Source organism: Meriones unguiculatus, assembly GCF_030254825.1.
Source record: "Meriones unguiculatus strain TT.TT164.6M chromosome 13 unlocalized genomic scaffold, Bangor_MerUng_6.1 Chr13_unordered_Scaffold_34, whole genome shotgun sequence".
Classification (NCBI taxonomy): domain Eukaryota; kingdom Metazoa; phylum Chordata; class Mammalia; order Rodentia; family Muridae; genus Meriones; species Meriones unguiculatus.
In genome coordinates, this window is record NW_026843646.1 from 7,479,061 (window position 1) to 7,599,230 (window position 120,170).

The 120,170-nt window shown below is 38.9% G+C and overlaps 2 protein-coding genes and 2 long non-coding RNA genes across 9 annotated transcripts; 1 reads left to right on the plus strand and 3 right to left on the minus strand.

The window, feature by feature from the left end:
* Nucleotides 1–20,872: 20,872 nt before the first annotated feature.
* On the minus strand, nt 20,873–41,980 carry LOC132650884 (zinc finger protein 431-like). The gene is made up of 5 exons (XM_060376218.1): nt 41,843–41,980; nt 40,586–40,789; nt 24,754–24,880; nt 24,507–24,567; nt 20,873–23,078 (listed from the first exon to the last, which is right to left on the minus strand). The coding sequence occupies exons 2-5, from the start codon at nt 40,676–40,678 to the stop codon at nt 21,968–21,970; spliced, it is 1,392 nt and encodes a 463-aa protein (XP_060232201.1). The 5' UTR covers nt 40,679–40,789; nt 41,843–41,980; the 3' UTR covers nt 20,873–21,967.
* A 5,761-nt stretch (nt 41,981–47,741) lies between these two features.
* On the minus strand, nt 47,742–62,079 carry LOC132650885 (uncharacterized). Of its 6 annotated transcripts, XR_009588959.1 has the most exons (8): nt 62,061–62,079; nt 61,661–61,755; nt 61,277–61,581; nt 60,562–60,669; nt 59,447–59,680; nt 54,441–57,542; nt 53,158–53,202; nt 47,742–53,009 (listed from the first exon to the last, which is right to left on the minus strand). It is a non-coding gene; the product is annotated as an uncharacterized LOC132650885 (long non-coding RNA). The 6 variants fall into 6 exon arrangements; XR_009588957.1 differs by lacking the exon at nt 62,061–62,079 and having other exon boundaries at nt 54,441–54,586; nt 57,495–57,542; nt 61,277–61,750; XR_009588958.1 differs by lacking the exon at nt 62,061–62,079 and having other exon boundaries at nt 54,441–56,986; nt 57,495–57,542; nt 61,277–61,750.
* Nucleotides 62,080–63,347: 1,268 nt separating this feature from the next.
* Nucleotides 63,348–96,773, plus strand: LOC132650851 (zinc finger protein 431-like). The gene is made up of 5 exons (XM_060376187.1): nt 63,348–63,462; nt 64,640–64,794; nt 91,320–91,446; nt 91,648–91,708; nt 93,319–96,773. Exons 2-5 carry the CDS (start codon nt 64,747–64,749, stop codon nt 94,958–94,960), a joined length of 1,878 nt encoding a protein of 625 aa, XP_060232170.1. The 5' UTR covers nt 63,348–63,462; nt 64,640–64,746; the 3' UTR covers nt 94,961–96,773.
* Nucleotides 96,774–101,054: 4,281 nt separating this feature from the next.
* Nucleotides 101,055–107,525, minus strand: LOC132650852 (uncharacterized). The gene is made up of 2 exons (XR_009588942.1): nt 106,111–107,525; nt 101,055–101,500 (listed from the first exon to the last, which is right to left on the minus strand). It is a non-coding gene; the product is annotated as an uncharacterized LOC132650852 (long non-coding RNA).
* Between the last annotated feature and the right edge of the window lie 12,645 nt (nt 107,526–120,170).

Here is a 120,170-nt window from a genome sequence, read left to right on the forward strand (position 1 = left end):
GTGTTTCTTGTATGCAGCAGTCCTATTTATGCATCTATTCTGTTAGTCTGTGTTTTGTTTTGTTTTGAGGAATTGAATCCATTGATGTTGAGTGATATTAATAACTAATGTTTGCTAGTGCTGGTAATTTTGATTTTTTCTGGCTGTAGTGAGTTTCTGTGTTTCTCTCCTTTTGATTTTGCAGCAAGGTGTTTTTTTATATCTTATTTGTTTTCTTGGGTGTGGTTAACTTTCTTTGCTTGGGGTTTTCCTTCTAGTGTACCTTAACGCTGAGAAGCATAGACATTGGTGTTTTGGGGTCCACAGCATAGCCTCTTATTTACTGTGCAGTCACTAGAGTCCTAGCACTCAGTAACCATGTGCACTGGGCACCACCATTTTGAATCCTCTTCAAATCTCCATTTTTTTTAATTTTTCATCAATTACACTTTATTCATTCTGCATCCCCCCATAAGCCCCTCCCTCCTCCCCTCCCACTCCCACCCTCCCTCCTCCCTCTGCTTGAATGCCACTCGCCAAGTCCACTGATAGGGGAGGTTCTCCTCTCCTTTCTGATCTTAGTCTATCAGTTCACATCAAAAGTGGCTGCATTGTACTGTACTATGGCCTGGTAAGGCTGCTCCCCCCCAGGGGGAGGTGATCAAAGAGCAGGCCAATCAGATTATGTCAGAGGCAGTCCCTCTTCACATTACTATGTAACCCAATTGGACTCTGAACTGCCCTGGGCTACATCTGTGCAGGGGTTCTGGGTTATCTCCATGAATAGTCCTTGGTTGGAGTATGAGTCTCTGGGAAGACCCCTGTGTTCAAATTTTCTTGTTCTGTTGCTCTCCTTGTGGAGACCCTGTCCTCTCCAGCTCTTACTATTTCCCAGTTCTTACCTAAAATTCCATTCACTCTGCCCAACAGTTGCCCCTCAGGCTCAGCATCTGCTTTGATAGTTGGAAGGGCAGAGGCTTTCAGAGGCCCTCTGTGGTAGGTTCCTAGGTTTTTTCCTGTTTTCTTCTTCTTCTGATGTCCATCCTCTTTGCATTTCCAAATCTCCATCTTTTAAATGGAAATATTTTTTTTTCTGGTGCTGGAGAAAGACACAGGACCATTTTCTAACTAAGGACACGCTACACACTATACTATCTTCCATCTTATAGATGATATTTCTACTTGTGTTTAGTAGCTCTAGCATTATTCCAAGGGGAATAATTTTAATCTCGCTACATAACTGGGGAGACACCTAAACAAACTAAGCACCTTCAAAAAGAAATGCATATCAGAGAGAGGGAAAATGAATTTCTCTTAAAGATCAACCAGTAATCTGTGTGGGCCACTCATATAAAATTTTGTCTCTCTTCAGCTGCATCCATTTTTGAGGAAAATAAAAGTGACAAATGCTGCTGGAAATGAAATAAGCTTTGATGAGAACAAGAATATTATGGAAACATATGATATACAAAACTTTATTGCACATAGTAAGCAAAATTCACCTACCAAGGCTGCTCCTCCCACAGAGGGAAGGGGAGGTAAAAAAGCCAGTCATTGGGTTCATGTCAGTAATAGTCGCTGTTCCTCTTACTAGGGTAACCCACTTGGATACTGAGCTTGTGATTAATATAAAAAAATAAAAATTATAAAAAAATTAAACACACACAATATGTACATTTAAGTTATTTAGCCTAAAGTATTTTAAGTTAATGTTCAATATTATGACCAGTTTTTCTGTGTTGCCTTCAGACTCCTCAATCTGTATGTACACAGAGCTGTAATCCAGGATTCTGGAAAGTTCTACAAGAAGAAAGACCGATCTGCTGTTCTTCTTGTGTATTTTGTCCAGAGTGGCACATTTCCAACCAGACAGGTAGAAAAATAATACCTGTCCTCAACTGCTTGGGAATGTAGTAGGGGAAAGTTATAAAGTGACTATGGTGTCATAATGCAATGTTGTTCTCCATGTCTCTTTCCCTCATCCCTGAATCCATTAGTAATCACTGCTGATGCCACAAAGTGTGTGAAGATTTGAATGGCAATTCTCATCCTATTGTGTCATATGAAAACTACTAAAAAAAACCCTGCCTTTTGGTGCATGACATGGCTATCTCCATGGTATAGGTTCCCCATTAAATGTGAGATCCCCACTTGTCCAGAATTGATTTTTATTTCTGCAATAAACAAACCTAATAATTTTTGCCTGAAGATAACTCCAGGAAAAGTACATGTGTGATTGTTTCTTGAATGCATGAGAAATTGAATTGCATTTACAACACTTACATTTGTCATCTTCAGTATCAACAATAGTAGAAAAAGCAAGTTGATGTAAATAAAAATATGGTTACCTGTTTAGGGTTATGGTCAAATGTGTGATAACATAGACAAATAACTTCATATGGCATGTGCAGGTTGTATATTTAATACAAACAAACACACACAAATAAACATATAATAAATAAGATGCCATGAATTTGAGAGAGAATAGATATAAAGTGGCTTGAGAAGATGTTCTTGGCAAAGAACAAGAAGAGGTATAGTGAGATAATTATGTTATTTTTAAAAATGAAAATTTTTATAAGAAAATAAAAAGTCAAAATGAAAATACATTAATATAATGATGAGAATCTACTATTTTTTTATCATATTCAAAAGGCCAACCCTTAGACAACTGGATAACAAACAAAACTTTTTATGTTTTATTGAAAACAATAAAATGTTGAAAGATTAAATAAATATTCTTTATATTCTGAGATCTACTGCTACCATAGGTTAAATTCTTTGCAGTGTGATATATGACTTCACATACTATGTTGAAGAGATATGGAGAGAGCAGGCAGTCGTGCCTTGCACCTGATTTCAGTGGGATAGATTTAAGTTCCTCTCTGTTTAGTTTGATGTTGGCTATAGGCTTGCTGTATATTATTTTTACTATCTTTAGGTATGTGCCTTCTATTTCTGATTCCTCAGAAATTTTTAACATGAATGGGTGTTGGATTTTGTCAAATGCTTTTTTTGGCATGTAAGGAAATGATCATGTGTTTTGTTTTGTTTTTCTCTTCAGTTTCTTTATGTGGTGGATTACATTGATAGATTTCTGTAGACTGAACCACTCCAGTATATCTGGGATGAAGCCTACTTGGTTATGGTGGATGAGATTTTTGTTGTGTTCTTCGATTTAGGTTGCAAGTAGTTTTGCACCAATGTTCATAAGCAATATTGGTCTGAGGTTCATTTCTTTGTAGGGTCTTTGTGTGGTTTAGGTATCAATGTGACTGTGGCCTCATACAATGAGGTTGGTAATGTTCCTTTTGTTTCTATTTTGTGGAATAGTTTGGAGAATATTCTTATTTCCTCTTCTTTGAAGGTCTGGTAGAATTCTGTGCTGAAACCATCTGGACCTGGGCTTTTTATGATGGGGATTTTTTTTATTACAGCTTCTATTATCTTAGGAGAGATAGGACTATTTACTTTATTTACCTGATCTTGATTTAACTTTGGTAAGTGGACTCTATCAAGAAAATTGTGCATTCCATATAGATTTAAAAATTTTGTGACATATATGCTTTTGAAGTAAGACTTTTCTTTTGATTTTCTTGGTGTGTGTCTTTACATACATGTTTTCATTTTTTATGTTGTTCATTTTGATAGTGTCTTTCTACCTTTTAGTTACTTTAGCTAAGAGATTGTCTATTTTGTTGATTTTCTCTAAGAACCAGCTCATGGTTTTGTTGATTCTTTGAATCATTTTGTTTTTAGTATATTGATTTCAGCACTGAGTTTGATTAATTAAAGCCATCTACTCCTCTTGGGTGTGTCTGTATCTTTTTGTTATTTTCTGGATCTTTCAGGTGTGTCGTTAAATTGCTTGTATGAGATGTCCCAAGTTTCTTTATGAAGGCACTGAACACTATGAACTTTCCGCTTAGCACGGCTTTCATTTTGTCATAGGAGTTCGGGTATGTTTTGCCTTCATTTTCAATTAATTCTTGAACATCTTTATTTTCATTCTTTATTTCTTCCATGACACACCTGTCATTGAGTAGAGAGTTGTTCAGGGTTGATATATGTGCAGGTGTTTTGCTCATTTTGTCATAGCCGAGGTCCATTTCTAGAACATGGCAGTGTAATTGGATACAAGGGGTTATTTCAGTCTTCTCATTTCTGTTGAGACTTGCTTTGTTCCTGATTTTGTGGTCAGTTTTGGAGAAGGATCCATGATGTGCAGAGAAGAAAGCATATTTGTTTGTGTCTAGGTGAAAATTTCTGTAGAAATCCCTTAGATCCATTTGATTCATGACCTCTGTAATGCTTATCGCTATTTAGCTTCTGTTTCAATGATATGTCAATTGGTGAGAGCATGGTGGTGAAGTCTCCCACTATTACTAAGTTGGGACTGATGTGTGATTTCAGCTTGAATGTTTCTTTTACAATGCAGATGCCCTTGTATATGAGGCATAGTTTTTCAAGATATTGATGTCCTAAAGGTGGATTTTTCTTTGATGAAATTGAAATATCCTTCCCAATCTTTTTTGATTAATATTGGATAGAAGTCTGTTTGATTAGATATTAGGATGCTAGTGCCACTTGCTCATTTTAGCACTTTAATAAAAGGTAGTGTCTATCTTTATGGCTGAAGTGTTTCATGTTTGCAGCAGAATGTTGGATCCTGTTTGTGTAACCATTCTGTTAGAATGTGTCTTTTTCTTGTACTGTTGAGTCCATTGATGTTGGTAGATATTAAAAACCAATGAATGTTAGTTCTTGTTATTGTGGAGTTGGTGCTAATAGTATGTTGTGTGCTTGTATTCTCTTGATTTTTTTTATGATGTCATCTATATCCTGTGCTTCTTGGGTTTAGATTATCTCATTGGTTGGAGTTTTCCTTCTAGTAGCTTCTCTAGGTCTGGATGCTGCAAATATATTGTTTAAATTTAGTTTTGTCATGGAATATCTTGTTTCCTCCATCTATATTGACTATAACTTTTGCTGTGTCACTTTTGCTGGCATCTGTGGTCTCTTAGTGTCTGCATGACATCCACTGAGGCCCTTCTGGCTTTCATAGTCTCTGATGGGAAGTCTGGTGTGATTCTGATAGGTCTGCCTTTATATCTTATTTGGCCTTTTTCCTTGCTGCTTTTATTTATTTTTTTCATTGGGTAGATTTAGTGTTTTGATTATTATGTTGCACAAGTATTTTCTTGTCTGGTCTAAAATATGTTGTGTTCTGTAAGCCACTTTTATTTTTAAGGCTATCTCTTTCTTAAGGTTGGTGAAACTTCTATGATTTTATTGAAAATAGATTCTGGACCTTGGAGCCTGGAATAATTTGTTTATTTTATTGCTATTATTCTTAGGTTTCATCTTTTCATGGTCCTGGATGTCTTGAATGCTTTGCATCAGAAACTATCCTTTTTATTTCCTTTGAGAGATTTACCAGTTACTTCAACTACATCTTCAATGCCTGAGATTCTCTCCCCAATTTCTTGTATTCTGTTGTTGATGCTTATCTCTATAGTACTTGATCACTTTTCTAAGTGTTCCATCCCCAGTTTTCTTTGTTTGTGGTTTCTTTATTAATTCTAATTTTCTAAGGTCATGAATAATTTTATAACCTTCACATGTTTGATTGTGGTTTCCTGTCTATGATGGACTCTGTTTGATTGTATTTGCCTGTATTTCTTTGAGAGATTAGTTGTTTTCCTCTTCATATGCCACAAATAAATGAATAAGCATAGATTTAAGGTCATTTTCTTGTGTTACAGCTACATTAGTATATCCATTGTTTTGGGGGGTTTTGGTGGAGCCATGATGTCCTGGTTTTTGTTGACTGTTATTTTATGCTAGACTTTTGACATGTGGTTTTCTGTAGCCTTAGCTGTTTGTTCTGGGAACCTGCACCAAAGACTGGACCAGCCTGTCTTTGGAGTCTAGTGTAGCATTCAGGAATATGAGGAATTTGCAGTGGCTCAAGAATGGGTGCTGGCAATTCAGATGACAGTGTCTTGAAGGGCAGTGAACAGGCCAGGTAGTGAGCAAAAAAAAAAAAAAAAACAGATGGGGGCAGGTGAATTGAAGGTCAGGGAGTGTGCATGCATGGGAGCCCTGATGTTTGGGGTGCAGGTGCTGCTGCTGGTCATAAACATTGAGCATATGCAGGTGCCCCAAAGGGCTTCAGGCCAAGGTGACAACAGTGGGGGTTAATCAGAAGAAAGCTGGGCTGCAGCTTATAGGCCTGCCTAAAACTGTGTTCCTTGTATGCAGATTCCTCTCTGCTCTGCCATATTGGATCTGGGATCCCTGTGTTTCTCTTGTTCCCCTGGTGTCCACAGGTTGACCAGAGGAACTGTGGCTTGGTGGCTGGGATGCTGTCCCAGTAATCCTGATGTTGACCTCAGGGGAGCAGGAAGAATCTGAGGTCAGGTTGTTATAGCTGAGAGATCCTGCGGGTCCAAACTCACTGGAGTATGTGGAAGGGCAGCTGGATTATTAAATAATTTGTTTATGTACTACTGCAGCATCTAATCATACTTTTCCTCCTAATCCCTCTCTGTCACCTCACTTGCCAACCCATGTGCCCTTTCTCTCTTTCTTTTCAGAAAAAAAGAAGCCTCCCTAGGATATCAACCAGCCTTGGCATATAAAGCTGCAATAAGACTATGCACAACTTCTGCTATTGAGGCTACACAAGGCAGTCTAATTATGAAAAAGATATCCAATGGCAGGCAAAAGTCAGATACAGCTTTGATGTTGCTGATAGGTGACCCCCATGAAGACCAAGCTGCACAATTGTTATACGTGTGCTGTTAGAAGTCCCACGAGGGCGAAGCTGCACAATTATTACATATGTACAGAGAGCACCAATCTGTCCCATACATGCTTTCTTGTTGGCAGTTCGTTCTCTGTGAGCCTGTACCAGGAGCCTTTCTGTGGGGCCATCCTCACCATGAAAAAGAGAGTTGGAGTATGTTTGCAAACAGGGTGCTCCACAGAGTAGATGACGGGTCAGTAAGGGAAGGGAGTGAGTCAGGTGCAGTGGTCAGAGGAATCTCTCAGTTGACATTTAAAATTCAGACATTTCTGTAGCTCTGATATACTATCAACAAGGTGCTTCTTTATTTATACAAGTTTCACAGTTCAAACACAGACTAATGATGATACAAGTGGTACAGAGTGGGTGCTTGATTTTTTTTCATTACTTATCCAGGATTACAAGTTCAGCAACAATTAAAAAATACAAACAGAAAAGATATTATTATTAGCCCCATGACTCTAAGGAATCTAAAAATGTCTCCTGCAAAGAAAACATATTTAATGTATGACAGTTTGCTTTTAGACTGGCAGTGTTTGTAGTATGAGTGCAGTCCAGAAAAACAGAAAATACTTTAACAGGTCTTTGTATGAATAGCAAATACTAATAAATAACTCCTTTTACTATATGCATCATCATCATGCTATTAAGTAGAAAAAGTTTATTTTAGTCAATCTATCCTATTTACTGAGTTCTATTCCATCAGAGGTGTATCCTCTATGATCTCCTATCTTTAAAATACATTTTCAGGGAGCTCTAAACCTATAATGAAAGGAAGTCTTAAATCTTGAATCTCCTGGATCTCATGGTTTGCATAATGCCTTGTTTACTCTGCGCCAAAATACTGTTTAGGGGAAGATACCCCAAGAAAACTTCTGAAATAATGGCCTCACCTCTAATCTGCTTATCTGTGCTTAATGATGTCCTAGGCAGAAAGATTTCCGAACAGTGGACACATAAAGTTAAGTTTTGGATTTTCATAAAAAGACTCAAACATAAATTTTTGTAGAAAAAAATATTCAAAATGTTAGAAGAACAGTGATTTTAACAATCTGCTCAGCTTTGCTGGAATTCCATCAAGCAAAGTGGATGACTCTCACCAACTCCAGTGAATATTACTGTGCCATTTTCTCCTTTTTGATGTAATGATTTAAAGATTTATAGACCTCTTGTGTAACATATAGGAATTTTTTTTTTAGTCTTCAGAAGATTACTAGAAGAACATTTGTGAAAATTAGAACAATTCCAAGGATTACTCTTGAATTATAATGAAAGGACAAAGAATCCTGTCCTGAGTCAAAGAATGCCAAAGAATTTAGAAATTTATTTGCAACTTCTACAGCTGAGATAGGTACTGGTTAATTTGAGCTTAGAGCTGCAATTTGTTGATGCAAGTGTTGTATGCTTACCAACAAATCAGAATTGTTTCATAGACCATGGATGTGGTATCTAACTTCTTCGCATGTTACTTTGGAAAAATATATAGAATTGAGGTAATAAATATCTACTGAAACTGTGAGTAACAAGAAAAATGAGAAGAACCCATGATAGTGGAATCAGAGAAGTGCATTTGTATACACTGATATGATCAAAACACTATACTTAGAAATTTAAATCACTTAATTAAAAAAATACACTTGAAGGATTACTTGACAGTTTTACCTTCTCTGAATATGAGTAATATAGATTTCACTTTAATTGCCTTAGACAAACAGTAATAAACTCTTTAAATGAAACTTATTATTAAGTATCATGGAAAACAATAGAATTGGGATTTATAAAAAGTTCATGATCTTGGCACTATCATGAAGCAGAATATGCCAGGCCATACGAATCATTGAAAAGAACTCTTATTAATTAAATGTGCAATGTGTAAATACATGTATAAGCTGAAATGTTGATTCATTTCCTCCACACAGATCAGCAGGAGTGCAGTGTTTGCCTAAGTCAAGACTACCCAAACCCTGAGAGAAACCAGTGTTTACCCAAGGCAGTTACCTTCCTATCCCTTGAGGATCCTCTGGGCATGGCTCTGGCCTGCACAGCTCTGTTCTTCTCGGTCAGCACATTTATAGTTTGGGGGATCTTCTTTAAACACCGAGAATCAGCCATTGTTAAGGCCAATAACAGGACTCTCAGCTATATCCTGCTTGTCTCCATCCTCCTCTGCTTCTTCTGCTCCTTTTTTTTTTCATTGAACGCCCAAACACTGTCTCCTGCATACTGCAACAAATAACATTTGCACTTGTGTTCACGTTGGCTATTTCCACTGTTTTGGCAAAAACTATAACTGTAATTCTGGCCTTTAGAGTCATGAAACCAGGGAGAACAATGAGAAGGTTGTTTGTCTCAGGCATCTATAATGCTGTCATCCCCGTCTGTGTCCTGATTCAACTTATTCTCTCTGGAGTCTGGCTGGGAACCTCACCTCCTTATATTGACACAGATGTACACTCTGAACACCCTCATGTCATCATTTTATGCAACAAGGGCTCGGTTACTGCTTTCTATTCTGTGCTGGCATACTTAGGGACCCTGGCCCTAGGGAGCTTCACTATGGCTTTCCTGGTAAGGAACCTGCCTGACACATTCAATGAGGCCAAGTTCCTGATATTCAGCATGCTAGTGTTCCTTAGTGTCTGGGTCACCTTCATCCCTATCTACCAGAGCACCAAGGGCAAGGCCATGGTGGCTGTGGAGGTCTTCTCCATGCTGGCCTCCAGTGCAGGGCTGCTGGGGTGCACCTTTTTCCAAAAGTGCTACATTATTCTCTTAAGACCTGATAAGAACTCTTTGAGATTTAGTAAAAAACAAAAAATAGCAAATAAAAATTGATCTTTTTGATGTATTAGTTTTCTAATATACCCATTAGTATACTAAAATTAAAATTTTCACCTACTTTTAAGAAACTTTTTCTGAAATATATATTTAAACAAGAATAAGAGCACCTCACTTTGTCTCACACTCATAGAATTGTATTTCAGAATAGAAGCTGCTATTGAAAACATATTTTAGTAAGTTATGCATGTTAATTATTGATTGTGGACACTTTTCATATTCAAAATGTAATTATATGATAGTAAGTGAGAAAAATAGTACATGAACTAAATACTTGTTCTCTTTGTTATTCTTGGGAGTATAGCAGGGCTTTGGGTGGTGTTTGAGATTCTTCTATAGAACAGGTAAGAAAATTGGTCTCTGGGAGGGGGAGGGAGCTTTTAAACAGGTTAAGCCATTCCAGAAAAAAGTGTAGAGGATTTTCTAAAAGGGAAAAAATAAATCTACCATCTGACCCTGCTCTCTTTTCCTAGACATATGTAAAAATAACTCAACATCCCACTCTAGAAATACTTGCTCAGTCACCTTCATTGCTATTTTATTCTCAATAGGTAAGAAATGGAAACTCATAAATATCTTTAACATGATAAATGGATAGGAAAAATATCATACACATAAATACATGTAAGTAGAAAAATTATAATTTAGGTAACCAATACCAAGAAGACAAATATCTCTCCTTCTCTACTCTGGGGCATCTATCTCCAAATGTTCAGATGTGAGTATTCACCACAGAATAACTGTAGAAACAAGAAAACATTTTGGGCAAATGATACAATGGCAGAGAAAAACTGATCTGCTTGTAAGTTATTCTAAATATGAAGGTGGATAAATATTTAAGAATGAAGTAAGTGAAATAACAATAAATATTTATTAAAGAATTTTAAGCAATCATACTGTGAATTATTTACATAAAATTCCCATAATACATGTAAGTCCATGCATGAATATAAACATGTTACAACCTAAATAATTTTAATAATGCACACAGATAAATATAGTTCACCACTGACCAAATAATCTTTTCTTTGCAACAACAGTCATGACTGAAGACCACAACCAATCACAAGGCAGAATTCTGGAGAACACTCACACCTGATACATCTACAAAATAATTCCCACATCTAAGGCTCAGTGATCATGCAGAACAGGTGATGAAAAAAAATTATATAAGGCAGAGGATCAGAATATGTTTTGGTAGTGTGTCTCCTAGTAATACTAGAAGCTACACCCAGAAGACTTACCAATAAAAAAAATAAAGAAAAAGGCTTACTAATATACCTGAATAAATGTGAACTAAGCATTGAAAAATGCTAATAGACATATGACCATGCCACAGGAAGAAACCAGTGGCCTCAATCCTATGCAAAAATTTATGGGGAACTAATAAAGGCTGACAGTGGGATAAATATTCTTCGCAGGAAAGGGCATAAAATCAGTTACTTATCCAAAATCAAACAACCAGCCCTGAAAACATTCATAGAAGTCACATTATTAGACTAAGCCACTTAGAATTAGAAGTCTATATCAAACATATATTGACATAATATGAATTCATGAAAAAAGATCATGAATTTGAAAGAAAGACAGGAGAGGTATTTGGGAATATTTGGAGGGAAGTAAAGAGAAGGCAGAAAATTATGTAATTATATTATAACCTCAAAAATGAAGTACATATTGGTTCATTAGTTCATGATTTTAAAATGAATTACTATTCAATAGTTGAGAAAATAAAATTTGCACCAAAATGGGTGGAACTAGTAAAAAAGCATGTTATCCGAGGTAATTCAACCTCAGAAAGACAAACTTCACATATTTTCTCTTCTAAGAGAAAAACATAGCTGAAACCTGAGTATGTATGTACTCAGATATGAGTCTATATCTGGCAGTTACTGCAAAAACTAGGAATTAAAAAGGGACCGTTTCCAAGGTGAGAATGGTGCTGCACTGGAGGCAGTAGAATACAGCGGGGTATAACTGATTTCAAAGAGGAAATGGGAAAAATATGAGGGCGTTATAATAATCAGGGAGGTGAGATTGAGAGAAATACAAAAGAGAGGATAGTAAAATATCAATAAGGATTGTCAAACAACAGTCCTACATTGCTGTGATGCTGATGAACCACAACAATGATCGACATCACATGATAATCCTAAGGATGAAGTAAAGACACACATATCTTGGCAATAACCAACCTAAAAAATTCCTAACCTCATCCTAAATATCTATCATTATATTCACAGATAAGTGTGATCTTTATCAGAAATTTTAGAAACTTTTTTTTGTAATGGAGAAGGAAGGAGTACAAACATTTAAGAGACAGAGGATCAGGCATTTTGATATAAGATTTTATTTCCTCATTATAGCTATTGTTACACTGGAAAATATATGTGTATGGGAGTGTTTGGAAGAAAAAGTAGGGGTAATTATGAAATTATAACTGATAAATATAGGAAATAATCAAAAGAATAAATAAAATCACCAATGTTTCTTTGCTTATATTTTCTTTGCTTATATAGTTGATGGGATTGAATAAAATTCAAGGAAAAGAAAGGGCAAAATATAGTCCCTCTCTTTGTAAAATTGAGGAGCTGGAAGATTAATTTAGTGTGCTCTCCATTTGCAGTGCTTTCTTAGACCATGATTACTTCTTTGAAATTTTTATTTTATTTGTTTAATTTTTGAGACTAAGAGCCATTCATTTGGGGAAGTTCAAAAGGCATGTGAGCTCTCTGGAAGGGAGAGCTGGTATTTCATAAGGTCTGAATCCCAATGCACCCAGAATTGCTCCAGACACTGACACTCCTTTATTCTGTGCTACTGTGTCTCAAAATTTCTGGCTTGGCATGAACACTCACTTTTTGGGTTTTTACAATCTCTGATTGGATAACTTTCTATGGGATCTTTATGAAGATGCAATGCTGTTCACATGAATTAATTCCTGATTATGGAATTCCTGATTTGACTAAAACAATCTTCGAAGTTAACTTGTTCTAAAACAATTTTACAATTTTATTGTAGCAATAAATACCTTTCTGGATGCCTCCCAATGCCTCACTAGGATTGAGATAGATTTGTGGCTTCAGAGAAGTTCTCACTCTAGGGATGGCTCCATTAATTCTTGTACACACCATAAATATAGGGATGTTTACTGGTCACCAAACCCAAAATATAATGGGGACATATATCTCCTTGCAACCTCTTCGACCCTGTTAACCTTTAATACTTGTCAACCTTTGTCACTATGAACTTCTATAATGGATACCCAAATATGAAATGTTTAGTTTTAATGAAAATACATGTAATCTGTTGCATTTTCAAATTCATCTTTATCTGTAAACATTTTTGACTATGAAGTAATTCCTTTGTTTCAGAAATATAAAAGCTATGAAAAGACAATAGAAGCATTGAAGCCCATTGGGATTTGCTTCATCTATGAATTGTAAATATATATATTGATATGTTTGCATGAAATATGTCTTTTTTTGTACATGTTTTTGAATGTATGTCAATTCCCTAGCTACAAGGAGCTCCTTTTTATCACCCAATGCAATATATGCATGAGTATACACAGGTTTATATGTCTGATCATTTGTTTATGTGTAAGCATGACTATTTGTCTATGTGTAAGCCATAACAGCTGGTCGAAGATATTTTCCCCAAGGGCAGCCTTAATATGCTACAGTTTCAGCAGGGGAGATGCTAGCTGAAATCATCATCATCATCATCATCATCATATGTAAGCTTGTGGGAATTTCTTAGTTAAATTTCTTGTTACATCTACTTTTATTCAGTGAGCTTATGTGCCTGAGACTTCTCTCTTTATCTCCATTTCTTTTTCAATTGCAGAGGGTAAATGGGCCCCTAAACCTCTATCAGTCCTCTGAGCTTACCTCAGAGAGAGGACTGAGGATTGCCACTGATCCCATAGAGGCCTGAAGAAAGTCTCTGATTAAACAAGCCTGGAGCTCTTTGTCAGTCTAATTAAGATCATCTGTTGTTAAACAATGAGGACATTAGGGAAAGAGTGATTTTGGTGGCAGAGTGAGCAGAAAGCCTTAAGTAGCTCAATTGCTAAAGCAGCAGGATCCAAGAATGGAGGTTGGGGGTTCACACCTAAATAAAACTATTTATTTCCTCATCAAGGTGCCCAAATAAATTAAATTTTGGTATAGAGTAAGATACAAATATCAGTCCCTGACCATGAATTTACCTGCCTCACTTTTTCCACCCTGGGTATTGACTTCTGGATATTAACAGTTACAAATTATTTTAAGGCTATAATTTCATTACAAAATTTCTTCCTTCCATTTTCTCCCTCCAGGCCTTCCCACATGTTCCCAACTGCTCACCTTCAAATTCACGGCTTCTTTATTCATTGTTATTTCATGTGTTATATACATGTATTTTGAAATATAAACTGATGATTTTTTATAATGCAATCTGTAGGTATGTTTTCAGGGCTGAACAATATATATCCTTTTATTAGTAAACTGAATATTCTAAGTGATTGTAGTTAAATTATAGTTAAATATAAGAATGAAAGCAACCAATCATAATCATTTTTTGAAAATCTAAGGATAACACCAAAATCAACAAAATAATGGGAATTTATAAACATGTTCCAGTAAAACCTCAGTAGTAACAGACTCAATTCTACAACAAAGTGGCAAAGATTGTTAAACAAAAAAATCAATTAGAATTTTTGCTGCCTTCAAGAAAGTTTAATACATCAATGATAGTGATTTGATTTATTATTTTTATTTCTATTATTTTTCAATTCTGATATAACTTTAAGCATAATATAACTTCGTCATTACCTCTCCTCATTCCTCTTTCCAAACACTCCCATTCCTCATTGCTCTTTTGTAAAATTATGGTGTCTTTTTTCATTGTTATTACACACACACACACACACACACACACACACACACACACACACACAATGTTGGATCATAGCAATAGAAACATTAACAAAGAAAAAAATCTCAGACTATAAAATGCTTCCCCCCAAACTACCCCATGCTCAAGAATAACTGCCACCATACACAATTCATTAATGAAACCTCAGAGGCAGGACTAAGGCCAGAAATTTAGACACTGAACCACCACAATATGTTCTTCTCCCCATCAAGCCACTTAAAACCTGCAGCCCATGGTACTACAGTACAGAATCTCCACTCCCTCCTCAAAAGTCTAATGCGTCAGTGTTCTGTTTGAGAGAAAAATCCTCCACTTGGAAATACCCATCTTCTCTCTTTTAATTCCATGTCAACTACAACAATCCTGATTTAACAGACACTACAATGTGCAGTGAGGAAAGCAGAGAATCATAGGTTCATATTTTAAATGTCTTCATTCAACTAAACTTTAAATTGTAAAAAAGTAGACTTCTACAGTTATAAAATCTAACAACATTAAATCAAGATGAAGTAAATTATTTAAACAGACACATCACAAACATGATAGAAACAGTAATTTAAATCTCTCAATTAAATGTAAAAATAAAAGAAAGCAAGCCTAGCTCCAGATATTCAGCATGAATTTTACAGGGGTCTCAAAGTACTCACTGCAATACTCCTGAAAGTATTCCACAGAAGGGAAAAGGATAAATTAAAGGAAAGATATTCCAAATTTTTGTTGAGATACCAGTATTATCTTGATAACAAAAAAATAAACTTCTGAAAATTAATAATGCAACCTAATATTGTTAACTAATTAATAACTTGTGTTAAAGAACTTCTATATAGGTACACAGTTATGTGTACAAGAGATGTACTAACTTACCTAATATACTATGACTAGAAGCCGTGATTACAGACTATGTCAATATCAATGTCAAATATTACTAATTCCCATAATACTAAAAAATACATAGTATACTAAACATTCACAGTTCTTTTATTTACTTACCATTGACTGAATGAAAAGTTCAATTGACTTGCTCAGCCATCTTCTCAATGATACTCTCCTTGAAGGCTTAATGTACGTTTAAATGAGTCCTAAGTTTATATCTTGTTGGTTTGAAACCCAAACATTATACTTATCACTAACATCTTGAGATATGGCCTGGGCTCATGAGCACTGTCTGTGTTCTAAAATTTAATAATGGAAACACAGTTTTAGTTTCACCTTCAACTTACCTTATATAACCTGTGAAAGCATTTACTTTTCAATTACTGCTGACTGTAGAACAAGCTATTTATCATCCACAAAAGGATCTTCTTAAAGTTTTGTGTCATAAATATAGATTGTATTTTAGGTGAAATGGCTGCTTTGGATCTGATCCCTTTGTCTGTATCTTATGGTATTGGACATATTGGATGAAATTATAAAAATTTAATTTTTTTAACTTGTTATATTTTTACATTGATTACCCATACATCTTTTTATGACTTCTTTGTCATTTTTATTAATTTTTTTATATTATTACAGTTTATTCCCTTTGAATCCCATCTGTAGTGTCCTCCCTCATCTCCTCCCAAGACTTTCTCTAAGTGCACTGATAGGTGAGGTCCTCTTCTCCTTCCTTCTGCCCCTAGCCTATCAGGTCTCATCAGGACTGGCTGTATTGTCTTCCTCTGTGGCCTGGCCAGGCTACTTAGGGGGGGGTGTTCAAGGAACCTGCCACTGAGTTCATGTCAGAGACCGAAGTTCATCTCATCCTAGGAAAACATTTGCTGAAATATATTTAAATTTAATGTCTTCAAATCAGTGCTTTCAGTCCCAAAATCATGTCAGATAATTATCGACATAGACAAATAGTCTGTGATAGAACTTTTCTCATTTAAAATTATAAATTTAATTATAAGAAAAAATGTTGTATTGGCTTGACCACAGTAAATTACTTACCAATGATGTTAGATCCTAACAGTTCCCGTGCTTATGAGTGAGGCTTCCCTGCCATGGTAGAAGCCCCTGCTTGTTTTAGTCTTTTATAGACCCATTTCTGTTTTGCTCAATAGCATTTTACAGAAGGCATAGGCCACTGCATACACTGCATCCCATATGTTGTGGTTTGGACTCACAAAATGGTCATCACACCATTTTTTTCTGGTTTAATCTTTATAGAAATATTTTCTGGATATGGTTTATGATTTTCAGATAACATAGCAGGAAGTGAGCAATCAAAATTGCCAATCCAGAATTTATGGAATTATGACTCTTCTGGGTACTGGGAGAATATAGGTGCCTCGAGAAAATGCTTTAAGCCAGTGATAGTTCTTGTCTTTGAATATGAGAAGCTTCCTCTGAAAAAGTTTACCAAACCATTCTTATTTGATACAGACTCTAAATATAATGTGTTGTTTTGCCATGTCCCACACCTTCCATCTGTTTGAAAATATTTTATTTACAGTGCAGAAAAACATCAATTATTCAGATTACTATAGAATACCTGCACACTTAACTGTGTATGTTGGTTCAAATAAAGCAAATCAACACCAAATAGTATCCATGTTTCAATTGAAACATGTAAAAACCACACAGATATCTTTCTTACTTTTCTTCCTCCCTTTCCTCTTCTTTATCCTCCTCCTTTTTTCTTTGCCCATGTATGTATGCCTTCACGCCAGCAGAGGTGGCAGGATCCTTATGTACTGAGTTGAGAGAATCCTAACCAGTAAGCACAGAGCACCTTAGCTACTCAGCCCCCTGCACCCTAAACACTATTTATTCATTGTTCAGCATGTGTGTATGCCTTCAGGTCAACAGATGTGGCCAGATGCTTATGTACTGAGGCCAAGCACCCTAACCACTAAGAGCAGAGCACCTTACCTAATCAATCTCCAGCACCCTAAAATTATTGATACTGTCCTGCCTGCTCAGTTACCTGCAGGACAGCAGAGGGCACCTATATAACCTATACAAGCTTGTGCATAGCCTGAACCCCTGGCATCATGCACCTACCTCCTACAGGATGCATGCAGACATGGTGGGAGCCTCATGCACAAGCCGCTCATGGACTTCAGGGAGACAGAATGATGGACAGCCTCCCCATGTGAGTGGGACTCAAAGAGTTTAGGCAAACAGCTTGGAATAAGAAGGATGCTGACAAGGGAAAACCAGTCCGGACAGTGACGCAGGTTAGCGGAAGTCCTTCCCCTTCAGGCTTTGCTTCCAGATCCACCCTGATGGGGGCAGACACTATGGAGCTCAGAGGCTCCGGAGGCTAACCCACGAACTCTCTGGCCTGGCCTCTGCTCCTGGGATGTAAACACAAAGTTTCTAGTCACAGACAGACCTCTATCCTTTCAGGTCTCACTTCAGAGTGTTCCCTGGTCAGGGAAGTACCAACCATTCCAAGATTTATAGCAACAGAAGTCCACCTGCCTGATAACTACAAACACACACACGCACACACACACACAGAGAGAGAGAGAGATAATAATAGAGGTCCCCTCATTCAGCCACTCTGAAATCTTATAAAAAGATTGGGATATATGAAACCCTCCCTTAATCAAATCCTTAGAAATCTAAGGTTTTGCCAGGCATGGTTGCACAAGCCTTTAATCCAGGCACATGAGAGGCAGACACAGGCTGTCTCTGTGAGTTCAATGTCAGCCTGGTTAACAGAGTCCAGGATTGTTAGGACCCAAAAAATGATGATGTGCACAGCAGATTTTATATGAAAGGTTTATTGGATTGATATGAAGAGAGAAAGAGAAGGAGACAGGGAGACAGGATGGGGGAAGGGAGGGGATGCCTTGACAGAAAAGGGGAGAGGGTAAGAGGGTAAGAGGGCAAGAGAGACAAAGTGGTGGGTTGAACCTCTTAAGGAACAACACATAACCATGCCTGCCAGGTGAGCTACTTGGTCAGTGACACATGATGACATCATAGGTAGCTAGGCAACTGAGAAGCAGGCTACCTAAATGCTAACAGTCTTCCCTTTTTTTTTTCCGTCTCTCCTCTCTGTTGCCTGGACCGTGGCCCCAGAGTCGCCTACAAATCCCAGAATCCGCTGGGTGCTGTTGCCAGCATCGTTTGCATGCGTTCCTTAGATTACCACCAGTTGGCTTGGCGAGGAGCATGGAAGTAGGCGCAGGAAACCTCCTTGTCCTCAGACCCCACACAGCCTTTTCCCTGCTCTCCGTGTCTGTAAATCTCTCTGCCATGCCATACTGTCGTTGGGATCAGGTGCTTTGTGACATCACTGCCCCGCCCCTTGTCCACGAAGTCAAACACACAGCAGCTGCTCCTGCTACTACAGTAAAAAGTCCTGTCCCTGGTAGCTGGTCCTTGGGTCTCTGCACCTTTGATTATGTCACTGGGAGTCAGACACAGACAATAAATCTTTTTTTTTTACATGAATACCACTCAGCTTTCTTTTGGAGGGGGACTTTTTTAATATTTTTATTAATTACACTATTCATTTTGTATCCCCCATGTAGCTCCTTCCGCCCTCCCCTCCCAATTCCTCCCTTCCTCCCCTTCTCCACCCATGCCCCTCCCCAAGTCCACTGATAAGGGAGGTCTTCTTTTCCTTCCTTCTGATCCTAGTCTATTAGGTTTCATCAGGAGTGGCTGCATTGTCTCCCTCTGTGGCTTCTCCTTTCAAAATGGAGTCACCCAAGCTAACTTAAACTCTTCAATCACATAAGTAGAAAAGTAACTAAGATACCATGCACACATGATATATATATATATATACACCCAAAGTTAAAATGTAAGATTCTGCTGGAGACATAAATGTATTCTACTGCCAATCTGTGACTAGCGTTTCCCTTCTGTATCGCCTATTTTGACTGGAGTATGTTTTCACAAACTCCACAAGAAAATGAGTGTCACAAATTACAGGCTAAATATCGGGACTAGAGGGATGACTCAAGCTCTACATCTGCACCTTTTTCTGAATGCATTAAAACTACTATAGATATTAAGTGTAAAGCTAACAATTTGGTTGTGGTTGAACAAACAATTTCAAAAGATTTGTATGTTCAAAATGTACATTGCTCTGATTGGGTAAGATCAGCTCATTTCCTAAAGGACTGTTGACAAATGGTCCCTAAAGATAATTTATTTTTTCTGGTAATAATCCAAGAAGAAAGTTTCCTGAGATATGTAGATTTGAGAGGAGCAGACCCAGGTCTTATGAATGTGGATCATTTAGAGATGAAAGTGAATGAGGGGCCTAGATCAGACCCTATAAACACAATTTTAAATCCTGATCACTGGTCACTGATGCCTGAGCCCTGAAGCCTCAGGCTTAAGCCCTAAGTCCCAATCCTTGGCCCCTCTGTTATCCTTATGTAGTAGTCAATGCCATCATCATGTCTTGTAGCAGTAGCTTAGACATACTTCAGCTGCCTGTGACCCAACAAGGAGACATCAGGACTCAACACCTGAGACCTGAGACAAAAGGCAGAAAATAATATAGAATATTACACAGTACATTATATCACTATTTAGGAGGTTGTGACACTTGAAACGCTGGCCGCATCCTTGGCCCTCCCCCAGCCCCTTGCATGTCAGGTGGGTCTTCAGCTCCACCCCTAATCTCCCTGGCCAATCCAACCTCTCATGTGATACTTCTGGCCCCTTCCTGGCTCCACTCACATCATGTGACCCCCTCTGGTTCTTCCTCTCTGGCTTCTTCCCTTCTCTGTCACCTGATTTCTTGACACCTCCCACTGACACTCCTTTAATCCCTCCCTACACGTGCAAAAAGTCTTCCCGAAGAGTCCTCCAGGCCTCATCTGTGCTAACACGGATGAGTCATAGACAGCTGATTTTGTGGTCAGTGTTCTCATGGTATCTCTGATACCCCTGGTTCCTTTGATTCTTCCCTTCCTCAAGAACTCCACACTTGTACCTTGCATTTGTTTGTGGGAATCTACATCTATTCCCATCATTTCCTGGAGGAAGTCTCTCTAGTCTCTGATGACAGTTTTTCTAGGCTCCCCTGGCCAGCTCTTCACACTCACTTATCTGGACATGTCCTAAGTCACAAAATATGACTTCAACCAGGCTATAAGAGAGTCCTGACAAGTATGGTGGCACACACCCTTAATCGCAGCACTTGGGAGGCAGAGGCAGGTGGATGTCTGTAGAAAAAAGGCCTGAATAGCCAGGGCTACATAGAGAAACCCTGTCTCAAAAAAACCATAATAATAATAATAATAATAATAATAATAATAATAATAAAAAAACAAAAAATCTGAGCCAGGCCTGATGGCACATTACTGGGTTCTTTTCACAAGGAAGGTACACAGTAGAGTTTATAGATAAAATAGCAGATTGAAAAAAGATTTGAAAATTCATTTTATTTCATTTTTTAGTCTCCATTACAATAAATTCTTAATGGGTTGAAAACAAAAGAAATCAAAGAAGGCAGGAGAAAGTACAGAAGATCCACAGGGCAGGGGTGTGGAGAGACACAGGGTTCTAATTATTTTGTAAAGAGAACATGTGAAGAAGAAAGATGTGAAACACTTGAAATATTTTGCATATCTAGTCCACATAACCACAGTGCCTCTCAGCTGCACCTCTTAAAAATGTTTTTTTCTTGGAATTCCTCTCCATTATGAAACCTTTATAATGATGAAAAATATAGATATATGCAAAGCCCTCACATTTTAAAACATTCATTAATGTCTCTCCAGTATGAATTCTTTAATGATGATGACTATACAAATGTGGAAGAGCTTCACCATGCTAAATGCACTCATAGTCTTTCAGTCCAATATGAATTCTTTCATGACTTTGAAGATGAGTGTGAAGAGCAACTTTTAGAACATTGGTTACATTCATAAGGTTTCTCTCCAGTATATGTTCTTTCTGTCATATGATATTACTATTACGTCAAGAAGCTTTATCACATTAGTTACATTCATAATTTTCCTCCAGTGTGTGTTCTTCTATGTACATGGAGATTATTATGACATGCAAAGGCTTTAACACATTGATTACAGTCATAGGGTTTCACTCCAGTAAGTGTTCTTGTTCAAGATGACTCTTACATGAAAAGCTTTTATGACATTGGTTATTTTCATAAGAATTTTCTGCAACATGCATTTTTATGTATTAGGAGATGACTGTGTTGTACAAAGATGATGCCAAACAGATTACATTCATAAGGTTTTTTTCTTCAAGTTGTGTTCTTTTAGGTTTTCAGAGACTACTCTGAAATGCATACACTTTATCATATGAGGTACATTCATAAGATTTCTCTCCAATGTAAGTTCTTTTAGGTACTTCCAGATGACTATTCTGTGCAAAGACTTTACCATATTGGTTACATTCATAAGGTTTATATCCAGTGGGAGTTCTTTTCTGTATTAGGAAATTACTGTTACGTGCAAAGTCTTTGCAACTTTCGTTATATTCATAAGGTTTCTCTCAGGTGTGAGTTTTTTTATGTTTTAGGAGAGCACTGTAACATGCAAAGGCTTTAGCACATTGGTTGCATTCATAAGGTTTCTCTCCAGTGTGAGTTCTTTTATGTACTACCAGATGACTGTTCCGTGCAAAGGCTTTACCACATTGGTTACATTCATAAGGTTTCTGTCCAGTGTGAGTTCTTTTATGTAGCAGGAGACTGCTGTTATGTTTAAAGGCTTTACCACATTGGTTACATTCATAAGGTTTGTCTCCAGTGTGAGTTCTTTTATGTGCTACCAGATGACTGTTCCGTGCAAAGGCCTTACCGCATTGGTTACATTCATAAGGTTTCTGTCCAGTGTGAGTTCTTTTATGTATCAGGAGATTACTGTTATGTTTAAAGGCCTTACCACATTGGATACATTCATAAGGCTTCTCTTCAGGGTGAGTCCTTTTATGTACTACCAGATGACTGCTCCGTGCAAAGGCTTTACTGCATTGGTTACATTCATAAGGTTTCTCTCCAGTGTGAGTTCTTTTATGTACTACCAGATGACAGTTATGTGCAAAGGCTTTACCACATTGGTTACATTCATATGGTTTCTCTCCAGTGTGAGTTCTTTCATGTACTAGGAGAGTACTGTTACGTGCAAAGGCTTTACCACATTTGTTACATTCATATGGTTTCTCTCCAGTGTGAGTTCTTTTATGTATTTGGAGACTACTGTTACATGCAAAGGCTTTACCACATTGGTTACATTCATAAGGTTTCTCTCCAGAGTGAGTTCTTTCATGTACTATGAGAGTACTTTTACGTGCAAAGGCTTTTCCACATTCGTTACATTCATAAGGTTTCTCTCCATTGTGATTTTTTTCGTGTATTAGATTACTGTTACGTGCACAGGCTTTACCACGTTGGTTACATTCATAAGGTTTCTCTCCAATATGTGTCCTTTTATGTGTTAGGAGGTGACTGTTATGTGCAAAGGCATTACCATTTTGGTTACATTCATAGCGATCCTCACCAATATGCATACTTTTATATGTGTGGGGACTAATGTGACGTGTAAAGACTTCATCATATCGAGTATCTTCAGAAGCTTTCTCTCCACTATGACTATTTTCAAACCTGCAAAGATGAATGACACATATGAAAGCTTTACCACATTCATTACACTAATGAATCTTTTTGTCCATGTCACTTAGTTTTACAATTTGGTGTAAAATGTAAAGAGGAATTAAATCTTAAACTTTCATCATTATTTTTACATTCATAGTGTTCTCCTTCTCTCTAGGGTTTGCATATTTGAAAATACATGTGATGGTAAAAACATTTGTTACCTGGCTCACACTTACACTATACTTTCTTCTATAAGATGGTTTTCCATGTATTTGTAGAAAACTCCAAGACCTCAGAGCTTTAACACAGTGACTGGATAAATAAATTTCCCTATACTGTGTGCCATCCTAAATTTGCGAAGATAACTGTGACAAACAGAAACATTTATATATTCCTAAAACTTATATTTTCTGCAGTGTGATTTTGTGAGAATTACTAATGAAGTTAAGGAACCTGTTAATTGATGTTGGTGTATATTTTGTGAAAGTGTGTCAGTATAAGTAAATGCTGATTGCTGAGCCAGCAGAGAACTAAGTGCTGACAAGATTGTAGTATTGTTCTCTTTATGGCCCATTATCACCTGTCCTATATTTTGTAAACATTTGTCATTCCTTACTTATCTATTGGAAATAAAAGCTGACAACTGATAGTAGGGCAAAAATGGAGGGCAGAACTTCTGAGTGAGAGAGGGTTGCTGGGAAGAAGAAAAAAAATCAGGCGATTCACCAGCAGGACAGTGAGGTCATCAAATGGACATGAACAGGAACAAAGAGTTAGAGCTGGCCAAAAAGTGAGACACTGTGTTAAGGTTTATTTGTGTTAGAGAAAAAGAGGGTTCAGAATCTGACCAGTTAAATTGACTAAACTTTAAAATATTACAAAGCCTCTGTGTCATTAGTTGTATTGCTTGCATCTCTGAATATCCCATATAAAGCATAACAGGTATCACCTTTTAAACATCTATTCAAAATGGGGACTACTATTTATTTTAGTTGTTCTGGGTGGTCCATTGTTTCTTTCAATATACCTATAGTAACATGATTTGTATTCATTGTGATATATGATATAACTGTTAAAAGAAAAAAATAAATGACATGGTTTCACGTTGCATTCACAGATTTGATTTTTTTTTTCATCAGAGACATGTGCTATAGGGATTATGGTTTTTCCACAACAACATTCTTTACTCTAAAAAACTGACCTTCTCACAAAACTTAGCAACATTACTACAAGTAAATAATTAACCCCAGCTTTACTATGGACTATATTGATCAGTATAATGTTTTGGACATACTTTCATTAACTATTTACTGTGAATACCTTTGGCAATATCTGAGTTGTAGGAGACTAAACAAATTGCAGTTCTACCTCATAGCGCTAATGACTAATCAATTTTTTTCAGAATCACTTTCATACCCGCTTACATATGAAAATTACCTTGCATGTTTTCTAGAACTTTGACAATTCTCTTCAATATTATGATATTCCAAATTGTATCCTAAAATACAGGAAAAGAAAATGTATAATTTGAAATTGGAAATAAGGCAAAATTTAGGTCATGATGTATGCTCAAAGAACCATTCACCTCATCCTTCTTCATCCTCAAGAAAAATTACAGAAGTGGATAAAAAATGAATAAAGAGTCTCCCATATTTTAAAAAGTAAAGAAAATTCACTGTCCTACCTATAGCAGTGAGGTTCCTGTAGGTCTCCAGCATTACCTCTTTGTATAGACTCCTCTGGGAAGGATCCAGCAAAGCCCACTCTTCTCGAGTGAAGTTCACATGCACATCATTGTAGGTCAATGCACTCTAAAATATTCATGCACATGTACATCAGAAAGCATGATACTTAGAATACTGAAAATGTATCCTTCATTTACAATATTTTCAAAGAATTCTGGTGTTTCTTCTATTTATTTCTCATACACAAGTTCTAATGTAATAACCAACTCCTTTTAGGAGGAAACTGAATAGTAAGAGTTACCTTTCTAATTTTTACATCCTTTAATTAGGATATAGATTTGCAAGAGAAATGCCAATTAACAGACAAAGAGACAGAGAGAGTAAACATATCAATAGTACTGAGCCCATATGAGAGAAATAGTATAAAAGATTCCTGACTATAATAACAATGGGCAAACTGGGTGTATTTTCTGATGTCTTTAATTCCAAAATCACTCAGGAGACAGAGGATGGTGTACCTCATAGAGCTGGATGCTAGCCTGCTCTCTGCAATAAGTTCCAGGACAGTCAGGAGTACATAATAAGAACCTGAATAATCTGCAAAAAAATCAATCAAACTAAAAACATGGAAAGAACTGAAAGATCATTCTCAAGTTTCTACAAAGAGTTATATATTCTATCCAGTACTGTATACATGTCTAGAAACCTGAAGTGCCTCACTTAAATTGTAACATTAATACGATCTTGCTAAAATGAAATGAAAACTTGAACAATTACAAAAGGACAGATGCAAATATTAGGAATGTAAATGTTGATCATAAATAGGCAACATGGGGGCTGGAGGTATGGTTCAGTGGTTAAGAACACTGTCTGTTCTTCCAGAGGACAGGGGTTCAATTCCCAGCACCCACATGACAGCTCATAGTTATCTGTAACTCCAATTCAATCAATCTGACATCCTCACATCAATGCACACAAATTTAAATTAAATTATTAGAAATAAAAAATGAATGAATAAATAAATGAAATAGGCAACATAGGACATGAGAGATGGCTCAGCTGTGAAGAGATCTTGTTGGTCTTGCAGATATTTGGGCCTGATTGCCAGTACTTACACAGATGGCGATCAGGTACCATGGGGTAGGTGGGTTAGGGGTGACAGGGTCCACACAGAAACCTGATAATCAAACTCCAGAGACAACATTCAAAGGTGCAGATCAAACTTTGTTACAGCGTTACAGCCTTTAAATGACTGAAAGCCCAATCAGACCATCCCATACTAGCCTCAAATACTAGTAACAATCAATCAGGTTGGTGCAACTGTAAGGAATGTGAGAGTTGCCACACCACAACTTAGTTTTGTGGTATAGATTTCCATATACCTATATGGAAAGGGGAAGCAGCACCGCACTAGCCTTGGATCCCTTTGAGACTTCACTAGTGTGCTAGGAGTCACTAGTAAAGCAACAGTGTGCATTGGATCAGAACCTTTCAAGGAGAAACAGGAGTTCCTGAAGCTTTACTTGCCATTCCGTATGGGCCTCTTAAAGGCTTACCTTGACCCAACACATAGGGGCTCACACCTATCTATTATTCTAAGTTCAAGAGTTCTGAATCTTGTGAGGACCAGGCACACATGAGATATTTATTCACATAAACAGGAAAAATAGTCATATTCATTCAAAAAATTTTAAAACAAGCAATCGTATGATTCAGAGGTTCAAACAGTATTAATATCCTAATGAAGAGCATATGTTTGACATATACAATATGCACATTCCAGGCCTATCACATAATAATATAACAAAGAAACAAAAAGGCCAGGCATGTGGGCCCACAACTAATCCCAGCACTCTAGAGACACTTTAAAGTGGATCTCTAAGTTGAACCCTGCCTGATCTACATACCTACTTACAGGACAGTCAGGACTACAAAAAGAAAATAACTTCAAAAACAAAAAGAACAAACAAACACCACAAAACAAAAAAATAAACATGACCTACATACACTAAGGAAAAAGAAGCAGTCATTAAGTCTCCAAAATAAAATAAAAAGCTCTGAGCCAGCAGGTTTTTGCACAGAATTCTGACAGGCTTTCAAAGAAAAGCTAATACAAATACTCCTTAAACTATTCCACAAAATACAGAAAAAGAAGGAACATTGCCAAAATCATTCTATAGGATCACAATCACCCTATAACTAAATAAAATAAAGACACAACAGAAAAAAAGAATTTCAGAAAATCTCATTTATGAAAGCGATCTAAAAATACTCAATATAATACTCAGAAACTGAATCCAAAAACACATCATTAATATTGCCCACCAAGAGGAGGTAGCCTCCATCTCAGTGATGCAGGGATGGTTCAATATATGTAAATCCATCAATTTAATTCACCTTATAAATAATCTGATAGAAAAAAACACATGGTCATCTCATCAGATGCTGAAAAGGCCTTTGACAAAAAATCTAACAGCCATTCATCTTAAAAGAATGTAGAGATCATGCACAAAAGGTTCAAACCTAAATATAATAAAGGCAACGAGTGCAAGCCTATAGACTACATCAAATTAAATTTTAAAAAAATTGAAGCAATTCCACCAAATTCCAGGCTAGAGCAATAAGACAACGGAACATGTTCAAGGAGACAGATTGGAAAGGAAGATGGCAAAGAATCACTATACGAAGATGATATAGTAGAATACATAAGCGAATCTAAAAATTCTAAAAAAGAACTCCTACAATGACAAACACTTTCCACAAAGTGGCGCAGAACAAAATTTACTAAAAACATCAATAACCCTTCTGTATACAGACAGTAAATAGGCTTAGGATGAATTTAGGGAAACAACACCCTGAATAATAGTCACAAACAATATAAAATAGTTTTGGTATAATTCTAACCAAGCAAGTGAAAGATCTGTATGACTAGAAATTCAAGTCCCTGAAGGAAGAAACTGAAGAAGATACCAGAAGACGGAAAGATCTCCCAAACTCAAGGATCATACAATTAGCATTGTAAAAAATGGCCATCTTACCAAATGCAATTGATAGGTTCAAAGCAATTCCAATCAAAATTCCAACACAATTATTCATAGACTTTGAAAGAGCAACCATTAACTTCATAGGAAAGAAAATGCAATATAGATAAAATATTTCTATACTGTAAAAGAATTTCTGGCGGTACCAGCAGCCATAATTTCAAGCTATACTACAGAGCAATGGTAATTAAAACTTCATGGTATTGGCATAGAAACTGGCACATTGATAATGGAACCAGATTAAAGACCGAGAAATAAACACACATTCCTACAGGAATTTGATATTTGACAAAGTCAAAAAGATACAAAGGAAAAATAGAAAGCATCTTCAGCAATTGGTGTTTCTCTAACTTGATGTCTGCATGTAGACACATGCAAATACAGCCATATTTACCACCCTGCACAAACCTCAAGTCCAATTGGATCAAAGACTGTAACATAAAACTGGATATACTAAACACAATAGAAGAGAGAGTGGGGAATAGCCTTGAACTCATTGGTACAGGAGACACCTCTGTGAATAGTACACCAACAGCTCAGACACTAAGATTAACAATTAATAAAAGGGATGCATAAAAGTGAAAAGTATCTGGAAGTTAAACAACTCTATCAATAGTACAAATGGCAGCACACAGACTTGGAGAGGACCTTTATGAACCCTACATCTGACTAAAGGATAATATTCAAATTAAAGAATTGAACAAATTAGACACAAACAAACCAAATAACCCAAATAAATAATGCCATACAGAGTTAAACAGAGAACTCTAAGCAGAGGAAGTGCTAATGGATGAGAGGTACTTAAAGAACTGTTCAGTGTCTTTAGTCATCAAGGAAATGTAAATTGAAGGATTCTTCATTTCAATCTTACACTTGTCAGAATAGCTCAGATCACGAAACTCAAGTGACAGCACACGGTGGTGAGGAATGTGGAGTAAAGAGAACACACCTCCAGTGAGGGTGAGAATGAAAACTTGAACAACCTCTTTGGAAATCCATTTAGATATGTCTCAAAAAATTTAGAATAGACAAATGTCAATTCCTACATACCTTAATAGCTATACCACTTAGGATAATATACCCAAAAGATGCTCTACTACACCAGAAGAACACTTGCTTAACTATGTTCACAGCATATTCATTTGTAATAAACACAAACTGGAAACAGCCTAGACTTCCTTCCACTGAAGAATGAATAAAGAGAATGTGATACAGTTGCACAATGGAATACCAATTAGCTATTAATAAAAAAGACTTCATGCAATCAGCAAGAGAATGGGTGGAACTAGGAAAGATCTTTCTGAGTGAGATAACTGAGACCCAGAAAGACCCACATGGTACCTACTTACTTATAAGTAGAAATTAACCATACATTACAGGATAACCAGGGAACAATCCACACACCCAGAGAGTCAAGGAGAGTAAAGGCAGGATGTAGTAAACTCACTCTGAAGAGAAAATGAGATATGTATCTGAATTAAATAGAGGGAAGGTACAGAGTGGGAGAGGGAGTGGGTAGGGTAATGGGGATGGGCATCAGGTATGGGGAGAGTAGAGGGAGGAAGGTAACAAGGAGAAAAAATAGAAATCTGGGTGAGTTTCTGGGTCAAGGGAGGCTCCTGGAATTTTATGGGTGTGGCCATAATGTAACAGCATTGGTTAATGAGCCTGAAGTTGCCAAAAGAGAAATGTGCTCTGAAAAATTTCAAAATTCAAGATGTGAGTAAAGATCAAGTAAACAACGGGTTTGATATGAACAAATTTCAGGTCTATTAGCCAATAATATAAAAAGAAAACAAAACAACACTACAAAGACAGGCATGTGGGCCCACATACAATCCATGATCCAGATTCAGGTGGATCTCTAAGTCTGAGGCCCATGTGATTCACATACCTACTTACAGGACACACAAGACAACAGAAACTTTTTCTTCAAAAACAAAAACAATAAAATTAATAAAATGAAACAACAAAGCCAATAACACCTTAGAAAATGGAAGCAGTCATTAAAAATTCTGCCAAACACACACACACACACACACACACACACACACACACACACACACGCCCTGGGTCAGATGGCTTTAGCACAGAATCATACCCGATTTTCAAACAAGAGTAAATACCAATACTTATCAAACTATTCCAAAAATACAAACAGAAGAAACATTGCCAAACTCATTCTGATGGCTGTCACCCTGATACACAAACCAAAGTCTCAACAAAGAAAGAGAATTTCAGACCATTCTCACTTATGAACATAGATATAAACTCAATAAAACAGTCGAAAACCAAATCCAAAAATACATCAAAGATAAACACAATGAACGCATAGGTTTTATCTCAGGGATACCAGGATGGTTCAACATATGAAAATCCATCAATGTAATCCACCATATAAACAAAGTGAAAGAACAAAATCACATGATCACCTCATTAGACGAGATAAAGCCTTTCACAAAATCCAACACCCCTTCATGTTAAAAGACTTGGAGAAATCAAGCATACAAGGAATCAGGCACATACTTAACATAATAAAGGCAGTAAAAAGCAAGCTGAGAGCCAGCATCAAATTACTTGGAGAGAAACTTAAATTCCACTCATATGAGGTACATGACAAGGATGGGATGACTATCCTCCCCACATCTCTTCAATATACTACTTAAGTCCTAGCTAGAACAATAAAAAAAACTGAAGGTGATCAAGAAGATACACATTGGAAAGGAAGAAGTCAAATTATCACTATTTGCAGATGATATACTAGTATACATAAGTGACCCAAGAAATTCTACCAGAGCATTCCTACAATTGATATATACTTTTCACAAAATAGCTGGGAACACAGTTTACCAAAAAGTTCATTAGCCCTTCTGTATACAAATGAAAAATGGGCTGAGAATGAAATTTGGTAAATAACACCGTGTAAACAATATAAAATATTTTGTTGTAACTCTAACTAAGAAGTGAAAGACCTCTATGACTAGAATTTCATGTCTTTACAGAAAAAAAAAAACTGAAGAAGATATCAGAAGATGGAAAGATCTCCCAAAATCATGGATATGTAGGCTTAACATAGTAAAACAGCATTCCTAACAAATGCAAACTACAGATTCAATCCTTTGCCCACCAACATTCCAACATAGTTCTTTACAGACCTTGAAAGAGCAAGCACTTCATATGGAAAAATAAAACACCCTTGAGAGCAGACCGATCCTCTACAAATAAGGTCAGGAATAAGGACACAGAAATAAACCCACGCTCCTACTGGAACTTTACTTTCAACAAAGATAAAACCATACAATGGAAAAATGACAGCATCTTCAACAAATGGTTGTGGTCTAACTAGGTGTCTGCCTGTAGAAAAATGCAAATAGACCCCTTTGTATCACTATGCAGAAACTCAAGTCCAAGTGGATCAAAGACCTTGACATAAAACCAGAGATATATTTAGATAAGACAAGGTGAAGAAAAGTCTGGAACTCCTTAACATAGGACACAATAAAAAAACAACAGCACAGGCTCAGAGATCAACAACTAATAAGTGGGATCTCAGGAAATGGAAAAGCTTCTGTAAGTCAAAGGACATTATCAATAGATCAAAATGGCAGCCAACAGATTGGGAAAATACTAACACCAACCCTACATCAGACAGAGCGGTAAAATCCAAAATATACAAAGAACTTAAGAAATTAAACACCAACAAATCAACTAAACCAATTGTAAAAATGGGGTTCAGATTTAAACTGAGAATTCACAACAGAGGAATCTTGAATGGATGAGAAGCACTAAAGAAAATCATCAAAGTCCTTAGCCATCAGACAAATGGAAATCAAAATGACTCTAAGATTCCATCTTATACCACTCAAATGGCTAAGATCAAAAACTCAAGTGACAACACATGCTGGTGAGGATGTGGAGAAAAGGGAATATTCCTCCCATGCTGATGGGAATGCAGACTTGTACAACTTCTCTGGAAATCAATCTGGTGCATTCTCAGAAAACTGGGAATAGTTCTGCCTCAAAACCCAGCTATACCACTCGAGGGAACATATTCAAAAGATGTTCCATTATAGGACAAGGACATTTGTTCTACTATGTTCATAGCTGTTTTATTCATAAAAGCTAGAAACTGGAAACAACCTAGATGTCCCTCAAATCTAGAAGAATGTATAAAAGCATTTCTGGTACATTTACACAATGGGATACTAATCAGTTATTAAAAATAAGAAATCATGGAAACTGCAGGCAAAAGGATCAAACTAGAAAAAAAATCATCCTGAGTGAGGTAACACAGACATAGATAGAAACACATACTATGTACTCACTTATGAGCGGATATTAAACCTACAGTACAGGATAATCATACTACAATCCACAGACCCAAAGAAGCGAAATAACAAGGGTCCACAGGAGGGTGCCAGTCTCACTCAGAATAGAAAATAGAATAGACAACAGAAATGGATGAAGAAACTGGGCAGAATTTTTTTTTTTCTGTTCGTGAAGAATGATATTATGCTTTTCATTGCATTTGCATTGAATTTGTGAATAGCTTTTGGTAGAACAGTCATTTTCAAAATTTTACCATCATCAATCCAGGAACATGGGATGTCTCTTCATTTTCCAGTGTCTTTCTTGATTTCTTCAGGTGTTTGAAGTTCTCATTGTGAGTGTGTTTTTTTCTTTCATCTGTTTATTACTAGATACTTTATTTTCTTTCAGACATTTCTGAATGGGAGTGTGTTCAAGATCTCCTTTGAATGTTTGATGTTGGTATATACAAAAGTAAATAGATTTCTGCAAGTTAATTCTGTATCCTGTCACATAGCTATATTGTTAATCATTTCATAATTTTTTTGTGATAGAATTTTGGGGAACTGTAATGCATATTATTACATCATCTGCAAAGAGTGATAGTTTGAATTCTACTTTCCCTATTTATATTCCTTTATTTATCTTTCTTTATTGCTTAAACAAGCACTTTGAGCAAAATATTGAAAAAAGTGAGGGTGGTGAACATAGATGACAAACTTCTGACCTGAGTATACTTGCCTAAACCTTTTCTCTATTAGGGATGATTGTGGATGCAGGTTTCTCATCTATAGATTTTATTGTGTTGAGAGGTATTGCTTCTGGCCTTACAACTTTTGAAACTTATATGATAAAGGCACGTTGGATTTTTTTAAAGACGTTTTTTGGTTTTTGTTTAAGCTATTGAGATGTTCATGTGATTTCTGTTTATACATCATTTATGTAGTTTTTATATTTATTGACTTATGTTGTGCCATATCAGGGATAAGCAAGTCATTCATAGTGGATAATAGTTTTGATGTATGTCTGTATTCTCTTCAGAGAAATTTTATTAGACTTTTGAGTCTATTTTTATTAATTTATTTTTAAATAAATTAGTTTATTCACTTTGTATCCCCACTGTATCTCACTCCATTATTGCCTCCCAATCCTACCTCCCTCATGTCCTACCATGCCCCACCACAAGATGACTGATATGGAAGGTATTCCTCCCCATCCACCTGAACCTAGCCTATCAGGTCTCATCAGGACTAGCTGCATTGTCTTCCTTTGTGGCCTGGTAAGGCTGGAGCCCCATCAGGGGAAGGTGATCAAAGAGCCAGTCACTGAGTTCATGTCAGAGGCAGTCACTGTTCCCCTTTCTACAGAACCCACTTGGAGCTGCCATGGGCTACAACTGTGTAGAGCTATTAAAGATTCTATGTTATCTCCATGCATGGTTCTTGATTGGAGTAGCAGTCTCAGAAAAGACCTTTAAGTTGGGAGCCGTGGCTCTGGCAGCTGCTTTGATATTTATATCTCAGTGGAAAGACTGCTTTTACCAGGACTTCACTGAAGTCAGGGAAGAATTTGCAAGTCCATCACCTTTTGTTTGTGACATCAGGTGAGATAGCTTGTGAAGATCATACCTCTTGCTCCAGCTCCTTGTGGAAATTTAACCCATTGTTCTGAGCTGTTTTTACTGTGGCTTAAAAGCTCTCTACAAAAAAAGTCAGGCTGTTGTGGCTAAGGCGTGTGGCTTGCTGCTGCTGCTACATCTGTTTGCTACTTGTGACTGCGGCTGCTGCAGTCCGGAGCCTCTTTAAAAAAGTTTCCTGTATGCTGTGTATTTGGGGTTTTTTGTTTGTTTGTTTGTTTGTTTTTTCATTAATTTCAATCCTCACTCCCGACTCAAGAACCATTCAACTCTCCTGGTGGGCTCTGGCACCCCTATGCCTAGATTTCTTGGATCTATTGTTCTCCTTGTGGAGATGTTGTCCCCTCCAGGTCCTCTCATCTCCCCTTCTTTCATAAGATTACCTGCACTCTGCCTAAAGTTTGGCTATGAATGTCAGCATCTACTTTGATACCCTGTGGGGTACAGTCTTCAGAGGCCCTCAGTGGTCAGTTCCTGTCCTATTGCCTGGTATCTCCCACTTCCAATATCTGTCCCATTTGTCATTCTGAGTGAGGACTGATCATGTAACCAGGGTCCTCCTTGTTTACCTTCTAGAGGTGAACATATTTTAGAATGTTTGTCCTACATATGTCTAAAAATCCATTTATGAGTATATACCATGTGTTTGTTTCAACTTCTGGGATACCTCAGTCAAGATGAGCATTTCTAGTTCCCACCATTTGCCTGCAATTTTTATGATTTCCCTGTTTTTAATATCTAAGCAGTATACCATTGTGTAAATGTACCACAATTTCTGTATCCATTCTTCATTTGAGGGACATCTGGATTGTTTCCAGATCTGGCTATTACAAATAAAGCTGCTATGAACAGAGTTGAGCAAATGCCCCTGTTGTATACTTGAGCATGTTTTGGATATATGCCTAGCTAGGAGTGCTATAGCTGGATCCTGAGGAAACAATATTCCTATTTCTCTGAGAAAGTGCCAGATTGATTTCCAAAGTGGCTGTACAAGTTTATATTCCTACCAGAAATGGAGGAGGGATCCCCTTTCTGGACATCTCCTCCAGCATGTGTTGTCACTTGAGCTTTAGCCATTTTGATGGCTGTAAGATGAAATCTCAGGGTTGTTTTGATCAGCATTTCCCTAATGATTAAGGATGCTGAACATTGCTTTAACTGTTTCTCTGCAATTCAATATTCCTCCACTGAGAATTCTCTATTTAGCTCTATACCACATTTTTAATTGGACTACTTGTTTTATTGCTGTTTAACTTCTTGAGTTCTTTATATATTCTGGATTAGCCCTCTGTCAGCTATAGGGCTATACTTTCTCAATCTGTAGGCTGTCGTTTCATTTTGATGACAGAGTCCTTTGTTTACAGAAACTTTTCAGTTTCATGAGACCCCATTTATTAATTTTTGATCTCAGAGCCTGAGCTATTGGTGTTCAGTTCAGGAAGTATTCTCCTATGCCAATGAGTTCAAGGCTCCTCACCAATATTTCTTTTAACAGGTTTACTATGTCTGGTTTTATGTTGAGATCTTTGATCCACTTTGGACTTTAGTTTTGTGTAAGGTGATGAATATGGATCTTTTTGCATTTTTTCCTACAAGCAGACATCCAGTTAGACCAGCACCATTTGTTGAAGATGCAGGCTTTTTCCATTGTATGGTTTTGGCTTCTTTGTCAAAAAACAAGTATCCATAGGTGTATGGGTTTATTTCTACATCTTCTATTCAGTTCCATTGACCCACCGTTCTGTTTATATGTCAGTATTATGCAGTTGCTTTATAGTATTGCTTGAGATCAGGAATGGAGATGCCTCCACACGATCTGTTTATGTACAAGATAGTTTTAGTTCTGGGGATTTTTGTTGTTCCATGTGAAGTAAAGAATTGTTCTTTCAAGATCTATAAAGAATTGTGTTGGTATTTTGATGGGAACTGCATTAAATCCATTGATTGCTTTTGGCAGGATGGCCATTTTCACTATGTTAATCCTACTAGTCCATGAGCATGGGAGATCGTTCCTTCTTCTGATACCTTCTTCAATTTCATTTTTCAGAGCCTTGACATTTTTTTCAAACAGGTGTTTCACATGCTTGGTTAGAGTCACACCAAGGTACTTATTACTGGCTAATGTGAAGGGTGTAGTTTCCCTAATTTCTTTCTCAGCCCTTTTGTCTTTTGTACACATAAGGGCTACTGATTTTTTTTCAGTTAATTTTGTATCCAGCCACTTTGTTGAAGGTGTTTAGCAGCTGAAGGCTTTTTCTAGTTCAATTTGTGCAGTTACTTATGTATATTATATCATCTTCAAATAACGATACTTTGACTTCTTCCTTTCTGATTTGTATCCTCTTGATCTGCTTTAGTTATCTTACTGCTCTAGTGAGGACTTCAAGTACTATGTTGAAGAGATACTGAGAGAGTGAGCAGCCATGCCTTTTCCATGAGGTTTACTGGGATTGATTTAAGTTTCTCTCCATTTAGTTTGATGTTGGCTAAAGACTTGCTGTATATTGTCTTTACTATGTTTAGGTATGTGCCTTGTACCTCTCATTTGTCCAAGACTTTAAACAAGAAAGGGTGTTGGATTTTATCAAATGCGTTTTCAGGATCTAAGAAGATCATGTGCTTTTTCTCCTTCAGTTTGTTTATGTGGTGGATTATATTGATAGATTTCCATATACTGAACCTCCCCTGCATGCAGGGATGAAGCCCACTTGGTCATGGTGGATATCTTTGATGTTTTCTTGGATTCAGTTGGCAAGTATTTTATTGAGTAATGTTGCATCAATGTTCATAAGAGAGGTAGGTCTGAAGTTGTCTTTTTTTGTTGGGTCTTTTGGGACTTTAGGTGTCAAGGTGACTGTGGCTTAATAGAATGAGATTTCACCTCTGAATTTGATTATTTCTAATCATTTACTCCACTTGAGTGTGTCTGCTTAAGATGAAGTCACACCAGAATTCTACCAGACATTCAAAAAGGAGCTATAATAATCCTTCCTAAACTATCAAGAAAAGAAAAAAAAGGAAAAGAAACAGAAGAAGCACTTCAAAACTCTTTCTAGAAATCCAGCATTCCTGTCATAAGCAAACTAATTAAAATCACACACACATGCACACACACACACACACACACACACACACACAACCCACAGGCCAATACTCTTGATAAAAATAGACTTTCAACCAAAATTAATGAAAGAAGATGAGGAAGGGCAATTCATTCTCATCAAAGGAAAAATATACCAGAAGGACATCATAATCCTGAACATCTAGGCCCCAAATTCAGAAGCTGAATTTGATGATAAATGATACATGATTAAAGCTTAAATCACACATCGATCCCAACAACTTAATAGTAGGAGACTTCAACACTACACTCTTACCAAGGGACAGATCATCTAGACAGAAGCAAAATAAGGAAATAACAATTACAGAGGTCCTAAATAAAATGGACCTAATAGATGTCTACAGAACTTTTCGCCCAAACACAAAAGAGTATACCTTATTTTCAGCACTTCATGGAACCTTCTCAAAAATTGACCATATAATCAGGCACAAAGCAAGCCTCAAAATATACAAGAAGATCGAAATAATCCCTTGTATCCTATCAGACCAACATGGATTAAAACTAGACTTCAACAACAACAGAAATAACAAAAAGCCTACATACACATGGAAACTAAGCAACTCTCTACTCAATGACAGCTTTGTCAGGGAAGAAATGGAAAAAGAAATTAGAGACTTCCTAAAATTCAATGGAAATGACGGCACAACTTACCCAAACTTGTGGGACACAATGAAAGCACTGCTAAAAGGAAAGTTCATAGCACTAAGTGCCTCCAGAGAGTAGTTCATCTCATACAAGCAATTTAATGACACACCTAAAAGCCCTAGGAAAAAAAGGAAGAGGCACACCCAAGAGCAGTAGACAACTAGAAATAATGAAACTCAGAGCTGAGATGAATGAATTAGAAACAAAGAAAACAATTCAAAGAATCTAGAAGACTAAGAGCTGGTTCTTGGAGAAAATCAACAAGCTAGACAAATCCTTAGCCAATATAAGTAAAGGGGAGAAAGAAATTATCCAAATCAGCAAAATCAGAAATGAAAAGTGGGACATAACAACAGACACTGAGGAAATCCAAACAATCATTAGGTCTCACTAGAAAAGTCTATATGCCACACAATTTGAAAATCTAAATGAAATGGACAATTTTCTTGAGAGATTCCATCTACCAAAATTAAATCTAGATTGGGTAAATAAATTGAATAGTCCCATATCTCCCAAGGAACTAGAATCAGTCATCACAAGTCTCATGCCAAAAAAAAAAAGCCCAGGGCCAGATGGTTTCAGCACAGAATTCTACCAGACCTTCAAAGAAGACCTAACTCCAATTCTTTTCAAACTATTCCACAAAATAGATACAGAAGCAACCAAACTCATTCGAGGAAGCCACAGTCACCTTGATACCAAAACCCCACAAAGACCCAATCAAAAAAGAGAACTTCAGACCTATCTTTCTTATGAACATCGATGCAAAAATACTCAATAAAATACTTGCAAACCGAATCCTAGAACACATTAAAGATATCATCCTCCCTGTCCATAGAGCAGTAAGACAAATAAAGGAGATCAAAGGGATACAAATTAGAAAGGAAGAAGTCAAAGTATCAATATTCACAGATGATATGATAGTATACATGAGTGGCCCTAAAAATTATACCAGAGAACTCCTACAGCTGACAAACACCTTCAGCAAAATCGCTGGATATAAAATTAACTCAAAAAAAAAAATCTGAAGTCTTCCTGTATACAAAAGACAAGTGAGCTGAGAAAGAAATTGGGGAAACAACAACCTTCCAATAGTCACAAATAACATAAAGTACATCAGTTCAACTCTTACCAAGCAAAGGAAAGATCTGTATGAAAAACAAACAAACAAACAAATAAAAACCCTTCAAGCCTCTGAAGAAAGAAATTGAAGAAGATATCAGAAAATTAAAAGATTTTCCATGCTTATGGATCAGTAAGAATAACAGCAAAAATGGTCATCCTACCAAAAGAAATCAAGAGATTAACGCAATTCCCATCAAAATACCAACACTATTCCTTACAGACCTTGAAAGAACAATTCTCAACATCATATTAAAAAAAACAAACCCAGTATAATAAAGAACTTCTGAAGTTATTTCCATCCATGATCTAAAGCTATACTATAGAGCAATAGTAATAATAACAGCATACAAAGTACTGGCAGAGAAACAGACTTGGAGTGTCAATGGAATTGAATCAAATACTCAGAAATAAACCCACACACCTACAGAAGGCAGGACTAAGGCCAGAAATTTATACACTGAACCCCCACAGTATGTCCTCCCCATCAAGCTACTTAAGACCTCCAGCTCCTGGTACTACAGCACAGAATCTCCAGTTCCCCCCGCAAAAGAATAGCATATCAGTGTTTTGTCTGAGAGAAAAATCCTGCTTTTGGAAATGCCTGTCTGTTCTCTTTTAAGACCATGTCAACTGTATCAATCCTGGTCTAAAAGATACTACAATATGTACTAAGGAAAGCAGAGAATGATAGGTTCATATTTTAAAAGTCTTCATTCAACTAAGCATTTAAATGTAAAAAAGTAATAATAATAAATGGGTAGACTTCTAGATGTATAAAATCTAACAACATTAAATCAAGAAGAAGTAAATTATTAAAACAGACACATAACAACCAAGATAGAAATGATAATTTAAAAATCTCTTAATTAAAAGAAAAAGGAAAGCAAGCCTAGGTATAGTGATTCACCATGAATTCTACAAGAGTCTCAAATAACTCACTGCAATACTCCTCAAAGTATTCCACAAAAGGGAAAAAGAAGAAAAACTTCTATATTTTTGTAAAGACACCAGTATTATCTTGATTACAAAAAAAATCAACTTTTAAAAATAACACAACCTGATATTGTGTTAACTAATTAATAACTTGTGTTATAAAGAACTTCTATATAGGTACTTAGTTATCTGTACAAGAGACATACTTACCTATTTTATGACTGGAAGCCATGACTACAGACTATGTCAATATCAATGTCAAACATTACTGATTCCTATAATACTAAATCATATAGTATACAAACATTCACATTTCATCTTTTATTTGCCTAACGTTGACTGAATGAAAAGTTTAATTGACTTGCTCAACAATCTTCTTCATGTTACCCTATTTGAAGGTGATCTCCAAGGGTCATAAGTGTAAATGAGTCCTAGTTTATATCTTGTTGGTTTAGAACCCACACATTACACTTATCACTAACATGTTGAGATACGGCTCAGCTCATGAGCACTTTCTGTATTTTAAAATCTAATAATGGGAGCACAGTTTTGGTTTCACCTTCATCATACTGTATTAATATTAAATGATCTGTGAAAGCAATTATGTTTCAGTTACTGCCTACTCTAATACAAGTTATTTATTGTCCACAAAAAGATCTTCTTATGGTCTCTTGTCATGAATATAGATTGTATTTTAGATGAAATGGTTGCTTTGGATATGATGCCCTAGTCTTATGTCATTGGACATATTCCATGAAATCATAAAAATTTTCGTTATTGAACTTGCTATATTTTTATAGTATTTACACATATATATTACAGAATCTCATCTCACACTAGGAAAATATTCGTTGAAAGACATTCAAATTTAATGTCTTCAAATGAGTGTTTTCAGTCCCCAAATCATGTAAGATACAGATATATACACATACATTTTGACAAAATCTTTTTTCCATTTTAATTTGTACTTTCAATGATAAGATGAAAACGTTTTACTGGCTTGATGACAGTGAATTACTTACCAATAATATAAGATCTTGATGCTTCCCTTGCTTATGAGTGAGGCTTACCTGGCATGGTAGAAGCCAGTCAGGATTTCTGTCTTTAGATTCCATTTCAATTTTGCTCAAAAGCGTTTAATGGAGGGCATGGGCCACTGAATACACTGCATTCCATATGGAATAGCTCAGAAACAGTCACCACATCATTTTCTTCTGGCTTAATCTCTATAAAAATTGGGTATGGGTCATGATTTTCACATAACAAAGCAGGAGGTGAGCAATCAAACCTGTCAATCCAGAATTTATGGAAGTAAGAATCTCCTGGGTACTAGGAGGGTGTAGGTGACTAGAGAAAGTTCATTCAGCCAGGGATAGCTCTTGTGTTTGAATATGAGAAGCTTCCTCTGAAAAAGTTCACCAAGTCATTCCTATTTGATACGGACTCTAAATAAAATGTGTTGGTTTGCCACGTTCTACACCTCCGTTCTGGCTGAAAATAATTTATTTACCATGTGGAAAAATGTCAATTACTTTTATCACTACAGAATACCTGCACATTTACCTGTGTATGTTGGCTTAAATTCAGCAAACCAACGCCAAATAGTACCCAAGTTTCAATTAGCTGACTTTTTTCTGTAAAAACCAGATTTCTTTCTTCCTTTGTTCTCTTTCCTTCCTTCCTCTTCTTTCTTCTCCACCGCTTCCTTTTTCTCTTTGCCCCAGATCCTTCTGTACTGAGTCCCCAGCACCCTAACAACTAAGCCCAGTGAACCTTACCTACTCAACCCCCAAAACATCGTTTATAGGGTCCTCCCTGCTCATGCACACGCAGGCCAGCAGAGGGCGCCAGGACAACATATACAAGGTCGTGCACAACCTCACCCAGGGCGGCATGCACCCATCTCCCCCAGGAAGCACACAGGCCTGGTGGGAGAGAAGGACTGGGCTTCTTCTCTTCCCGCCATCCCCCTTGCCCCACGCAGGAGCCGCTCGGGGACTCCAGGACGGACGGCGGGCGATGGACAGGTGCGGGAGGCGGCGAGCCCCAAGATTCTTCCCCTCCCCGCCCCCTCGTGTGAGCAGGACTATGAGTTTATTACTGCTTGGGATAAGACTGCTGACAGGGGACAACAGGTCTGGGTAGCGGCGCGCCTCTAGCGGAAGTCCCTCCCTTTGGGCTTCGCTTCTGGATCTGCCCTGCTGAGACTTCCGGGTGCAGACGCTCCGAGGCCGCCCCGCCATCTCCCTGTCCCCCGCCACAGGGATGTAAACACAAACCTAGTCACAGACGGACCTTCATCCTTTTTCCCCACTTCTGAGCGAGCGCTCGCTGGTCAGGGAAGTAACAACAGTAACACGATGCTTTGCGGAAGAGACCCACCTGCCTGAAAACTACAAACATGGCGTCAAGGCAAGGACTTCTGGGATTGTATCTGAGTACTACCAAAATGGCGTCTGGGCGGCGCAATGCCTTCTGGGATTGTTTGCAGTCCCATCTATGTTTCTCTCCCGTTAAGCAGCATGTACCAGGGCCGGGGGACGCCTACAAATCCCAGAATGGCCGACATGCTCTTCCCACCAAATCGTGCCGGCGTCCCTCACCTTCCCTTACGGAGGAAGTAGGCACGGGGGACTCTTCACGCTGCTGCTACTAGTTTTCAGAGCCTGCATGGCCATTCCCCTGCTCCAAGTGCCTGCAAATCTCCCTGCCATGCCATTCTGTCGTTGGGTCACGATTGGACAGTTGCTTTGTGACGTCATCGCCCCGCCCCATGTCTTGGAAGCTGCTGCTACAGTATAAAATGTCCAGTGCCTGGGAGCTGGAGAAGGGATCCTTGGGTCTCTGCACATTTGATTACGTCATAAGGAGTCAGACACAGGAAATAAATCTCTTCCAAATATATAAAGGCTGGGTATGGCAGCACACGTCTGTCATCCTAGCATTCCTGCAGGCAGTGACAGGAGGGTCTCTTGAGTTTTCTTCACCCCAAAATCCCAGTATCAGATCAGTTGTAGGGATTTTGTTTGACAGTGATTAATGCTTTTTTTTTTTTTAAATTACATAACAAACTGCTGGAGGTGCCTGCTGCTCCAGATGGTACTAGGCTCAATTCCCAACACCTACCACTGTTCTGAATCCACTTCCAGCAGATCTCACAACGTCACACACAGGAAGGCGAGGCAGTTTTCTAAAAATAAAATTTCTTAATCATAACAATAAAACCTTTTATCTAAGAAGGACTGTGTGTGTTATGCCAGCATCACAAGATCCTTAGAAACCACCAGGAGACTACATGATGTAAAAGGAAGAGAGCTTTATGAGAACGATCAGACTCGGGACCGAAGTCTAACTGATGCAGCAGTAGAGAAGGGGGACCCCGAGCACTGGGTGAACAGGGTTTTTAAAGGAAAAAACTGAAATCAGGGGGTGTTCATGAGAGCAAGCAGGGAGATTCATGCCTTCGCATTACAGGATTGGGTAAAAGTCATAGTGAGGTAACCCTCTAGCTGAGGCACATAATCACAATTGGAATTCTTTTAAACTACATCTGGAACATTGGGGAGAATTTGCCCAACCAATTCTCATTGATTGTTGCCGGGGAGAAGGTCTCTGTTTTCTACCAAGTATTTATTCTGTGATATTTCCTGGAGGCTGTTGCTAGGAGAGTTAACTTTGTTTTCTGCCAAGTGCACATTCTGTGATATTTTGTGGTACCCGAGTTCAGCTCCTGATCAAGATGGCTTCTCATTTCAAAATGGAGTCACCCAGGCTAATTTAAACTCTTCAATCACAGAAGTAGAAAAGTAACTAAGATGTCACACACACATGATACATACCCAATAGAATGCCTGATCACCAAAGTTAAGATGTAAGATTCTGCTGGAGGCATAAATGTCTTCTATTGCGGAACTCTGATGAGTGTTTCCTTACATGTTGCCTGTTTTGACTGGAGTATGTTTTCACAAATTCCACAGGAAAATGAGTGTCACAAATTAGAGGCTAAAAATAGGGACTGGAGGGATGGCTCAGCAGTTAAAAGGACTTGCTCCTCTGCCAGGGGAACTAAATTTAGTTCCAGCAATCATGTGGGGCTACTCACAACTGTTTCTAACTCCAGATCCAAGTGATCTGACACCCTCTTCTGGCTCTGAGAGCACCTACATTCATCTGTAAACAAAGGGAGAGAAAGAGAGAGGAGAGGCTAGAAGTTGATTTTGTGTAAATATGTGACAGGGTCTCCCATTTGTATTGTCTTTAAAAATTATATATAAACTAAAATGATCTTGATCTTCTGATCCTCTTGGCTCTACCTCCTGGGTGCTGAGATTCCAGGTGTGCAGCACCACACCCTAGTTCAAGCAGTGGTGAGGGTGGGACTCAGACATTCTCAATCAACTGAACCATGTCTACATCTCCTAACATGACCCTTTCATTTCTCCATGCACTCTGCCTGCTGGGAGAATTTTAGGAGGAAGTGCTGATCTAATTGGATATCAGTGGGGATATTTTGGGGCTCAGTGGGACTGTACTGACTGACCATTTCCTCACCTCCTGCCCTCTCTCATTCTTCAGTTTAAAGTTCCCTCCGTGAACTCCAGGCCACTCTTGGGAGGAAAATGGCAGGCTAATTAGCTTTCAGGAACCTCCAATATCAGCTGGAAGACAGTCTGCCCTTCTTCATCAGTTCTTTTGGTGTGTACAATTATATTTCATTGCATACAGGTTTTCATAATGGATAAATCCAACTACTGTCATTTCTTTTTAAATATAACTTTTATTTATTACAATTTATTCATTTTGTATCCCAGCTGTAGCCCTCCCCTCATGTCCTCCCAATTTCCTCCCTTCCTCCCATGACCCTTCCCCAGTCCACTGATAGTGAAAGACCTATCCCCCCCTCCCATCTGACCTTAAACTATTAGATCTCATCAGGACTGTCTTTCATAGTCTTCCTCTGTGGCCTGTTCAGGCTGTTTCCCCCTCACAGGGAGGTGATCAAAGAGCCAGTCACTGAGTTCATGTCAGACAAAATCATAAATAACCCAGATGACCCTCAACTGAGGAATGGATACAGAAATCGTGGTACATTTACACAATGTAATACTACCCAGCAATTAAAAATAAGGAAATCATGAAATTTACAGACATGGTGTGGGAACTAGAAAAAAAATCATTCTTAGTGAGTTATCCTAGACGAAGAAAGACATGCATGGTATAGGCTCAATTATAAGTGGATATTAGACATATAATATAGGATAATCGTACTAAAATCTGTACACCTAAGGAAGCTAAGTAAAAAGGAGGCCCCTGGGTAAGATGCTCAATCTTCATTCAGAAAGGCAAAGAAGATGGACATTAGAAGAAGGTGAAAATAATGAACAAGACAGAGCCTCTGAAAGACTCTACCCTGAAGGGTATCAAAGTGGATGCTAAGACTCATAGCAAAGTTAGGGCAGAGTGGAGGGAAACTTATGAAGAAGGGGGAGATAGAAAGACTTGGAAGGGTCTGGAGCTCTACAAGGAGAGCAACAGAACCAAGAAATCTGGGCCTAGGGATCTTTTTATGAGACTGATACTCCTCATTATCTCTTCCCAAGGAGGGTGCTGTTCTGGTTTCACTTTGTGGCTGTGCTGATAAAACTTTAAACCCAGAAGCAACTGGCAGAGAAAATGATTTGACTTAACACTTCCAGGTCACAATCCATCTATGAGAGAAATCATGAAAGGACCCATGTAATAACAACCGTGCTTGGTGGCTTGCTTGCTCACAGGCTCACACTTACCTAGCCTTCTTATACTGCCCAAGATTACTGGAGTTGCCACAGTGCCACCCGAAATTGGCTGGGTACTCCTGAATCAGTCAGTAACCAAGACAATTTTCCATAGATATGCCCCAAGGCCAATAAAATCTAGTTAATTGCCCCATGGAAGATTTCCTCTCAGATGAGATTCCTATGTCTCAAGGTAACAATTAAAATGGGTTTAGAAGGTGAAGCCACATGGTGAAGGCACTGGCCACCACTGGTTTCATCCCCAACAGATCTGTACAGCAACTATACATCCCTTCAGTGAACAGTCTGAAGAACCATGGAGGGTCTTTGAGAATAACTTTCTGAAGGAAACTTTGAGAACCACATGGAGCTTGGTAGAGGGGGCACACACCTTTGACCCCAGCACTTGGAAAACAGAGGCAGGTGGATGTCTGAGTTTGATGCCAGCCTGGTCTATAGAGGCGTTCCAGGACAGCCAGAGCTACACAGAGAAACCATGTCTTTAAAAAAATTAAAAATAGAGAGATAGAGAGGGAGGAAGAGAGGGAGACAGAGAGACATTATAATGTATATACTAGAGATCAAAGTGCACACATATGGTGGAACCAACAATTACAATCTAGCCACAAAGAAAGTGGCAGATGACCCTCCTTCCTGCGACACTGGCCAGGGCTGCAGCTCCCAGCCACGGGATCACAAAGGAAAGCCAATCATACAACATGGAATTTGGCCATGCTGAGCTATCAAAGCTAGTCCATTAGGTGTGAAGATGGTCAGTTAGTAATTATCAGGTTACTGAAATTCAGAAACGGCGATTGTTAATTGATAAAGGAAGACCTAGGCCCTAGTGGGCAGTGGTATTCCCGAGGCAGGGCATTCTGAGCAGTATAAGAGATAAGCACTTGGGGGCTGCAGAGATGGCTCAGTGGTTAAGAGCACCAGCTGCTCTTCCAGAGGTCCTGAGTTCATTTCCCAGCACCCACAAAGGCAGCTTACAACTATCTACACTGGCATCTGAGGCTCTCTTCTGGGATGTGATAAAGCACTCAAATGATTTTTTGTTTGTTTGCAAGAGTAAGTTCCAAACCACCTTACATACATACATATAGGTGGATGGAACAAACTCCAAAGAGCAAGCACCAAACCACCTTACCTACATATGCATACATCATGATGGATGGAACAAACACAAAAGAGCAAGCTCCATCCCAACCTTAACCTTACATACATACATACATACACATACATCTTTTCAGATGAAACAAATTCCAAAGAGTGTGGTCCAAACCACCGGACATACATACACCTTGGTGGATGGAACAAGACCCAGAAGGCCAGTTCAGACCACACTTTTACTCTTTTTCCACAGCTTATCTGTCCCAGCAAGATCTTTCAAGCTAAACACACAATGTGGTTTCACTCAATTTTTCTTTGAGTACAATGAATATATGCAAAAAAACAAAAACAAAAACAAAAAACAAAAAACAAAAAACAAAACCAAACACATATTCCCCTATACCTTCATATGATCAAATGTTTTACGTATTTTGGGTGAAACATAAGATCAATTCCTTTGGTGCTAATTAATAATGAGCCCACCTGTATTTAATTGTAGCATGTAACACTCAAATATAAAATGGTTTAAGATGAATGTGGCACACTAAGATTTCATAAAGTGAAAAGTATTATGTTGAATGAGTTAGACAACAGTTATATTGGACATATTCAAAAGGTCTTATCACATCAACATTATTTTGTTGATGAACATTTTTTTATCCAAAGTACAACCCTTACCCATCGCGCTATTCTTTTCTACAATCTTTTTTAATTTACTTTATAACTTATTCACTTTGTATACTTGTAATTTCTCCCTTCTCTCCTCCCAATCATGCCCTCACTCCTTCTTCTCTTCCCCTACACTTTCCAGAGTTCCAGTGAAAAGGAACTCCTGCCCTTCCATCTGACTCTAGCCTATCAGGTCTCATCAGGATTGGCTGCATTGTCTTCCTCTGTGGCTTCATAAGGCTGCCCACAACCCCTCAGAGGGAGTTGAACAAAGAGCCAGCCACTGAGTTCATCTCAGGGACAGCTCCTGTTCTACATACTAGGGAACCCACTGGGACACTGAGCTGCCATGGGCTACATCTGTGCAGCGATTCTAGACTATCTGCACATACGGTCCTTCCTTGGAGAATCAGTCTCAGAAAAGATACCTGGGCCCAGATTTTTTGGTTCTGTTGCTCTCCTTGTGGAGCTCCTGTCCCGCTCCAGGTCTCCCCCTTCTTTCATAAGGTTCCATGCACTTTGCCCAAAGTTTGGCTATGAGTCTCAGCATCTCCTTCGCAAGATCCAGCTTTACAACTCCTAGGCATATATCCAAAATATCCTCAAATATACAAGGAAATTTGCTCAACCATGTCCATAGCAACTTTATTCATAATAGACAGAATCTCCAAAGAACCAAGATGTTCCTCAATTGAGGAATGGATACAGAAATTGTGGTACATTTACACAATGGACTACTACTCAGCAATAAAAACAAGGATATCATGAAATTTGTAGGCAAATAGTAGAAACTAGGAAAGATCATCCTAAGTTATCCCAGAAGTAGAAAGATACACATAGTATATACTCACTTGTAAGTGGATATTAGACATAATATATAGGGTAAACATACTAAAATCTGTATACCTAAAGAAGCTAAGTAAGAAGGATGACCCTGGGTAAGATGCTCAATTCTCATTCACAAATGCAAATGGGACAGACATTGGAAGAGGGAGAAAACAGGGAACAGGAAAGAATCCTACCACACAGGGCCTCTGAAAGACTCATTCCACTCTTCTTAATTCTACTATTTTATAGACTTATGCCAGGTACTGTTTTTCATTCATAAGCTAAAATGTGAGTTATTTCAAATTTCTGAAAATTGCGATCCTTGTTGCCAGGAACATTCAGATACATTTCACTTCTCTTTTGCCATGGTTCTACATACATAAATGGAGCTGCATATCCATAATGAAATTCTGTGACTGATTCTTCACAAGAGACTCTCACCTTTCATGTTTCCACTATTAACTGCTCACCCACTTTATATTCTGCCTGAAACCATTCTTATCAGAAGGATGGATTATGTTTGTGGCCCTCAATATGCATGTGTAAACAGATAATACATCTAATATCACCAAATTAAAAGGTGGCATAGATAGAAACATCAAATGAATTTGGTTATATGCATTATTGAAAATGCCTGGTGCATATTTAATTGAATGTGCACTTAGTGTCAATTTGACTTCCAAATTTCACTCAGTCATAAAAAGAAAGGTTTAATGGAAATGTCAGTAAATACTTCATATATCCCTAGACACAGTATCTTCTCATATTCTAGATGGGAGAAACACCAAAAATTAACATAGAAAATCTTCAGATATATTACAAAATGACAGAAAATATTGAGAGAACAACACAAAGATGATCTTCTTATTCAAGTGTATGGAAATGCTTTTCCAGGTAAAGAGTAAAGTCACAGAACCCAGAAGTTTATACACTTGCAAGCACTTATGTTAATTAAGTCAACTCTGTGATGAGACTAGATATATGGACAGAGGAATGAAGGGGGTTGCCTGTGATGAAATTTTAATGTGGAAAAGACATGAATTCTGGTGTATACTTGCATGGAACAGAAGGTTTACACTACATAATCCCTGTGATTCCAACCTTCATATTCAAGATATTCTCAGTATACCATGATCACATCTTCTCTTGAAAGATCAGAATGTGAATTTGAAATTTACCTGCAGTGCACAAATCAGTGATTCCAATGGTATAATGACACTGGTCCTCATCTGTTGAATATAGACACCAGTGATATTCTGCTGCACAGACATTTAAGACCTTTTGCAGTCTAAGGGTAATTATTTTTATGTGTACAATCAAATACAACTTTTAGGAAATTAACTTGAGGGTATAGGAGGTAGTTTTTTCAAAATCAATTATACTACACAATATCACTGAGGAGAGATCAATTTGTATACTTTAAAAACACAGAAAATACCAGGTCATTTTTCAGTGAGGAATGTGAAGAATGAGGTAAGGCCTGGTCCTGTCACGTTCTTCATATGACACAATGCACTTCATTTTCACCCCAAGGATTTTGTAGAGTCGTGATGAATATCACAGATCAAAATCTTAAGGAACGTACTTATATATAGAAATGTGTGTACAGACATACTCAGTATTCATAGAAGTGGAAAACTTGAGTTGGTAGCTTGCATACAATTACACTAATAAATTCTTATTTAGTAAATATTCTGGTGAAGAGATTTATATTTTCTATGTGAGTTAGCATTATTCTGACCCACAATTTCTACAGCCATCCTTTTTCTGAACACAGGTCCAAGCTGTAGGTCTTATAAAAAAGTGGCAACAAGATGTTTCTTGGGACAGAACAGGTGAATGGACTTGCAAGCAGAGCTGCTGTCTGTCCTGAATATGTCCACAAAGTCATCTATCCCTAAGTAACTCAGTGAAATGGACTCTTATTTTAAACCTTTCTTCCCCTAGAAGGAGAATCAAGTATTTGTTAATTTGCTTTTCATTATAGTTGGAATTGCTTGTAGTAAGACCCAGTTCTTCCTGTCCCAAAGCAGAGGAGGACTCATACCTCTCTATGATCAAGGCACAGCTTATGCCATGGTACACAGACAACAACAAAGTTAGTGTTGAAGGAAGTCACTGAGTACACACTTTTTGATGGTCACAAATACCCGTAGACTGGTCTTTTTCTGATTAGTGAGTGTTTTGTAGTATAGGTATACTATGGATTTTAAAGGCATAGCATTTTTAAAAGCTATCTCAATATTTCAACCCCCCCATTTAATTAAATACTAACCTTTTTTGCATTATTTATTTCCATAATTTCATATTAAAATTGGTTAAGATTTTTTATTAAATAATTGTGATAACCTTTTCAAAATAAATACTATAGAAATACTGTCTGACATAATATTCACATTCCATTGTCCTTTACCCTGTACTAAGTAAAGGACAATTTACTTAGTCATGCCAGCCTACTGCTGTTGCTCCTTCAGTGAACCCACGATGTGCAAGTAACACAGAGGATTCTTTTTTCCAATAACCTCATCCATTGATTACAAATGGCATCTTATCAAGCATTCTGATGTTATCAAAAGTGTTCTTGAAAAACAATTATGTGGGAGCCTAAGTCTCATTCTTTCTTTACACTTTTTATATGAAGTTGGTTAAGAATTTCATACACATATGTAATGTGCTCTGATTAATTTTTCTCACTTTCTCCTATCTCCTGAGAGTTCTCCTTCCCACATTTGTGATTCTTTTGCATTATTTTTATGACAGACTGAAAATTTTCTGGGGCATTTGTTATGTAAACCTGAATTTGGAATTCTTCATTGGATACTGGTGGACTGAAGATAATGACTCTGACTCTCTCAGATTCAGGAGAAATTAGGTCACAAGTATAAACCTGATTCAAAAATCCTACACGTAAATATTTCTAAAATCCAAAATGTGAAGAAATAAAGATTTCCCACCCATCTAACATAACATCCTATAGTGAAAATACAAGCATATCATGTAACATGTACTTCAGGATACACATATACACACAAACACCTCAAATATATGAAATATTCATATTTACATTTGCTTTCCACCCTCAAGACTTGTGAATTTATGCATATATGTATGAATGTATATATACATATATGTATATACATAATATATATACGTACATATACATATACATATATGAACCAAAATTGGGAAGTAATGCTTCATGAAACCTGTAACTTCTAATTCTAGTATTTCTCATTAGAAATAATCTACATTGAAAATGGAAAAATGATAACCATCCCATAAGCTTGATAATCCTCTTTTTATAATATAAATGATGATCTCAAAACATTTTTAATTACTATTCCAATTCAACCACAGAGGAACAAAAGAGTTTTCAAAGAGGAACAAAATAGATTTTCTTTTAAGAAAATCAAACATTTTTTAGTTTCCATTATCTTCAAAAGTCAAAGTGAAATTCACCAGTTTCACAAACACATTGATGGAAAATGATCAGTATTTTCTTTTTATTTTAAATGAGTTGATTACTATCTTTCAAAATAAAATTAGGATTTCCAATTGTGGACTAAATTGGAGCTGAGGAGAAATGACAAAGATGGACAGACAGCTGGGCCATTCACTTAGTTTAGGCCTACACTGGTCAGACACTAAGTCACCCTTTTCTAGGGTGGGAGCTTACAGTGAGAGAAAAATGTTGAGGGTTGAGTTTTCTCTCAGGGTTGAGAGAAAAATGTATGCATTTGGTTGTCTCTATAATGTATAGAAGAACTCTCTCCTTTCATTTTTTTCACAATTTATGAAATGGATCTTCAGGAATATTACTCAATAACTGGAAAATTTACGCCCCAAACTGAGACTGTTTTATTGATGTCTGTCCTAAAATCTATTTACATACTTATAAGAATACTCCTTAAAATATGTACTTGAGGAGGTCAGGACCAATTTTATTTCTCTCAGAATAATATGAAGGCTATGATCATGGCCCCTAGAGATTATATGTGATGTGGTCCTAAAAAACACCTCTATGCTCCAATCACAGCAGTCCTTAGCATCTGCAGGATCACCAAGCAGGACCTACTTGGTACCAGCAGTTCCCCTGATGAGTGTAGGGATAGTGTCTGCTTCTCATCTCTTCACACTAATTTGGAAGTTATGAGTTCAGAGGCTTACATATATGATCCCCTTTGAGCAACCAATATAACCAGTGATATTATCTTTCATATTTTAAACAGTTTTTGAGAAAAATTTTAGTGTAGTCCACAAACTTCCAATACTCATAAGTCAGCTTCAAAATAACTATAATTGCTGATATCTCTCTCCTTTTCATGATTTTTGCTATTTTTTTCTCAATTCAAACAGCAGAATCACACTTTAAATAATTCATTTTTTAAAATATGACTGAAACATTTGTGATAACAAAGTGAAAATGTGTACAGAAGAAAGTCCACTAAGCTTCAACTCTACTTCAAAAAGTCTGTGCCGCTGTGCAATTTTGAGAGTAAGAGAAATACCTCTCATAGGAATAGCAGACTAATTGGCTATCAATACCAAATGGTCAGTCCTGAAAAATATATATACAATTAATATTATACTGACTGAGCTGATTATGTAGTTACGAATATATATATATATATCCACACACATATACGTACCTTAACACATATGTATCTGTGTAACAATTATTAATTAAAAAAGAAGCTATGATTTTAAAAGAGACAAAGTAAGGAAACATGGGAGGATGTGTAATAAGAAATAAAATAGGGAAATAATGAAGTGATTATAAAGCAAAACAGAACAAAAAACTATTTTATTTTTGTACAGTAAAGCCTAATCAAAGTGTAGCCTCTAATACTATGGCAGGCATGAGGGACATACCCATAGGTTATTAGTCACAACCAAAACATCATTAAACAAGGAGAGATGTATTTTTTTTTTCCTTATTCTGTCTCTTCTGAGTTTCCTGGAGCCTTGGCATAGCAAGGTCCAGTATACTCCATCGTTGGTGAACTCCTCATAGGCTTCCATGTGGGTAAAGATAGATTCTCCTGGGACAGGTCTCAACCTAACAGAACAGATATTCAGTGGATAATTACAAGACTGATATCCATACTAAATTTCAAAGGGTGCATAGTTTTAAAACATGGACTCAATTTGCAAGAGAAGTCATTTTCCTTGCCTCTGGCAAAAGCGACATATGGCACTCTACCAACCTGTGATATCAGGATATCAGCCACCAATGCTGGCCTCCAGGTCAACTGAAGGGGAAGTAAAAGTACTTATTATACATCTCAGAACCCACACCTGTATTCCTGTTACTTCCCAAACAAGCCTACACTCTGCTAACTCCCAAAATATTCAATCAAAATATTTTATAAAGACAGTTTCTTTACTTGTCTGAGCTATCTCCACTTTCCTGTCTTAATATTGTTTCTTTTCTCATAGACAGCTTGGTCACATGAAATTTTTTTTTTTCTCCCCCCAGGTCTGAAGTTTTCTAGAATCCTCTGAACATTTTTCATCTTTTATCCATAACAAAATTCTTTCCTATAATCATCTAAGATTTGGTGTTTTTTTTCCCTGTTATCCAGATCATTTAAATTGAACATTTAAAATGTATCTGTACTTAAGTGACTATTACTCTGCTAAAAACAAGTAATGTATACAGAGATCCAATAGCTTTTAGTTAGAAAACACTTAATGAAATGAATGAAAGTATCAAAAGAAAGATAGCAGCCAATGGTCTTCAATACACACATAAATGAAACGCATGTAATGTAAAGGGTTATGTTAAAAATAGTACCAATTCCATTTCATGATAACAGAATTGAAAGTAAAAGAGCATGTTTGGAAAACAGTTCTTGTCTAGTCTGAACCTGTATCAAAATATTGAGATTTAGGTTTCAAAGAACGTAAAATATGTCAGAAACAATGAAAGTCTGTTGAAACAAAGAATTGTGACTGAAACATGAGAGATACTCTGTAAGTTTCATAATAAAGAAATGTAGTATACACTGGACATATAATGGTCATGGACAAATCATTCAAAATTAGAATGCCTGTCTTTAAAATGATTGTATTTCGGTGATAGTAATAATTTTTGCCTTCTGCACAGTGTGCAATTTCATTAATATGTGTAATTATATACTTCTAATTAAGATAGCAAAACTCTACCAGACTGTTAGGTTCTTCATGAAGATATTCTGCTGAATAATTATGATTTTAAAAATATAACACATTTGAGTATGGAAAATAAAAACACATCAGAAGGAAATCTCTATAGTGTCACGTGGTAACCAACCCCATTATTTTCAAAATAGTAATAAATACGTGTAAAGAAAGTAATCGGGCTTTCCTAATAGCATAAACTATTTAGGTCCCAGGGAGTGCAATTATCCAAACATGCCAGTCCTGGACCTACTCAACATGCATTTTCAAAGGAATTCTGGTGATTAGAAAGAAACAAGCAAAAAAACAAACAAATAAACACACACACCAAAAATAGCATTCATCAAGAATTTGTGCAAAAGTTCTGGTCCAGCAAAATAGCCATTTTCCTTGCTCCAACAAAAGGGACAAATCGCTCTCTATTGACCTGTAGCTCCTATGAGGATATCAACACCCATGGTGGCCTCCAGGTTCCTTGAAGGGGAAGTAAATGGACTTGTTATATATCTCTAAACACACGTCTAGATTCCTGTGCCTTCCCAAAGAGCCTCATCTCTTTCTGCACTATTCTAATTTTCTGCATAGTCTAGAAATACCCTGATTTTTTTTACACAAATTAATTTATTTATAAATTTCATATCTTCATCCCAGGCCCCGTCCCTTCTCTCTTCACAGTCCCACCATCATTCTTCCCTCCCCCATTCCCTCTTTCTCTTCAGAGAGGCTCACTGTGTGTAACAACCCACCCTGACACATAACATGAGGTAGGACTTCCTCTCTCACTAAGGACAGGCAAGACAGCCCAGCTAGGGGAAAGGAAACTAAGGGCAAGCAACAGAGTCAGAGATAGCCTTCAGTTCAATTGTTAGGGGTCCCACATGCTGACCAAGATGCACATCTGTTACATATGTGTAGGTGGACCTAAGTCCAGCCTGTACATTTATGAAGCATAGTTTGTCTCTGTCTAAGCTATCTCTACTTTTCTCCTAATATTCTCCATTCTCTTCTAGACAGTCTTGGTCATATCAAGTCTGCTTCTTTTTCTCTGTGCTATGAACTCTTCCAGGTGCCTCTAAACATTTTTCCTCTCTGACCCATAATAAAATTATTCCCTGTAATAATGGAGTGGCTACAATTTTAATGGTTTCTCTGTTGTTCCTGCTCATACAGTTGGAATATTTAACATATATATTTTATTAAGTGAATATTACTATGCCTAAGTCATTTCATTTCATTCAAGGAATATGTACTGACAAGCCATAGTTTTTACTTGGGAAGGATTAAAGATCCCTGTGAATTGAACAGTCAAAGAGAGACATCAGCCAAGGTTGTCATCAAATGCATCTGGCAATAATGTAAAGGTATTTTATAAAATATTGCCAATGCAATTTCATTATAAAATTGAAATTAAATGAGTATGTCTGGAAAGTCATTCTTATCTAGTAGAATCAATGTTCACATATTGAGAAATATATGTTTGAAACTAGAAGGTTGTTGAATTTGGAGCTGAAATTTGAGCAGTTTCCAACAAAACTTTGTTGGCACAATGGGTAATACAACTAGATGAAGAGAAAATAATCTCTCATATCTTGGGCATATAGTTTTGAAGGTACATGGCTATCATTCCTTGTAATATCTCAAAGCATTACTCTCTGTCATAACTTTGTTTCTTTGGGGGAATGGTACTGATTATTGCTAACAGGAGTAGCTTTTCATGAAAAAAAAAACTGTTAAGAATTAGGTCACAGGTTCTAGAGAACTCAAGACAGAACACTTCCTGAGACCATTAGTCTAGCATGAAAATCATAATGAGCATTTTAAAATACCTTTACATCGGAGCCTGGAATGGAGAACCTTTCACTGGGCAAAAAATTATCCTTTTCTTACCTGGCACTAACCAAAATGGCTACAGCAGTTTGTAGACAAACCCCTGAAGTGTAAACATTCTGTAGTAGTCAGGGGGAGAAACCACTGTGATGTCAACATTCCAAGGCTCAGGCCATAACTCACAAAGTGACGCATGCATTTCAAATTTTGACTTTGAGACATTGATTTAAAAAAAAATTGAGCCACATGTGTTTTGAAGAAATATTCAAAACTGTGTGTATGCATGTGTAATAGATATATGATATAGACAATAGACAAAGGATAGATGTTAGATAGAAGGATAGATAACTATAATGCTATCAGCACAACAATAGGAGGAATACTTCTATAGGGTCAAATAGGGGGAATACTTGTACAGGGTCAAATAAAAGGGGAGGACAACCTTCCCTAACAGTGGACTAGGGGAGGGGTGCAGGGGGAGAAGAGGGAAAGAGGGTGGGATCTGAGATGAGGGAGAGGGCCACAGCCACAATATAATTTGAATAACTTGAAATAAATAATAATAATAATAATAATAATAATAATAATAATATTTAAAAGACAGTAATGTAAAAATATCGGGAAATTTATATTCATCTCCAAAGATTATTAATTCCTAATTTTTTTACCTGTTAAAGGCCCAGGTAAAAAAAGGCAGCATGCAAAATCATTAAAACTCTGAAACTTAGAGTCTAACACATGCAAAAATCATAGAATACTTGAAAGATGAATGCGCTTTATTGAGATATGGTCAGAAAGCTTCATGCACAGAGAAGTCAGAAAGCTTGAAGGAGAGGAGTACACATGCTTATTAGTATACAGTAAATTTTATATATTAATCCTAGATACACAAAGAATTGTAACTGAAACATGGGAGATGCTCTGTACATTTAGTAATAAAATATGTAGTATACTTTGGACATATAACAACCATGAACAAACCATTAAAAATTAGAATTACCTGTCTGTATGGTGATTGTATTTGGTGATAGTAATGATTTTAGACTTCTGCAAAGTGTATAATTTCATTAATACATTTAATTATACAGTTCTCTTTAAGATAGCAAAATTCTACCAGACTGTGAGATTCTTCATAAAGATGTTCTGCCAAATAATTATAATTTTAAAAATATGACACATTTGAGTATGGGAAATAAAAACACATCATAAGGAAATCTCTAAAGTGGCATGTGATAACTAAACCCATTACTTTTTAAAAGGACATAATAGGTGGGAATAGTTTAATCAGGCTCTCCTGATTACACTATTTAATTTAAATAATTTAAAAAACAAGTTTAAACTTGTTAGGTCCCACGAAGTGCAATTATCCAAAAATGCTCAACATGCAGTATCAAAGGAATTCTGGTGATTAGAAACAAACAACAACAAAAACAGACAAACAAATAAATACATATACCAAAAACAGTATTCATCCAGAATTAGTGAAATAGTCCTTGTCCAGCAAAATAACCATTTTTCTTGCTGTGACAAAAGGAACATACTGCTCTCTACTGACCTGTGGCTCCTATCAGGATATTAACACCCATGGTGGCTTCCAGGTTGCCTGAAGGGGGAGTAAATGTACTTGTTACACACCTCAAAACACCCATCTAGATTCCTGTGCCTTCCCAAACAGCCTCATCTCTTTCTGCACTATCACAATTTTCTAAATATTCTAGAAATTACCGTCTTTCTTTCCACCAATTAATTAATTAATTTCATACCTTCATCACAGGCCCCCATCCCTTCTCTCCTCACAGTCCTACCATCATTATTCACTCCCCCATGACCTCATTCTCTTCAAAGAGGCTCACTATGTGTACCAACCCACCCTGACATATTACATGAGGCAGGACTAAGAGCATCTCGCTAGGGGGAAGGGAATTAAGGGCAAGCATCAGTCAGTGAAAGCTCTCAGTCCAATTGTTAAGGGACCCACATGTTGCCCAAGCTGCACACCCGCTACTTAAGTGAGGGGGGCCCTAGGTCCAGCCTGTGCATTGATGAAAACATACTTTGTCTCTATCTAAGCTACCTCTACTTTTCTCCTAATATTCTCTATTTTCTTTGAGACAGTCTTGGTCATATCAAGTCTGCTTCTTTTTCTCTCTGATCTGAATTCTTCCATGTGCCTCTGAACATTTTTCCTCTCTCATCCATAAAAAATTACTCATTGTAATAATGGACCAGATGATATTTTGCTGGTTTCTCTGCTGTCCCTGCTCATACAGTTTGAATATTTAAAGTATATATTTTATTAAGTGAGTATCACTATGTCCAAGACATGTTACTTTGTTTAAGGAGCCCCGGTCCTAGTGTGGGTGGCTCCTCCTCACATGCTGAGGAGGCCCTAGATGGATGACTCCAGGGTCTGGAGAAAGCAGAGCTCTGTCAGCCCTGGAGACCTTGGCTCTCCGCCACATTGCTGTACTCCCTGGCTTCAGGGCATGTAATCTCTTCCCCCAAGAGCTCACATCACCTCTGGCTACACAGCCTTCCTCCTTTCCTCCCTCCCTCCTTCCTTCCCTCTCTCCCTTTCTTCCCTCCCTCCATTCCTTCCTTCCCTCACTCCTTCCTTCCTTCCGTCCTTCCCTCCTTTCCTTCATTCCTCCCTTTCCTCCCCTCCCACTTCTTCTTCCCCCCACTGCCTGGCCTGGCTGGTCTGGAACTCTGTATACCAGGCTGCCTCCAACTCCATGGAGACCAATCTTCATCTGACTCCTGGAATTAAAGACATGTGTCCTTAAGTCTGGACCTTTATTTCAGTATTTATTTATGTCTTTTTTTTTTTTTTTTTTTTTGAGACAGGGTCTCTCTACGTAGCCCTGGCTGTCCTGGACTTGCTCTGTAGACCAGGCTGGCCCTGAACTCACAGAGATGCCCCTACTTCCGCCTCCCTGAGTATTGGTGTCACAGGTGTGCTATACCACCCAGCTAATTTATGTATATATGCATGTAAGCATGTATGTATGTATGTATGTTCGTATTTTTGCATACATCACATATGTGCCTGGTGTCTGTGGAAGGTGGAAGAGCATCAGATTTCATGGGCCTGGTCGTGAGCTGCCAAGGGGGTGTCGGGAACCAAATCCTGAGGCCTAGGCGAGTGCTCTTAACTGCTAAGCCATCACTCCAGGCCCTATACTACTTTTTGTATTATCACACTTGTTGCATGTATGTGTGTGTGTGTGTGTTTGTGTGTTGTGTGCATGTTCTATCTTCTCGGCTCATTGCATTATTTTTTGGTGTGTGTGGGGGTAAGGTTGTATCATCTAGCTCAGGCTGGCACCAAGCTCAGAGCAATCCCTCTGCTTCAGCCTCCCAAGCCTGGGCATTCTAGGACTGAGCCCACGGCCAACTGTGTAAACTGTGAAGCTGTGTCTGTGCACAGCTGTGTGGGCTGCTGGCTTCAACACAGCACCAAGCTTTCCTGAGGACGAGGGTGGCTCGGAGCCACCACCCACCCACCTGCCGGTGGCTGTGCTCCCCTTGTCTTAGGGACTCTGGGGTCAGCTCTTCTAGCAGGCACTGTGGCAGGGCGGCTCAGTGGATAGTTCATGCATGGCCCGGGCTGCACACCAGCGCTGCCAACTGCCACTGGAGAGACATACGTTGAAATCCCAGATCATCATGGCCCCGTTGATGCCAGTGGTACAGAATTTGCGACAGTCCTGTTGGTCCACCTCGTAAATGGACACCTGGCTAAAAGAAGAGCGAGACCATGATGTCTATGGAGGGAGTGAGGCCATTCTCCCAAGCCCTGCACAGACAGATGGCTCGGGGTGCACTAGGCTCCCAATCCCTCAGGGCCACACGACAAGATCCTGTCCTAGAGTGGGAGGGCTCACTCACCCGGGATGTGGCCCAGCTGGTAAGACTACATCAGGCCCTCGCCAGATACCCAAAGCCATACACTGGGTACTGATGCTTGTGTGGAGCCCTAGCCACCTGAAAGTGGAGGCCAGAAGGCTACAAGTTCAAGGTCAGGGTGGCTTCAGGGATGGCTCAGAGGTTGAGAGTGCTGGCTGCTTTTCCAGAGGTCCAGAGTTCGAGTCCCAGCACTCACAGCCATCTGGTGTCAGAGGAGAGGGAGAGGAAAAAAGGAGGGAGGTAGAGAGGGAGGGAGAGGGATGGAGAGAGAGAGAAGGAGAGAAAGGGAGGGAGAGAGGAAGAGAGACAGGAACGGAGAGAGTGGGAGAGAGGGAGTGAGAGAGAGGGAAAGGGAGAAAAGAGAGGGAGAGAGGGGGAGACAGGGAGAAAGAAGGAGAGAGGCAGAGAGAGGAAGGGAGAGAGAGAGGAGAGAGGAGGGAGGAGGGGGAGGGAGAAAGGGGAAGGGAGCAGGAAAGGGAGAGAGGAGAGAGAGGGAATGGAGAAGTAAGGGAAAGGGGAAGAAGAGGGATACAGGAGAGAGAAGCTCAGCAAGTTCTCCTCCTGCTGAGCCACATCCCAGCCCCAGCTCCTTTTCTAGACTAGGAAGTTCCCTTTATCACCGAGCTGCTCAGAGGGTACTGTACTTTGCAAATAAAGGAGCCCAACAGGTACCTGTCAGTGCTGAGCAACAGGCAGTGCCCATTTATCCTCACCTGCATTTGAAGTCACATGACCCTGCAGCCAGCCAAATGTTGTTGAGGTGCCAGCCCAAGCTGAAGACTGTGGAGCGAATCGGCTTCTTAATGTGCTTGCTCACCCACCTGAGGAAGGAAAAAACCTAGTTTACACTGTCCTCACAGACAAAAATAGCAGCATTTTCCAAGCTGCCCCATAAACCCCCTCCAAATAAAACTGATCTATATGTTTATAAAAACCACTTCAATTCTGAAATCGACAGACATTAGCTACATTTATAAAGGTAACTCATGTACGCACCATCACTTTTAAAGTTATAAGGCTGTCCTTTGACTTAAGCTTGAGTATTTTCATGGGCTCCCTACAGTGCACAGCTGCTCCTGCTGAAGGCTGGCTTGCCCTGTCAGGGAAGAGCTTCCTATACACAGTTCAGGCTGTCTCTGAATTGCTGTGAACCCCACACAGGTCTCAAAATCAAGCTAGAATTTCAGGCCTGTGCACCACACTGGCCTGAGGGACTGATGTACAGCTCACGTTCAGGGACTACATCTGTGACCACAGTAAGGTCCAGTCCACCTACAACCTCTCTGCAAACATACAGTCAACTGCTCCAAGGCAGTCAGGAGAAAATGCTTCCTACATGAATTAAGAAGAGTCGGGGGCTGGAAAGGGAAGGACAGAGATGAAGGAGGAAGTAGAGGAAGAAAGGGAAGAGAGATTAGCATGGCTCACCAGTCATTTCCAGACTCCAAGTAGCAGACAGAGGAGATGAGCTGGAATCCACTCGCCATAGCAAACTTGTTCTCCAGTGGGGGCTACTTCACAAAAGTGGCACGGCTGATCCTGAGCAAGGGCAGGGGTGGTGGCAAACTCCTCAAGGTTGTCACTTCTCCAAAGCCCCTCCTCCTTGGCTCTGCAGAGGACTTATGAAGTGGCCGTGCGCCTGGCTCTTCACTTCTCCAAAGCCCTTCCTCCTTGGGTGCACAAGGGACGCAAGAGGTGGCTGTGTGCCCTGACTCTCCTGGAGCACCCTGGGGCTGTGGCGGTGGCAGAACAGCATCTTTAGGTGGTTTCTCTTCCCTTTCGAAGTCCATCCCCAGGGGGAGGGGGGCGCACCTTGTACCCAGGCCTGGACAGGCTTGGTCTCCTCCTTGTAGTCCTCCTACTGCTTTGGGATCAGGTTAGGTTTCAGGCAGCTTGGTTCTCCAGGCCTGAAACGGGAGAATGTGAGCAGAGAGAGAATGGGCCCAGCCCGGGACTCCAATGTCAGTGTTAGAACCCAAGGTCTCGGTGGGGTCAGGGGGTCAATCTATAAGAACTGTTCCCCTGGGCGCTTAGGGAGAGGGAGGTGGGGGGGTGGGTGGGAACTGGGGGATTCTGGGAAGAAGAGGGGTTCCAGAGGAAGGACAGGAACTGGGGTATTCTGGGAAGGATGCTTTATCACAGCATCCAGGAGGAGACCCTGGCTCACCAGAGCCATGCGGACCACAGGGCGTCAGAGAGGAGCCTCACTCACCCGGCACGGTCGTGCTCCCTTAGTCTTCCGCGCTCTCTTTGCACGAGCCGTTCTGGGGATCCACGGCCAGCTGCTGCCATTCTCCCTGGGTCGGATATTCAGCCTCGGCCTTGAAAGTCGGGGTGCCCTGGAGGGGCGCAAGAACTCAGTTACTGCTCGCTTTCTCTGCTGAGTAGCAAGGAGCTGGTGAGCCGAGTGGCAGGATAACAAAGCGACCCACGTCACCTCGACTGGACTCAGGGACCCCTGAAACACGGCTTCGGGCATAGCCTGAGCTAGCCAGCATCTCCCGGCAGCTTTGACTGGGCTGAATGTGCGGAATGGAGACAAGGGGAGCGCCAGCGTCCACCACCTCCTCACTGCTAATTGGGAAACAAGGGGACCAGCCCCACCCCTGCTGCACCGTCCTGGCCCTGCACTGTGGCTCTTGTCCAGCCCTGACACCCCAAAATGCGCCCTTCCTTCTCGGAGCCCTTGACAGGGCGGTGGGAAAATTCATTCGCCTGCGGTCTCGGGGTTTGGGGGGTCCTCACCTGCGGGGAGACCGGATGCAGCGCGCGCGCCCAGGCCGCTGCCTCCTCCCCGCTCTCGGGGCGCCAGTGGCGCACAGGGTCCCGCAGCCGGAGCGCGAGGAGGCTGAGGAACTGCTCGAGGACCAGCAGCTCCAGCATCTGCTCCTTGGAGCGCAGCTCGGGCCGCAGCCAGCGGCGGCACAGCTCCCGCCGGCGGCTCAGCGCCTCCTCCGGGCCGGACACGTCCCCGGGGCGCAGCCGCCGGAAGCGTCTCCGGGAGGTGTCGGGGTCCCGCCAGTCCCCGGGGTCCTTCTCTTCCTCCTCCGCTTCTGCTTTCAGTGCCAGCACCATCGCGCAGGCCGCCGCCATCGCAGCCTCCGGGACCCCGAGACCCCGATGAGATTTCCGGAAAGCGGGGCGCGCGGCCACCGTCTCCTCCAAAACACAGCCACCACTGCTCACGACCCCGGCCAGCGCGCCAGCGGGAGAAAAACAAACCAGGCCGGAAGTGCGTCATCAACCCACGCCTACTCCGGACAGAGGGATACAGAAGCCGGGCCTGTCATGGGTCTCTCCATGTGCATCTCTGCCTCCCAGCGTTTATAATGCTGGAAAAATCGCGCATGGGATTCTGGGATTTGTAGGCGACTCAGTGTCCACGGTCCAGCAACGGACAGGGAAGGAATCAAACTCGGAACTACGAGCAATCCCAGAATGCATCGCGACACGTGGACGTCATTTTTGTAGTTCTCCGATACAATCCCGGAAGTCCTTGCTCCGAAGCCACGTTTGTAGTTCTCAGGCCAGTGGGTCTCTGAGGCGATGTATCTTGGACCGTTGGGACTTCCGTGACCAGCAAGAGCTCCGAAGTGAGAAACGAAGGGATAAAGGTATGTCTGTGAATAGAGGGTTTGTGTTTACAGCCCCGTGGCGGAGGCCAGGGAGATGGTAGGGCGGCCTCGGTGCCTCCGAGCCCGGAAGTCTCTGCTCTCTGCGGGGCGGATCTGGAAGCGAAGCCATAAGGGGCGGGACTTCCGCCAGAGACGCGCTTCTACCCGGAACGGTTTTCCCAGGTCTGCAATCTTCTTATCCCAAGCAGTTATGAATTCATAGTCCTGCTCACACGTGGGGTGGGGCCGGGGAGGAAGGGGAGTAGGGGGGATTTTGGGGTTCCCCGCTTCCCTCCCTTGTCCACCCCTCGCCTTCCATCTATTCGCCTGGAGTCCCCGAGGGGCTCGTGCAGAACTGCAGGCAGGGGATGGCGGGAAGAGAGGAGGCACAGTCCTCTGCTCCCACCATTCCTGCATGCTTCCTGGGGGAGATGGGTGCATCCCGTCCTGGGTGAGGCTGTGCACAACCTTGTATTGGTTGTTCTGGCGCCCTCTGCTGGCCTGCGGGTGCACGAGCAGGGAGGATCCTATAAATAATGTTTAGGGGCCTGGGGGTTGAGTAGGTAAGGTGTACTGGGCTTAGTTGCTGGAGACTCAGTACAGAAGGATCTGGCTACCTCTGCTGTTCTAAAGGCATATACATATGGGCAAAGAGAAAAAGTAAGAGATGGAGGAGGAAGAAGAGGGAAGGAAGGAAAGAGAGAGAGAGAAGAAAGAAAGAAAAGGAAGGAAGGAAAGAAGGAAAGAAAGAAATCTTTCTGGCTCTGCAGAAAAACAGCCAGCGAATTGAAACTTGGGTACTATTTGGTGTTGATTTGCTGAATTTGAACCAACATACACAGGTAAATGTGCAGGTATTCTGTAGTCATATAAGTAACTGAAGTTTTTCCACATGGTAAATAAATTATTTTCAACCAGAAGGAAGGTGTAGAACATGGCAAACCAACACATTTATTTTAGAGTCCGTGTCAAATAGGAATGACTTGATGAACTTTTTCAGAGGAAGCTTCTCATATTCAAAAACAAGAGCTATCCCTGGCTTAATGAACTGTCTCTAGTCTCCTACAGCCTCCCAGTACCCAGGATATTTTTACTTCCATAAATTCTGGACTGACAGGTTTGATTGCTCACCTTCTGCTTTCCTGTGTGAAAATCATGACCCATACCCAATTTCTAGAGATTAAACCAGAAGAAAATTATGTGGTGACCATTTCTGAGCCCAGCTCTTCCATATGGAATGCAGTGTATGCAGTGTCCCATGCCCTCCATAAAACCCTGATTGAAATGCGACCTAAAGAAGACAGAAACATGGACTGGCTTCTTCCATGCCAGGTAAGCCTCACTCATAAGCAAGGGAAGCATCAGGATCTTATATTTTTTGGCTTCAGTAAACAGCTTTGTCTCCACTAGATAGCTTTGGCTCACTAGTTGACTTTGTCTTCAGTAAATAGCCTTGACTCCCGGCACTTTATCTGAGCAGAGGTCCTATGTTATCTCTATTCATGGTCCTTAGGTGGAATATCAGTCTCAGAAAACACCTCTAGCCCCAGGTTTTTTGGCTCTGTTGGTCTCTTTGTGGAGATCCTGTCCCTTCCAGTTCTTTCTATCTACCCCATCTTCCATAAGGTTTCCTGCCCTCTGCCTAAAGTTTGGGTATGAGTCTCAGGATCTCTGTCAAAACGCTTGTGGGGTAGTCTTTCAGAGGACTCCTGTGGAAGGCTCCTGTCCTTTTCCTTGTCTTCTCCCACTTTTGATTTCTATCCTCTTTTCCCTTCTGAGTGTGGTTTCAGCCTCTTCCCTAGGGTCCTCCTTGTTGTTTAGCTACTTTAGTGTGTTTTTCCTATATTATATGTGTAACATCCACTTATGAGTATATGTATATATATATGACCATGTGTGTCTTTCTGCTTCTGGATTACCACACTCAGGATGATCTTTTCTAGTTTCTGCCATTTGTCTGAAAATTTCATGACTTCTTTGTTTTGTAATTGCTGAGTAATATTCCATCATGTAAATGCACCACACTTTCTGTTTCCATTCTTTACTTCAGGGACATCTAGATTGTTTTCAGATTCTGGATATGATAAATAAATCTGTTATGAACATAGTAGAGCAAATGTCCTTGTTGAATGGTGGGGCATCGTTTGGATATATGCCCAGGAGGAAAATTGCTATCCTAACAAAATAATCTACAGATTCAATGCAATTCCCATCAAAATACCAACACAATTCTTTACAGACCTTGAAAGAAGTATTTTCAACTTCATATGGAAAAATGAACAAAGAAAAACAGAACTGCTAAAACAATCCTGTGTAGCAATAGATTGTCTGGAGGTATCTCTATCCCAGATCTCAAGCTGTAATACAGAGCAACAATAATAAAAACTCCATGGTACTGGCATAGAAGCTGACTGGTAGATCATTGGAATCGAATAGAAGACCCAGTAATAAATCCCCACACCTATGGACACTTTTTAAAATCTTAGGTTTGCCCATAACCGAGAGGCAATTTAAAACATGAGCTATAACATTTTTTTGAGGCTTCTCCTGTATGTAAACTGGCAAAAATGAATCCACTAAAGGTATCTATAGTTACATGAAGATATTTCAGATTGCCAAATTCAGGTAAGTGAGTAACATCCATTTGCCAGATGTCATTTGGGACCAGGTCTCTGAGATTAACTCCCAAATGGGGAGTGGGCAGGAGAGTGACACAGGCAGGACATTGTTTGACAATTTGGCGTGCCTACTCCCCAGTGATTTTAAAAAGTAGTCAAAGTGTTTGGGCATTTAAATGATGCAGGGCATGTTTTTTTTCTGGCCTGCTCAACAGGGTTTACTGAAATGGGGAATGCCAAGTGTGTCGCAGCTTTGTTTGTGCCCCAAAAGGATGAGCTGTGCAACCAAGGTAGTATAGGGGGCAAGAACCTTAGTGGGAGAGGTGGAGAGATGAGTCCACAGAAGGGGATTATGTTGCCAAAACACTCCAGTAGGTGTATGGAATGAGGTACACACAACAAAGAGAAGGGGTTCTTTATAGGAAATAAATGTAACTCCCTGATTTTGGATAGCTGTTTCCACAATCTGAAGGGCCTGTGTCACTGCAGGGGTTAATGAGCGACGGGAGGAGGGGTTAGAGTCTCCCTTGAGAATGTCAAAGAGAGGTTTAAGGTCCCCTGTGGTGAGTTTAAGATAAGGTCTTACCCAGTTGATATCTCCTAGGAGCTTTTGAAAATCATTTGTAGTCTTTAAATGGCTAGTTTTTAACTGGATTTTTTTTGTGTAGTAATTTTTTGATGATGGAGCTCAAATCCTAAATAAAAAGATGGGTCTTTTAATTGAATTTTATCTGGTGCAATTTGTAAACCATAATCTATTAGTTTTTGTGAAAGCTTTTGACAGCAATGAAGCAACAATGAGCCATCAGGTCCAGCTAAAAGGATATCATTCATATAATAAAAGGATCAATAATCTGAGCTACAAACTTTTTACACAGAGTTGGACTATTAACCATGCCTTGGGGCAAAACTTTACATTGGAAACAAGGCATAGGCCCTTTGACGTTTGTTACTGGCAGGATAAAGGCAAAGTGCTTTTTATCCTCGGGGTGCAGGTGGATGGTAAAAGAACAGTCTTTAAGATCTATAACTATCTTATAAAAGCCAGCAGGGATGGCTACAAGGGTAGGCAGTCCTGGTTGTAAAGCACCCATGGTAAGCACAGTTTTATTAACTTCTCTTAGGTCTTGTAATAATCTCCATTTGCCATACCTTTTTCTAATAACAAAAATAGGCGTGTTCCAAGGAGAAGTAGTAGGTTCAGTGTGACCAGTGGCAAGTTGTGAATGTACTAACGCCATAGCCACTGCTAACTTTTCTGAGCTTAAAGGCCATTGGTCAACCCAAACAGCTTCATCAGATTTCCAAGTGATTTTGTCTGTATGGGGTACAGGGATGCTAACAGCCATTAGGGTAAATTTGTCATGCCCAATCCTGCACACTTGATTTTTGACCAAAAGGTCAAAACCATACAATGGAAAAAAGAAGAGTATGTTCAAAAAACGTATTGGACTATCTGGATGTCTACATGTACAAAAATGCAAATAGATCCATATTTATCACCCTGCACAAAACTAAAGTCCAAGCGGATCAAAGACCTTAAGATAAATCCAGACACACTAAGAAAAGGTAGAAGTAGAAGTGGGGAAGAGCCTTGAACTCATTGACACAAGAGACAACGTTTTGAGCAAACCATGAATTTGATATAGAGACCGAAGGGGAATTTGGGAATGGTTGGAGGGAGTAAAATATCATAATTATATTATAATCTCAAAATTGAACTACATATTAGCTCATTAGATTCATGATTTTTAAGTGAATTACTGTTCAGTACTTTAAAAAATTAAAATATTCAGGTAAATGGATGGACCTACAAAAAATGTTGTCTTTGTAATCCAGACACAGAGTGATAAAACTTTGCATATTCCATCTCTCTTCAAAGTTTATAGCTACAAATTTGTGTAGATTTGCATTCAGTAGCGAGTCCATATCCTGCAGTAACTGCAAAAACCAGAAATGTAAAAAGGAACAATTCCTACAGTGAGAATGTAATTGTGTGAGCAATAGGATATAGAAGCTTATAAGTGATTTGAAAGAGGAAATATACATGGTTAAGCAAATGTCCTTGTTGTATGGTTGAGCACCTTTTTGATATATGCCCAGAAGTGGTATAAATGGGTCTTGAGGTAGGGCTATTTTCTATTTTTTGAGAAAGTGATAGATTGATTTCCATAGTGGTTGTATAAGTTTGCACTCTCTAGCAAAAATGAGAAGGGTTTTCCTTTTTCCACATCCTCTCCAGCATGTGTTGTCACTTGAATTTTTGATCTTAGCCGTTTTGATGGGTGTAAGATGGAATCTTAGAGTTGTTCTGATTTGCAGTTCCCTGATGACAAAGGATGTTGAATATTTCTTTAAGTGTTTCTCCATCATTTAATATTTATTTGTAATAGCCAGAATCTGGAAACAACCTGGATGTCCTTCAACGGAAGAAAGGATAAAGAGATTGTTTTGCATTTACACATGGAATACTACTCAGATATATTTAAAAAACACAAGAAAAATCACTAAAGGAGGAAAGAAAAAAGTGAAAGGAAGGAAGGAAGGAAGGAAGGAAGGAAGGAAGGAAGGAAGGAAAAAAGAAAGAAAGAAAGAAAGAAAGAAATTCAAACATTCATCTCTAAGACCTTTTCTGTTATCATGAATAGACTTTCATAACCTTTGCAATTTATACACTTTGGTTGAACAGTTGATGTTAGTAAGTTCTTTTTTTCACAAAAAGAAATTGTATTGTGGTATGATATGAAGAATGCTATGGCAGATCTATTTTTCTTTTTTTAAATTACAATTTATTCACTTTATATCTTGTCTGTAGCCTCCTTCCTTGTCTCCTCCCAGTCCCACCCTCCCTCTTCTCCCCCTATGCCACTTACCTAGTCCCTAATAGGGGAGGACCTCCTCCTCGTCTATTTGACCAAAGCCTATCAGGGCTAGCTACTCATCTTGCTCTGAGGCATGCCAGGGCCGCACCACTCTGCCCAGGGGGAGATGATCACAGAACCAGCCACTGATTCCATGTCAGAAACAGCCCTTCTCCCCTTACTGGGGAACTTTTTTGGCAGCCTATCTAAGGGATAGGTCGTCTCCATGCAGGGTCCTTGGCTGGATTATCAGTCTCTGCAGACCCGCTGGACCCAGGTTTATTTGCTCTGTTGGTCTCCTTGTGGAGTCCCTGTCTCCTTCTAGTCTTTCTATCTCCCTCTTTTTCCATAAGGTTTCCTGCACTCTACAAAAGTGTGGTTATGGTTCTAGGCATCTCATTCAATACCCTGATGGGTAGAGTCTTTCAGAGGCACACTGTGGCAGGCTCCTGTCTTGTTCCTTGTCTTCTCCTACTTCTGATGCCTATCCAGTTTTCCCTTCTGAGTGAGGTTTCAGCCTCTTTCCTAGCTTCTTTAGGGCTATAGATTTTAATATGTTTATCCTATATTATATAGCTAGTAATCACTTATAAGTGAGTGTATATCATGTATGTCTTTCTCCTTCAGGGTTACCTCATTCAGGATGATCTTTTCCATAATTTTCCTGTAAATTACACGATTTCCTTCTTTTTAATTGCTGAGTAGTATTCAGTTGTATAAATATACCTCAATTTCTGTCTCCATTCCTTGATCTCCTTTAGTTTTCTAATTGCTCTAGCTAGAACTTCCAGTACTACATTGAAAAGATATGGAGAGAGTGGGCAGCCTTGTTTTATCCTCGATTTTAGTGAAATTGCTTTGAATTTCTCCCTATATTATTTGATTTTGGTTGTCAACTTTTTATATATTGCCTTTATTATGTTTAGGTATGGGCCTTGTATCCCTGATCTCTCCATGATTTTACCATAAAGTGATGCTAGGTTTTATCAAAGGATTTCTCTGCATCTAATGAGATGACCATGTGATATTTTTCTGTGTTTAAATGGTGTAACACAGTGATGGAGCAAGTATGCTGAACCATCCCTGCACCCCTGAGAGGAAGCCTACTTGATCATGGTGAATGGTGTATTTGATGATTTCTTGGACTCAGTTTTCCAGTATCTCATTGAGTATTTTGTTGCATCAATATCCATAAGGAAAATGGGTCTAAAATTTTGTGTTATTTTTGTTGGGTCTTTGTGCAGTTTAGGTATCAGTGTGACTGTGGCTTCACAGAATGAGTGTTTTTCACTCTTCCTTTTTTTTTCTTGGTTGAAAGACTTCTGATGACTGCTTCTATTTTCTTTGGGATGATAAGACTGTTTGACATGCTTCCCTGATAACTTTGATAAGTGAAATTTATCAGGAAAAACATCAATTTTCTTCAGATTTTTCAATTTTGTTAACTATAGTATTTTGAAATAAGGCCTAATAATTATTTGGATTTCCACAGGGTCTATTGTTATGTCCACCTTTTCATTTCTGATTTTGGTTCTTTGGATACTGTCTGTCTGTCTTTTTCTTATGGCTAAAAGTTTGTCTATCTTGTTGATTTTTTTTCAAAAAACAAAATAAAAAACAAACAGCTCTTAGTTACAATGATTCTTTGTATTGTTGCCTTTGTTTCTACATCATTGGTTTTAGCATTGAAAAAATAGCTGCAGTTCATTTAACCCTAGCATGAAAACACAGAACAAATATCTCTCTGCATTTTTTAAAATCTCTCAATTCTTAATATTTTGGCACCCTTTCACCCATGGGAAAGTTTGTTTACTCCCTGCAGGTTGAATAATGGACTGTATAGCTATCTGTCTTGATTCTAAGAGGAAGAGGGAAAGTGCCTACTGTGTACTGGAAGACAGAGGTAGGCAAGGAGAGGACAGGCACAAATCATGATGAAATACAAATCTCTGCAGATATGGAAAAATCTGAAATGGAAGCCTGGGCCAGGAATCACTGTACTTTTTCATTTCAGTACACTGTAAGCCTAAGGGAGGTGCTCATGTCACTCAAGATTCACTGTCCAATCAGAACCCTCCTTCCCTTCAGTCAAAGGAAGAGGAAGGTTCTTCCCACCACCTTGCTGCAGTTCTGTAACTGAGAAGAGGTTAAGGGTTGGTGTGATGTGGTCTAAGCACAGCTGCTGTGTGCTGTGACGGGATTTCAGGCCAGGTCCAAAGTTGCAATATGGTGAGTTTGCAGCTGCTTCCCCCAGCCTGGTGGAGGAAGTGACTAAACAGCAGGACCTGCTGTGGTGGGTCCTTCCTGGGGCTGGGTGGGAACCTACAGCCAGATGCAGCTACAGAGAGATCCCTTATCATAGCCATGACTACAACAGGGGCATCCGGCAGAGCCATTTCCTGTCACCTCCCTCAATCCTAGTCTCCTCAGGAGGACGAAGTGGATAGGGTCGAGCTGGTCACCATCTGGGGTGGACATGTGTGTAAATGAACCAGGTCACAGGGTTGTGCCCGGGGAGGGTCAGGCATGAGTCTTTGGGGAAAAATAATAAAATGAAATAAAAATAAAAAAAGAAGAGGACAAAAAATGGGGAAAGCAATGTAATATACTTTAATTAAAATGTTATACATTTTAAATTAAAACATGGCTAGGGAGATAGTTTAGCAGTTAAGAACAATGGATATTGATACAGAAGATACAGTTTCCATCTCCAGAAACCACATGGTAGCTAACCATTTGCTCTAATTCCAGTCCATGGCATCTACTGCAATCTTCTAGCTTCTGTTGTTACTGAACATAGACACATGGAGGCAAACACCCATGTATATGAAATAAAAGTAAAGCTTAAAATTGTAGTAATCTCTACAGGGATATCACAGCAGTGAGACAGACAGCAGCCAGGGCTACTTAAAATGAACTCTTTCTGCTCCTGTATGAAAGTAGCTGCAGCATTCCTCTGAACCAACCATCTCATAGGCAAAAACAGGCTCATTGTGAGGTTAGTCTAGCTCAACAAAGCTGTTCCACTAAGAATAGTATCCATGGTGCTGATAAGTGATTTTCTTGATGTTTTCTGAATTTGTATTCTCTATCTTTGTATGTGTGAGAAAATGGTCTTGATACGTATATCTGTGAAATCATACAACATGATTGAAAGTACAGGCTGCATGCAAATGATTTTTAGCGTTCCTTATTTTCATCTAAGACCTTGTGGTACAAGATGAACATTACAAGGCATTTCTGTCCATTACTTTTATAATTTACATATGTTTCTGCATGACTTTGAGCTAAGATGCATTTAAATATCTCTCCTTGTACACTATTACCATGTTAAGAAAAGAATTTAACTTAGCATGCTTTAAAGTAGGCAAACCTATATTTGAACTTACCCAGATTCCCTAAGTAAAACCCCAAAGCTTCCTTTGTTGAAGAAAATCATGCTTTAGAAAAGACTCCCATGCTCTCCTTGCCTGCGACAGGAAAAAAAAAAGTCTTTCTCAGCTCTGCTGTTTTCTCTTCTGTTATGATGGCTATTCTAGGCAGCCAAATTGACTATATGTCTGGAATTAACTAAAACCCAAACTGTTGGGAAAGTGGAAAAACTCTTTCTTCAATCTAGATTTTTGATGTGATAAAATCCACCTTTAATCTTGGCCACAGTCTCTGATGATAACATATGATATTGGAGATGGTAGCTCTTTCTCTTTGCTGGCCCTACCTCTGGCTGGCAAGCTAATTTTATTAAAACTGGCATTAAGCTGAGACATCCAGCCACACTGGCTGAACCATTACTGGCTTTTTGTTTTGTTTTGTTTTGTTTTGTTTTGTTTTTAAGCAGAATCTAAAACATTTGATGTCACCAATAAAGATGCTGGAGTCAGATGCCTAGGTGAAAACTTACTAGCTCAGAAAGGCATAGAAAGCACCCAGCCTACCTTCTTACTCAACCTTGCTTGGTCTCTTGACCTATGGTTGAGTTTATTTAAGCCTGTTTTAATAGAGCTTTCATGAATTAAAGGTGTGGGCTTGCGCTGAGCCATATCACAACTAGAGACAGATTTTTCCAGGACACCATCTCAGGGTTCACAGTATGATCAAATAATCCTTCAGCGTGGATTCTTCAACTTTCCATTGCTAGACAGTCATTGTTGGAATAGTTGGAACACATCGTGTGAACCATTCTAATAAACCCACTTTCTACACATGTGCATTCATTCTATCAGTTCTGTTCATCTAGAGAATCTTTACTAATACAGATGTTTTGTTTTATTTTGTTTTTGTTTTGTTTACCTTCCCATTTGGGAAGATGTGGCTGCTAAAAACAGTGTTCCACAGGGTTTGTCATCTGTTAACTGCTTTTTCTCCCAAGGTTTTCACAGGTACCCGGTGAAATGTAGGTGCAATTATCTGAACCAAGCATGAAGCCACAAAACAAAAATCTTGTTTCTTGAAATTTCTCTAATAGGGAGTTCCTCCTCTCCTTTCATCTGACCCTAGCCTATCAGGTCTTATCAGGACTGGCTGCATTGTTTTCCTCTGTAGCCTGGTCAGGCTGATTACCCCTTAGGGGTAGGTGATCAAAGAGCCAGACACTGAGTTCATGTCAGAGAGAGACCCTGTTCTCCTTACTAGGAAATCTACTGTATACTTAGTTGCCATGGGCTAAATCTGTGCAGGGGTTCTAAGTTATCTCCATGCATAGTCCTTGGTTGGAGTATCAGTCTCAAAAGAGACATAGAGGGGCATGGATGGAAATGAGGGAGCATGGGTGAGATTGTGAGGGAATGAGGAAGGGGGCTACAGCTGGGATACAAAGTGAATAAACTTTAATTAATATAAAAAATAAAATTAAAAGAAAATCATAATATTCAGAAATGAAATGTATAAGGAACACACAGTCCCAATCAAAATTCTGTTAGCAGCTTTTATACTTTTTGCCAAGAGTGCATTTTGCATTTATTGCAAAATACAGTGCCTATTGTTCTTTTAGAAGAGTATATAACTCCTGTGAGAGTCATTTATAAAATTTAACAAATTCCTCTGAAATACTTGTAAATAACTTATAAATAACTTGACATTCCTCCAAAGATGAATATGATTTAGCCTAAATTAAGAATCCTGCAATCATTTCATCAGTATTGTTTGATTGTACTAAATATGTTCTCTAGACATGTTAATCATCTCACAGGAATGGGCTTTTTGGAGTATGTGATTCCTACCTTTTATATTTTATATTATATACATATATGCATATTACTGCTAAAGCATTTAAACACCATGCTAATTTAATAGAGAAGTCAGCTTAATTTGTAGTTTGTTCTTTAATTATAAAATGTATGAATAATTAAAACATTCTCCTTACTTGTTATTATTCTAGGATCCCTTCCATTTGTGGAACAGATGGGTAACTCCACTGCAGTTGAGTAATGGGCTGTGGAAGCCTGATCCACCAGGAGGAAGAAGTAGAACTGCCTACTGAGTGCTGTGGGGGAGCTTAGGCATGCCCTGAGTTTTTGAGTTGGGGAGCCTAGGGCCCCTTCCAACAGAGGGGAGCAGCAAGTCCCTGAGCAGCCAGAGTGGGAGGGCTGGGCGGTCCCGAGACTGGGTGTGAAGGCAGACATAGGCTATGGGACGACAGGCACTAGCACTGCTGAAATGTGAACCTTTGCAGATCTGGAGAAGGCACGGTCCTGGCCTGGGAGCCAGGGTCAGGGACTAACTGGCTGTGTCCCTTCCGCACACTCTAACCTAAGGGAGATACCCTAACCCTAAGTAAGGGGCTCCTGTCACTCCTGTCACTCAAGACTCTCTGTCCAGTCAGGGCCTTTGGCCGGACCTGGGGCATATCTTTCCAGATGCCTTTCTTTGAATACCTAATCTTGCCTCTGTGTCCCAATGTCTTGCCACTCATTTCAGGCTGGACCTTAACCTGGTCAGTGAAAAGAGACCAGTGAATGAGATTCCTCAAAAATCCCTGGCTTTCCTAGGGTGGGCAATTACAAACAAAGAGGGATCTGTGTATGAATCGGGTTCACTGACCAACTTCGAAGTTGATGTCATCAAAACACAGAAAGGGATGGAGAAGAAGGATGTTGAGAGCTTTCCTGCTTGGACAGGAAGTGTCAATTATTCAATTTTAGATGGTTAGGAAAAGTACAAACTAGCAATAGTTGGAGTTCACAGACCAAGTCAATCAAGATTCTGGAAGAGGAACTAAACTCATTTCTAGAAACCAAATTTCTGTAGTTACATTGGTTCAACAAACACAGTTCTGGACAAACTGGTGTGGCCAAGCCTAACAGGCCATTTTGGTTACCTGGTCTTTTTCATGTATCATTTACTATCCTGGACGCTTGGTCTGACTTTACCCTGTCCCCTCCTCCCTTTCCTCATAAGGCTCACAGTCATGTACCCTCTAGACTCTCCCTGATGTCCCTGCCTCTGGCTATTCTGTCCCTTTTATGTATAATAAACTTTCTACCCTCTCATACCGAGAATCATCTATGTCCTTTCCTTTTTTTTTTTTTTTCATACATTTCCCAGTTACCATTCCTCACTTTCAAATTCATGGTCACTTTTTGCTTTAATTGTTGTTACTCTTTTACTTTGGTTTGGCTTCAGGACTTCTCAGCTATGAGGTAGAGATTGCTGCACTGAACATTGATTGTGTGTTGGAATGTGCACACAAAGGACCCTGTGACTTGGATGAGGAACTGTCTCCTTGTGTCTTGGAGACTAGAACGTTGTACTAAAATACAGATTTCTTAGAGTAGGGCCCTGTGTGTGCCTAAGGTGTGGGCCCAGCTGGGAAGGTCTCAGCTGCCTGAGTCATTTTATCTGATCCCCCAGTAGAGTAGCTGCTAGTGTCCTTAAGCACAGCTGGGTGGTCAAAGGAAATGAGGGAATGAGGGACCCTGGGCAGACCTGCCAATCAGTAGCACCAGTGTGAGGTAGCTCATAGTTTCTTTCCAGGATTCTTCTCTGATGCATCTGAAGAGAACTGTGAGGGGTACCACAAAGCATGCAATGCTGAGTATGTGAATCACTCTCCCAAAACCAGGAGGAACAGGTCTGCTAAGATCTCAGAGTCTGATATGTTGGTGCTGAGACCGAGGGTCAACTGTCGTTCTGTTGATCTATGTGGTGGCTTGGGGAGCAGTCCTTGGTTGCTGATTCTCCCTTGAGTGTGGATTCCTTAGGGGTGGTTGGTGGTGGGCTGGTAGAATTCCTCTGTAGCCCTGGCAGTTTAAAGCTGTGATGCTTAAAATATCACTGTCCAGTGTCCACATGCACATTGCTTTTGGTGTGTGGTGGGAAGACAGATTGGAAAACTGATGGTCTGCTCCCTAGAAGTTCTGAACCTTGCATTCCACATTCAGGTTTGTGTGGCAATTTTTATAAATAGTTTTGAAGCTGATAGAAATGGGGCAAAGTACATTCTTCAGCCATTTTTGTTTAGAAACTTTATCTGCGCAACTTTCAACCACAGTGATGTGTTTCAGGAAAATTTAATTTCAGGACACAAAAGGGATTTCTGAGATGCAGAGGTTTTTAAGGTGTGCATGGGGTTGGGTAAGTAGATAAGGCAGTTTCCACATCTTGTGGCACAATCCATGTGGAAGTAAGCAAACAGGAAAACACTCAACACATTGGTTAATGTGTGGCTTTCAGTAGTAGGGCTGGATTTGCCTGAAACCACAAGAAAGCTGTAGGGGCTGTAGAATCATAGCTCACTTTTTGATCAGTTTTTTCCACAGAGCGCTCCAGAGCATAGAGCATGTGGTCTCTCCTTTTGGAAGTAGCTGGTGAGTCAGTATTATACTTTAGAGGTCAGTTTGAGTTGCTTTTGTATGAATTTTGAAGTCTGTTTATGTAATTTCTATATATATATAACTATAGGTAACCTTGGTCAAGTACACATTTTTCTTGGCAGAGTTTACTTGGGTATTTTGAGGAAAATTTGAATATCTTTTTAGGCTTAAGATTTTGGCTTTTTCTCTTCATCTCCCAATTTTGTCACAACTGTTTTACACATTCTTGATAGTTGTAGCTCTGAGATACATTCTGAGGTCACAGCTGCCCATGTGTGTACTCTTATTTCATAATCCTATTGGGAATTCTGTGTTGTTTTTCATTGCACATAGCTTTGGAATCAGCTTTCCTCTTAGAAATTCATAGAAATTTTCTTTAGATTCTGTTAAATTCATGTTGAAATAGAAAATAGCCAACGTCTTAGTTTTTTTTTTTTAAATACATCATTCCATTGGTGTTGTTGAGTATAAAAAGGTAAATGATATCCTACATGACTATTTGTTTAGCAAACTGCAGTTAGTATATAAAATTGAAAGTGATATGAAATAATTTACAGAGCCATAGAAAGAAGACTTCAGAATAGAGTTTACTGACACAAAATACATTATTATGGTCATGAAAGCTCTCCCACTGAGTATAATTGAGAAGACAAAATGTGAAAATAAAAAATGGTCCAGAATTGAACAATAAATTTGAATGTGATATGGGATCGTGTATTAGCATACAAAATAATCTCTTGATAGAAGAATTTGGGATTTCCCACAAATACAAACTAAAATTAGGTAACATTACGTTGTGTTGTTATAGTTCATGTAAAACTGCAAGTATTTAGTGTGTGTAATCTGATGCATTTGCAGATAATACCTACACCCACACCCTCTCATTACCAAAAACAACAAAATAAACCATGTTTTCACACATTCTCATTGCATCTATGTTTATGTGTGCCTCCATTGCATGGAGCTCTCATAAAATGACAGAATTGCTATGGATCCCAACAGTCTTCTCAGTAGTTTTTCATGTACTTTGTATTACTTTTAAGGAAGTATCTGAATTCTCATGCTTATTGCATTTATATTCCTGGTGGCACAACTTTTAAAATAAACTAATTCCTTATTTTTTGAAGTCACGCTTGATGCCTCAGAAGGACAGTATGATAAATGAATGAAAACAATATCAATGGTTAAAGCATTACACACTTATAAAAGACTTTCACAGTCAGTGCTGTATTATTGGTCATGAAACAGTGTATAATTACAGCGTAAGCAGTGTCAAATCAACAAACCTCTCTCTGGTTTCACTCTTGCTGATTCCTTTTTGTCCATTGGGTAGGAGACTTTCAGTCATCTTGTCTGCCTTAAAGTTCACAATAGAAAATGAAAGGCAGAAACAACACAACCTATCTGAATTTTTTAAACATATGTTTAGTTGGTATGTGGAGAAGGGATATCAAATATCAGGCTTTTTAGAGAAAAAGTTGTTATAGGAATAAAAAGCAAATGTGCTTTAATTGCATACTATAAAAATGCAGCAGGTGGTTTATTTTGATGGTATGAGAGCTTTCTGCCAATGAGTCATGCTGCATGAAGTGAAAATGAGTTAAGAAACAGACAGACTTGTTTTGTTTGGATTGAAATAATGACAATAAATTATAGTTGAATAAAAATGTAATAGTTTTAGACAAGTGACACTTTTCATAGTTTTGTTCTGATCAGCTAACCTACCTTAGATGGTAACACTTTTATTTTTATTGGTAAAACATGTTTAAACACTTAACATTTTAAAATATCAGTTTGTATATACTTAATGTATTATATAGTTAATGTATAGTGTATAACATTATGTATTTATTTCTATTATTGTGAATATTATACAAACTTTGTTGTTGTTTTTTTGTTTTTTCAAAATATTTTATTGATTTAATTAATGTTCTCTCTGCATTTGTGCCTGCATGCCAAAAGAGGGCAACAGATCTCAGTATAGATAGTTGTGAGCCACCATGTGGTTGCTGGGAATTGAACTCAGGACCTCTGAAGAAACAGAGTGTACTTATCTGCCGAGCTATCTCTCCAGCTGCAATCTTTGGTTTTTATTATAGAGAAGAAAGAGTACTCTTTTGGAATTAAATGAGCAGGGAACCTTGTAATTCCACATGACAACAGAAAATTACCTTTTCTTTTCACATGCATGATATATATTTCACATTGGTGAGAGCAAAATTTCTGATTTCACAGATCTAGATTGGACTAAAGAATAAGCTTGTTAAATTCCTGAGTGATGCTTTCCCTCTATGCACACAGAACAATAACTGTATGTCATGATCGTGTTTTCCTTGTCGTCACTATTTCACTTCTCTTTGATTGCTTCTCTTCTTTGCATTTTTAGGTACGAAAAGTGATTTAATGCTTTTTAATTGAAAAGGATTATTCCTTCATATAATATAGTCTGACCACTGTTTTCCCTCCCTCTACTTCTCCCACTTCCGGCATACCTCCTTTCTTCCCCAGATCCACTCCCTCACCTCTGCATCCTTTTCAGAAAAGAACAGGCTTCCAAAATAGGACTGCCAAACAAGACCAAACAAGATACAAAAAAGACAAGACAAACAGACCTCACACTGAGGATGGAAATGGAACTTAATAGGGGAAAAAGAATCTCAAGAGCAGGTGAGAGAGTCAAAGCTACACTTGTTCCTAATGTTAGGAGTCCCACAGAAGTAGTGAGCTAAAAGCCATGACATCTCAGCAGAGGACCTGGTGCTGACACATGCATACAAATGCTTGCCACCACTCAAGCAAGTTTGGTGCCACCATGCCCCCTTTACATCTTGCAAGCAGTACAGATTTTAGGTGGAAGGGTTTTTATCCTGGGTTCATGTCTAGATTTCTCTTTCTGTAGCCTGTACAATACTCTCACCCCAAAGAGAATAAAACATAAGGAAGAAGTCTTTCAGCCTGCATTTGGTCCACCTCTCAACCTTCAAAGCACTGTGTGTGAGCTCTCCTCCCCAGTTGGCCCTGTTATTTTTCAGAGAGCAAGGCTCTGCCTAACATGAGCCTGGGCTTTTAGGCATCTCCATACGACCTTCTGGGACAACAACCCAGTTGCTTGAGAAAATACAATGTTGGGTGTATTTCTTTGCCCTCCAACCAGCAGCGGAGGAGTTATCCCCTTCTCCAACACCCTTGTCAGTATGAGTGAGCTGTCTCTTGTCCTGTTAAACTTCACCATTCTGATGTGTAAAATTAAAGCTCAAAGTAGTTTCATTTGCATTTCCTTAAATGCTAAGGATGCTGAACCACTGTTTCTCAGCCATCTGAGATTCTCCTGTTGAGAATTCTCTGTTGAGATCTACAATCTGTTTTTTTTTATTTTATTTATTTTATTTTTTAATATTATTTATAGTTTATCAACTTTTTATCTCAGCTGTAGCCTGCTCCCTCATTCCCTTCCAATCCCACCATCCCTCATCTCCTCCATGCACCTTTCCAAGTCCACCAATAAGGGAGGTCTTCCTCCCCTTCCATCTGACCTTAGCTTATCAGGTATCTTAAGTACTGGCTGCAATGTCCACCTTTGAGGTCCAGCAAGGCTGCTCCTCCCTCGGGGGGGGTGTGGGGGGTGTTCAAAGAGCCAGCCATTGAGTTCATGTCAGAAATAGTCCCTGTACTCTTTACTAGAGAACACACTTAGATACTAAGCTACCATGGGCTCCATCTGAGCAGGGGTTCTAGGTTAGATCCATACATGGTCCTTGATTGGAGATACAGTCTCATAAAAGACCCCTGTGCCCAGATGTATTTGGTCCTTGTGATCAAATCTCCAGGTAATACTCTCTTTTTTTCATATGATTCCTTGTCCTCAGAGGACCAGACCACAGTGCAAGTGATGCTCAGCACAGAACTCACTGCCTTGGAAGATGTTTTTCTAAAGAAATAAAATAAAATTTCTTAAGCATAAGAATAAAAGCTCTGATCTAAGGTCTGTGAGGATGGCAACAATGTCTGATTTAATGACTGTGCACGCAGATACACACAGATAATAATAATCAGAGGTCCCCTCATCCACCCCCTCAGAAATCTCATAAAAAGTTAATTACATAAGAAACCCTCCCTTAAACAAATACTTAAAAGCCTAAGGTCTTGCCAGCCATGCTTGGGCAAGCCTATAATCTAGGCACATGAAAGGCAGACACAGGCTTTTCTCTGTGGGTTCAATGTTGGCCTGGTTGACAAAGAGAGTCCAACACAGACAGGCCTACATAATGAAACTCGGTCTTAAAAAAATATAACAAAAAATCTGAGACGGATTTGGTGGCACAGGCCTTGAATCCCAGTCCTCTGGCAGGAAGAAGCTGGCCAGTCTGTGAGTTCAAGGTCAGCCTAGTCTACAGATCTAGTCCAAGACAGCGAAGGCTAAAATAGAATCCCTGTCTCAAAATATCAAATCATAATATATATATATATATATATATATATATATATATATATATATATCTGTGTGTGTGTGTGTGTGTGTGTATTAGCTGTATACATACACAGAGAAATTTATTCTGTCAGTTCTTTTTATGCGTAGAGCCTTCACTAGTACAGCTTTCTGTTTTCTTCATCTTCCCATTGAAGGATTTTTACCTGATACTAGTACTCCAATGTGTCAGGTTTTTCCTTCTTTCTTTTCTCCTGTGTTGTCTCTTATCTTCCAGGAAAAAAGTGGCTGCAGTTTACCTAACCCCAGCATGAATTCACAGAACAAAAATCTCCTTGCATTTTCTAAAATCTCTCTCTAATTCTTAATACTCTTGGCACCCTTCCACCTGTGGGACAGACTGTTCATTCTGCTACAGGTTGAATAACAGTTGTGCAATATCCACCTTGATTCCAGCAGGAAGAGGGATATTGCATCCTGAGTGCTGGAAGACATAGGGTAAGCTAGGGGAGGACAGACACAAATGATGATGAAATGCAAATCTCTGTAGATCTGAAGATTTGGTACTGAAAGGAAAGCCTGAGCCATAGATCACTAAGCCTTGTCCCTTCAGTACAGTCTAAACCTATGGGAGGTGCTCATGTCACTCAAGACTCACTGGCCAATCAGGATCTTCCATCGCTCCATTTGAGGAAAAGGCTGGTTCTTCCTGGCGCCATGGCACATGTTCTCTCTATAGCTGAGCTGAATTGAATGGCTGGTGGGCTCTGTTATGAGCGTAGCTGCTGTGTGCTGTGAGGAGATTTCAGACAATTTCCAAAGATGCAACGTGGTGAGTTTGTCGTCAGTGCCCCCATCCTGGTGGAGCAGGAGGCTGAACAACAGGAGCTGCTGTTTAGGGTCTTTCATTAGGCTGGGTGGGAACCAGCAGCCAGAATCAGCCATGGGAGATGTTCCTTTTCCTAGCCCTGAACAGAGCAGAGCATCTGAATATCTTGACTATATTTGTTGGGAGCAGAGAAAACTCATTTCCGGAACAGAAGGTTAAAATGAAATCTTTATTTTCTGAGCTCAGGGAGGCAGCCAGTTCAGGATCTGAACGGTGACCCAGATTAAGCTTTATTGTATATTTAAAGAGTTAAATCCACAAGGGGAGGGCACCTTGGTGAGTCCTGGGGTTAGGCAAGGGAGTTTCTGTTGGAGGCTGTGTTGATCCAGGTCACTGGGCTCAAGGTCTTTAACTGTTTTCCAAGACATTTGGTCTGGATTCCAAGGCCCTTCATTTATATCCCTTGACATGTGTTCTGGAGCTCAAGGTGATAAAGAAACAAAGACATGAGTGTTCTGTCCGTAATAAGGCAGGGCTTTGTAAGTGATATATTTTTGCAATTTAGGCACATTGGTTAAGGGAACAGCAAGTTTTACCACTTAACTGATAATTAGGAAAATGTTTCAAGGGGTTGAGTGGGAGATGGTGTTGCAAGCTTGGGAATGTGTAGTTAGTTTAATCTTGCTAGTAAAATGGAAGAGCTGCTTGGAGAGGGCTGGGGCTCTGGAGGCTGCCTCCTTACACACTATGGGGTTGCATGTTCACAAAATATTTGCAGCAGGGGCTTGATCATATAAATGTCCTTGGTAGTGTGAAAACTCAGAGAGGCCTAGATTCTAGTATCTATTACAAGTTCTGACCTTGGCATTTAACATTCAGGTATAAGATTCCTTTGGAGTTAATTTTATGGAGGTTGTAAATAACATGTGTTGAGTAGCACTTCATTGTAAAGCTGTGATGTAAATGAGTAGAATTGTTGATGTAAGTGATTTGCCAATATTTAGGTAACAGGAAATCATACCACATAGAGTTTAGCAAAGGGCTAAGTAGATAAGTACTATGCCAAGCAGGACTGTTAGAGATCAGGATGCTAGAAAACACATATTTGCTCAAGTGAATACTCAACAAATTTGTCTCCAGCCATAACCAAGAATTCAGCCCTGATTTATACCAACCATTGGCCCATCTCCATGTCAAAGCATCTAACAACTTGTTTAATTGCCACTACATACTCACAGCCAACATTAAATGCTACACCCTCTCCAGTGTCGTCTGTGTAGCATATCAATAGATTGTGCTACTAGGCGGGAGATAACTTTTCTTTGGAAATATGCCCCCTGGAGGTCCCTAGCAAGAACCCTAACATGGCCATCTAAGCCAAAAAGACGTATTCTGAAAGTCCCACGCTTATGCGGTTGCAAGATTGGATCGATGAGCCTTTTTGCTGTTTCTCTATGATTCTTGGAACAGGACAATTATGTATTCAAGAAAACATTTCTACTAGATTACTGAAAGCTTTAGCAAATAAGAGTAGAAGGAAAATAAAATTTTAGGAGAGGTAATAAATCAGATTCAGCATCAGGAATTGCTCTTGGAAAAACCAAATGTAGGTAGTAAAAGGACAAGAGTTTTAGGGCTTTCTAAAGAAAATGTTTAATCAGGATGTGTTAGGATAAATGCTCTGGATATTCCCACTGCAGTAAAACTACTACAACACCATTACCAAACACAGGTGTTTATGATGAGGCAAAAAGAAGATAGGCAAACATAGGAGGTCAGAGAGTTTTATATTATACTATGAGTTTTGCGGATAGGCTAGCTCCAGCATCTTATCTCTAAGGAAAGATTGTAAATCCTTAGCAGACAAACAGGAGGAATTCCCCTCAGTGCTTAACTCTAGGGGTGTTGTAAATCTTTAGCCAACTTGGTTTGGAGAGCAATGACAGCCCCTGGCCTTCCACTCACTAATTAGTAGCAGTAAACTGCGTAAACACCACTAGTTTAAGGTTTTGTATTTGCTTTGATTAAAAGCTTTTAGGCCAAGATTTTTTGTAGACACTGCTTCTACCAGGTTATTCTTTCAGTTAAAATGTAAACTTTGTATTGTTGGTAAAAAGTCTGAATGCTCCGGGAAATATGTTAACTTCAGGTGCTTCTTTATGTAATCACTATATAAGTGTTGGCTTGACTTTTGTAAAGCGAAGTAGATCCAAACCAACACTACCTGGTGTGGTCTCTGTCATTTTGCCTACCTATGTCTAACCTGATACCTGAACGCCTGCTTATCCTGCAGGTGAGTGACTCCCGACTGGGTCGGCCTGGGGCAATTAAAGACTGGTGTACCATAAAGTTGCAGTTTTGTTCTTGAAAAAAATGCATAGCTCTGTCATATGTGGAAGACATTTAGTGAAAACCAATTGAACAGGGAAAGCCCTATTGTGTTGAAGGATGCCCTTATTAAATAAAGCTTTCCCCAAGACCCTCATGTTTGTAAGAATCACCTAACTTCTTCTCAAACTCCTCAAATACGCTTGGCAGTGCCAGTACAACCTGTGGCCTAGGCTTTGGGAGATTGCCCCCAGATTCTGAGGTACTTAAAATAAAGCAGTGGGGTTTTTTTTTGTTGTTGTTTTTGTTTGTTTGTTTGTTTTTTCTAAAACCAGCAGGGTCAGGGCATTTGAGGAGGGCTTGCCTCTGATTCTAAGAACCCAACTCTATGCAACACATGGAGATACCCTCATCAGTTCCAAAGTCACTGTGGTCTTGGTAAATAATGTTCTTGAGATCCTGTGTTCCCCTTGTGCAGTTTGTTTTATTAGATTCCTCATGGTTTTATACCATTGTTATGAGCGTTTCTGATCAACTCATAGATATTTCTCATTTCCTTCCATTTTTCCCCAAGAAGAAGTGTGCAATATGCTATTCTTATTAAGAAGCTTACTTAGGATAAGACATAGCTTATGCAAAACTTTCCCATCCTAGCTTTTACATTTTCTTCCTTCTACTTTTCTGAACATTTGAAACCTCTGAGACCTCTCACTTATACCATGTCACCGAGTAATGACCTGCTGTATTAGGAGAGTGGAGTACATAAATCATTCTAGGAATATGTTTGTTGTGTAAATCTCCCAAGTGGCTCACTGGCTACTTGAACTCTGCAATCTATATTGAAATTGTTTCATATATAACCTGGAGCATAGTAGAGACTTAAGGAGGACTGCATGTATGGAGTACAAAATCAGTTTTAAGCTATCTTCTCTTATAGCATTAACTAGAACTAGATACATGGTACTATTAAAGAAACTTTTTTAATTAACCATTTAGTTGTGTGTGGCATATGTTCTTCCTGGTGGTGGATATTAATTCTAGAATAGTTGCTTCTTCATTCTTTTAGAAAAATATTTGAGACGAGTGTGGTTGGCTCAAGTCACATTGATCACAATCTATTGTTCTCCAGATGCATGGCTTTGCTTTCCTCTTGCTTAAAATTCCTAAATTCTCAAGTTAAAGGCTATACACAGCAGAGTTTTAAAAATTACTCATTTGAGACATATCATGATTTGTCTATTGTGTGTGCAGTAGGAAGACAGCTTGAAAAAAATGAAGGTCAGGTTTCTGGAAGTTTTAAACCTTGTTTCCTTATTCAGTTGTTTTGTGATAAATGTTACAAGTTTAAAAATAGGGTACAAAATGGTGTCAAGGAAGAAATGTGGATCAGACTTCAGCAATATTTGATTATCATCCTTTTTTCTTTCTACTAAGAGGAACCACAGTGATGTGAATTAAGGAACTCAATTCCAGGGTTAAAAGGAGTTTCTGAGTTGCAGAGATGTCTCAAGTATACATGGTGTTAGATGTCTCAAATGTACATGCTGTTATGCAGTTACACAGTACATATTTCATGTCTTGTGCTGGAATACATGTGGCAAGAACGAGACATAAAATTATTATTTCACATTTTTTGTTTATGGGAATCAGTAGGACTGGGTTTACCTTCAATCACTAGGGGGCCATGAACTACAGCCCCATAGCCCACCTTTATGGTGACCTCCATTTACAGAGAGAGGTCTAGAGCATGGGGACTTTCTTTGAAAAAGAATCAGTTGTATCTAGAAGGTAATTTGAACAGTGTAGGGGTCACTTTGAATTATTTTGTGGGAGTGGTGATGTTTCTGTTTATTTAATTTCTGTGTGTTTACAATCATAGGTAACATTGGCCTACTTCACATTTTTTTCTTGGTTGAGTTTCCTTAGGTATCTTGATGAAATCTTGACTATATTTTTGGGCTCTTGTTCTTGTCATTTTTGCTTAATTCTTTCACAAAATTGTACACAATTTGCATTATTGTCATTGTAAAGTAAGTACAGAAGTCATATTTTGTCTCTGCGTTAAATACATCTTCATAATTCTGCTGAGAATTCTGAATTTTTTTTCACATGGTAAATTCAGTTGGCAGCATGCCATCATAAAATGGCATCCAAAGAGCATGCATGGACTGGACCTAGGCACCCTACACATATTTAGCTGATGGGCAGCTTTGTGTTCATGTCTGTCACCTAGCATTTGAAATGGGCACTATGTGTGACATGGACACAGTTGTCTGTTTATGAATCACTTTGCCCTAGTTGGGCTGTGTTGTCTGGCTTCAGTGGAAGAAGATGCACTTATTTTGCATGCAACTTGACGTGATGAGTAGAGTTGGTGTGGGGAGGCTTCCCTTGCCTGAGAAGAAAGGGAGGAGGAGTAGGCGAAGTGGGTGGGAGGATGATACCTGGAAAAGAGGACTACGAGCTGTAAGAAGGATATAAAGTGAAAAAATAAATAAAGTAATGAGAAAATGGTTGGTTTCTATGAAAGTGAGAGACTGTGTTGACTCATGATTTTTATAGAAGGATAGTCAATTGAGGGTGGCAGTATCCTTAAGCAGGCAGCCCTTAGCTCGACAAGAAAGCTAGCTGAGCATGAGACGATGAAGAAACAAGAGAGCAAGGCAGGAAACAATATTTGCCATGGTTTTTGCTTAAGTTTTCTTGAAACTTCAGTTTCTATCCTAGGTTTCCAAAATGATGGACTGTGGTCTGACAGGACCAAACAAGTAAACTCATTCATGACTGGAGATGTTGGTGGTTAGGGTATTCAATCACAGCAACACAGTAGTAGGTTAGGAGAAAAAAAATTATGCCTATGTACATACATAGGAAGTGGAGGTGATAGGATTTCAATGGAAAATAGGCTCTATGAAAAATTAAGCTAGAGGTCATTTGTGTTGTAATTTGGCCTCAGATATTTCTTATCCTGCTCATGATCTAAAAAATTAAGTAAGGTAGAATTAAAAATTCGGGACTGATTTCTTAGATGGTGATGTTTGTTTTCAAACCTGGTTTGGATGTTAATAATTAGTCAAGGCTACATGTGTCAGCTTTCTGAGTACAAGTGCATGGATGGAAGATGTACCCCCAATGTGTTCTGTTTTGTCAGCATATTTTACCAATGTTAATATTAAAATGCTCAATACAATTTATGTATGCATGTATGGTTTGAAGTTACATGCGTCTTTATGTCCTCATTTGTTACTATATGGCACATCATGCTGAAGGTCTGCCTTGTGAGAGAATTTTCTACAGGTTCTAGATAATGCAACAACAATGAAATTTATTTAAAAAAAAACATGTATGTGTGTAATATTTTTCTTAGGCTGTGACATATATGAAGACGTGATGACACTTTTGGGGGTTCATTTTGAACATTCTAATTTGATGGTCAAGTTCATGTTGCCAGTTTTCACTGCATTTTTCAGAGAATGTGTAAATATTTTTTTTCTCTTTTATTTATTACTTTCATTTTATATCCCAGCTATAGCCCCCTCCCTTATCCCCTCTCAAGCCCACTGTCCCTCTCCGAGTGTATTAATTTTTTTAAGAAATTACTTTGTTTTTTGACTTCACATCCATAGGGTAATCCCTCCTTCCTCTCCTCTCAGCCCACCCTCATCCTTCTTTCTCCCCACCCTAAACTTCTTGTAGGCAGGGTAATTTTTGGATCACGATTTTTGTGATTCAGTTTTTGTTTCCTCTCTCCACTAGTCCTGTCTGCTAGCAGGTGGTTACTTCAGTTTCCATGTCTCTTTCCTCCGCCCCTCCATTAGGAGTCTCAGTGAGAGTCACACCAATATCCTCTCAGGAACCTTCCCTGTCAAATGACTCCAGCTTGTCAAAGAGATGCCCCTCTCAGTTTCCCTTCTTGTTCTCAGCCCTCTCACCTCCTACTACAATTCTCCCTACATCTGATGCCCACATTTGTTTCCCTCCCCATTTCAACTTCTGCCGAGTTCTCTCTTTTTATCCCCTTCTGCTGTCTCTTCTGTTTTCTATTCTGAGTGACATTCTGGCAACCTACCATGGACCCTTCTTGTTTCTTAGCTTCTTCGGGTGGATGGATTGTAGTATTGTTATCCTGTACTATAGGTCTAATATCAGTTTATAAACTATGTGTTTCTATGTCTAGGTTAACTATCTCAGGATGATCTTTTCTAGTTCAATCCATTTGCCTGCAATTTCCATGATTTCTTATTTTTAATACCAGAGTAGTATTCCATGTGTAAATGTACTAGAACTTCTTTATCCATTCCTTAGTTTCTGACTGTTATCAATAAAACAGGTCTGACCATAGTAGAACAAATGTCCTTGTTCTATAATGGGCCATCTTTTGAATATATTCCCTGGAGTGGTATAGCTGGGTATTGAGGTAGAACTCCTCCCAGCTTTCTGAGAATACACCAGATTGATTTCAGAGAAGTTGTACAAGTTTACACTCCCATCAGCAGTGGAGAAAAGTTCCCTTTTTTGTTCCCTTTTCTCCACATCCTCACCAGAATGTGTTGTTACTTGAGTTTTTTATCTTAGTCATTTGAGTGGTGTAAGATGGAATCTTAGAGTCATTTTGATTTCCATTTGTGTGATGTCCAAGGACTTCAATCATTTTTTAAGTGCTTCTATGCCTTTTGAGATTCCTCTCTTGTGGCTTCTCAGTTTAGCTCTGAACCCCATTTTTAAATTGGATTATTTGATTTGTTGGTGTTTAATATCCTAAGTTCTTTGTATATATTTGATATTACCTTTCTGTCTGATGTAGGGTTGGTGTAGATATTTTCCCTAACTGTTGGCTGCTGTTTGTTTGAGTGATAGTGTCCTTTGACTTATAGAAGCTTTTCAGTTTCTTGAGATCCCATTTATTAATTGTTGATCTTAGATCCTGTGCTGTTCTTGTTCTATTATCTCCTGTGTTAATGAGTTCCAAATTTTTCTCCACCTTGTCTTCTAAATGATTTAGAGTTTCTGGTTTTACGTCAAGGTCTTTGATCCCCTTGGACTTGAGTTTCTGCAGAGTGATACAAAGGGTCTATTTTCATTTTTCTACATGTAGACATATAGTTGTACCACCACCATTTGTTGAAGATGCTGTCTTTTTTTTCCCATTGTATGATTTTATCTTTGTTGAAAGTAAAGTTCCAGTAGGAATGTGGGTTTATTTCCGTGTCCTTATTCCAATTTTACAGGATTGGTCTGCTATCAAGGGTATTTTATTTTTCCATATGAAGTTGGTTTGCTTTTTCAAGGTCTGTAAAGAATTATGTTGGAATGTTTTTGGGAAATGGATTGAACCTGTAGACCGCAGTTTTTTAAAGAATGCTCTTTTACTATGTTAATCCTATATATCCATGATTTTGGGAGATCTTACCATCTTCTGATATCTTCAGTTTCTTTCTTTAAATACTTGAAATTCTAGTCATAGAAGACTTTCACTTGCTTGGTTAGAGTTACAACAAAATATTTTATACTGTTTGTGGCTACTGTTCAGGGTGTTGTTTCCCAAATTTCATTCTCAGTCCTTTTTTTTTTTTTCATTTGTATACAGAAGGGCTAGTGAAATTTTAGTTTATTGTGTTCTCAGCCACTTTGTGGAAAGTGTATATCAACAGTAAGAATTCTCTGGTAGAATTTCTTGGGTCACCTATGTATTTAAAGTAAATCATCTTTCAATAGTGATACTTCTTTCTTTCTGCTTTGCATCTCCTTGATAACCTTCAGTTGTCTTATTGCTCTAACTAGGAATTAAGGAATATATGAAAGAGATAAAGAGAGGGTATGCATCCTTGTCCTGTACCTCCTATGAGTGGAGTTATTAAAGTTTCTCTTCAAATAATTTGATGTTGAATATCAGCTTGCGTTTTACTGCCTTTGTTATGTTATGTATGTGCCTGATTCCTTGTATGTCTGATTTCTCCAAGTCTTTTAACAGGAAGGAATGTTGGATTTTTGCAAAGGCTTTTTCTCATCTAATGAGATGATATGATTTTGATACTTTCAGTTTGTTTATATGGTGGATTACATTGATGGAACCATGAATGTTGAACCATCCCTATATCCCTGAGATGAAGCCTATTGGTTCATCGTATATATCTTTAATCTGTTCTTGGATTTGTTTTTTTAGTATTTTATTGAGTATATTTGTGTTACAAACAGCTATGAGCTGTCACGTGGGTGCTGGGAATTTACTCTGGGTCCTCTGGAAGAGCAGACAGTGTTCTTAATCACTGAGCAATACCTCCATCCCCCATGTTGCTTATTATTACCAACATTTACATTGCTAAAATTTTCATCTGTCCTTTGTAAGTGTTCAAAGATATATTTCATTTTAGCAAGATCATACTAATGTTACAGTTTAAAATGAGGCACTTCAGGTTTCTAGACATATATACTGAACTGGAAAGAATGTATAACTTTGTAGAAACTTGAGAAAGATTTTTAAGTTCTTTCTTTTTTGTTTGATCAATTTTTGCATAATATTCAGGGTCTTATTATGTACCTCTGAGTGTCCTGGAACTTATTGCATAAAGCAGGCTAGCATCTAGCTTTATGAGATAACGCTGCCTCTGTCTCCTAAGTGATTTTGTGATTAAAGACATCAGAAAATACACCCAGCTTGTTCATTATTTTTAGAGTCAGGAATCATTTATACTCTTTCTCTTATGTGGGCCTACTACTGTTGATCTTTATGCTCTCTCTCTTTCTTAATTGGCATTTTTCTTGAAAGTATATATCCTTATTAAAGGATGCAGAAATTAGAGAGGTGAACCTCATTATACAGTTTCCTACTGAATGGAGTTAGGTATTAGACACACATTAGAAACTGTGTGTCAGAAAATAAGCAGAAGAAACACCAGGATTCCGTGAAAATGTTGTAAATGAAGTATACGTTTTCAGTATTCTAAGTATCATGCTTTCTGTTGTACACATGTATGGATATTTCAGAGTACATTGACCTACAATGATGTGCATGTGAACTTCACTCGAGAAGGGTGGGCTTTGCTGGATCCTTCCCAAAGGAGTCTCTACAAAGATGTGATGCTGGAGACGTACAGGAACCTCACTGCTATAGGTAGAACAATGAATTTTCTTTACTTTTTAATATATGGGGAAACTCTTTATTCATTATTGGTACGCGTCTGTAATTTCTTCTGAATGAAGAAAGGAGGGATGAAGAAGGAGGTCAATGGTTCTTTGATTGAACCAATACCATGACCTAAATTTAGCCTTATTTCCAATAATAAATTATACATTTTCTTTTACTCTATTTTAGGTTATAATTGGGAAGGTCATAATGTTGAAGAGCATTGTCAAAGTTCTAGAAGACATTCAAGGTAATTTTCATCTGTAAACTGATGTGAATATGGTTCTGTGAAAATTTTAATATGTCCTGGAAGACATATTTGAAAAAGAAGGAACAGTGTCAATGAACTGCTTTAAGTGTATATATTGAGGATTACTAACTTGTTACTAAACCATGTACCTTCATGTTAGGTATTTGATGTGTGTTTGCAAGGCACTCCTCTAACAAAGAATACAAGGAAATCATACCTTATGCAAGATCAATGTTTAAATCATAGACCTGTTAGCGCTGTAAGGTACAATCTGCAATTTGTTTAATCTCCTATAACTTAGATATTGCCAAAGGTATTCACATTAAATAGGTGATGAAAGTATGTCCAAAACATTATACTAATAAACTAGTCCATAGTAAAGCTGGGATTACTCATGTACTTATAGTAATGTTGCTAAGTTTTGTGAGAAGTGCAGTTTTTTTTAGAGTCAAGAATATTGTGGAAAAACCATAATCCCTATAGCACATGTCTATAATAAACAAAAATCAAATGTGTAAATGCAACATACAACCATGTCATTTATTAATTTTCTTTTAATAGGTCTATTATATATCACACTGAATACAAGTCATATTAGTATAGGCTTATTGAAAGAAACAATGTACCACCAAGAACAAATAAAATATATAGTATTCCCCATTTTGAGTAGCTGTTTATAAGGTGATACCTATTATGCTTTATATGGGATATTCAGAGATGCAAGCAGTACAAATAATGACACAGAGGCTTTTTTAATATTTTACAGCTTAGGCAATTTAGGCAGATTCTGAACCCTCTTTTTCCCTAACTCAAATGAACCTAGCACAGTGTCCCAATACATGTCCAGCTGTACCTCTTTGTTCAATTTCATGTCCATCTGTTACACTCAGTGCCCTGCCGGTGAATCACCTGTCATTTGATTTCTTCTTCCCAGCAATCCTCTCTCAGAAGCTCTGGCCTCCATTTTGTGCCCTGCTATCAGTTATCAGCTCTTTATTATTTAAAAAGATAAGTAAGGATGGACAAATATCTACAAAATATAGGGCAGGTGATGAGCCATAAAAAGAGCAATTCTGCAATCTGGTAAGCACTTAGCTCTCTGCTGACTCAGCAATCAGCATTCACACACACTGACACATTTTCACACAATATACACCAACATCAATTAACTAGTCATTCAACTTCATTAGGAATTCTCACAAAATCACACTTCAGAAAACGTAGTTTTAAGAATATAAAATTCTGCTTGTCACATTTATCTTTGCCAATTTACCATGGTGCACAGTATAGGGAAATTTATTAATCTAGCCACTGTGTTAAAGCTTTGAGGTCTTGCAGTTTTCTACAAATCTGTGGAAAAATATCTTATAGAAAATAGTATGATATAAATGTGAGCCAGGTGAATATTTTTACCATCACAAGTATTTTCAAATATGCAAAACAATCCCTAGAGAAGGAGAACACCATGAACGTAAAAATAATGATGAAAACTCAAGATGTAATTCCTATTTACCTTTAAACCAAAATGTAAAATTATGTGACATGGACAATTAGATTCATCAGTGTAATGAATGTGGTAAAGCTTTCATATGTGCCAATTATCTTTGCAGGTATGAAAACAGTCATAGTGGACACAAACCCCCTGAAGATACTCAATATGATGAAGTCTTTACACATCACAGGAATGCCCACACATATGAAAGTATGCATACTGGTGAGGATTGCTATGAATCAAAACAATATGGTAACGCTTTTGCAAATAACAGTTATCTCCTAAGACATAAAAGGTCACATATAGAGGAGAAACCCCATAAATGTAACCAGTGTGGTAAAGCCTTTGCACACAACAGTCATCTCCTAAGACATAAAAGAACTCACACGGGAGAGAAATCGCATGAATGTGACCAATGTGGTAAAGCCTTTGCACAGAGGAGTACTCTCCTATCACATGACAGAACTCACACTGGAGAAAAACCCTATGAATGTAACCAGTGTGGTAAAGCCTTTGCATACAAGAATGTTTTCATAATTCATAAAAGAACTCACACTGGAGAGAAACCTTATAAATGTAACCAGTGTTGTAAAGCCTTTGCAAATAACAGTCATCTCTTAAGACATAAAAGATCTCACACTAGAGAGAAACCTTATGAATGTAACCAGTGTGGTAAAGCCTTTGCAGATAACAGTGTTCTTCTAATACATAAAAGAACTCACACGGGAGAGAAACCTTATGAATGTAACCAGTGCGATAAAGCCTTTGCACACAACAGTTATCTCCTAAGACATAAAAGAACTCACACTGGAGAGAAACCTTATGAATGTAACCAGTGTGATAAAGCCTTTGCACGGAGGAGTGCTCTCCTATTACATAACAGAACTCACACTGGAGAAAAACCCCATGAATGTAACCAGTGTGGTAAAGCCTGTGCACATAGTAGTGATCTCTTAATACATAAAAGAAGTCACACTGGAGAGAAACCTTATGAATGTAAACAATGTGGAAAAGCCTTTGCATGTAATAGTAATCTTCAAAAACACAAAAGAACTCACACGGGAGAGAAATCTTATGAATGCAATGAATGTGGTAAAGCGTTTTCAACTAACGGTAATCTCCATCTACATAAAAGAACTCACATGGGAGAGAAACCGCATGAATGTGACCAATGTGGTAAAGCCTTTGCACAGAGGAGTACTCTCCTATCACATAACAGAACTCACACTGGAGAAAAACCCTATGAATGTAACCAGTGTGGTAAAACCTTTGCATACAAGAATGTTTTCATAATTCATAAAAGAACTCACACTGGAGAGAAACCTTATAAATGTAACCAGTGTTGTAAAGCCTTTGCAAATAACAGTCATCTCTTAAGACATAAAAGATCTCACACTAGAGAGAAACCTTATGAATGTAACCAGTGTGGTAAAGCCTTTGCAGATAACAGTGTTCTTCTAATACATAAAAGAACTCACACTGGAGAGAAACCTTATGAATGTAACCAGTGTGGTAAAGCCTTTGCACAGAGGAGTGCTCTCCTATTACATAACAGAACTCACACTGGAGAAAAACCCTATGAATGTAACCAATGTGGTAAAGCCTTTGCAGCTACCAGTAATCTCCTATTACATAAAAGAACTCACACTAGAGAGAAACCTTATGAATGTAACCAATGTGGTAAAGGCTTTGCAGGTAAGAGTCATCTCTTAGTACATAAAAGAACTCATACTGGAGAGAAAACTTATGAACATAAATGATGTGGTAAAGCCTTTGCACGTAACAGTGATCTCCTAATACTTAAAGGAACCCACACTGGAAAGAAACCTTTTGAACGTAACCAACGTGGTAAAGCCTTTGCACTGAACAGTCATCTGGTAGTCCATAAAAGAACACATATTGGAGAGAAATTTTTTGAATTACATAACGTGATAATGTGTATGCATTTCAGAGTAATTTATGAAAACATAACTTACCCTGGAGAAAAAAAAACACTTTATTAATGTAATCAGTGTGGCATCTCCTTTGTACAACATAGTCATCTCTTAAGTATAAAAAATGCATGTTGCAGGAAATCTCTATGAATATAACCAATATCATAAAGGCTTTTCATGTAAGAGTCATCTTGAACAAGAACACCTCATGCAGTGAAACCCTATTAATGTAACTAATGTGTCAAGCCTTTAAATGCCATAATAATATTCATGTACATTGGAGAGTAAACACTGGAGAGAAACCAATGTGATAAAGCCTTTCGATGTAATATTAATGTCCTATAAGATAAAGAACACATACTGGGAAGAAGCCTTACAAATGTAACCAATGTGGTAAAACTTGCTCTTCAAAATCATCTTGAAATTCATGAAAGAATTCATATTGGACAGAAAGACTATGAGTGCATTTAACATGGTGAAGCTATTCCACATTTGTATACTCTTCATCATGAAAGAATTCCTACTCGAGAGAAACATTATAAATGTGTTAAAATATGAGGGTTTTGTACATATCTACATTCTTCATTATCATAAGTTTATACTGGAGAGAAATTCTCAAAATATAAGAAATATGGTAAGGCCTTTGTATACTTTGGTCTGCTGAATCCAAAATAACTCAAACACTAGCTCAATGCAAATAACAAAAATTTATTGTCACCAGTAACTACTTAATGATTAGTAACATAACACTCTTGGGAACTGATCTGTGATACATACCCACCCAGTGAACCAGAAAGTTATAGAGGTTCTGAGCTTGAAAATCATAATATCTGTGCTGTTTTACAACTAATTTTTTAATCAGTCATGATTTAGGGATATTGGATTTGTTTATGTCATTGAAGGTGTCACCTGATGTAAAATGTCACTCTAAAATTTAGTGGAGGCTGGTACCTAAAAAGCAATAAATAGGAATTAATTTTTTTACCATGTTCCAACATGCAAATTAATTTTGCATGTTTTGCATGTCAAAGTCAACTTGAAAGTCAAAGTCTATAAAGGGATAGTAGAGAGAAACCTTACACATGTAAGCAATGTGATAAAACCTTTTCTTAATGCAGTTATCTCCACATACATAGAAGAACACATACTGCACTAAGACCCTCTGGATAAGCAATGTGGTAAATCCTTTTCATGGAGTTGTCTTTGAAATCAGAAGAAAAAGTCATGCTCTAGAGAAACCTTATGAACGTAGTCAGTATGGTACACTTTTGCACTTCATTGTACCATTATAGAAGAGTAAAAGTTTTGGTGTGTGAGCAACCTCTTAAGGCCTTTGCATATCACAGTAGTCTTTGAGAACCTGAAAGAACTCATTCTCAAGAAAATCTGTTAGGATAAAAGATTTGTGAAGGTCTTTGATCAACTAACTTGCATTCAATTACAGGAGATTATTTTTGGGAGGAAAATTCTAACAAGTGTCAACAATGTATTCATGCATTATGACATTCCATCCTTCTTTTGTTTCCAATTAAAAGTCAATATGGAAAAAAGGCCTAGGAATTCAAACCGTAAGGTAACCTTCTTAGATTTCTCAATTCTCTTCAATTACTTGAAATAAATCACCCAGTTATAAAATTTATGTGTGTGTATTAGTGCTATTTCTGTAACAAAACACAATGTCAACTTCCAAATGTGTTGGTTTTGCCTTACGGTTCCAGTGGGATATGGGATCTCTGTGAAATGGGAATCACAAGTGTCATACATGGTGGCTAAAGCAGGAAGCTCAGAGCTCACATCCTCAACCTGCAGCATGAAGCAGAGAGTGGGAATTATAGATGCTATGCAGTTGAAACTATCAATCCCATGCCAAGTAACATACTTCTTCAAGAGTGCTGCTTTTCCTAAACATTCACAAATGATTCCAACAATGAGGATTCATTTCTCTGACTTCAAAACTACATGTTTGATTTCTATTACATGAAGGACTTTATGAAGAAAAACTCTGTAGAAACTTGTAGATGCCTCAACACCTGAGTTCCAGGAATGAATGCCTACACAACACACTCATGAGTAAACATATTAGTTTAAGAATTTGCTTTAATTTCTGTTATGTGATCTCAGTATGTCTTTTTGAGTTTATGTTCCTGTCCATTCTGGTTTCCATGAAGAACAGACCTTATGAACTTCTTGTAACAGGAATTATAGAACATTGTAAAAACCTGACCTAGGTTCTGGGAATGAACTTCACTGACAAGCCATGTCTCTAGTACTGTAAATATCTTAAATCTTTATATATCTTGAGATCGAGAAGTAGAAAAGAACTCATAGAAGAGAGCGACCCTATTTGTATATAAGATTTGATGACTTTGGATTTAGTAAATGTATTCAATTTTGAGAAAATAAACTTTTAAATTTGTTTTTACAATAGCCTTGGAGGAATTAAATGATTTACCATGTTCGCTTAAATGTAATGGAGGAGATCACCAACAGTGGTTATAGTTAGTAATTTGAGACATTGGAGTAGGTATTGAAGTTTTTTGTATGTGTAGCAAATCCATTCACAGAAGTTTATTAGGTTGTTCTGGTATTCTTTCTGTGGCGGCTGTTCATGTTCTAATGCATTTACTTCGTGATAGGTATTTTTCTGCTGGAATGTATAGAATGGGATCTCCATCATCATCTATGTGGTCCATTGCTTATTTCTGTTGGGTAGTGTGTGATCATAGTTTTCAAGGAAGGGTCTCTGAGAAAGCGTGGTACTTTTTTAATGTTTTCATAAATTCCTTTGCTTTCAGCCTTGCTTAAATGTCAGTAATTAATTAATGTTAAAATGTTCAATAGTATGTGTTTATGTATGTACATATTGTTTGATGTCCCATGTTTATTTATGTTCCCATATTTACTAGATGTCACATCTTGAAGAACTGCCTTCTAAGAGAATTATCTAGAGATATTAGATAATGTAACAGAAACGAGATTTATTTCAAAAAAAAAGTATGTTATGTGTCTGTAATGTAAGTAAGGGATCTTAGGTCATGGCAGATATATGAAGGGTGTGTGACACTGGGGATTATTTTTGTCATTGTTACATGATCTTCAAGGTTACTTTGCCAGTTTTACATACCACAAACTTTCCCCCTGAACTCATTGGTACTCAAACTTAGTTGAAACAGTATATTCATACAATATTATCTTCTATTCAGATTATAAACAAATTGTCATCTGAGGATGGAAGAAAATGATGTGATTTGAATAATAAATGCTCTTAACAAATGAAAATAATTTACTAATTTCCTGGTTTGAAATGTGTTACTTCATTCTTTGCAGTAAATACTAGTTCTTAACACTTTCTCAGAACTACAAGTGAATGCCAGAGAATTGTCTTAGTGGGTAAAGTTGGTTGTTGCTAACCTTGATGATTTGAGCTCAACCTCTGGGTAGCAATTATCACTCCTACAATTTTTTTTAATATTTGTATAAATATTAAAAAATTTATAATTTTTAATTATAAATTTTACAGTTTGCTGCTGTATATGCAAACTCACACACTAGCACATACATAATTTTTTTCAACCTAAATGAGGGCCATTGTGGTCACTGGCTAAGACTCTTTGGGTTCCATTTTGAGAACTCACATATGGGATGTAGATAATAAATAACAAGTTGTCTTCTCACTGGCACATATATACCGTAGCATAGTTGTATACACACAAACATTTTTAAATAGATAATATTAAAGCAAAAAACCACTTATTGATGACAGAAATGTTTTTCAGGTGTAAATAATTCTAGCATTTGAAGATTTAGTACTGTTCATTAAAAGAAAAATGGTTCCTTTGTACATCTTATTTTATCATTTTGTTCCTTGATTCAAGGATAGGTCATTTTATAAACATATTTCCATTTGGCTCAGAAGTGCATCCCTGTCATTCTAGACCTGGGAGTCCATGGTAGGCTAATCTCTCTGAGATTGTGGTCAGCTTGGTCCACAGAGTGAATTCTTTTGTTTGCTTGTTTGTTTGTTTTTCAGACAGAATTTTCTTGTCTAGCCTTGGCTGTCCTGTTCTCAATTTGTAGACTGGGTTGGCAGCAAATTTGGGCCTCATTCTTCCTGAGTGCTGTTATTGTTGGTGTGTGCCGCCATGCCAATATCCACAGATCAAATTCTAAAATATCCATTGCTACGTGGAAGTATCATGTATCAAAATGATTTTAAAAATAAACAGTATATTGCAATTTATAGGTTTGTTTCCCCTCAAGGATACTGTCTACAGTGCTGACAGATGTATTTTGAATTGAAGTTTTCTGAATTGGTGCTCTCTGTCCTTTGTATAAGTGGGAAATGTTGCATTAAAACATCAATCTGATAGATCAGAAATCATGATTACTAAAAGGCATTACCTCCTGAGCAATCTACTTTAGTGGAGTCATTTACTTGATTTTCAGGTAAGAAATTGTGGTCCAAAATAAAAGTTCCAAAGGCATTTCTGTCCATCATTCTTTGAAATTGCATATATTTCAGGATGATTTTGTGCAAAAAGTGCCCTTAAAGCTCTGATTTTACATTGTGATTACATTCAGAATAGGATTTACTTTAGCATAGATATTATTTAGCATGGCTCAGAGTAGTTGAACCCACATTTGGTCCTATCCATATTCCCAAAGTGAAATCCCAGTGCTTGCTTTGTTGAAGAAAACCATTGCTTTGGAAATGGCTCACATGCTCTTATTGCCTGCCCCAGCAAAAAACTCTTTCTCAGTTCTTCTGCATTGCCTAGTGTGTTGGCTAGTCTAGGCAGTCATTTTGACTATATCTGGACCTACGGCAAACACAAAGAGTTGGGTACTGTGGGGAATTTTTCATACAGCTTTTGAAGTGGAAAAACCCTTCTTTAATCTGAGTATTTTAAGGTGATAAAATTCACCTTTAGTCTCATCCACAGCTCTGTCTAGTCTGATTATATCCTGTCTATGTAAAGGACATTGAAAGTATTAGCTTTTTCTCTTTTTCTGCTTGCCCTACCTCTGGCGACCCAGTTCATTTTTTTGCTACTCCTTGGAATTCTGTTATATACTGAAGACCATCTGAGATATTCAGCTACCTGCACTGAATAACTATTTGCTTCTTCAACTTTCCATTGATAGTCAGCCATTGTTTGGACTAGTTGGACTACAGCTTGTGAGATATTCAAATGAATAAACTTTCTATATACATAGAGATTTATTCTATGAGTTCTGTTCATCTATGGAACGTTGAAGGATATATATGTGTATATCTGTTTCATTTTCCATTCCTCACTGAGGAAGATGTGCAGGCTAACAATAATGAACTTCAGTGTTTATCATTACTTTCTTGCTATTCTGTTAGGTTTGTCTCATGCCTACCATTTAAAAAGTAGCTGCAGTTTACCTGAACCCAACATAAGAAAAAACTCAAACCCTTGTTTCCTAAACTCTCTTTCTGTAATTGTGGGACAGACTGATAACTCCACTTCAATTTCATTATACTAGTTATCCACCTTGATTCCAGTAAGAAGAAGGGGAAGGAAGTATTCGTGGGTGACCTGGAAAAGTTTTGTCCTTGGATAGGAAGCCTGAACCAAGAACCAATATGCTATGTACCTTAAGCACATTTTAACCCTAACAGAGGTGTTAATATCACTCAAGATTAAAGGGCCAATCAGGGCCTCCATGCAGAAGAGAAGGCAGGTCCTTCTAGAGGCAGCACTCTAGGTTCTGCTCTGTTTCTGAGCAAGCTTGAAAGCCCCAGTGTTCTGAGATTTGAGAGTGTACACCACAGATTTTGAGGCAAGCTCGAGGACATTCTGAAGGCCCCAAATGGTGATGGGAGGGTCATTGTTCACAGATGGGAGGCACAGGATGGTGTGCATCACTAGGTATAGTAGTGGGTACTCCCTGGACTGGATGGAAAGACAAACAGGAAGGCTATTAGATAAGGCACCAAATGTTATTGAATTACAAATCTCTGCATACCTAGAAATGTTTTGTCCCTGTAAAGGATAACCTGAATCAGGAACCAATAGGCTATGTACCTTCAGAATATTCTAACCCTAACAAAAGTGTTCATATCACTCAAGACAAATTGGCCAATCAGGGCCTTCAGGTAGACTTGACTGTCTGGATAAACTGCACGAGCTTGTTAAAAATGCATGGCCGAAGGGTAAGTAGGAGAAGGAGAAAAAATAAGAGTCCAAGTAGAGGAAGAATATAAGGCAGGAAGCCATGAAAGCCAATCCACAGGGGTTTTTCTTGATGTTCTCAGCGTCATCTGTCCAAGTCTTCTTGGAGGATTTTTATTTGATCTCTGACAATGCCCGATTTGTTGGCGTAGAAGCAGCATTTTTCCTGCAAAAATAAGTAGATGTCACCTTTTTTGGCAGTTAGTGGGTCCAAACCCCTTCTGTTTTGAAGCACTACCAACCTCTGACAGGTAGTCTAAAGGCCATTCCTTCCCCACAGCAAAACATCATTGAGGGGTGGGGAGGTAAGGAAGGAATTTATCCAGGAAGGAGTTGGAGTGACAGTGGGAGGGGTGGACACTCCCAACATCAATGCTGCCATTATCAGGATGAGGTAGTACCTGAAAGCAGTCCCCTGTGGAAGGGTTGGGGGAAAAGGGAACAGGGGAGTAATTTAAAATATGTTAAATATTTAAAACATTTAAAATATTTAATATTAAATGTTCAAATAAAACCAGTGAATGGTAATTAAGTCTTGAATACCCTCACCGTCTGTATAGCCAATGGGGGCCTCATAGTTCTAACAGACCCTCTGTCCTTCCATGCCAAAGCAGGGAGACTGATCTAGGCCCCATTCTTCTATAATCTCTTGGGCCTTGGCAAGATCTCCTAATCCCCCTTCACTGATCATAAGGGTCACCAGGAAAAGGATTGTTTTCCACATTTTCATTGGTTTCTGGGGGAATAAAAGAATGCTTCTCAGGGGTAGATAGCCCCTTGGAGGGGTCATCATTGTCATCCTCATCTTTTAGTGGTGGCAAATATTTTATATTTCTGGCTGGAACCCATATGAGCCTCTTCTCATCTTTGGGGAATATACATCAAAATCCTCTTCCTGCTGTGAGAAGAGGGTTGGGTCCTCTCCAAGCTCCTGTCAATGAATCTCTCCATCTGGCTCTTATGGAACTATATGGAGTAGATATAGACCAATGTTTTTCAAATGGTGACTGATTATCTTTTGAAAATTTTAAAATATTTAAAGTAAATAATGCATTTTTCAATTGATCGTGAGGGGGTAATGATTTCCCCTTTTGTTTTTGTAGTTGAATCTTTAAAGTATGATTATCACTTTTTGTTATGGTTTGGCCCTTTGGGTTATAAGGAATGTCAGTAGTATGAGAAATTTTCCATGTTTGCAAGAATTCCAGAAATGGTTTGCTTATAAAGCATGGACCATTGTCTCTCTTAATATTGTCAGGTAGACCCAAGGTGACAAAACACTGAAGCATATGACTAACAGCATGTTTGGACTTCTCTCCAGCATGAGCTGAGGCCCAACATGTATGGGAGAATGTATCCACTAAAAGAAAAATGTATTTTATTTTGCCAAATGGGGAATAGTTAGTCACATCTATCTGCCATGATTATTGGGACACAATCCTCTAGGATTGATACCTGACTTTTGCAGGGGTGGCAATTGAAGGAAGGGTTGGCATGACCTGCAAGTTCTGATAATCTTTTTAAGATCTTTAACAGGGACTTGTGTGAATTTATTTTTGAGGCCTCTTCAATTAGTATGAGTCAAGAATGGAAGTCTGAAGCCTCAGTCACTGTATTTAGTTGTGTCCCAGGTGCCAAACTATCAGCTGCTCATTTCCCTCTGACAGGAATTTGGGAAGGTTTTGATGTCCTCTGAGATGTTGTAGGTATAGGGAGTAAGCTCACTGTTGGAGCACAAAATGGGCCTGAATCAAAAGAGGAGTTATGGGATTTGCATCTAATTTAATATGGGCCTCAGCTAAGGAAGGTAGCAGATTTACAACATAAAGTCTATCTGACAACAAATTAAAGGGCTCCCATACCTTATCCAAGGCAAGTACTTGACTGTCAGGATAAGCTCCTTGAACTGGGCCGAGCATTCAACTTCCTGGGAAATGGCTTGGACAGGAGTCATTTTGACATTGGGCCCATGGGATGGATAAACCACTAATGAGGCTCCCCTATTTCCACCATCCATAAATATTGTTAGAAATTTGGGATTAGGTTGGGGGAGAAAAAGTCTTGGTGGTCTCCAGGATAAACGTGAAAAGGAGCTCATACACTTATGGTGACCATAGTGACAATTAATAGTACCCCCAACCCTTCCAAGACTAAGGCAATCCTGGGATTGTTTCTCTGAAGCCATGTAAAGTCAGCTATTTTGTAGGGAATTGTCAGAGAGTGGTTCCATGCCAAACACTCTTACTGAAATATCTCTTCCTTTAATAATGTAATCTGCTATTTGGTGAGTCATGGGATAAACCTGTGGGGTCCCTCCAACTGAAATATGAATCCAATTGATGGGTTTTCCAGCTTGGGCTAATAAAGCAGTGCAGTGTGTCCCCGAGAAAAAGATACAGGGTGACAGGAATGTCAGACTCAAACCTCTTTAAAGTTGCCATATCTATAGCTTATTGAACCTTTCACAAAATTTGTTGATGTCATGAGGATAAAACAAATTTTGTAGTAAGATCAGAGCCCGTTAAAATGTTAAAAAGTGGGGACAGGTCCTCTGTGGAAATGGGAATCCATGGCCGCATCCAATTAATCTCTCAATTTTTGGAATTGAGTTAAGGAGTAAGAATCTTGAAAATGTAACTGTGGCTTCATCAGGGAAACCCCCTCAAGAAACAATGTGGATCCCAAGATCTTAAAAGGGGAGAGAGTGTCTGAATTTTTTCAGTGTCCACCTTAAAGTTACTGTCTTTAAGGATAGTAAGACACTTAGTCATCAAGTCTTGCAACCCGGCAGGGCTGGAACTCCCAGAAATAATATCGTCGATATAGATATAAAATAAGGCATCTGTTTGATTTATTAAAGGAGTAAAAAGGTGCAGCATATAATATTGGCACATAGCAGGACTATTGGCGATGCTCTGAGGCAACACTGTCCACTCAAACCTCTGATCTGGGCTCTGAAAATTTATTGAGGGTAATGAAAAGTCAAACTTTTCTGTATCCTTGGGATAAAGAAGAAACAATTCTTAATATCAATTCCAGTCAAATGGAGACCACAAGGAATGGCAGGTGTCCAGAGCAATCCCCTTTGAGGAGTCCCAAAGGATAGCATCTTCCCATTAATCTTTCTTAGATCATGAAAAGTCTCCAAGAGCCTTTGGCCTTTTTTTAATCACAAAAACAGGTGAATTCCAAGGGCTAGTAGAGGGCCTTATATGTCCCACATTGAGTTGCTGTTGCATTATCTTAGCAAAAGGTAGAGGCCACTGTTCAACCCAGACTGGGTCCCCAGGGGTCCATCAGATTTTTGGGACAGAAGGGCAAGCAGTGGCCTTTAGAATTGGGGGTGAACCCGAGAATGTTTGTTTCTTAGTTGCTCAAGATAAGGATCATCCCGGTAGTTAGAATGAACATTTCGTCCCTGCTCAAATTGCTGTTCATATTCTTCATGGTCTAATATGTCTTGGTAGAGGGCCTTATGATCAGTGGTAATATAGGCCTTGACTTCACCAAGAACACCCTGCCCCAAAAGGTTAGGAGTAAGACCAGGAACCACCTTGGGGCTTCTCCTTGGTTGCCATCAGGATCCACCCAAGGCCACCAGTGGACAGTCTCCTATGACTTGATTGTCCGCCCACACCCATTAGGGAAGGGCCATGGACAAGCTGCCAGGAATGAGGGGTCTCCTTTCTTCTCACAGTAAAGTCTGCCCCCATATCAATTAGGAATTGAAAGCTCCTGTCCCCGATTGTGAGTGTCATTTTAGTTCTCATACCAGGAACCAGTGCGACAGTCCAATAAACTTTGCTCCTTCTCTTCTCCTTATTTAATGGGGCTGGGGATGGCCCCAAGAGGAGTGTAAAGGTTCACCTTTAAGGTTAAATCGGGATCTATAATCCTTGGCCCAGTGAAAACCCTTTTTGCACTTGGGACAGGGATTGCCTGGTAAGGTGCCTGCTGTGCTGGCACCAGGAGCATTTTGAGAACTGTTGAGGCATTCTCATTTAAAATGGCTGTTATGTCCACAGCCAAAGCATGTCTGACCCTGAGTCCTTGTGACCTGCTGAAGGATGTTGACTAAGGCAGTCACTTCCTCCTGGCATGGCGGTAGCCATTGCCCTAGCCTAAAAGGAGGTGGTCCCTACATCTTGAGTGGTGACAATACACTTACCCATCTCCATATTATGCATCCTCAGGAGCGGTGGTGACAAGAAAACGTTCCATGGGTCACTCCAAATATGGAGGGGGTATAGAGGAGTCAGGGAAGGGGTTAGTAAGCGAGCCCTGTTTCAGTGGTACAGCCGGAGGGGTAGGAGCTGGCCAGGGACCATTCTCAAATGGATCTAAAGAAGGATATATATTCTGTCTCTGGGGAGTGGGCTCATCATCTGACTTAATGCTGCTTTTGGCTCCAGCACCTTCCTCCTTTTTTTGGGGGGGGAAGTTCCTCCTCAAGGTTCACTTTCTTGTTTTGTACCTTTATCTTTATGTTCTTTGGGCAGTTTCAGAGGAAAGCAGTCCTTAAGGGCTGTGACTAGAGGAATGACTCCCAGAGGGGGATGTCCCCATACTGAACCTGTGCTCTGTTGACCACCCTTTCTACTCTTTCCCAGGTATCCAGTCAAACAGGGCGCCCTCATCTGCAGCCATGGAGCAACCTTTATAACATACTTCCATACTTGAAGGGCTTGAGTACAAAGCATATTGAAACCCCTACTTTTAAGCAAAAGTTGTAAAGATTCCAGAGGACTGCCCCATATTCAATGGGGGTACACTCACCCGCAGACCAGTTGGCCTGTCAGCATTCTTCCCTCGAGCAGAATACTCACAGGGGGCCCCATGTGCTGGGTCAGTATCTGGCAGGTAGAGCTGAGATGAGGGTGGCCAGTCCAGCTGAATGACCTCCGTGGATGATGAATGTCAATGGCCTGAATCTCCCCAGATGTCCCAGGGAATAAAACACTACTGAGCTGGGAGATCTGTAGAACCAGGATCTCGGTTTATTGAATTTAGTGGTCTTTTTTATAAGTTTGGGTCAAGGTGCAGGATTAAGTAAGTGAAGTAGAGAGTGAGGATAAGTGGTGCAAGGAGAGGTGGGCCAGTGACAAAACTCCATATAACAGTTAACAGGCAGGGTTAATTTTAAGGTGGATATGCTAAATCGCTTTTGTCCAGAAGTGGCACCTCTTAAATCAGAAGATAAAGGCAGGTCTCCAAACATGAGCTAGGCTCAGGTATATGAGGCAGGTCTTATCAGGCCCAACATAAATATATCTCAATTTCTGAATCCATTCCTCAATTGTGGGACATCTAGGTTGGTTCCAGATTCTGGCTATTATGAGAAAAGCTGCTATGAGTATAGTTGAAAAAAAGTCCTTGTTGTATGGTTGAGCATCTTCTGAATATATGCCCAGGGGTTGTATAGCTGAATCTTGAAGAAACACTGTACATAATTTTTTTGAGAAAGCACCAGATTAATTTCCAAAGTGGTTGTACAAGTTTACATTCCCACCAGCAATGAAGCGTGTTCCTTTTTCTCCACATCCAGTCCAGCTTGTGTTGCAGATGATGTGATAGTACACATGAATGACCCTAAAAATTCAACCAAGGAACTCTACAGATGATAAACATCTTCAGCAAAGTGGCTGGATACAAAATTAATTAAAAAATATGAAGCCCTCCTGTATACAAAAGACAAACAGGCTCAGAAAGAAATCAGGGAAACAACACCCCTTCACAATTGCCACAAATAACATAATTTACCTTGGTGTGACTCTAATCAAGTAAATGAGAGACTTGTATGAAAAAAAAAACTTCAAGGAAGATATCAGAGGATGGAAAGATTTCCCATACTCCAGGATTGATAGGATTAACATAGGAAAAATGGCCACTCTATGAAAAGAAATCTACAGACTCAATGCATTTCCAATCAAAATATCAACACAACTCTGTACAGACTTTGAAAGAGCAATTCTCAGTTTCATATAGAAAAACAAAAAATGCAGAATAGATAAAAAAAAAAAAAAACATGCCTTTACAATAAGAGATTTTCTGAAGGCATCTTCATCCCAGACCTCAAGTAGTACTATAGGGCAGTAGTAATAAAAAGTGGCATGGTACTGGAACCTGTACTTTAAATCTTTTTTTTTCTTTTATTTTATTATTATCAGTTACATTTTATTAACTCTGTATCCCAGCCGTGTCCCGATCCCTCATTCCCTCCCAGTCCCTCCCTCCCTCCCTCCCTCCCTCCCTCATCTCCACCTTGCCCCTTTCCAAGTCCGCTGATAAGGGGGACCTCCTCCCCATTCATCTGATCCTGTTTTATCAGGTATCTTCAGGACTGGCTGCAAAGCCCTCCTCTGTGGCCTAACAGGACTGCTCCTCCCTTCGGGGGTGGGGAGACCAAAGAGCCAGTCATTGAGTTCCTGTTAGAAATAGTCCTTGTTCCCCTCACTTTGGGAAACCAATTGGTTACTGAGCTACCACAGGCTACATCTGAGTGGAGGTTCTAGGTTATATCCATACATGGTCCTTGGTTGAATGTCAGTCTCAGAAAAGACCCTGTGCCCAGATATATTTGGTCCTTGTGGAGCTCCTATCCTTTCCCCATCAGACTAACTCCCCTTCTTTCTTATGATTCCCTGTACTCTGCCAAAGGTTTGGTCATGAGTCTTTGCTTTGAAAACACTGCTAGTTAGAGTCTTTCAGATGCGCTCAGTAGACTCCTGTCATACGTTCAATGCACATCCCCTCTGTCTTTCTAAATGAGGATTGATCATCTTACCCCATGTCCACTCAATTGCTTATCTTTTTTAGGTGTATAGATTTCATTATGTTTATCATATCTTATAGGTCTATATAAGTGAGTATATCCCATGTTTGTCTTTCTCCTTCTGGGATATTTCACTCAGAATGATCTTTTCTAGATCCCACCATTTGCCTGCAAATTTCATGATTTCCTCCTTTTTGATTGCTGAGTAGTATTCCATTGTATAAAAATACCACAATTTCTGTACCCATTCCACCGTTGATGGACATCTGGGTTGTTTCCAGGTTCTAGCTATTACAAATAGAGCTGCTATAAACATGGTTGAGCAAGTGTCCTTTTTGTGTACTTGAACAAACTTTGGGTATATACCTAGCAGTGGTATAGCTGGGCCTGGAGGAAGCACTATTCCTATTTGTCTTAGAAAGCGCCAGATAGCTTTCCAGAGTGGTTGTACCAGTTTACATTCCCACCAGCAGTGGAGCAGGGTTCCCCTTTCTCCACAACCTCTCCAGCATGTGTTATCGCTTGAGTTTTTCATCTTGGCCATTCTGATGGGTGTAAGGTGATATCTCAGGGTCGTTTTGATTTGCATTTCCCTGATGGCTAATGAGGATGAGCATTTCTTTAAGTGTTTTTCTGCTATTCGATATTCCTCTGTCGAGAATTCTCTGTTTAGCTCTGTTCCCCATTTTTTAATTGGATGACTTGGTTTGCTGCTTTTCAGCTTCTTTAGTTCTTTGTATATACTGGATATTAGTCCTCTGTCAGATAAAGGGTTAGTGAAGATTCTTTCCCAATCTGTAGGCAGTCGTTTTGTTTTGATGACGGTATCCTTTGCTTTACAGAAACTTTTCAGTTTCATGAGGTCCCATTTATTGATTGTTGCTCTTAGAGCCTGTGTTGTTGCTGTTCAGGAAGTTGTCTCCTGTGCCAATGAGTTCTAGGCTGTTCCCCACTTTTTTTTCCAATTGATTTAGGGTACCTGGTTTTATGTTGAGGTCCTTGATCCACTTTGACTTTAGTTTTGTGCAGGGTGATAAATATGGATCTATTTTCATTTTTCTGCATGTAGACATCCAGTTGGTCCAGCACCATTTGTTGAAGATGCTGTCTTTTTTCCATTGAATGGAATTGGCTTCTTTGTCGAATATCGAGTATTCATAGGTGTGTGGATTTATTTCTGGGTCTTCTATGTGGTTCCATTGATCCTCCTTTCTGTTTCTATGCCAGTACCATGCAGTTTTTATTACTGTTGCCCTGTAGTACAGCTTGAGATCAGGAATGGAGATACCTCCAGATGATCTGTTGTTGTACAGGATCGTTTTGGAGATTCTGGGTTTTTTGTTTCTCCATAGGAAGCTGAGAATCTTTTTTTCAAGGTCTGTAAAGAATTGAGTTGGTATTTTGATGGGAATTGCATTGAATCTGTAGATTGCTTTTGGCAGTATGGCCATTTTCACAATGTTAATCCTACCAATCCATGAGCACGGGAGATCTTTCCATCTTCTGATATCTTCTTCGATTTCTTTCTTCAGAGACTTGAAGTTTTTCTCAAACAGGTCTTTCACTTGCTTGGTTAGAGTCACACCAAGGTACTTTATGTTATTAGTGGCTATTGTGAAGGGTGTTGTTTCCCTAATTTCTTTCTCAGCCTTTTTGTCTTTGGTATATAGGAGGGCTTCTGATTTTTTTGAGTTGATTTTGTATCCTGCCACTTTGCTGAAGGTGTTTATCAGCTGAAGGAGTTCTCTGGTTGAATTTTTGGGGTCGCTCATGTATACTATCATATCATCTGCAAATAGTTACACTTTGACCTCTTCCTTTCCGATTTGTATCCCCTTGATCTCCTTTAGTTGTCTTATTGCTCTGGCTAGGACTTCAAGTACTATGTTGAAGAGATATGGGGACAATGGACAGCCTTGTCTTGTCCCTGATTTCAGTGGGATTGATTTAAGTTTCTCTCCATTGAGTTTGATGTTAGCTATAGGCTTGCTATATATTGCCTTTACTATGTTTAGGTATGTGCCTTGTATCCCTGATCTCTCCAAGACTTTAAACATGAATGGGTGTTGGACTTTGTCAAATGCTTTTTCGGCGTCTAAGGAGATGATCATGTGGTTTTTCTCCTTCAGTTTGTTTATGTAGTGGATTACATTGATGGATTTCCGTATGTTGAACCACCCTTGCATGCCTGGGATGAAGCCTACTTGGTCATGGTGGATGATATCTTTGATGTGTTCTTGGATTCGGTTTGCAAGTATTTTATTGAGTATTTTTGCGTCAATGTTCATAAGAGAGATAGGCCTAAAGTTCTCTTTTTTTGTTGGGTCTTTGTGTGGTTTAGGTATTAAGGTGACTGTGGCTTCATAGAATGAGTTTGGTAGTGTTCCTTCTGTTTCTATTTTGTGGAATAGCTTGAGGAGAATTGGAGTTAGCACTTCTTTGAAGGTCTTGTAGAATTCTGCGCTGAAGCCATCTGGTCCAGGGCTTTTTTTGGAGGGGAGACTGTTAATGACTGCTTCGATTTCCTTGGGAGATATAGGGCTATTCAGTCTTTCTACCTGATCTTGACTTAGTTTTGGTAGATGGAATATTTCAAGAAAATTATCCATTTCATTCAGATTCTCAAATTTTGTGGCATATAGGCTTTTGTAGTATGACCTAATAATTGTTTGGATTTCCTCAATGTCTGTGGTTATGTCCCCATTTTCATTTCTGATTTTGCTGATCTGGATAGTTTCTCTCTGCTTTTTAGTTAGTTTGGCTAAGGGTTTGTCTATCTTGTTGATTTTCTCAAAGAACCAGCTTTTTGTTTCATTGATTCTTTGGATAGTTTTATTTGTTTCTAGTTGATTGATTTCAGCCCTTAGTTTGATTATTTCCAGCCTTCTGCTCCTTTTGGGTGTATCTGCTTCTTTTTGTTCTAGGGTTTTCAGTTGGGCCATTAAGTTGTTTGCATGTGATGTTACGAATTTCTTCTTGCAGGCACTTAGTGCTATAAATTTTCCTCTGAGCACTGCTTTCAATGTGTCCCATAAATTTGGGTATGTTGTGCCTTCCTTTTCATTGAATTCTAGGAAGTCTTTAATTTCTTTCTTTATTTCTTCCTTAACCCAGCTGTCATTGAGTAGTAAGTTGTTTAGTTTCCATGTGCGTGTCGGCTTTTTGTTGTTTCTGTTGTTGTTGAGGTCGAGCTTTAGTCCATGGTGGTCAGATAGTATACAAGGGATTATTTCAATCCTTTTGTATCTGTTGAGGCTTGCTTTGTGGCCCACTATATGGTCTATTTTGGAAAAGGTTCCATGGGGTGCTGAAAAGAAGGTGTACTCTTTTGAGTTTGGGTGAAATGATCTGTAGACGTCTATTAGGTCCATTTGATTTAGGGATTCTGTGAGTGCTTTTATTTCCCTATTTGGTGTCTGTCTAGTTGATCTGTCCCTTGGTGAGAGTGGAGTGTTGAAGTCTCCCACTATTAAGGTATTAGGATCAATGTATGATTTAAGCTTTAATAATGTTTCATTTACGAATGTCGGTGCTCTTGTATTTGGGGCATAGATATTCAAGATTGTGATGTCCTCTTGGTGGATTTTTCCTTTGATGAGAATATAGTGGCCCTCCTTATCTTTTTTGATTAACTTGGGTTGAAAGTCTATTTTATTAGATATTAGGATGGCTACTCCAGCTTGTTTTCTGGAACCGTTTGCTTGAAAAACAGTTTTCCAGCCCTTTACTCTGAGGTAGTGTTTGTCTTTGTTGCATAGGTGTGTTTCTTGGATGCAACAGAATGTTGGATCCTGTTTCCTTAACCATTCTGTTAGCCTGTGTCTTTTTATTGGTGAGTTGAGTCCATTGATATTGATAGATAATAGTGACCAATGCATGTTAGTTCCTTTTGTAATGGAGTCGATGATCTAACCCTGATTCATTGCTTGTTTTCTTTTCATTTTTGTTGGGACATTATCTGTATGCCCTGTTTTCTTGGGTGAATTTGTTTTCATTGCATTGGAGTTTTCCTTCTAGTATCTTCTGTAGGGATGGTTTGCTGTGTAGATATTGTATAAATTTAGTTTTGTCATGGAATATTTTGTTTTCTCCATCTATGTTGATTGAAAGCTTTGCAGGGTATAGTAGTCTGGGTTGACATTTGTGATCTCTTAGAGTCTCCATGATACTTGCCCAGGCCCTTCTGGCTTTCATAGTTTCTGATGAGAAGTCCGGCGTGATTCTGATAGGTCTACCTTCATATGTTACTTGGCCTTTTTCCCTTGCTGCTTTTAATATCTTTTCTTTGTTCTGTAGATTTAGTGTTTTGACTATGATGTGACGTGATGTGTTTCTTTTCTGGTCTAGTCTATTTGGAGTTCTGTAGGCCTCTTGTATATTTATGGACATCTCTTTCTTTAAGTTGGGAAAATTTTCTTCTATGATTTTCTTGAAAATATTTTCTGGACCTTGGAGTCTGGAGTCTTCTTTTTCGTGAATTCCTATTATTCTTAGATTTTGTCTTTTCATAGCATCCTTGATTTCTTGGATATTTTGTGATTGGAACTTTTCTGATTTTACTTTTTCTTTGAGAGAAGTATCCATTTCTGCAAGTGTGTCTTCAGCTCCAGAGATTCTCTCTTCCATCTCTTGTATTCTGTTGGTGATGCTTACTTTTGTGGTTCCTGATCTTTTCTCCAAGTTCTCCAGCTCAAGGGTTTTCTCATTTTGTGTTTTCTTTATTGATTCTAACTCTGTTTTCATGCCTTGCACCATTTCTTTCATGTGTTTGAATTTGGATTCCTGTCTCTCTACGATGGCCTCTATTTCTTTTTTCATTTCCTTCTTATATGCCACTAATTTTTCCTCTACTTGTGTATCTATTTGTTTGGCTATGTTTGCCTGTGTTTCTTTAAGGATATTGTCTATTTCTTCTTTCTTTGCCTCCAATTGACTGGCCATCTCTTTGAAAGACTTGTTCATTTCCTCCTTATGAGCCTCAAATAATTGGGCAAGCATGGCTTTAAAATCATTTTCCTGTGCTTCTGCTGAATTGGTGTATCCATCGATTTTGGGGTTTGCTGGTGAAGTCATGATGTCCTGATTTATGTTGGAAGTGTTCTTTCGCCTACCTCTGGCCATTGGCTTATCTGAAACCTTCCCTGTTTGTTTTTGGATTCTGCAGATCAGACTGGTGCTGTCTCTCTCTGGTGTCTGGAGAGTTCTTCAGGAAGCTGAGCACTCTCAGCGTGTGCTGAGGACTAGCTGTACCTGTGGGAGGAAAGTACGCAGGCGCAAACGGGGCAAATGCAAGCGTGTGTGTCTGTGTGTGTAAGTGTGCGTGGATGAGTTTCTCGAGGGACAGAGTGATGGCTAATGTTGAACCCTTGAGTGTGTGGGAGGGGCTCTGTACTGTATACGTCGCAGGCGCTAATGATGATCGCAGCGCAATTTCTGGTATTAACTGTCTTAGCTCCTCAATCAGGCCCACAGGGCAGGAACTTCAATGTCCCTAGTGCCCCTCTGTTTCCCAAAGTGGGTATGTGGGTGGGAGGGGGGCGGAGCAGTACTGAACTGGCGGGGCACCACAGCCCTCCAGTTTAAGACTAACCAGGGCCAAACCAGAGAACAGAGAGCCTGATTACCCCATCCCTGCTGAAGTGACCACCCTGAAATCTCCAGCTGCAGCAAGACCTCAGAACCTGGCAGTGACAGCAGCACAGAACTGGTGGAACACATCAAAGAAGCAGGGCCAAACCAGAGAGCAGAGAGCCCCGGATACCACGATCTCGGCCAAGAGACCTGCCTGTAAGTGAGTGCACCCTTGAGAATCTGCAGTTCCCCAGATCCTGGGTCCTTCTAAATCAGAAGCCAGGCATCGAACCCCCCCCCCCTTTTCATTTCTGATTTTGTTGATTTGGATATGTGCCTTGTATCCCTGATCTCTCCAATACTTTAAACATGAATGGATGTTGGATTTTGTCAAAGGCTTTTTCAGCATCTAGGGAGATTATCATGTGGTTTCCTTCTTTCAATTTGTTAATATGGTGGATCACATTGATGGATTTCCGTATATTGAACCACCCCTGCATACCTGGGATGAAGCCTACTTGGTCATGGTGGATATCTTTGATGTGTTCTTGTATTCGGTTTGCGAGTATTTTTTGAGTATTTTTGCATCAATGTTCATAAGGGAGATTGGCCTGAAGTTCTCTTTTTTGGTTGGGTCTTTGTGAGGTTTAGGTACCAAGGTGACTGTGGCTTCATAGAATGAGTTTGGTAATGTTGCTTCTGTTTCGATTTGTGGAATAGTTTGAAGAGAATTGGAGTTAGCTCTTTTTTGAATGTCTGGTAGAATTCTGCGCTGAAACCATCAGGTCCTGGGCTTTGTTTGGATGGGAGACTTTCGATGACTGCTTCTATTTCCTTGGGGGATATAGGACTATTTAATTGATTTACCTGGTCCTGATTTAGCTTTGGTAAGTGGAATCAATCAAGAAAATTGTCCATTTCATTTAAATTTTCAAATTTTGTTTCGTATACACTTTTGAAGTATGTCCTAATGATTGCTTGGATTTCCTCAGTGTCTGTAGTTATGTCCCCCTTTTCATTTCTGATTTTGTTGATTTGGATGGTGTCTCGCTGCCTTTTAGTTAGTTTGGCTAATGGTTTGTCTATCTTGTTGATATTCTCAAAGAACCAGCTCTTGGTTTCAATGATTCTTTAAATAATTTTATTTGATTCTATTTTATTGATTTCAGCCCTGAGTTTGATTATTTCCAGCCATCTGCTCCTCTTGGGTATATCTGCTTCTTTTTTTCTAGGGTTTTGATTGAGCCATTAAGTAGCTTGTATGAGATGTTACAAATTTTTTTTCAACATTTTTTTTATTCTTTATTAATTACATTTTATTCACTTTGTATCCCCCCTGTGGTTTCCTCCCTCCTCTCATCCCAATTCCTCCCTTCCTCTACCCTCTGCATGCATGCCCCTCCCCAAGTCCACTGATAGGAGAGGTCTTCTTTTCCTTCCTTCTGATCCTAGTCAATCAGGTCTCATCAGGAGTGGCTGCATTGTCTTCTTCTGTGGCCTGGTAATGCTGCTTCCCCCTCAGGGGGAGGTAACTAAAAAGCAGGCCAATCAGTTCATGTCAGAGCCAGTCCCTGTTCCTCTTACAATGGAACCCACTTGGATACTGAACTGCCATGGGCTACATCTGTGCAGAAGTATTAGGTTATCTCCATGCATAGCCTTTGTTGTAGTATCAGTCTCAGGAAAGACCCGTGCTCAGATTTTCTTGTTCTGTTGCTCTCCTTGTGGAGTTCCTGTCCTCTCCAGATCTTATTGTTTCCCACTTCTTTCCTAAGATTCCCTGCACTCTGCCCAAAGTTTGGCCATAAGTCCCAGCATCTGCATTGATAGTCTGCAGGGCAGTGCCTTTCAGAGGTCCTCTGTGTCAGGCTCCTGACTTGTTCCATCTTTTCTCCTTCTTCTGATGTCCACACTCTTTGCCTTTCTGGATAGGAATTGAGCATTTTAGCAAGAGTCCTCCCTCTTGATTAGTTTCTTTAGGTGTACAGATTTTACTAGGTTTATCCTATACTATATGTCTATATGAGTGAGTATATACCGTGTGCATCTTTCTGCTTCTGGGATAACTCACTCAGTATGATCTTTTCCAGATCTCACCATTTACCTGCAAATTTCATGATTTTCCTGTTTTTTATTGCTTAGTAATATTCCATTGCTTAGATATACCACAATTTCTCTAAGAGCAACAATCAATAAATGGGACCTCATGAAACTGAAAAGCTTCTGTAAAGCAAAGAACACTGTTGTCAAAACAAAACGACAGCCTACAGAGGACTAATATCCAGTATATATAAAGAACTAAAGAAGTTAAACAGCATAAACATCAAGTAATCCAATTTAAAATGGAGTACAGAGCTAAACAGAGAATTCTCAATAGAAAAATATCGAATGGCAGAGAAACACTTAAAGAAATGCTCACCCTAATTAGCCATCAGGGAAATGCAAATAAAAACCCTAAGATTTCACCTTACACCCATCAGAATGGCTAAGATTAAAAACTCAAGATTAAGTTTTTAACTAAGATTAAAAAACACAACCTCTCCAACACATGCTGGAGAGGTTGTGGAGAAAGGGGAACCTTCCTCCACTCCTGGTGGGAATGTAAACTTGTATAACCACTCTGGAAAGCAATATGGCGCTTTCTCAGACAACTAGGAATAGTGCTTCCTGAAGACCCAGCTAGGCATATACCCAAAAGAGGCTCACATAGACAATAAGGACATTTGCTCAACCATGTTTGTAGCAGCCTTATTTGTAAGAAGCTGGAAACAGCCCAGTTGCCCCTCAGTGGAGAAATGGATGCACAAATTGTGGTATATCTACAAATTTCTTCTTGAAGGCACTTAGTGCTATGAATTTTCCTCTTAGCACTGCTTTGTGTCCCATAAATTTGGGTGTTGTACCTTCATTTTCATTGAATTCTAGGAAGTCTTTATTTCTCTATTTCTTCCTAACCCAGCTGTCATTGAGTTGTTCAGTTTCCATGAGTGAGTAGGCTTTTTGCTATTTCCATTCTTGTTGAGGTCCAGCTTTAGTCCAAATTGGTCAGATAGAATACAAGGGATTATTTCAATCTTCTTGTATCTGTTAGGACTTGCTTTGTGACCAACTATATGGTCTATTTTCGAGAAGGTCCCATGAGGTGCTCTTTTGAATTCGGATGAATAGTTCTGTAGACATGTATTAGGTCCATTTGCTTTAGGACCTCTGTAAGTGCCTTTATTTGCCCCATTTGTTTTCTCTCTAGATGATCTTTCCCTTGGTGACAATAGATTAAGTCTCTGACTATTAAAGTGTTGGAATCAATGTGTGATTTATGCTTTAATAATATTTCATTCATTTACAAATGTAGGCGGTCTTGTATTTGGGGCATAGATGTTCAGAATTGTGATGTCGTCTTGGTAGATTTTTTTCCTTTGATTAGACTGTAGTGCCCCTCATCTTTTTTGATTAATTTTGGTTTAAAGTCTATTTTATTAGATAGTTACCCTAGGTTGTTTCTGGGTCCATTTGCTTGAAAAACCTTTTTTTCCCAGCCCTTTTACTCAGAGATAGTGTTTATGTTTGTTGCACAGGTATGTTTCTTGGATGCAGCAGAATGTTCAATCCTGTTTCTGCAACCATTTTGTTAGTTTGTAGTCTTTTTATTGACGAGTTGAGTACACTTTTGTTGATAGTAGTGACCAATGAATGTGAATTTCTTTTGGATTGGTGGTGATACTGTTTCATTACTTCTATTCTTTTTTTTGTTTTGTACTCATGTATATCCTATGTTTTCTTGGGTGAAGTTGTTTTCATTGGATTGGAGTTTTCCTTCTAGTATCTTCTGTAGGGGTGGTTTGCTGTGTAGATATTGCATAAATTTAGTTCATGGAATATTTTGTTTTCTCCATCTATGTTGATTGAAAGCTTTGCAGGGTATATTAGTCTGGGTTGACATTTGTGGTCTCATAGTCTCCATGACACTTGCCCAGGCCCTTCTGGCTTTCATAGTTTCTGTTGAGAAATCTGGCGTAGTTCTGATAGGTCTACCTTTATATGTTATTTGGCCTTTTTCTCTGGTTGCTTTTAATATTTTTTCTTTGTTTTGTAGGTTTAGCGGTTTGACTATGATGTGACACGAGGAGTTTCTTTTCTTGTCTAGTCTATTTGGTTTTTTGTATGCCTCTTGGATATTTATGGACATCTCTAAGTTGGAAAATTTTTCTTGAAAATATTTTCTGGACCTTGGAGCCTGGTATCTTCTTTTTCATCTATTCCTATTATTAGATTTTGTCATGGTGTCCTTGATTTCTTGTACTTTTTGTGTTTGGAACTTTTCTGATTTTACTTTTTCTTTGAGAGATGTATCAATTTCTGCAAATGTATCTTCAACAGATGAGATTTTCTCTTCCACCTCTTGTATTCTATTGGTGATGCTTACCTTTGTGCTTCCTGTTCTTTTCTCTAAGTTCTCCAGCTCCAGGATTTCCTTTGTTTTCTTTATTGACTCTAATTCTGTTTTCATGTCTTATACCGTTTCCTTTATCTGTTTGAATGTGGATTCCTACCTTTCTATGATGGCTTCTATTTTTGTTTGTTTCCTCTTTGTATGTCACTAATTGTGCCCCTACTTGTTTGGCTGTATTTCTTTGAGAGCTTTGTCCATTTCCTTCCTATGTGCCTCTATTTGTGTGTCTATTTCTCTGAGAGATTTATTTCCTCTTTATGTGCCTCTAATAACTGGATAAACATACTTTTAAAGTCGTTTTCTTGTGTTTCTGATAAACTGAAATGTCCACTGATGTTGGGGGTTGCTGGTGAAGCCATGATGTCGTGCTTTTTGTTGTGTGTGTTCTCACCCCAGCCTCTGACCATCTGCTTATCTGCAACCCTGTTTTTTCCTGGAGTCTGTACTTCAGACTGGGTCAATTTTTTTTCTGTCTGGATTTTTTTTTTTTTTTTTGAGGAAGCTGAGAGAGGTCCACCGGTTTGAGAGCGTGCATTGGTGTTTCTGCTATACCTAAGGGAGGAATGTGATGCTGCCGCTATTCACAGGTGCTGTTACTGGGTGCAGTGCTTAGGCACAGATTCTCTGACTACCTCAGTGGCCTACAGGCCACTGGTATACAAGTCTATCTGGGCTCCAGGAATTGTTTGCCTGGAATTCACTGGTAGACCTGGAGAGCAGATGTTTCAATGTTGAGAACACTATCCCAAGAATCGCTATGTTGCCCACAATAGGGGCATGGGTGGTAGGGATCTGATGTCTGGCTGCTTGCATAGAGGGTCACTGGATTTGGGGCTCTGCAAGCACTCACTTGAAGGCACATTCACTGTCTAGCAGCGCCAATCTGAAAGCAGAGAGGTTCCCCTTGTTCTCTACTCTCAGATTTGATCCTGGTGGGGCAAATGTGAATGTAGGTTAATAGTCAGCTCAGTGGTGTTGGTAGCCACAGAACTTGGTGCCCGCCAGCACTGTGGGCTGTTCTAGGAGCCGCGGCACTGGGGGCTGGACACTGTGCTCTGTGGCAGATGCTGCAGGCTGCCTCCATAGCCTCCCCCTCTGCGAGGGAAGGATAATAGCAGCCGGTCCCAGAGTAGTGCCTGGTGGTGGTGGGGGTTGAGTATTCTCTGTCCCACATCCTGAGCCAGGTTTCTTTGCTAAGAACAGCCAGCATTGTGGGCTGGACACTATGCTCTGTGGTGAGCACTGTGGGCCACCTCTGCTGCCTCTGCCAAGGAGAGAGTAGGGAGGTGGATAAGGGGAAACACCTAGGGATTGAGTCCCCAGGAGACGTCGGCAGAGAAGTTCCTGGTGAAGTCCCAGGAGTCACAGGTGACATGAATTTAAACTGTCTCAGTTCACAGTTAGTCCCCTTTCTCCCTGGAAGCCTCGATGTCATTTTTCTAGGTTCATCAGCACCTCCACTCACCAATTTCGGAGTTTCAGATCCTGTGCCCTTCAGATATGGTGCATGCTGGTTGCTGCAATCTTGGATCCCCCTCCCAGAAGTAATACTTAATAAAACCTGTAACTTCTAATTGTAATATTTCTGATTAGAAATAATCTGCACTGAAAATGGAAAAATGACAATCATCTCATCACCTTGATAATTCTCTTTTCATAATATAAATGATAATCTCAAAACAGTTTTAACTGCTTTTGCAATTCAACCAAAGGTAAGGGGAACAAACAGATTTTCTTTTAAGAAAACCACCCATTTTAGTTTCCATTATCCTCAAAAGTCAAAGTGAAATTCACCTGTTTCACAAATCGATGGAAAATGATCAGTATTTTTTTATTTCAATTAAGTTGATTAATATCTTTTAAAATAAAATAAGGATTTCAAACTGCAGAGCAAAGGGGAGCTGAGTAGAAATGACAAGAAAGATGGATAAATTGGACAGACAGCTAGGCCATTCACTTATTTTAGGCCTGCATTGGTCAGACACCAAGTCACCATTTTCTAGGGTGGGAACTTACAGAAAAAGAAAAATATTGAGCGTTGAG

Excerpts from the sequence above, each read along its gene's own strand:
- LOC132650884 (XM_060376218.1), bottom strand. The coding sequence starts at position 40,678 with ATGGAATCTAAAGACAGAAATCCTGACTGGCTTCTACCATGCCAGGTA. Across the intron at positions 24,881-40,585 it reads ATCAAGATCTTATATTATTG|AGTGCATTGACCTACAATGA; the intron begins GTAAGTAATTCA and ends TGAATATTTTAG. Across the intron at positions 24,568-24,753 it reads CAGGAACCTCACTGCTATAG|GATACAATTTGGAATATCAT; the intron begins GTAGGACAGTGA and ends CCTGTATTTTAG.
- LOC132650851 (XM_060376187.1), top strand. The coding sequence starts at position 64,747 with ATGCGACCTAAAGAAGACAGAAACATGGACTGGCTTCTTCCATGCCAG. Across the intron at positions 64,795-91,319 it reads ACTGGCTTCTTCCATGCCAG|AGTACATTGACCTACAATGA; the intron begins GTAAGCCTCACT and ends TGGATATTTCAG. Across the intron at positions 91,709-93,318 it reads AGTTCTAGAAGACATTCAAG|GTATGAAAACAGTCATAGTG; the intron begins GTAATTTTCATC and ends TTATCTTTGCAG.